Genomic DNA, 144,179 nt, shown 5'->3' with positions numbered 1-144,179 from the left:
TATAAAAATAGAAACAGAAAAGAGCATTGTGATGAGGTCTTCCAAGGATGACTGTTGTAGTATGAATCAGGAGATTTCTAGGAGTTTAAAGATTAATTTAAGATTATGGCATTTTTCTATTGGGGATTTTTCCCTAACCCTTCAACTTTAAAGTTACACCAATTATTTTATTTCATATTTATAAAATTCATATTCATAAAATATGAAAATTCATATTATAAATTTAAGATGGGGTTCAAATCTCTAAGAAATTATCCTAGAAAATGAACATCATAAAAAAGGAATGAGGGGCTTCCAGTGAGCAGCTTTTTTCTGCAGAAACAGCAGTAATGCAGGATAGTATTTGCCCTCAGAGGATGAGGTACTAAGGAATCGTATCCAAGAATTTCTTCTCCTGTGTCATGTCAAGGTTGTTGTTTGACATCTTGCTCATTGATCTGTACTAGGCAAATGCTGGGAAGTGAGTGTATTGCCATAATTTCTTTGTCACAGAAGCTGAATTGCTTAGTGTATTAATAGAAGAAAAATTAATGCTAATCTACCTCCTGTTGATCTCTGTAAAATGTCCAGCCTGATGACTCCATCCTAGGCTGCATTTCCAAATATTTTAGATGGGAAATGAAGGTTGTTTGACAGATGTATTTCTGAGACGGGGCCTCATTATATAGCCCAGACTACCCATGAATTCCTCATCTTCCTGCCTCTCATTCCTGAGGGTTGGGATTCCAGGCTTCTGCCCCCACATCTTTGAGTTTTAGTTTTAAGGAATGAACATTTCATATTTCTTTTGCTTATGCTGAATTAGTAGTGTTATTAATCTCCCTTCAGGTTAAAACAAAACAAGAAATCTCAAAGTAACTTCTTATTTTCTCTCTTTCTTACAGAGTTTGCCAAATTCAGATAGATTCTATGAGTCATGCCATGAGTGTGTATCTTCTACTATTGATATTTCCAGACCAGACTAGAACTTCATTGATTTGATTCCTCCAACTGTTTACCCTGGCTATTCTCTCTCCCTCATCTCTAACTTTTATTGTCTGTCAAATAAACAATGGTTATGAGCAGCATCAAAAGGGTTTTGTTTTTACGTGTATGGACTGGTGATAACTTTATACTCTTTAGGCGATCCATTGGAAATGCAAACTATTCTCTGATACTTCCTTGAGCTCTTTTTAATGATTGCCCTTTCATAATTTTATCTGAAAGATTCGTTTATGTTCTTTAAATAAGGCATAGATATTAGACATATTACTAGAGGCTTGGGCTTTTCTATATTAATGTACTAACCAAACACTTCCTCGGGTTTGGTGTTCAGTTCCATTCATCCAGATTCTTCTGAATTATTTTTTCTTATCTGCAGTGAGTTAGAGGTGACAGTGATGAAATAAGCTGCTGAATCTAGCTACAGGCCTGACATGGGGAACTAGGCTTTGGAGGTCTTAGACCTGAGCTTGTAGTAAAGGTAGCAAATGAATTTGGGGGTTTGACCAAACTCATAAAACACTAGCAGCAGATGGGATGCCTCAGTGTCAGTGAGTAAATGAGACAAAATGACAAGATTACTTCACAGTTTTGTTTCCAGCACCAAATAATTTTAATGTGTGACATCAAACAGCCATGCCTCTCTCTCAGCTAATGAGTAAGCGCTGCTTCATCTCCAAACACATGTTTTGTTTCATTGACTACCTCCTTTTCAGATAAAGCTCATTAAAACTCCAGATATTAACATTGCTTCCCCCCAACACCCTGTCCGAAGTATTGAATACACAGAAATGGATTATTTCCCTTATTAATTCTCTTGTTTCCTGACTGAAGAACAAATGCTATGTTAATATTTTCACAAAAGCTCCCATTCCCTGGAATTTTTACCAGCCTGTTATTTCCTTGACTGACTGAAGAGATAAAGTCTCTCAGATTTTTTCAGTTTTAACTGTCCTCCTGGTAGTCACCATGGGGTGATTTGATCCAAAGTGCAAAATTAGGATGGGTGCTTTATGTAATGATATCTTAGTCCCTAATTTGTTTTATTACATGACTAGAATCATACTCATCATTTGTCAAGGGTGTGCTAGTAGTAGTCTGGGGAATTACTGTCCATTTCATGTTATGGACACAGTTTAAAACATGGGAAAAACAGAAGACCCAGGCACAGAAAAAGAAAGGGTAACAGATTTATTGTCAACAGCCCCTATCTGGATGGGAGGGGCCATAAAGCAGCTATCTGGTAAACAGATTCTGGGTTGGGTGTTTTGTTGGGTCCCTTAATTTTTCCCTTTCTCCTGTTGGTCCTGATTTGATATCTGCCCCATGCCTTCCCACCTTACTCTTCACAATGTCTGCTGGGATCAAGCAAGCAACATCTTAAGTGCTGGAAAATGCCTTGAGCCAGCCCCTGGAGATGAGTGGGTCTTGGGGGCTCCGCGCCACTGAGTCCGGACACACTTGGCACCCACACCTTCCTGGTTCCACAGTCTTGTGCAAGTAACCGCTTAGTCTCATGTGTGTAACTGAGAGAAGAATGTATTTGTGTGTGCATGTGTGTTTACTCCTAAGAATTTGGCACAACTCAGAGATCATTTCTTCTACTGAGAATTTGTACTTCAGAAAATAATGTATACAAAAATCTTTCTTTAATTATTAGTCTCTTTATAAGCCATTGAAATCCCCCAGCCAACTGTTTTAATAACTAGCTTTAAACTTAGAATATAGAGATAAAAGAACATCAGTGGTGTTTGTTATATGTGAGATAGATAGATAAATAAATAAATAAATAAATAAATAAATAAATAAAGTGGGTTGGAACAAAAAAAGAAAGGAAGAAAGAAAGGAAGAAAGCAACATCTTGCCGAGCCCATCTTCACTTTCCTTGTCTACCAATGTCCCTCTATCTTTCCATCCATTGAGTCTCTGGACCTGTTTCCCAGGACCCTATCTCTGTAACTTTGAAGGATTTATCTTTACTTTTGACTTGCTGATCACAATGCATAGATTAGTCAGATAGCTTAGCCACCATAATGGCATTAAGTTGGTTGATGCTCCTTTAGGATCATTATGACTGTTAAAACTATGACTGCTGTGGCTGGAGAGATGGCTCAGTGATCATGAGCACTTTCTGCTCTTGCAGAGAACCTGGGTTTGGTTTCCACTTTCCATAGGTGGTTCACAACCATCTGTAACTCCAGTTCCAACATCCTTTTCTGGCCTTTATGGACACTACTAATACTTGTGGGACACATATACATTTGTAGTTAATCACTCATATATATAAAATAGAAATAAATTAATCTTTTTTAAAAGATTGTGTGTGTGCTCTACAGTGTGGGTTATAGTTTAGTGAAACTGGGGTTTAGTGGATTTTCTCCTGAGTAGGAAAATAGCAAGGATTCACAAGTCTACCAGCAAAGAAAAGGCCAGGACCAGATGACCTTACTGCTGGATTTTACCAAATCCTTAGAGAACTAGTGCCAAACCTACTTAAACCATTTTAAAATTTAATGGAAGATGACCTCTCAAAACTCATTCTTGGATGCCAAGTTTACCCCACTACCCAAACCAGATGAGGGTATGACAGCTACAATGATACAAAAACGAATAGTTCCTGATAAACACCAATACATAAGTAGAAAGCAAAATAAAGTCCATCAAACACATCATTCATGAAGATACAATTGGTTTATTCCAGGAATACCAGATTTTTAAGAATAGCTCAACCTACATAAGTCAATAAATATAGCACACCATGAAAAGAATAAAAGCTTTCTAGTCATTTCAGTAGATGATAAAAAATAATTAATAAAATTTAATACCCCCTTGATGATATAAGCCCTGAAAAAATTAGATCTAGAAGGCAGGCATCTCCACTCAAATCCCATTACTCTTATTTAAACACTACCAGAAGTTTTATCTAGAAGATCTATATAAGATTATTTTTTAATGATAGGGAGTTAAAACTACTGGGATGAAGTAATGTATTTGCAACCAATATAATTCTTCACATATAAACACCTAAAAATTCTAACAAAGATTCTTGGAATTGATAATTTAATTCAGTTAAATACAAGGACACATATCCTCATACAGAAATGAGTAAGTTTTCTATACATCATGAGTGGATTTGTTAAGAACTAAATCTCAAAATCAATCTCATTACAGTATCTGAAAATCTAACTAGAAATATACTTAATTAAGGAAATGAAAGACTCCTAAAGTGAAAATTCTAAAACACTATAGAAGCATTTGAAGGAGACATTGGAAAACAGAAATGTACCAAGCCCCTGGGTTGACAAATAAAGATTGTTAAAGCATTAAAATTACCAAAAACAACCCAGATACAAAACAATCCTCATCAAAATATCCATAATGTTCTTCACAGGAATAGAAAGTTAATATCAAAGGATATAACTCAAGCTGTTGTGACACATACAAACTGTTGTACCCTTCCCTCCTGGGGATCTATTGACTGCTTGTTACTAGGAGCTTTTAGCAAAACACTTCTTGTCCACTCCTCCCAGTAAGGCCTGCATACAAGTTCCTGTTTATTGTCTAAATGCTAATTCCTGTTTTTGGTCCACCCTTTGCTGGAGGGCGCTGGGAACATAGGCTTCTGACCTTGGTGTTTTTTCCACCATACCTGCCTTTGGTATATAAAGTTCCACTCTTGTTAAAATAAATGTCATTCTCCTTGTAAGAATGAGCCGCTGTCTTTGTCTTTATTTTCATCCTTAGCCCTTAGCCTCGGATAGTTGTGAAGTATGGTAGCTAAGGTTATATGATTGGGTAATATACTGGAATTCTTTAACAAAGGTGGAAAGGTTGGCACTATAGGATCCCAATCTTTTGTCTACTTGGGAGAGTTCAGTCAATGAGAAGGGGACATGAACTTTGACTAAGCCATCCACCCCAGCAACCTCTCACAAGGGGAGAACTGGAGCTGGTTTAGGTTGGGGAGGTAAAGGGGTTGGTCCCTTAGTGGAGCGGGACCCAGTAGGGACTGTTGGTGGTGAGCTGAAGGTGGGTGCCAGTGAAAGCTGACTAGGGTGACTTGTCACTGAAGAGGGAGAAAGGGAAATTGGAGGGGCCAGAGCTAGAGGGGGAGCTGAGGGTTTTGTTCGATGGGGAGAAGGCTCATTGGCTGGATCAAAAGTAGTGGAGAGATCATCTTGTTCAGACTTCCTAGCCAAAGGGACTTGAGAGGGAGAGCATGAGGCACAGAGAGAAGGCTTGGAGGGTAGCAGAGAGAAAGCCTAGACTAAAGGGTCCTAAACTTACTCGCTTTTGCAATAAAATTTGGCCTAAATACCATTTAGATAATCAGTCCAAATGGCCACGTAATGGCACCCTAGATCCCAATATTATTCGGGACCTTTACAACTATTGTGAATGATTGGAGAAATGGAAGATTTTCTACGGAGCAGAGGCCCCCTTGGGTAGAGCAGAGCAGAGTAGAGCGAGCAGGGCTGTAACACTTGCCCGGGAAACCTTCCCTTGGCAGAGAACAACTCTGCTCCCAGCTCTCTGCTCCGCTTTACACTGGGCAAACATGCCCAGCTGGAAGACCCTGTCCTGCGGAAGCAGAGCTGATACACTGGGGAAGCCTTTCCCTGAGGCTGGGCTCCCGAAATGCCTACATTAGCACTGTAACTGTGAACACACCTGCTGCTCGCTACAGATATAGGTCCCACCAAGATTGGAAAAGAAGAAAAACTGAATGTTGGCCAACAAGTAAGTAGGAGAGTGTATTTGGATAGGGGTACCAAGTTTAGGATACTGAGTTTGGCCCCCGATGGTGGGTCAGCCCCCAGAGAGGGGTGATTTAAAAAGTTAGGCCCTAGAAGGTAGGCCCCTGTAGAGGAGTGATTTAAAAAGTTAGGCCCCAGTTGGTGGGTCAGCCCCCGTAGAGGGGTGGATTAGAGTTAGGCTCCAGCCCTGACTTGACCCATTGGTGTCAAAACTGTCAGGGAATTCCTGAGAGCCCACCCCCACAGAAAGCCAGCCAGCATTCTTCTTAAGGTTAGGAGTGAGTATATTAGGTATGGCTGTGCCGCGTCTGCTGAGCAGCCTGTATCCGAGAATGTGCGAGGGTGTCTGGGATTGACAGCACAGAGACTTGTTCAACTGTGTAAAGAAAACTTTAAGCAGGCCCCAAAAAGGCTCAAGAAAACTTCCCAAGAAAGGCCTCCCTCCTGAAAAGCTTCTGCTCTCTCACTACCCCTGGCTGGTTCTGCTCTGACACCAAAAACTGATTTGGGTGTGTCAGAAGAGGCGGTTAGTCTTTGGACAAGGTCAAGGTCAGGGCGGTTCCCATGGGCCAGCCCTTTTCAGGAACTTATTGCCCCAGGCATTGTATTGTTTTTAGTAAACATGTTTTTAGTAAACATTGTCTTACAGCTGTCTACTCCCAGGCTGATGGGGAAGTGGGTCTCTGAACAAGGTCTGGTGTCCCCACAATTCCCCCTTTTTTTATTTTCTAATGAGGCACTTCTGGCTTAGGTCAAGTAGGGCCACCCTCCCCTGCCCGTCTTTGGAACCCCTGTCTTAGGAGGGAGGAGTCTTCCCCACAGGTTGTCCGTCAACGGAAGAACCTCATCCTTAAATCATCTGTAACCAAACTTCATGGCTATCGGGATTGCCATGGGCTAAGCTAACCAACACTTGGTTACGGATCTCTTGCCTCTGGAACAAGGCACGGTTGAGCTCGGCATAAAGCCAGAATGCCTACCGCCACTGCTACCATTTCCAGGAACCACATTGACATAGCGCCTCTCCATCACCGTACCCATCACCAGATCTGGGCCATAACATTCTACCAGCCTTCCTCTGTTACAAGGGTAACCCGCAAGTGATTTACAGTTACAATTTGATGGTCAAAACAGTGATAAACTTTACAATTGTTCCAAGATCTACTCGGGAAAGCATTTGGAAAGTGCACTTGCACAGATACATTAGGTACAATCATTGATGTTACACATGTAGCATTATAAAAAATATGAACAAGAGGCTTGTTGCACTATCCACAGAACACCAATTTGTTCCTGTGGTGATGCAGTTTGTTGATTTAACGTCAGTAGCCTCAGCTGAATATGTGACTTGAGCCAAAGTCTCCTTTTTGTCTCATTAGGACAAGTTGCATTTCTACAGAAAAATACACTGGCATAGGCACGATTCCAGAAACAGGAACCACCAAGTCTGATATTTCAAGTGACCATGTCTTGTTCAAATACTAAAAAGAGGCTTTTGCCACTCATCACAGTCCATACCAATGTCCAAATGTTTTAAATGGGTCCTTTTTTTTCCCCCAAAGGGAAAAACTGGCAAAATGAATTCTGTTGTTTCAAGGTGTGTCAAGGTCAGACAGTTAGTCTTTCCAGTTCTCTGTTAGCTTCGGGATGAAAACTCATGGGTCCGGGAGGTTGATGCAGCAGGCCTGTTGAGAAACTGGAAATCTCAAACCGACTGTTTTCCTTCTTTCTCGGGCTGTAGATTCTATGACATCAAGGGTCAGGAACACTGATTTAGGAGATCTCACTCAAACAGGCTTAGGTAGACTCCCATGGTCAGGTCTAGTTTTTCTCTGCTCCATGCATCTCACCAAATGGTCTGACAGCTGCTGAAGCTTTATTCTTTTCCTGCAAGAAAACACAAACATGCCCTCGACCCCAAATTAGGGTCTTCTCCACTGTCTAGTGCATGGATGTCTCCATTTGATCTGAACAATAGTTGCTCAAGTTCCATCATACCAGAATCTGTCTGAAGTAGATTGCTCACAGGCATTCACATTTTTAAAATTTTTTAAATGAGGAGTGTATTATTTGATGAGTCATGTGGGGACTGGGGACATTACTCCCCCGTTTTCATTTTCTAAATTTTGTTTGAACTTATGAAGCTGGACCATAACAGTAGAAGGATTTGTCTACCCTCCTTAGTTAACTATCTAGGTGAATTGGAATCACTATCTAGATTATTAGTAGATGCTCCTTAAAAAGGACATATCCAGCCGGGCGGTGGTGGTGCACGCCTTTAATCCCAGCACTTGGGAGGCAGAGGCAGGTGGATCTCTGTGAGTTTGAGGCCAGGCTGGACCGACAGCCTCCATAACAATACAGAGAAAACCTGTCTCATAAAATCAAAAAAAGGACATATCCTTTAAGTATTTCCCAAAAAACTTCTGAAAATCACTCAAAGACTGTAAACTATACTGTGTCCCAAATAATTTTTGAAAATTATTTGAAGTCTGTGAACAGTCTTTCCCAATCTAACCTGTAGAGCTCTCACTAGCTGACAAGGCCTCAATTGCATCTTAACTTTTCTGTTAAAACATTAACAGACTAGCAGGGCGGTGGTGGCGCATGCCTTTAATCCCAGCACTCCGGAGGCAGAGGCAGGTGGATCTCTGTGAGTTCGAGGCCATCTTGGCCTCCAAAACAATACAGAGAAACCCTGTCTCAAGAAAAAAAAAAACATTAACAGACTGGCTGGATGTTCATTTTGGCTATATCTAAAGCAATTTAGGTAGCTTTTTAACTATTTTTGGAGGGATTTAAGTATCCTTTTAATCATATAAGCAGTTCACACTCACGCATTCACAATCACATTTCATATATACCGGTGTGGCTACACCATACATTCAGAACATACATGCATCTTTCGGTTATCCTTTTTCCCTAGGTCATGATTAGTCTGTTGAAATGAAACTTCCTTAATTGAAATCTCTGTAACAGAACAACTCCAGCCAATCCTTGAACTAAAAAGGTTAAAAAGTCCTGTATGCCCCTCATCATTCCTCCATTTGAGCTACAGTCAGGGGGTACAGCCATACCTTGTAACTCTGTAGATGCAAGGTGGAGAGGCCAGGCTTTTGGCCAAAAGTTTTTAGAGATGACTCACAAAATTGACCTTAAATGCAAACAAACTTTTTCCATTCCATATACCTTTGTCTTTTTCTTTACTTAATACCAGTACCTCTTGCTCTGTAGACCAGGCTGGCCTTGAACTCAAGAGATCTTCCAGCTTGTGTCTCCCGAGTACTGAGATTAAAGGCGTGTGCCGCCAACACCCGGCTATTCACCCATTTTCAATCCATCCTCCAACCCAGGATGTTCCCTCAGGAAAAACCCTTAAAATTTACACAATCCACCCTCCAACTGAGGGCAATCTCTCGGGTTCCCCTATTTCCCAACCTTGGTGTCAAGCTAAGGCCTAGAGATTTAATGTAATCCATCCAACTGAGGGCAACCTCTCAATTTTTCTTTCTTACTGGAGATTTAATCCAATCCACCCCCCAACTGAGGGCTATCTCTCAGGTTCCCCTTTCTTTCCTGACCTTTATCAGGCAAAGGCCTGGAGATTTAATCTGGTACCCCTAGTTTGGTACCCCCTTTTCTTTTTTTTTTTTTTTTTTTTTTGGTTTTTCAAGACAGGGTTTCTCTGTATTGTTTTGGAGGCTGTTCTGGAACTCACTCTGTAGACCAGGCTGGCCTCGAACTCACAGAGATATGCCTGCCTCTGCCTCCGAAGTGCTGGGATTAAAGGCATGCACCACCAACTCCCGGCTTTGGTACCCCTTTTTAATACATCCTCATCGCCTTACTTATTGGCCAACCTTTTAGATCTCTCAGTTCCCCTTTACTTTCCTGACCTCAGTGGATCAGGCGAAAGGCTGGAGATTTTCATTTTATTTTCTATTTCTATTTTACCCCCCCCCCCCCCCGAGGACTGGGTTTCTTTCTATCGTTTTGGAGGCTGTCCTGGAACTTGCTCTATAGACCAGAATGGCCTCATTCCTTCCTACCTCTGCCTCCCAAGTGTTGGGATTAAAGGCGTGTGCCACCAACACCCAGCTCTCTGAAAATCCTGGCGAACATCCTCCCAATCTGGGACATTTAAGCCTCTCCCAGTAATGAACCATGGACTGGCTTGTTTGATCCATTTTTAAAAACCTTCCATGGTTGTAGTCCCCTGTTCTTCAAGTAACTTTTTTATGTGATATTGTAATTTAAACTTCCAGGGACTATTTCCCATCGTTTCTTTTCCTGTTTTCCTCCATCTGTCCCTGGCCGGCAAAAGGGACGACGTCCACTTACCGCGCTTTCACTTCTCGGTGGAACCTCCAATTGCCACGCCTGCTGCACAGCCTGTGTCCGAGAATGGGCGGAGGGTGTCGGGGATTGACAGCACAGAGACTCGTTCAACTGTGTAAAGAAAACTTTAAGCAGGCCCCAAAAAGGCTCAAGAAAACTTCCCAAGAAAGGCTTCCCTCCAGAAAAGCTTCTGCTCCCTGCCTTACCCCTGGCTAGTTCTGCTCTGACACCAAAAACTGATTTGGGTGTGTCAGAAGAGGTGGTTAGTCTTTGGAAAAGGTTTTCAGGAACTTATTGTCCCGGGAATTGTATTGTTTTTAGTAAACATTGTCTTACAGCTGCCTACTCCCAGGCTGATGGGGAAGTGGGTCTCTGCTCAAGGTCTGGTGTCCCCACACTCTGCAGCAGATCAACATTGTCGGTCTGCTCTATAGCAAAAACTTCCAGTTAAATGGAAAGACCTAACCTCGGGTCTTTGGGAAGGACCAGATCTGGTTTTGGTATGGGCTCACGGGTCTGTGTATTCCCACAGGATGGTGAGTCCTCAATTTGGGTTCCAGAGCATTGTGTTGGCTCTGTTCCTGCTGATACTCATCAGCCACCAATAGACACATTCGGCTTTAATGAGGAAACTGCCTGTCCTGATGCTGGCAGGTCTTCAGTGTCAGGTATATCCAGCTATAATCAGCCTCAACCATAGCCTAGGAAAGGCAGCCCTCAGGATGATTTGCCTGCTTGGGCATTTGCTATATTCAATAATACTCCCTCAGGAGAAATGTTTAATTATCTCCTCTAGGAATGATGCTTGAGAAGCTGTTGATCAGCCTTGGTGGTCCGTGCCCCAGGTGTCATGCCTATTCCAGGGGAATATTCAGGAGAGAACCAACTTGTCCTCACATGACACGGGAGAGACTTTGACATCACAGCAGCTGCAGTTTTTGGCTTCCCTATCTCTTAGCCAGTTGCCACGGCAGGCATGCTGGATAAACCCCCAGAGGATGATGCCTCTGCCTTAAGTTCCCAAATTTATATTAATTACAATTGGGCACTTTAAATCTTAATTAACAAATGGACTTAATTGGCTATTCTAACTGAGACAAGGGTGCCTCCCTTTTTGGAGACCCCCTCTTAACAGGACTGCAATAGACAGGTCTATTACTTAAGAAATGGAGTGGGTCGCTAGCCCATGGGATTATGACCCTGGGCAACAGTCTTTAGCTCTAGTTTGCCTTTGCCACATGGAAAGGCCACAAGCCCAGCGCTATTTTCTTACAAAGCAGATCATGCTTTCCTTGTCAACAGACAACCCCTCAGTGCAGGCCTGGTTGAGCCAGAAAGACAAATGAGTTATCAATGACAGGTACGTCCTTGGGGACATCTATCAACCTAAGACAGAGCGTTTGTGAGGCCTGGACAGACTTCTCATTGACGGGTAAGATAGATGTTAACATCCCGGGCAACCTAAGCCAGATGCTCATTTTTTAATTATATATAAAAGGGGGATTTGTTGCACCCTTCCCTCATGGGGGTCTGTTGACTGCTTGTTACTAGGAGCTTTTAGCAAAACACTTCTTGTCCCCTCCTCCCAGTAAGGAACTGCACAAAGTTCCTGTTTATTGTCTAAATGCTAATTCCTGTTTTTGGTCCACCCTTTGCTGGAAGGCACTGGGAACATAGGCTTCTGACCTCGGTGTTTTTCCACCATACCTGCCTTTGGTATACTCTTGTTAAAATAAATGCCATTCTCCTTGTAAGAATGAGCCGCTGTCTTTGTCTTTATTTTCATCCTTAGCCCTTAGCCTCGGATAGTTGTAAAGTATGGTAGCACTGTAGCTGCGAACACACCAGCAGCTCACTAACAAACAAAGCCAGACACAGGAATAAACCTGATCTCAAGACACACTGAGAGCCATAGTAACCATGTAGTATGTGTATGGAAAAGGCACACAGGCTAATGACACAGATTTCCCAGAAATAAACCAACCGGTTTGTCCATTTTGGACAGCATACTATAAGCAGTTGAGGCAAAGGCATTTTCTTGCCCAGTGGCTTACTTTTGCCACAAAGAAAATAAACTCCATGTGAGTTTCTTTGATGTCCATCATCTTCTCTGATGTAGATTGGTGCTACCAGGATTAGACATGTCTCATTGCCATAAAAATGTCCTATCTTTTAAAACATTTTAAATGCCATATTCTGTAGATCTCTGAAGTGTTTGAAGATGTTCTGTCTTTCTAAATATATGTTTGTCTTTGAAAACATACCTAATAAGATTACAAGTTCGATTGTAAAAGCTGACCAATTATTCACTTACATTTCCTTATTATCTCATATAGTTGGTAATAATAACTTTCAAGAACTAGAAATTTGCATTACAATGATAAAAGAGCTGTATAGGTAAAATACCTTGAGCAATACATTAGAAACAAATATATAATGTGTCTTAACAAATTATTCTCAAATTTGTATCAATGTACAATATTTGTATACAATATGCAAATGTCTAATTCAATGTACAATATTTAAAACTAGCAGTTGTTTTTAAGAGTAGACTCAATAATCTACTTTTTTATCTCATCATATCTATACTTTTTACAAGGAGATTCAATAATCTACATTTTTATGTGTCATATCTATATCCTCCCTTTTTTCTTTTCAACGGTAGATTCAATAATCTATCCTTTTATCATATCATAGCTGTATCTTTTTTTAAACAAAAACCTTGAATCTAATCCCCTTTGTTCAACTTTATTTCAGACTGTAGCCAACATTTTGTAACCAATCTCCCTAAACACTGACAACTATCCATAACCCATTGAATGACAAAAAAGCACCCACCCCACCTGTTGGGAATGTGGGTGTAGTGTTCTTAAAGTTTCTTCCTGGTATCTGGGGATGACGGCATCTTTAAGGAATCCTGGAAAGAAGACTTTGGGTTAACTGTCAAACTGTATCATTTGTTGTGCTGTCTCTGCATAATGGGAAAGTGCAGGGCTTGTCTCAAGTCCTGGCTAGAGTAGTCTGTGAGGCTGTATCATCTCACCTAGCTTCCTTGCCATTGTTCTGAGCAGTGTCTGTAAGGCTGGATCATCTCCCATGGCCTCTTCAAAATTGTTCAGATCAGTTTGTAGTACCAAGTCTATTTTTGGTAGAGTTCTTCATCTTAATGGTGTTATCATAGTGAAATTGTTCTGTCTTCTTTGATTTTAGAGAAAGAGTTTCTCTTTATTAACAGTCCTGGCTGTATTGAAACTCAGTTTGGAGAGTAAGTAGGCTGTCCTCAAATTCACTGAGATCTGCATGCTTCTGCCTCACCAGTGGTGGTACTAAAGGAGTGTGTCACCTCCACCCAAATTGGATTAAATCTTTTTCAGAGACTTCAGAGATCACATTAGGTCAGATTACTTCTTTTCTTCATAATTTTTTCTGGGTAGCTCTCCTTTCTTCTTTGGATGCTTATTTGTCGAAAGGTCTTAAATTCCTCAAGATGGTTGTTTTCCTTTTCCCAAAAATATAAAAACAAAACACTACCCCAACCCTAACTTTGGGGAGGTTCCTAATCTAATCCTTGTCAATTTTGATCTACGGTTTCTCCTGAAATTTTTATTCCAGCTTCTAAAGCTCTTCATTCATCCAGAACATACACAGGCATAGGGGCTTTCCATAGGTCCTTCAAGACATTTCAGTTGCAATACAATAGTCCTTAAATATTTGTTTTCTTTTGTTCCATATCATGTGGCTCTTCTGGCAGGAGACAGAGATTTTTTATTTTTCTTTAACAGGAATGTTTGAATTTAGAGAAGGAGAGAGCTACATTCCATCTCCAAAGTCAGCTTCAATCTTTAACTGGACTGGGACTACAAAAGAACCATTTGCATTATGTCTGTAGAGAAAAGCAGAAACTAACATTTGGGAAATTTTATGAAATTGTATACTGTTAGAAATATGATATACCAATAGGACAATTTACTCCTTTTCTTGGGACAATTTTTCTGAATTATTTGTCCCATTTCTTCAGACATCCCAGTTATTCAGTATTCTCGAGATTCCTTAGCTGGACCCCTTTATTCTACTGAAAAGACAAAAGTAAAACTCTTCCCCGGCCCTAAATTTTTGGGGAGCTTCTTCTTTGGCAAGTTATATCTTATCAAATGAAAAACATTTGTTAGCTTTATGGGTTAGTTTAGAATCCTTTCTACTCCTATTTTTTTCAATTATGTTCTTACCTGCTAATTTAAAAGAAAACCTCTAATGCTGTGGGTGTACTTTTTGATTGTTTTTTTTTAAACTCGGAATTGATCCTAGAATCTCCACACATAAGAGAAGCACTCTACTGAACTGTACCCCAACAGTGTAAATGTGAGTGTGTGTGTATGTGTGCATGTGTCTCTGTGTATTTTTATGTGTATGTGTCTGTATGATTGTATGTCTGTATGTATGTGTGGGTTTGTGTCTGTGACTGTGTGCTTGTGTCTATCTGTATGTCTGTATGACTGTGTCTGTGTGTGTATGTCTCTGTGTGTGTCTGTGTGAGTGTGTGTGTGCTGTGTATGTGCCTTTCTGTGTCTGTATCTCTGTCTGTGTGCACTTGTGTGTTTGTGTGTGTGTCTGTGTGTCTGTTTATCTCTGTGTGTGTCTGTATGTGTGTGTCTTTCAGTATGTCTGTGTGTGTCTGTATGTCTTTATGTCTGTGTCTGTATTTCTATTTGTCTTTATATGTCTGCTTATGTGTGCCTCTGTTTCTGCCATGTGTCTGTGTGTCTCTGTTTGTATGTCTGTTCCTGTGTCTGTGTATCTGTTGTGTGTCTGCTGTGTGTGTCTGTGTGTACATCTGTGTGTCTGTATGTGGGATAGTGTGTCTACATGTGTGTGTGTCTGTGTGTGTGTGTTTGTTTCCACTTTATATTTGGTAACAGAATCTATTCTACTCAAACACGCTGGCCTTAAACCTGACTGTCCTTCTGCCTCAGCCATCCAAGTAGCGTGATTGTAAGCACATACCAATAGACCCAGCATTTTTGGAACTCTCTAAAGTTCCATGTTTGTATCTTCTTCTGATAGTTCTTCTTGCACCACCCCATCAAAAGAAGACCTCCCTTTCAGTCATTCTACAGCAGTGATTCTCAACCTCCCTAAAGCTTTAACCCTTTGATACACTTCCTCATGTTGTGGTGAGCCCCAATCATTAAATAATTTTCACTGCTACTTCATACCTGCAATTTTGTTACTGTTATGAATTGTAATGTAAATATTTTTGGAACTAGAGTTTGTAAAGGGGTCAAAGCCCACAGGTTGAGAACGGATGCTCCGTAGCTTCTTGAATTCTGACAAAGTACTGTACCACTGAGCTTCACCCAGTGCCTTATTCTACCATCATGTATGGTTAGTGAGTGCTCTTCTGTTGTCCTTCCTACCCAGCGGCACTGGGATCTGTATGTCATTGGTAACATTAATAGTCTGAAATTGGTGTTGCTAATGCTATGGAAATATGAATGTAGGTTAGGTTGACTTTTGCTGAATGAGAACAATAATGAATAAGGTACTTTAGGAAATATCTGGTGCTATGTATAGAATTAAAGTTAAGAATGGCTGTGTCAAAATAATGAGCAAATTTATCACCTAAACCCTTTGCTGATTTCAAAGGATGCTTTTTGGTCATTTTCTAACCTGTTTCCATGATGTAGCTGATCACTACTCTTTAGACATGATCTCACTAATTAGCCCAGGCTGACCTCAAATTTGCACAAAAACTGTATTAAAATTTTACAGGGTTTTTGTTAAATTTCATATTCCTTCCATGTACCAGGAGTGTATCATGCTTGAGGCCCTGGGTTCAATCCTCGGCATACCCCTAAACTTGGTACCTTGTATATGTCTGCAATCTCCTACCTCACTCTCCTGAACCCTGAGATGACAGGTGTGGACATCAAGCCCAGGGAAAGGTAACTTCTGATGTTTTGGTGTATGTAGTGGTACCATGAAGGAGTCACCTAGTTGTTAAATTGTAGTTAGGTCACAAACAGAACACCCCTGGGATGATCTTAAAGTTCATATGTTACACCTACCTGCGCCTCCTGAGTAAATGACACCATGGGTGTGCACCTCCACATGAAGCAGATTCTGGGCATAGCTCCCCTGCACAGCAATCTCCATGAGCATTGATGGACAGTGCTTCTGTGTAGGAAAGACTGGATGCATGGTGACCGTGCTGGAAAGATGGTCACAGCTTCCCACTGACCTATGGCCATGGATTCCCATATAACTAGGGAGATGGCCCTCTCCACGGAAATAGGACAGGCATGGTTCTTCCCTTCCTGGGATGAAGGTGGACACCTGCCAGATGTCCTACCTACCAGGAAGGAGAAAGAAAGGCCCAAGGGTAGGACACACACTACACCCTGTCCTGAACTCTAGGCAGAACTAGAGCAACCTGAAGTGAGAAAGTGAGGATGAAAACAAGGTAGCTACTCTCAGAGCTGTTCTAGGAGTCCCAAGGCACCTCTCAGTCTGGGGCTACTCTGTGATTGGAGGTGGTCCTCACAGGCATAGCTGGCAATATAGGTACTTGGAAGCATGGGTAAGGAGGGACTGACAAGGGCCAAAAGCCATCCCAATGACCCCTCTGGAAGGAAGAGAGCTGCCAGTGGTCCAAGGATAGTGAAGATGTGCTAATGGCAAAGTCACTTGTGTGAGGACCATGAGGACGTTGGCTACCTCCCAATGATCAGTTACTCTGGAGGAGGAGAAGTCTGTTGGCTGGGGATGCCAAACAGGTTGAGATCATAAGTAGAAACACACAGGGCTCCAGCTGGAAGGGGCACTGAGATCTGGTTAATGCAGAGGCCTCTTTAATCTGGCTGTTACTGATGCTGTGTTTGTTTGACTTTGGGTAATTGCAACCTACATCACTGTCCTCCTTCCTTTCTCAGGGACAGACTTAGGTCTACAGACTTTGTGAACATGAAATCAAGGTGGGCTGGCAGCTGGAAGACTCTGAACATGTTCTAGGAGCCTTCTTCATGCACCCATTGATCATTGATCTGACTTTTCTTGGACTGTTCCAGATGGGTCCCAAGTGCCACCCTCCTGGATCAGAGCTCCTTTCAGCTCTTCTGTGGCTCCTTTCATGACCCTGGTCTGAGCTAAGTAATTCTGGAGTCACCCCTTGTAGTGACATCTTGTTTCACCAGTGGACTTGCAGTGGTGGCTGCATCCTAGGGTCCTAACTTCACCTGTCAGGACAAGACCCCTTATACGGAAGAGGAGAGGTTAGCTCGCTCTCTTGCACGGTGGTGGAACCATCCAGAAAGGCAAAGACTGCATCGGGAGCAGGAAAACTGCTGCGTTTGTTTACCGCCATTGTGTGAGTGCTCCCCTAACAAATACCGGTTAATCATTTATGTGGGCTTTGTGGACTTCTTTAAACCTGCCTTCGCTTGGCACCCCATGTGATCTGATTCCCCCCATTTCTTGCAGCAGTGTGCATTTCCCTATTGCTCCAGCTCCTGGCAACCCGCCTACGTGGCCCATTACTATCCCCGGATTTCCTGAAACTGCAGCGGCTTTTCCTCCAGTCCCCACTCACCTGTCTTTTGCACAGTGCGCAGCACAGTGGCCTGCTCTAGAGCCATCTCAGCTGCCCGGCTGCTAGGTTACCGCACAACACACACCTCCATATCCACAGCTCCAACCAAGTACTGCTGCCCAGCTCTGCTGTCCCTTCAACACGTGCAAGTTACTTCCTTTCCTTTCTCGCTAACATAAATTCATTCAGTTTGTGTTTGTTGGGTGTTGCTTAGAAATTATAGATTGTAATACATCAGACCTGAGTTTCTTTGCCCCTGGAATTGCTTCGGTGGTACGCCTGTGACACCTGCTGGCCAATCATCATTATTGCAACTTAGGGTAAAGGAGTAAACTCGCAAGCACCCATACCTCAATCTTCAGGGATTTTACTTAAGGTAAATTACTAGATATTTGCGATTTAAGCGAATGGATGGATGGATGGATGGATGGATGGATGGATGGATGGATGGATGGATGGATGGATGGATGGATGGATGGATGGATGGATGGATGGATGGATGGACTACTCCACTCGAATGGTGGAAAATATTATTATACGGAATTTTTTTTCATTTCTACTATGAATGAAATTTAGAAGAGGTATACGACCTACTTAGGATGTATTCACTCTCGTCCATAGTTGCTATTAGGTTAATAGAGCTAAGAATAAGAAACATTTTTTGAAATTAGAGCTAAGAATGAGGAACTTATAGAAATTACACAGATTTTACAGACTGGTAATGAAAGCTTAGCTAAAAGGATTCATACAATTGAAAATGAAAAATCATGATTTGATGAACAATTGGAATGGGTAGAAAAGAAAATACAAGAAGCACATGTGGATCATGTGCATCCAAAGCTCGACTGCATTCTAGTTATATTACTCTCTAGGGAATACCCTTCAGGGATTTTTGATGCAGAGGGAATATATTATATTGGAATGGATATTTCTATTACATAAACAGAAACAAAAATTAAAGACATATAAAAAGATTTTTGATTTGATTTTTAAATGAAAATTAGGACTTTGCCAACTGACAGAAGTGGACCCAGCAGAAATTATAGTGCCTTTAACTAATGAGAAAATTACCTCTTTATGGAAAGATAAGGAATATTGGCAAAGAGCTTGCAGTAATTTTTGGGAGAGATTAGTAACAATGATACCATAAGTGAGAGAATAAAATCATTTAAAAAAACTATTTGTTTTCAGGACAGGGTTTCTCTGTATTGTTTTGGAGGTTGTCCTGGAACCTTGCTCTGTAGACCAGGCTGGCCTCAAACTCACAGAGATCCGCCTGCCTCTGCCTCCAGAGTGCTAGGATTAAAGGCATGTGCCACCAACACCAGGCCTTAAAAAACCTATTTGGAACCTTCTGTTCATTGTAAGGAAAACACCAGTCTCTGGAGTCCCTATTCTATGAGATAAGGCAGTATATAAATCATGAGATTATAAGTAAAATGGTTCAAAACCCTTATACTCTGTGCAAAATGCAGAATTGTAGGCTATTCTCGTGATACTTATGGACTTTAGGGAACCTCTCAATGAAGTTACAGATTCTCAATATGCAGAGAGAATTGTCTTACACATTGAAACTGCTGAATTTATGCCTGATGATACAGGATTAATTTCGTTATTTATACAATTACAAGAAATAATCAGGAATAGAAATCATCCCACATATATAACACACGTCAGATCTAACATTGTCACAGGCTTCCAAATAGCTTTTACAGAATCTCCTTCATTTGGCAATTCCTGTAAGGTTACTGGATGTTAAAGGTGGTTCTCTTAAGTCGTTAGAGTGTTCATTTTTAACCTTAAAATGCAATGCTGAATTTTTTTCCATGTTAATTCCTCAGTCTGGGTTTGAGTACCTCTATAATCTGTTTTAATAAGCTTGTCTAAGGCCTGCATCTTAGCACTCATATCAACCAACTTTTTTTAGAGATAAACCAAGAATTATCAAAACAATGAAGATTACCAAAATAATTAACAGTATCACAATCCTGGTTGAGTTAATTATCCCTTCATTTAGTTTTTCCGTTTTTAAACCATCCATATGATTAAATCACATGCAGACCATTTTAATTGAGTTTTCTATTTTTTAGTATGGGGAAAAACTCTCTTTCAACTAATCCCTTCCTTTAAAAAATTCTCAATTAACTTACCAAATCTGCTGACAATGTCAGTGAACTGTGAGGCATAACATGTCTGATCCTCCCCTTTTTTTTTCAGAGTAGATTAAATAATCTATATGTTTATCATATATCTGTAGTCCCTCTTTCTCAAAACAAAAACCTGAATCCACTCCCCTTTGTTCAGCTTTCTTCCTGGCCATAAAAAGCTAGTTTATGGTCTAATATTTAACAAAATAGACTTCAAACTAAAATCAATAAAAAAAAAGATAAAGAGGGGCATTTCATATTCGTCACAGAAAAAATTCATCAACAGGAAATCTCAATTCTGAACACAAGGGCTCCTGCGTTTGTAAAAGAAACTTTACTAAAGCTTAAATCACAAAACAAGCCCCACACACTAATAGTGGAAGACTTCAACACGCCACTCTCACCACTGGACAGATCTGCCAGACAGAAGCTTAACAGAGAAATAAGGTAACTAACAGAGGTTATGACTCAAATGGACTTAACAGACAGCTATAGAACATTCCACCCAAACACAAAAGAATATACATTCTTTTCAGCGCCTCATGGAACCATCTCAAAAATCGACTACATACTCGGTAGCAAAGCAAGCCTCAACAGATACCAAAAAAAAAAAAAAAAAGGAATAAATCTCTAAATCTCTATTACCTTATCAGACCCCACAGCTTAAAGTTAGAATTCAACAGCAACATTAATTTCAGAAAGCCCACAAACACATGGAAATTGAACAATGATCAACTGAACCACCACTGTGTCAAGGAAGAAATAAAAAAGAAAAGACTTCCTAAAATTTAATGAAAATGACCTCACAATATACCCAAACTATGGGACACAATGAAAGCAGTGCTGAAAGTTCATAACACTAAATTCCTACATAAATAATCTGGAAAAAATCACACCAGTGAATTAACAGAACTGAAAGCACTAGAACAAAAAGAAGTAAACTCACCCAGAAGGAGTCAATGGCAAGAAATAGTCATCAAATTGAGGGCTGAAATCAATAAAATAGAAACAAAGAAAAAATGCAAAGAATCGATGAGACAAAGAGTTGGTTCTTTGAGAAATTCAACAAAATAGACAAACCTTTATACAAACTAACCAAAAGGCAGAGAGAGAATATCCAAATCAACAAAATCAGAAGTGAAAAGGGGGATGTAAAAACAGACACTGAGGAAATCCAAAGAATTATCAAGTCATACTTCAAAAACCTGTGCTTCACAAAATTGGAAAACTTTAAGGAGATGGACAATTTTCTAGATAAGTACCACATACCAAAATTAAGTCAGGAACAGATAAACAACTTAAATACACCTATAACCGCTAAGGAAATAGAAACACTTGTCAATAATCTCAAACCAAAAAGGAAAAGGAAAAGAAAAAAAGCCCAGATCCAGATGGATTCAGTGCAGAATTCTACCAGATGTTCAAAGATCTAATACCAATACTCCTAAAATTACTTCACACAATAGAAACAGAAAGAACATTGCCAAACTCTTTTTATGAGACTACGGTTACCCTGATACTCAAACCACATAAAGACACAACTAAGAAAGAGATTTACAGACCAATCTCCCTCGTGAACACAGATGCCAAAATACTCAATAAAATACTGACAAACCAAATTCAAGAACACATCAGAAAAATCATCCACCATGATCAAGTAGTAGTATTCATCCCAGAGATGCAGGGATGATTCAACATGTGAAACGCCATCACTGCAATCCACCACATAAACAAACTGAAAAGAAAACCCCACATGATCGTCTCACTAGATCCTGAAAAAGTCAACAAAATTCAAGACCCCTTCATGACAAAGTTCTGGGAGAGAATATGGATACAAGGAACATACCTAAACATAATAAAGGCAATACACAGTAACCCAACAGTCAACATCAAACTAAATGGAGAGAAACTCAGAGCAATGCCACTGAAATCAGGAACATGACAAGACTGTCCACTCTTTCCATATCTATTCAACATAGCACTTGAATACTATAGAAATAAAACAGCAAAAAAAAAAAGTCAAAGGATACAAATTGGAAAAGAGGAAAACAAACTGTCACTATTTGCTGATGATATGAAAGTATACAAAAATTCTGACAGAGAACTCCTACAACTGATAAGCAACTTGAGAAATGTAGCAGGATACAAGATGAACTAAAAAAAGTTAGTAGCCCTCCTATATACAGATGATAAATGGGCTGAGAAGGAAATCGGAGAAACATCACCCTTCATAATAGCCACAAATAACATAAAATATCTTGGGGTAACTCTAACCAAACAAGCTAAAGACATGTATGACAAGAAATTCAAGCCTTTAAAGAAAGAAATTAAAGAAGATGCCAGAAAATGGAAAGATCTCCCTTGCTCTTGGGTAGATAGGATCAACATAGTAAAAATGCCAATCCTACCAAAAGTAATCTGCAGATTCAATGCAATCCCCACCAAAATTCCTGTACAATTCTTCACAGACCTTGAAAGAGCAATACTCAACTTTATAAGAAAAAACAGAAAACCCAGGATAGCCAAAACAATCCTGTACAGTAAATGATCATCTGGGGGCATCACCAGGCTTGACTTCAAGTTCTACTATAGAGCTATACTAATAAAAACAGCTTGGTATTGGCACAAAAACAGACAGGTGGATAATGGAATAGAATCGAAGACTCCGATATCAGCCCACACACCTGTTATTGGGCCCCATAAAGATGGGTCCCATTCATCTTGCCTCAAGGTCAGAGACTTCAAAACTGTCCTTAGTAAGTCTAAAGACCTAAAGGTCTAAATGCTTGGCTACTGTAAGATGTTTTGGCCTTGATAGCTGATATCTTATCTAAATAACAACAGACTTGGGTTCAGGTGTGTTTACTCTTGACCCTGAAGGCCAGATAACAGGCACGTCTAACAAATACCTGAAGAATTAAGGAAAGGAAGTCTGTTTTCTCCTTGTATGTGATAATAGAAGTCTTCTGCCATGCCCCCCCCCTTTTAGTTGGGACTTAAGAATATTGAAGAATAAACTAGAGGCCTTCAATATTCACTGGATTTGCCCTCCTGACTCTATTCTGTGTCTCTGTCTTTCTTGTAACATTTTTTCCTACCCTTTCTCAATTTACACTCCCCCTCTCAGGTACGAACTGGGCAAGTCCGCTATTTCTGACTGTAACCCCACAGAGACAGGTTCCCACAGCAACGTGAGGCTACTACAGAGGGCAAGCACACCTATGAAGACCCATCTTTTATCAAAGAAACTAAAAATACAAAATAGAAAAAATAAAACATAGTCAACAATTGGTGCTGGTATAACTGGAAGTCAACATGTAAAAGAATGCAAATACATCCATACCTATCGCCATGCACAAATCTCAAGTCCAAATGAGTCAAAGACCTCAATATAAAGCCATTCATACTGAACCTCATAGGAGAGAAAGAGGGAAATACATTTAAACACATAGTCACAGGAGACCACTTCCTAAATAGAACACCAATAGCACAGACTCTGAGAGTAACAATTACTAAATGGGACCTCCTGAAACTGAGAAGCTTCTATAAAGCAAAGAATATGGTCAAAAAGACAAAACGGCTCCCTATAGAATGGGAAAATATCTTTACCAGCCCCATATACAAAGAACTCAAGATACTAGAAATCAAACTACCAAATAATCCAATTCAAAATGGGGTACAGATCTAAATAGAGAATTCTCAAAAGAACAATCTCAAATGTCAGAAAGACACTTAAGGAAATGCTCAACATCCTTATCAAGGAAATGCAAATCAAAACCAATCTGAGATTCCATTTTACACTCACTGATCAGAATGGCTAAGATCAAAACCACCAATGACAGTTTATGCAGGAGAGGATGTGGAGAAAGGGGAACTGTAGAGAGAGATCTTATGTACCCTGTACCTGTAGCACTGACCACGCCTGTGTGGGTGTGTTCACAGCTATGTAGAACATACAGGGAGGGGGGGATAAAAAGAGCTAGAGGGAGGAGACTCTTTCTCTTTGGGTTCCAGTTGCAACCTGGAGAGCAGCGTGTGGACATTTGGTTCTTGATTTCTCACATAAGTGATTTCTTTCTCAATAAAATATCATAGGTCATCCCTATTTTGTGTAGTTTAATATTTCTGCATTAGGGAACACTCCATCATTGCTGGTGGGAGTGCGAATTTGTACAGCCACTTTGAAAATCAGTATGACGGGTTCTCAGAAAATTATGGATCAACTTACCTTAAGACCCTGCAATACCACTTTGGGCATATACCCAAAGGAGGCACATTCACACCACAAGGACATTTGCTCAACTATGTTCATAGCAACATTATTTGTAACAGCCTAGATGCACCTCAACTGAAGAATGGACAAAGAAAATGTGGTATATTTACACAATGGAGTACTATTCAGCAGTAAGAAACAATGATATCCTAAAATTCACAGGCAAGTGAACAGAACTAGAAAAAGCTATCCTAAACGAGGTAACCCAAAACCAGAAAGACAAATATAGTATGTACTCACTCATAAGTGGATACCAGACGTAAAGCAAAAGATACCCAGCCTTCAATTCATAACCCCAGAAAAGCTTGAACCCTACTCCAGAAACAGATGAAAGCAGAAATCTAAACCAACCAATGGGCCAAGCTCCTGGAGTACAGTTGAAGTGAGGGAAGGATGATAATATGAACAAAGGAGTCAAGACTATGATGGGGAAACCCACAGAATCAGCTGATCCCAGCTAGTGAGAGATCACTGACTCTGGTCTGACAAATGGGAAACCTGCATAACACGGAACTAGACTCCCTTAGCATAAGTGACAATGGTGTGACTGGGACAATATATGAGTCCACTGGCAGTGGGTCCAAGATCTAACACTAATGCACAAACTGACTCAGTGGAGCCCATTCTATACAGAGAGCTACCTTGCTCAGCATAGACACAGGGGTGTGGGCGTGGAGAGGTGCCTTGGTCCTGCCTCAACTAGATGATGGGACAAACTTAGTAGATTTCCTAGGGGTGGACTTACCCTCTCTGTCAGGGCCCCAATATGATTTTTCTGTTATAGTCCTCAGCTCAATTTCAGGAGCTTGAATTTCTTTTAGATGTCGACTGCTTACCTCCAGATGGCCTGGCCACAGTGGAGAATGACTTCTAGTTTGCGTAACAATAGACCTAGGCCCCACACCCATCATGGGGGCTAGTGGGATATACCTGGGGACCAGTGAGACACACCTGAAGACTTGTGAGATGTGTGTTATGGGAAGTCTGAGTGTTTGTGTAAGTGCATTCTAGGACCATCTGTAGGGTTAAAGGAAGTGTTTCCTAGTCAGCCCTACATACATGATAATAGATGTCTTCTGCTAGTACCCCTGCTTTTAGAAAGCTATTTAAGAGGATGCTTGAATAAACCAGTGTCTCCAGTATGGACTGAGAGCCCTCCTGAAATGTCTCTCTGTCTCTTTCATTATGCCCTTGGGTAGCTAGGACTTCCCTGATCCACACTCTTCCACTCAGGGTTGGACTGGGGTTGTTTGGCTGGTTCCAAGCACAGCCCCAAAGACATCAGTCCAGAATAGATGGCTCTTGCAGTGTAGGACTGATATAGGCCGGAAACATCTCCTGGTAGCACCAATGATATCAGAGAGGAAGGTGGGCATTGAAGAAACTCGTTATGGAGTTTGCCTTTACCATGCCATAAATAGCCATTTGGACAAGAAACTGCTCTTGCCTGGACTGCTTAACAGCATGCTTTCCAAACTGGACAAAAAGGTTACAAAGAAAAGAGACTGCTGTACTTGCCAAGAAACAGGATGGTTCTTCAAGGTTCCTGCTTCATCAAAAAGTCTACCAGACATTCTGACCTATAGGCTGAAGAGGGATGTCCCAACATGACAGAGTATCTTTGAGTGACTGTCCAGGCAGTGAGATGTCTGTCAATTCCAGAGTTTGTACATTATCCTTCTGAGGCCTTTGATGGAGTTGAAGACATATAGTTATGGTTATGGTTTCCTTAGTTATGCTAAAAGATAAGCTGCATATAAAACTTTAGACCCACAAAGATGATAGAATGTTTAATTTTTGCCAAATGTTAGTGGACTAAATATTGTTAACTGTATTTTTTGCTTGATAACTGCTTTGTTATATGTAATTTTATTATGTTAAAGTTAAAACCTTCCTTTTTATTTAGACAGAGAAGAGAGATGATGGGGGATGTCCTTCATGCTGTGATTATGTTTCTCTTATTTGTTGATAAATAAAGCTATTTCGGGCCAATGGACAGGCAGGATGAAACTAGGCAGAAAGTATAAGTGGGGCTAGTAGACTAGGAGAATTTTGGGAAGAGGAAGGCAGAGAGTGAGTCTCAAGAGAGATGCCATATAGCTGCCGAGGGAAAACAGACTCAGGCATCACCAGTAAGCCAAGACCAAATAGATATGCACCGATTAATAGAAATGGGTTGATAATTATGAGAGAACTAGCCAATAAGAAGCCTGAGCCATAGGTCGAACAGTTTATAGTTAATATAAGCCTCCGTGATATTTGAACTGAACAGTCAGAGGACTGGGAAACACAGAAATTTCTATCCACAAAAAAGATAACACAGACCTTGCTGCCTCAACACCAAGGACAATTCTTCTAACCTTATAGGAAGAAAAACAAAGAGAATCAGCAGGAATCACTGCAGATACTAGAGAAAAGCTTGAGGAGTCACTGGGAGTTCTGTGGTTTGAAAAAAGGCCTATAAGGTATTCCATGCACCTGCCTCTTAAACTGGAGTCCATAGAAATGCAAAGGGACCATGATTGCATAGGAAAAAAAGTACCTTCATCTCTGGAATTGTTTGTTAATTATGAGTGTAGACAACAACTAGACACTGCTCACTGCTGCTTTGTTACCAGTTAAACTAATCTGTGTAGTTTGAATATATTCTAAGGTCATTTACACTTGCTTCCCAGTTTACATATCACGGTAAACTTTATTTTTAAGACTTTATTTATTGAAATTATCGCTGGCTCTTGTTATTTAATGCAAAATAAAGCACATGCATGATTATTTACATGTGAAGCTATCAACAAAAATTGTGTTTTCATAACTTTTTCAACGGTTTACTTCTTGTATGGGTTTCATCTCATGCACGCAAAAACATCACTGTGAGAGAGTCTCATAAGATTGTCAATGGGGTAATTAAGATTATCGTGGAGGGTATAGGTAAAGTCAGTTAATTCAGGTACGACAGAACGCAGAAGTTAGTTACCATCACTGGACATCATTAGGAGAAAAAATGCAAACTATGGCTCGATAAAAGTATTGAGCCTGAAGGAGAAAACAGGAACTTCGACAGAGGAAAGTAGGCTGTTATTTTCAGGAATCCCGGATGCCAAGAGTAGGCCATGGAGACAGGAGGGGCCAATTTCTGTCTCGTGCTTTGTTTCAGGAACAGTGGGGACAGAAGAGCCCACAACCCTCTTCCTGTTGACTAAATGGCTGCCTCTCCCCACCCTATCCATCCACCTCACCCCCAGAAAGCAGGGGACACAGAGCCTCCTGCGCTAATCTCAGGCCTCTGAGCCTGACTTTACAGGGCTGTGGGCCGCACGACTGAGCCAACATTCGCGTGGCGGGGATCCCGCGGCTCAGGCGGGCGGCCTGTGCCTCTCAAGGCTTCTCACAGACAGTGACAGCTGGAAGAAAGTCCGGGTGTGTTCGCACCCAGCACAGACCCTTTAAGAACCTGGCTCCTGCTCTGAGTCCTCAGGCCCAGCGCAGACTCCACCCCTGCTCTGCAGCCCGAGCAACTCGCCTTTCTAGCGCTTACGTTTCGGCACGTGATTGGCTGGGCATCGCTGACTGCATGCGATTGGGCACTGCCGGCCTGGCACCGCCCCCTCCCACCTCAAGCCTGAGGTGTCCATTTCTGGGAGCTTCCAGGCAGTTTTCCTGTTACCCTTTCGTCCTCCAGCTCGGGTCCATGGCCACCGCCGCGACTGAGGAGCCCTTCCCTTTCCACGATCTTCTGCCGAAAAAAGAGACCGGGGCCGCCTCCCTCCTGTGCCGCTACCCGGAGTATGACGGGCGCGGGGTCCTCGTCGCCGTCCTGGACTCCGAGCTCCGGGGAAGCAGGGGAGACGGTGCCGAGGGCGGAGCCTGAACCAAGCTAAGGAAGGGCCAGACAGCTCCGACCAACTGCAGGACCCCGCTCCCGCTCTGGTCCACACAAAAGCGGGGTGGTCGGCGTACCCGTATCACATATTTGCTCAAAACAAAGTCAGTTTGCTTTTGAATAAAACTACAAAGTTTTGAGTTCTAATACAGGCCTTTCACCTTGCAACTGTAACCCTTGGGTGTAGCCTGAGCACCACCCCTCACTCCATGCTTCTCTCTTGAACACTGGATTTCCATCTTCTCTAGGTACCTAGCTGCTGCAGGTCCTAATACATGCCTTTCATGTGGTGCCTTATCTTCCCTAAAGCTTCCTGTAGTTACCTGCAGACTCCTGCTTCACCCTTTGAAGGCATTTCTGATTTAATTCAGCCTTTTGCCAGGAATTTAGCTCTACTGTTAAGTCTGTGGCTTCAGAGATGAATGAGGTTGTCAGTCTGTGCTGACAGTGATTTCAGTTTTCCTCCCTTTGTTCTCTCAAGTTATCAATGTCCCTAATAGCGCTTCGAGTTTTTTCATTTTGTTACTTCCCCTTACATTGTTCCTGGTTAAAATTCTTAGAAAGTATCTATCAAATTTACTGTACAAAATGATGAGTTTCCTTATGACATGTTATATTTGTGGGAACACACATATGCATATATTTTTACATACATACATACTTACACATTTTTCTACCTGTATATCTCAAAAGACAATAAAGAATAGTTGGGAAAATGAATTAGACAATGCTCAAAAGAAAGCTCATGGCTAAAGGTGCCTACTGCCAATCCTGACAGCCTGAATGGAATAGTCATGACCCCACATGGTGGAAAAAGAGAACCAACTCCTACAAATTGTTTCCTGACTTCTCACACTCTATGGCACGCTGTACTCACACAGATACTGGAAGACACAAAGTAAAAAAATTAAAAATTTACAACTATGCATAAATACATGAAAACAATTTGGCATCCTTAGCCATCAGGGTAACACAAGTCAATGCTGTATTGAGATTCCAACTTAACCAACTCAGAATTTCTATCATTAAGAAACAACAGATGAGGATGAGGTTGAAGACTGCAGCAAGATCCTTATATACTCTTGGTGAAAATATATATTAAAATGTCAGTTATGAAAATCAGTATTGACATTTAAAATAAGATGTTCCATTCTGTCTTCTAGGAGCCTAGGTTGTGATGTTTATGGGTGCTTATAGTTGTGAATTTCTCATGAGTTGTAAATTGTTGACTGTGCTTGTGGTTTCATTTAAAGGCTTAGCAAAGGAATGTTGAGAAGTTGGCTGTCTCATGAACATAACTTGTTTTGTTTTGTTTTTTTACTTTGGTTCTTTTTCAGACAGAGTCTCTCTATGTAGTCCTTGTGGTCCTAGAACTCTAGGTAGACCAGGCTGGCCTCAGTCTCAAAGAGATCTGTCTGCTTTTGCCTCCCAAGTGCTGGGATTAACTATACTTTGTTTCTTTGTCACATGGCCTTCTTGACACAGCTGTTTTATAGTATAGCATGGTACATATCTTCTCTCAGGGGTAAGAGATAGAATTGTCAATGTGAAAGTCATGGGGTTTTTTTGTTTGTTTTTTGGGTTTTTTTTATAAGCTTAGGTTACAAGTGACAGTGCATCTCTTCATTGCAGTCTGTTTATTGGAACTCTGTCAATAAATCAGCAGACATGTGGGAAAGGTATCTCAAAATAGAATGCATACTGTGGATCCTGAGGGTCATCATAGAAGTTATTTGTCCAGTAAGGTACTTGCAATTGGGATTGTTTTTCAGTTGAGGTCAACATAGGTTTTAACTTTTGAATAGAAAAAAAGTAAAGTAACCACCTATATAGTTTTGCTTCATCATTTTCTCAGTGAACCTGACCATGAAAATGTTTAAACTCTAATACATACCAGCTTAAACTTTGTTTTATTTTGTCCTTGGTAGAAAGGACTGAATAATCTAAGCAAAAGACAATAGCTATAAAGCAAACATAAAGCTATTCACAAGTTACCGGTTAATGCATTTAGAGGATGACACAAAAAAATGACAGTGACTTTTTTTAAATCTTTCAAAACAAGCAGACTTAGTTTGAAGTGCATTAATTTACCCCAAGACAGTAGATTCTATTTTTAGTGAGCCCTTTCTATATTTAGAACTCCATAATTAATTCTTTTTTTAATTTTTATTTTTAAATTTAAATTAGAAACAAGGTTGCTTCACATATCAATTCCAGGTCCCTCTCCCTTCCCCTCCCCTCCTCCCATGCCTCCCTACCAACCCCCTCCAATATCCCCTCATGTTCCCCAGAGAGGGTGAGGTCCATAGTCTGTCATTTCATCTAGGGCAGGGCCTAGACTCTCCCCTGGGAGTCCAGGGTAAGAGTGCATATCTCATTGTTGGATAGGTGCCCAAAGTCCATTTGTATACCCGGGATAAATACTGATCTACTACCCAAGGTCCAATAGATTACCTAAGACTCCTCACTGACACCCACGTTCAGGGGGTCTTGATCAGTCCCATGCTGGAATCCCAGCAATCAGTCTGGTATTCAAGAGCTAACCCTTGTCAGGTCAGCTGTTTCTGAGGGTTAAACCAGCCCAGTCTTAACCCCTTTACTCATCAGTCCTCCCTCTCTGTCACTGGATTCCTTGAGTTCAGCTCAGTGTTCAGCTGTGGGAATCTGACTTTGCTTCCAACAGCCATTGAATAAAGGTTCTGTTTCACAGACTCTCTGGTCATGGGATTGTAGGCTAGCACTCCCCAGATCTATGTCTAAAATCCATATATGAGAGAGTACATGCTCATACTCTTTTTGTGACTGGGTTACCTTGCTCAGGATGGTTTCTTCTAGTGCCATCCATTTACCTGCAAATCTCAGGATTCCATTGTTTTTTTCTGCTGAATAGTATTCCATTGTGTAAATGTACCACATTTTCTCTATCCACTCTTTGGTTGAAGGGCATCTAGGTTGCTTCCAAGTCCTGGCTATTACAAATAATGCTGCTATGAACATAGTGGAACAGACATCTTTGTTGTATGAATGGGCATCTTTTGGATATATGCCTAAGAGTGGAATTGCTGGGTCTTGTGGTAGGTTTATTCCCATTTTTCTGAGGAACCTCCATACTGATTTCCAAAGTGGCTGTACGAATTGGCACTCCCACCAGCAATGGAGGAGTGTTCCGTTTCACCACAACCTCTCCAGCATAAATTGTCGTTGGTGTTTTTGATTTTAGCCATTCTGACAGGAGTATGATGGTATCTCAAAGTTGTTTTGATTTCCATTTCCGGGATGGCTAAGGATGTTGAGCACTTTCTCAAGTGCCTCTCATCCATTTTAGACTCCTCTGTTTGGTTCTGTAGCCCACTTTTTAATTGGATCCTTTGGTATTTTGGAGACTTGCTTCTTGACTTCTTTGTAAATTTTGGAGATCAGCCCTCTGTCACATGTGGGGTTAGTGAATATCTTTTCCCATTCCATGGGCTGCCTTTTTGTCTTGATGACTGTGTCCTTTGCCTTACAGAAGCTTCTCAGTTTCAGGAGGTCCCTTTTATTAATTGTTGACCTCACTGTCTGTGCTACTGGTGTTATGTTCAGGAAGCTGTCTCCTGTACTAATTCGTTAAAGGGTACCACCCACTTTCTCTTCTAAGAGGTTCAGTGTGGCTGGATTTATGTTGAGGTCTTTGATACATTTGGACTTAAGTTTTGAACATGGGGATAGACATGAATCTATCCGCATTCTTCTACATGCCAGCATCCAGTTATGCCAGCACCATTAGTTAAACATGTTTTCTTTTTTCCATTATATATATTTAGCTTCTTTGTCAAAGATCAGATGTTCATACATGCATGGATTAATATCAGGGTGTTCAATTCAATTCCACTGGTCTACCTGTCTATTTTTGTGCCAATACCAAATTGTTTTCAGGACTACAGCTCCATAATAGAGCTTGAGGTCAGGGATGGTGATGCCTCCAGATGTTGCTTTGTTGAGTAAAGTTGTTTTGCCTATTCTGGGTCTTTTGTGTTTTCATACAAAGTTGATTATGTTCTTTCAAGGTGTGTGAAGAATTGTGCTGGTATTTCAATGGGGATTGCATTGAATCTGTAGATTGCTTTTGGCAGGATTGCCATTTTTACTACATTGATCCTACCCATCCAAGAGCATGGGAGATCTTCCCGTTTTCTGAGGGCTTCTTTAATTTCTATCTTTAAAGACTCAAACTTCTTGCCATACAGGTCTTTCACTTGTTTGGTTAGCATTACCCCAAGGTATTTTATGTTGTTTCTGGCAATTTTAAAGGGTGATATTTCTCTGATTTCTTTCTCAGCCCTTTTATCCTCTGTATATAGTAGGGCTACTGATTTTCTTGAGTTGATCTTGTAGTCTGCCACTTTGGTGAAGGTCTTAGTCAGCTGTAAGAGTTTCCTGGAAGAGTTCCTTGGGTCATTTATGTAAACTATCATATCATCTGCAAATAGTGAAAGTTTGACCTCTTCCTTTCCAATTTGTACCCCTTGATCTCCTTTTGTTGTCGTATGGCTCTAGCTAGAACTTCAAGTACAATATTGAAAAGGTATGGAGAGAGTGTACAGCCTTGTCTTGTTCCTGATTATAGTGGAATAGCGTTGAGTTTCTATCCATTTATTTTGATGCTGGCTGTTGGTTTGCTATATCTAGCTTTTATTATGTTTAGGTATGTTCCTGTTATCTCAGATCTCTCCAAAACCTTTATCATGAAGGGGTGTTGGATTTTGTCAAAGGCTTTTTCTGCATCTAGTGAGATGATCATGTGATTTTTGTATTTCAGCTTATATATATGGCGGATTACATTGATGGATTTTCATATGTTGAACCATCCCTGCATCCAAGGTTGTTTCTTGGGTCCATTTGATTGGGAAATCTCTTCCCAACCTTTAACTCTGAGGTAATGTCTGTCTTTGAGGGTGAGGTGTGTGTCTTATATGCAGCAGAATGATGGGTTCTGTCTTCCGGATCCATTCTGCTAGCCTGTGTCTTTTTATTAATATTGAGGGATATTAATGACCATTGATTGCTCATTCTTCTTTGATTTGGAATGGTTGTTGGTGGAATCATGTGTGGAATTCCACCCCTTTTTTCTTTTGGCTGTTGGTAAAATGGGATTATCTAATGCCTATGTTTTTCTGGTTGTTGTTAACTTCTTTGGGTTGGAGTTTTCCTTCCAGAACTTTCTGTAGGACTGGGTTAGTGGATATATATTGCTTGAATCTAGTTTTGTCATGGAATACCTTGTTTTCTCCATCTATAGTGATTGAGAGCTTTTCTGGGTATAGCAGTCTGGGCTGGCATCCGTGGTCTCTTAGTGTTGGTAGAATATCTATCCAGGATCTTCTGGCTTTCAGAGTTTCCATGGAGAAGGCAGGTGTAATTCTGATAGGTTTGCCTTTATATTTTACTTGGCCTTTTTCCTTAGCTGCTCTTAATATTCTTTCTTTGTTCTGTATATTTGGGGTTTTGTTTATTATGTGGCGAGGGGACTTTTTTGTGATAAACTCTATTTGGTGTTCTGTAAGATTCTTGTACCTTCATTGGCATGTCTTTCTTAAGGTTGGGAAAGTTTTCTTCTATGATTTTCTTGAATATGTTTCCTGCCCCTTTGAGGTGGTTTTCTTCACCTTCTTCTATACCTATTATTCTTACATTTGGTCTTTTCATTGTGCCCCATATTTCCTGGATGTTTTGTGTTAGGGATTTGTTGGACTTAAGATTTTCTTTGATTGATGAATCAATTTCTCCTAGTGTATCTTCAACACCTGAGAGTCTCTCTTCCATCTCTTGTAGTCTGTTGGTTATGCTTGTATCTGCCGTACCTGACCGTTTGCCCAGCTTTTCTATTTCCAGCCTTCCTTCAAATTGGTTTTTTTATTGTCTCTATTTCAGTTTTCAACCCTTGCACTGTTTGAATTATTTCTTGCAATTTTTGCTTTGTCTTTTCATCCATTTGTTGCATTTTATGAATTTTTTGTTTTGTTTTTTCTTCGATTTCTTGCATTTTTTGGATTGCTTTTTCATCCATTTCTTTGAGGGATTTTCCTATATCCTCCTTTAGGGCCTCTATCATTTTCATGAAAGTGGTTTTAAGGTTATTCTCTTCTGCTTCATTTGCTTTGGAATGTTGGAGTCTTGCTGGTGTGGAGTCTCTAGAATCTGGTGGTGTCTTATTTGTTTTTCTGTTGCTGAGTGTGTTTTTGTTTTGTCTCTTTCCCATCTCTTCTTCTAGTGGGTGCAGAAAGAGCCCCTTACTGGTCTGGTGGTTAGGGGACCAGAGTTCCCTTTTGGTGGGTGCAAGCATGTCCAATACTCTGGTAGTTCTTCTATTCCTGGACCTCGTCCTGGTCCCGTGGGTGGAGAAGAAGCCCAGGAATCTGGGGTATATAGTTTCCCACCTGGCCCCCTAGTCCCGTTGATGGAGGAGAAGACCTGGGATCTGGGGTGCTTGACTCCTGCCAGGATGGGAAGCTCTGTGGCAGTCCCCAGGCAATCCCCATGCACTGGAGCACAGCCTGGATTCAGGGCCTGGTTTACCTGGTCCAGCTGGTCCTGCTGGTCCTGCCAGTCCTGCTCGTTCTGCTGGTCCCCTAGACCTGCTGGTCCCCTGGTCTCACTGGTGGAAGAGAAGACCTGGGATCTGGGATGCCTGGCTCCTGGTGGGATGGGAAGCTCTGTGGCAGTCCCCCAGGCAATCCAATTAATTCTTTTTATATATAAATTTTTATTTAAATTAGAAACAATCTTATTTTAAATACCAATCTCAATTCCCTCTCCCTCCCATGCTCCCCACCAAGCCCCCCATCCCATCCCTCATCCACTCCCCAGGGAGGGTGAGGCTTTCCATGGGGGGTTATCAATGTCTGTCACATCATTTGGCAGGGCCTAGGCTCTGCCCCTTGTATCTAGGCTGAGAGAGTATCCCTCCATGGGGAATGGGCTCCCAAAGTCCATTCATATTCTAGGAATAAATACTGGTTCCACTGCCAGAGGTCCCATAGACTGCCCAGGCCTCTTAACTGACACACATTCAGTGGGCTTGGTTTAGTCCTATGCTGGTTTCTCAGCTGTCAGACTGGGATTCCTGAGCTACCACTTGCTCAGGTCAGCTGTTTCTGTGAGTTTCCTCAGCATGGTCTTGACTCATCACTCCTCGGTCTCTACAGCTGGATTCCAGGAGTTCAGCTCAGTGCTTAGCTGTGGGTCTCTTATTAGATATAGGCTCTAGGATGGATGGCATTTAAGGTAGTCATCAATCTCATTATAGGGGAAGGGCATTTAAGGTAGCCTCTCCAGGATTGCTTAGATTCTTAGTTGGGGTCATCCTTATGGATCTCTGAACATTTCCCTAGTGCCAGAATGAATCCCTCTATTAAGGTATGTTGCTTTCCTTTATTCTTTCCCTGACTCAATTTCCTCATCCTTCATGTTCTCCTCCACCCTCCTCTTTCTTCTCTTTCTCCTACACCCCCTCTGCTCCCAATTTACTCAGGAGCTCTTGTCCCTTCCCCCATACATAATTCCTAGTTGCTCTTTTTTTTTTTTTTTTTTTGGTTTTTACGAGACAGCGTTTCTCTGTATTGTTTTGGAGGCTGTGGGTCCAGCCCGGCCTGGAAATCACAGAGATCCACCTGCCTCTGCCTCCCGAGTACTGGGATTAAAGGCGTGCACCACCACCGCCCGGCCCTAGTTGCTTATTTTTAGATAATTGTAATAACTTAAGCTTTAGTGACTATTGTCACTAATGATAAAAAGTAGGAATTAAATGTAATATATCATTCCTTAATAGATAAGATAAAACAATTTAGTTAGCTTTGCCTGTTACTCACCTGCAGACTGCAGTCCAGTAAGTTTCATTGCTTCATTTGCTATGCACATACTTGGGGAGCTACTGATAGGTTAAATTGGATAGCTTGTGGAACAGGATGGTGGAAAACTAATTGCTCTCCATACAGACTTTGTACCAGTCTTTCCTTTCTCCATCCATGTATAAAATGTACTTACAGAGGCATTGGGATGCTTTTCAGTAGTCAGGAAGGGATAATTATTAGTCATCGGTACCATGACTTCTTACTCTCCTTAGGTCTTTAGACGCCATTTTTTAAAAAGTAGCACAGTAAGTTTCTTTGACTTAGCCATGTGTTACAGTGAAGTTGATATCTATCTTCATTTCTCCTTCTTCAAAATAGCTCATAAACAGCCAACAGAGCCTCATTCTTCTGGTTTAAGACCAGGTACAGGTAATACTATGGCCACTTCGTAGCCATTGTCTAGGGATGGTAATCCTCTGGACAGTCTTTAGTCCTTTCTTCCAGATCACAACCTGTTTCAGGTTTTGTGATAATCATTTCTTTGTTTGTAGTTTTATCACTGTTGTGCAGAAATATAATATACCTTATTCAATTTTCCCTACTTTTCAACTTTTCATGAATGCCCTCATTTCTGTAGCAGTTCTTCTTCCTGTTGTTGGTGTTTGCAAGATTTGAGATTGACTGGTCTTTATTACTGTTGAATGCAACAATACTTTGTTCAGTTTCTTTGCTAAGTAATGTATGATTTCTATACAGCACATTCTATCTGCTCTGCTGTATTGAACTGTTTCTTGCAGTTTGGAACTGTTAACTAGCAGTTCTTTTAGAAGCATTATGCACATTTCCTGTGCATGTGTGCAGAAGTCTGCAGGATGCATGCCAGAAGTAGAAGAAGAATTGCTGAGTCATGGAGATACAGCTTTACTAGGTGATGTCTTTATCAATCATCTGAGGCTGACTTTGTATTCTCCTGATTTTCTTGCCTCTACATCCCAAGTACTGGGATTATAGGTATGTCAAGTTGTAGGTTTAATTTCCCTTTGTCTAATAAGATCAGCTAATTTTTTTCAGATTTGGCCTTTTAGATTTACATTTTTCATTTTTCTATTTGTTTGTTTTTTAACACTAGTAAACTCCATTGTTTTCTTACTGGTTTGCAGGTTATTTTATATATCCATTTTATATATTTCCATTTTATACTTGAAATTTTCAGTTTTAATATATATATATTTATATTATATTATATTTAATATATATATGTATTTAATGAAAACTCTTAATTAAGTATATGAGTATGAATATGAAGCTATTCACTGTATTCCTATAAAGTTGTGTTTTTTCTTATTCTATGGACTTTGACTTGAATTTTTGATCTTCATTTTGAAGTAGTAGTTTTATTTTTCCAATAAGAAAACCTAGTGTAAGTTAAGAGGGGGTGCATGCCTTTAATCCTAGTATTCCGAAGGCAGAGTCGATTGGATCTGTGTGAGTTCGAGGCCTGCCTGGTCTACAAAGTGAGTTCCAAGTCAGGTTCCAAAGCCACACAGAGAAACCCTGTCTTGGAAAACAAACAAACAAACAAACAAACAAAAAACACCAATTAAAAGAAAGAAAACCTAGTGTGCCCACATCACACATTAACATTCCATTAGTTCCCCATAATACTCATGTCTTTCTTTTTACTTTGCAGCCTTCAAAATGTGATAGCAGACATGTTCAACCTGAGGCTTACAGGAGACATTTAAGCCAAGAGCTATTGGTGTGGTCCAAGCGAAAGTCATAAACTTATTTAAGACATGCAGGTTGGGGTGGGGGAAGGGGAAGAAAGTGTTTCTGGGTTATGAAATTGTTGTATGACAATGTCATGTTAGCAGTGTCAAAAGGTTGGGCTCACCTTTACATCTTATTTCTTAGTTCTCTTTGCTCTGTTTTTTTTCCCCAGTAGCTCTCTTTTCCATTCTAACATCATACTGTTTTCACTTTAGCTCATTTAAGTTAAACCTTTTTTAAAATCTACATTTAGCTTCAAATATTGAAAAATCTTCTAAAAAGTTAATTCGGGCATGCAGAAGAGATGATTAGATGTAGTACAGACAGAGCAAATAGTGTGTGAGTATAGAGGCATGTGCTATGAAGTTAGTAAGACTGAAATAACTCAGGGTGTCATGGGGTTCATTAATAAAAATGTCCCATTTGTTAGTCACCTCTCTTTAAGTGTTTCAGAAATTAACTGTAATTCATAATTATGAGGATTGTGTACTAAAGACACAGGCATTTTGAGTCCCAGGCAAAGTGGGTTTACATATATAACAATATCTTAATTTTTAAAAAGAGACAAAGATGATCTCCATGGGGACCAGGAGACATAGCTCAGTAGATCTGCCATGTGAGCATGAAGAACTGAATTCAAATCCCCAACACCAACCTAACACTGAGGTATGGTAGCATTTGCCTATAACTTCAGCACTTGCAAGTGGAATCAGAGGATCCCCGGATCTCGGTAGCAAGCTATCTTAGCTTCAGATTAGTGAGAGACCTTGTCTCAGAAAACAAGAAGGGGAATAGTGGACGTATTTTACATCAATCTTTGGTTTCCATGTGCTACATATGTACAACATGTGCATACACCCACACAGACATACATCACACTCATTAAAAAATCATTGTAATTGCTATATGCATTTTGAACCATTTTAAATATTTCTTAAAATGGTGTAAATGTAAAGCTTTGCTTCTTAAAGATATCACACATGACTTCAAGGTGTAAACTACTTAAATCCATAAAATGACATTCCATAATTGCCTAAGTTTATATAGCATGACTAGGCAAAGTTTACAAAGGCATTTGTGTTACCTGGTAATGGCATTTTGTTGCAACATTTTGACACTATTTGCTATGTTCAAGTAATTACAAGAATATAAAGAACATGTTTTCTCATGATGGATGACTTTGTATAGAGAGCCAATTGACTCACAAATTATTAAATCATAGGCCTTTAATAATTTTCATATATCTAATTTTGTGAAAATTTCACCCAAAGTTTTTTATATGGAAAATAATTGTTTTAGAACATGGGAATGAGTTGGGGAAAGATACTGCCTGTGTAAGTGAGACAAGCTAGGATTTTTCTTTGGTTTTGGTTTTTGAGACAAGGTCTCTGTTTGTGTAACCCTGGCCATACTGGAGTCCATTGTATAGACCAGGCTGGCCTTAAACTCACAGGGATCCACCTGCCTCTGCCTCAGAGTGCTTAGATTAACGTAACGGTATGAGACAACCAGATATGAGTTCTTGGCAATTCAACTTTCTATTTAGTACATAGCTAACAGCTTATTCTTTTCATGATAAGGATGAGTAGGAATAGATTTTGATATTTTAAAGTCATCTTTATTTACTCTATAACACACATGAAATACCTTAGCAGATCTTTGGTTAAATTACCCAGGTATGAAATACAAGATGTAAACTAATGATACTGTGGAGAACATATTTGATAGTATTCCCTGAAAAACTGCCCTGCCTCTCTTCAGCATTGAAGTTCAGATACATAGACCTGCTTTTGATTTCCTGGGTTCTCTATTGAAACTGAAGCTCCACACAGCAGCCTATCAGAGCCTGGTTGCAGGGATCACAGCCCTGCCAGTGTCTGGTTTCAGGTCCTCTCTCTAATTCCCTCAGTCTTTTGTTGTTTATTTTTTGTCTTTAGAACCAGGACCTCATGGGCAACATTTATAACATTTTCAAGTTCTGCTGTCCTCTAGAGATGTATCCCAGCCCTTGGACCACAACTGCATCAGCCTCTTGTGTGTTGGAGAAACACTCTCCCATGCAGTTGCTTTTGTGGAAGCCCTCAACCCCATGCCATCTTATGTTTTCTTCAGATCACAATAAAATAGAGCCTTAGCAGTGTGGTCTTGCTCTAAGAACATGCTTCCTCTTGTCCTAGTATAGCATAGGTTTCATTATCAAGATGCTAATCTTTAGGAATTACAAATGTCACTTTAGCATCAGCCTGAATATAATTCTGCCTTGAAATTTCCTATGTCAAACAAAGCAGGCCATCACCTTCAGAACTTAACCCGCAGAAGCTATCCATTCCCTGGCAAATTACAGCGTGGTTCTTGTCAAAATAACACACAAATTACCCCATCCCAGTTCTTGATAGAATGTTTGTTCCCCTCTGAAAAACTCATAAGCCAGGCCTCTATAATCCACATTTTTCTCAGCATTTTTATCTTCCAAACTCCCACAAGAAGGTCCCACTATGCTTTGCCTATTGCATTCAGTGGCTTTTCTAGCCTAAATTACAAAATCTTACACATTCTTCAACAGCAATAATTCCAAAGGTTTAAGAATCACATGATGAAACCCTGTCTCAAGAAAGTGCTCAACATCCTTAGCCATCAGGGAAATACAAATCAAAACAACTCTGAGATACCATCTTACTCCTGTCAGAATGGCTAAAATCAAAAACACCGAAGACAATTTATGCTGGAGAGGATGTGGAGAGAGAGGAACACTCCTCCACTGCTGGTGGGAGTGCCGACTCATACAGCCTTTTAATGTCTCTCAAACCATTTACACTTTACACATCTTTAGTGAGTTTATTTTCTGAATCTGGTAAACAATGAAAACTATAACTACACTGTCTAGCCTTCAACTCCTTCCGAGACTGGAGAAGAAAATATTAACTGAGTAAACAGGAAGTGTGATCAAGTGATTTCCAAAAAATGTGAGAAATGACAAAAACAGCTGGCTGCCTGGACAGTCACCCAAGGTTCCTCTGCAATGTTGGGGCATCCATCTTTGGCCTATAGGTTTAGCATCTATGACAGACTTTTCTGTGAAGCAGGATTTTCTGAAGGGATGTCCCACCTTGTCTTGGCAAGATTTTGCAGTCACTCTCTTTTGTGTCCTGTTTGTCCATTTTGGACAGCATACTGTCAGCAGTTGAGGCAAAGGCAGTTTCTTGCCCAGTGGCTTACCTTTGCCACAAAGAAAGTAAACTCCATGTGAGTTTCTTTGATGCCCAGCATCTTCTCTTTAGTTAATTGGTGCCCAGAGCAGACATAGCTCATTGTCATAAAAAATAACCTATGTTATTAAAAATTTTAAATGCCATATGCTGTAGATCTCTGAAGTGTTTGAAGACAGCATATCTTTCTAAAATATGTTTGTCTTTGAAAACATACCTAATGTGAGTACAGATTAGATTGTAAGAGGTGACTCACCTACATTTCCTTATTATCTCATATAGTTGTTAATAATAACTTTCAAAAGCTACATTGATAAATGAGGTGTATAGGTATAATACCTTAAATAAGATTAAAAACATATGTATAATATGTTTTAACCAATTAATTTCAAATTCATATCAATATGTAATGTTTGTATAAAGTATACAAAAGTCCAACAAAATATAAAATACCTAAAACTAATAGTTGCTTTTTAAAAGTAGATTCAATAATCAATAATCTACCTTTTATCTCATCATATCTATACTTATGAGAAGTAGATTTAGTGTCCAATCTACAGGGATAACCCTATTACAAATAGACCATGTGTTTATCATCTACTTCACAAATGGTGAATGGATGCCACGTGAGACTATAGCTTCCTTGAATTTCCCTAAATCTAACACTGTCACAGGCTTCCAAGTAGCTCTTATAGATGCTCCTTTATTTGGCATTTCCTGTAAGGTTACTGGATATAATAAGGTGATTCTCTCAAGACCTTAGTGTATTCCTTTTTAACCTGAAAATGCAGTGCTGAATTTGTTTCTCCATTTAATTTCTCAGCGTGGGTTTTAGTATCTCTATAATCTGTTATAATAAGTTTTCTAAGGTCTGCATCTTAGCACTTATATCAATCAACTTTTTTAGAGATAAACCAAGAATTATCAAAAGGACAACAAAGATTATCAAAGCTTATTATCTCTTCATTATTATCTCTTCATTATTATCTCTTCATTATTATCTCTTCATTATTATCTCTTCCATTTTTAAGCTATTATGTAATCATACACATACCCAATTTTCTCCATTTTGATAGTTTTCCATTTTTTTAGTAACTAATCCCTTCCTTTAAGAATTCCCAATAAACTTACTAGATCTGCTGACAATGTACGACAACCCCCCATTTTTTTTGTAAACATAAGTTGTTTGTTTCATGTTCATGGCATACTTCTGGCTCCACATCAGGAAGTCTCCACATTTTCTGATCAATTACCACAACAAAGGGCTGAGAATCCTGCAGCAATGGGATTGTAAAATTCAGTTCTTTTACAATTGTCAAGACGTCCTTAATGTCTCTAGCATCTGGCAATTCCTCCTGGAATTTAGAATGGCAGACTCTTTTTCCCTTCTTGGGTTTGTCTTTGATTCTATTGTTCCTTCAGTGTGAGGTGGGTTTAGCATGGAAACACAAAGACTTCTGATAATGATCCCTGTGGCATATTTACTACTTGGAACCATGGTTTTTGGTTTGTTGAAGGCATATTCTGACTTCCTCTTAATACTTAGACTACCATATCCTCTGATACCAAGTATCTTTGAAATAGGGTGCTTTGGAATTCTCATAGTTAAATATTTGGATTTCAGTTCTCTTTCCAAATTTGTTACTGTGAACCTGCTTTTCTAGTTTTTGGAATAAATAGGAATATAGACATATAATGAATTGAGAATGTTTGCTTGAAAAATTTTTTGTCTTTGGAGGTTTTTCTTTGCAGTAGGTAACTCTATTTCCTTTTTAAGCTTTTCATGGAATGGGTAGTTGTTCTCTCTGGAAGTGACTACCTGAGTCTTGATCTCAGATTCCTCTGTTCCTGGAGGAAGAGCATGACTTGTAGTGCTGCTAGTGATCTCCCTGGGGCTGTTATTCTCCAGTTTGACAATAACAGCTCTTCTGCATATCTCTTTTGTCCTCTTTCAGGTCTATACTGTGTCTTTCTGACTCACTGTCCATTTCTAGTGTTTTCTGCTTCAGATTTACATTGGAGATTGTGTCGGTTTCATTCCTTTCTTCCAGGTGTTCAGATTTCAGTACAGAATCATGGGACTTCTGAGACAATGCTCGATCATATTGTTCTTGTTCTGGAACAGTTGGTGGTAGGTCTTCTTTCCTTCTTGCAGCATTAATCTCTGTTGTTCTCATGTGTACCCTTGACTGCATTTGTTGCTGATATGCACTGCAGTTTTCCTATCTACATCTGTTTGTAAAGGTATCCTCTGATTTTTCCTGTAAACTAGAACATTAAGAAAAGGGAAGGACAGTCCTCACCAGACTCCTTACTCTCTGTTTGTTTCAAATAATGAACAAGGAGCTGCCAGTTCATGAGTATTGGCCATGAAGAGGTATTCTATGTTTTTGATAATGCCCAACTGTACTCTATCCTTAGAACGTGTATATAAAGTACATGCAAAGCTCTCATAGGAAAAAAAAAACACTAGCATCATTCTGTGTGTCCAATATTGCAGTGCTTACTCTGGAAAATAGTAAATTTTAATTATCTTTGAAATTGATGGTCTTTTTCTTTATAGTTGGAAATCTCTCTTAAGTCCCTGCTCTGTACTGCTAATAAAAGTATCAGTACCTTTAGGCAAGTTTAAAAACATTAGTTGAGGAAATAGTTTTCTCAGTATCCAAATCATAACTGTATTGCATTATTTTTAATATTAATATAAGTTCAATGATATGTGTGATGTGCATATGTCTAAAAGTAATTCATTACATTATTTCATGTGAAATCAGTAATTACATGTATTAAAATCTTTGGGAAACTTGTTAATTAGGAATTGAAAATTCATTTATTTTAAAGTCAGACTCTTGTTTCATTTTTACCTTTCATTGATCTTTCTTCTTCCAAAGTACTCCAAAAAGATTTATGAATTTATTGGAATTGGATTTTCCTAACAAATACAAATAAAACTAGAGAATTCTCATTTACTATAATATACTGACAATATATTCATGTACACACACAGTCACTTTTATAAACAGTTCTCAACTAGATATTCTTTCCTTTTGTATTTTATTTTTTTGTTTTATGTGTTTGAGCATCTTACTTACATATATGTTTGTTCATCTCGTGTGTGCCTTGGGCTTAAGGGAATTAGATCCCCTGGGACTAGAATTAGAGACAGTTATAAGCTGCCATGTGGTTTCTGAGCCTCAAATGTAGGTCCTCTGGAAGAACTGACACTCTTCTCAACCACTGAGCCATCACTTCAGCCACAGACATTCTTTTATTAAAGGTAAAAGGAACAGTTCTGTGAAATCAGAGAACTTTTGTGAAATCAACAAATTAAATTCCAGAAACTGAACATTTGTCATTAATAAATTAATAAATAAACTGATTTAACTCAAAAAAGCATGCAAAGAGGCTTTACTATATGCTTAAACTTATTTTTAAAATAATTTCTGGCAAATGTAGTGGTCCCTTAAAAATCACCTTGCCTATTAGCAAAGTCTTAAACTTGGAGTAACAGAATGCTAAATGGTTGGTTTGTTTATTGTCTATACCATATACCAGGCAAGGCATAGTAATAACAGTTTTGTAATGTCATTGTGAAAATTCTTCTTTTCACTGTTACAAACACCCAACTTATAGTTGAGGAAACAGGGATCTTATTAATAGGTCAGTAGCTAATAAGTGGCAGAACTAGACTCAGAAGACAAAGCCCTTCAACTCCTGTCTAAAGGTTTTGCAACCTACTTCTTGCCACTCTTGCTCAATCTAGTATGCTTGGATCATCACTGGGATGCATTTTTAAGTGGAGTCACAAGCCAAACATGTTTTTCTGGGACTAAAAGGAGTGGGTCAATGATACTGGTATGTGAAAATATTCACAGGACTACAAAAGACAGCAATCCTGCTTATGCAGGTCCAGGTCTGACCCCTCAGAAGTCCAAGGTTCTGAAGTACTTTCAGCAGGTAACCCAGGGACAGCAAGAACTATACCATGAACAATACCCTCACTGTCCCAAATAAAGCAGGTGTTGTCATCATCATGGTAATTATCTGCCAAAAAATTCAGTAGGCATATGTTTTTACTGGTTAAAATATACCAAGAATTTGAGTAAATCCCAACAAATCCAATGTTGTGCCTTAGATCCTATGTGTCCCCAAACGTTCTTGTGGCAAAGGACTGGTACCCAGTGTAAAGCTAAGAAGGAGTAGAACCTTTAGGAGATAGGGCTCATGGAAGGACTCCCACCCCTATCCTCCTTCTCTCCCATTTGTTGGCCTTGAGGTGAGTAGTTTTGTTCCACCAACCAATCCTGCTATCACGTTCTACTAGTATCTTAGTCAGCGTTCTATTGCTATGAAAAGACAACTTGACCACAGCCAAGTTTTATAGAAGAAAACATTTTACTGAGGCTTGCTTAGAGTTTCATAAGTTTAGTCCAGTATTGTCATGGCAGAAATCATGGCGGCACACAGGTAGACATGGTACTGGAGAAGCAACTTAGAGTTCTACATCTGGATTAGCAGACAGCAGGAAGAGAGGAGTCTGGGCTTGGCATGGGCTTTGAAACCTCAAAATTCACCCCTTTCACCCCATGACACACTTCTTCCAGCAAGGTCATACCTCTTAATCCTTGAAAACAGTGCCACTCCCTGTGTTTATAAACCACTTAAACCATGGCAGTTTCAAATAGCCCAAACAAATTAAGAGGGTTCCCTTGAGCACACGATGAAAAGACACCTTTTAGCCCTCTTAAACTTGGGCATGGTTGTTATACTTACTATGCTCAGCAGATATAAGCAGAAGTGATGAAAGTTTTAGAAGCCAATGCATGCTCCCTATGTTCTTAATTCCTCTGACATGGCTCTCAGCCACAATATGGACAATCCTGCTTTTTCAGCCTGGCACTAAGACAGAGTATCTAGAGTCAGAGCCTCCAATCAACCCGGAATGGAGATGTAGTACCCATCAGAAATACTTTTTACATCACAGAAACTTGAACATACATGTTTCTATGACAGTCTTCATTATCCTGACTGATTAGGGATTCAAGGCAGTTGTAGCCTGAAGGGCCATCAATATTTACCCAGAGATGGAGGGGGGCAAAAAATTGACCACTGCCCATCATGGAACGCTTGCCAGTTTTGTGCTGCATACAGAAAGTAGCCTACTACTTAAGTTTCCTCTGGCTTTCCCAGGACACAATATTGATGGTATGCAAATAAGCTAGTCTGCTGTGTACTGTCTGATGTTGTTAAGCCTATAAACCAACTTACATTGTTTGGTAGTCAATAGATTTACCATCATGCTCACTTTTTCCTCTATTCTTCAGAGGAAAGGGATGAATCTTTGGGCTCAGGAAAAAGGACTGGAGAAAGAGAAGAGAAAGAGAAAGAACAGCTGTGGTTCCACTGAATGGGACATGCAATTTTTTCACCTACCAAAGACCTCTCACACCCCAAGTGATAGCAGAGCTTTCAAAGGCATCCATTTGTGCAACACACACAAAATATTTTTCCATCCTCACAACATTGGCTTTTCAAAAATAATGCTAGCTTTATACTAAGAATTTATCTTCACTTCTCTGTCCTGAAAGGCATTTAAAATTTTTCTTCAGATGAAATGGCAATTAAGTATACCTCTGTGAAACTGATGCACAGCGTGTGTGTGTATTTTGAAGGACAGAAGTAAATATTAGGTGTTTTGTTGAGTGTTCTCTTTTATTGCTTTCTGCCTTATTCTTTGAGACAGAGACTCTCACTGAATCTGGTGCTCACTATTTGGCTTTCCAACAAACTCCAGGAATCCACCCGTCTGCCTTGCTGGCACTAGTATTACAGAAATGTGTCCCCATGCCCAGTGCTGGAGATCCAGGCTCAAGTCCCCAGCCAATCTATTAAAAAATTGTTCCTCTGCCCCCAAATAAATCCATACCATTGTGGAGAATGTTATTGCAGAAGCAGCTCTCCAGCCTACTGGTACTGAAATGGACCGTTCCAGCTTCTCATAGTTCCAAAGCCTTGTACCCAGTAATGGCTACCTGGGCCTTCAATCATGCTATTGCAGGTCCCAGCCACATTCTTAGCAACTGAGAGTTTACTACATGTTGCTTCTTTTCTAAAGTCTGATGGGAAACAGTGGAGAAGTTAAAGCCCCATGAAAAGCTGTCTGGAAGACTGGATAAGCTGCAACAAAATGTCCTCAGACCCACTTGTTCCAGCTGCCACACTGGAATCTTGGAGCTGCTGGCTGTCTGCTAATGTCCTGTATGTTGAAATTGTTCTTGTCCACCTGAGTATTCTCTGTCATTCTCCAGACAGAGAGAGAACAATTGAGAAGGAAGACTCTGTGCCTTCTGACAGAAGGGCTCGGAAGGAGGTTAGAATTGAGACTTTATAACTTGATGAGACCTTCAGATCAAGCAGATGTCAGAGCATTCTCAACAAACATTCTGATGAGGAAAATGCACAATTTTACCAGTCTAGGACTAAAATTTGAATTCAAAAGTACTTACCCCAAAACTAGCAAAGCTACAGAGAATGTCACCTGACAGGCACACACTAAGTATGATGTAAGAAGCAGCACTAATAGACATTGATGGCCATTTGTTAATATGTTTATAGCTTCTAAAAGTTAGTTTTCCAGTGCTGGGGATTTAACTCAGCACCTCATGCATACCAGGTCAGTGCTATACCACTGAGCTGTATCTCCAGACTACAGTCTTAATTTTTCTGGTTTTTGTGTAGCTTTCCCCTCCAGATTAAAATTTTCCTCTTAAGGGGGTGGTATTCTCAGCCTCATAAAATCCACAAGAAACTTGCCCAGACTCACAAGACCTCTCTCCAAGTTTATGTAAAACAATGAAGAATGGCTGGGGCAAAGGAGAACTGCTTTATCGGTGTTGGGAAATTGCTGCCTGCAAGTTGTGTGGAGAACTCCCCAGATGTAACGTTCATGAGTCATTTGCTTGTGCAAGTGTGAGCTTTTGGTGACCATTCACACCAAAATGACACCTTATCCATGTCTCTGTAGTAACCTCAAGCTCATGGGTCATCAAGCTTGAGTCAAATAGCATCCCCTCTTTAGTCTGTCATGAATGTCCCCATCAGAGTTCATTGTTTCATGAGACCACAAGAAAAGTCATGCATCATATTCATTCCTGCCATGCAGTTCTGCAAACTTATGAGGTTTCTCTTCAGCGAATTCTCTAGCAAAAAAGAAAATTTCACCTCCTATATACATACTAGTTTACCAGTGTCATAGTCCCAATCCCAAGACACTCATACACACCTAATTTATACATAATACTGAATTCTATATATCACATACTGTTAAGGCTGCTATCAATAACTAGTAAGTAGGTTGTGATATAGTATTGTTGTATAGCCCAGAGTGGCCTCCAGCTCAAAATCTTTTTGCTTCTGCCTTCTAGGATGAGAATTGCAGGTGTCACAACCAGGGACCACATTACTTAAATGTCAGTCTTTCAAACATAGCCCAGGATGCCCTATGTGGAGCACATGCTGCAGATGGTCAGGAAAGCACAGCGGCATGCAGTGCTCTGCTGCGTTTTGTATTTAATCTTCACCATTTCACCAGATCCATCTTACCCTTAATTTAGGCAAAGATTATAGCAAAAGATGATGTTTCTCATGGGTAGTTAAAAAACAAAACAAAACAACATCAACAACAACAGAAAAAAAATTGAGTAGCTCTGTTCTCACATCTTGTTCATGTCACCTTTGGGGCAGTTATATGATACTCCTGTATCCTGGTTTTGCTTCCTAAAAGGTAGCAGCTGATTGCTCTGGTTTTACAAGAGACATACGTGCACATGACAATCTTATCCTTATTAAATATTATCCAGCAGCCTGTTACTAATGGAAATAGGACTTATTCATGCCACACATCTTTGCAAATGCCGCCTTTCTTCCCTCTTCCCTCCCCTATCCACTTCCTTTTTCCTCATTTTTAATCTTGGGATTTATTCCTATTGTTTTTTATCAATTTTGCAATTATAAGATAACAATCTAAAAGAAAAATTCTGATCCCAAGAAATCCTTTAAAATTACAATTTAAATATTATGATCTTATGTAGTTATAAGACATATTTTATTGTGATGCATTTATAATAGAAGTCACATCTGCAAAATATAAATCACATCATGATTAAATTCTGTATAGAATCGAGATATAATAGCAAAATGAGTGACACAGAGTGGTTGACTTTTGGTGTTAGAGTGTTCTGTAAATAAAGGATGTTAGACATTCAGCTGGCTACATAGAAATGAGTGATATGAAGAATGCCAGTACATAAGTACACCAGAAATAATGTCCTTTAAATCTCCTAGTCTCTGATAAGGCATCAGATGTCACTTTAAAACTGTAGAAAGGGATACTCAAGCAAAAAACTTGAAATTGAGTTTTAAGAAACCTGCTGCTTATTTTTCATATAAACAGTAATTTTCTAAGCACTCACGGAGTAGGCATTCATACCCTGGTTGGTGGGCACAACACAGTAGGGTAGAAAGTACTGCAGGCAGCCCATGACAGAAGGAACTTAGTTTCAGTAGTGACTTGTTTTGCAGCCCATGGCCTTCAGAGTCACTTCCTCTATGTGAAATGAAATGGTGGGGCCAAGGCTCATGGAAGCTGCAAGTCAATTTATTCCTCCACTGCATGTTCACTACTAAAAGTCCCTGGAGAGTTTGTTATCCTCTTTCCTTTACTGTTCAAGTTCTTGAGTGCTTTCCAATTCTGTCCTAAAGGTAATGAATCATGGTTGGGGCGAAAGTTAACATGGACTTTGCTGCCTTTCCCTCAGCACCAAGGGCAAACTCTTCTAACCTTACAGAATGAAAATCAAAGGGAATCAGCAAGAATCACGGCAGACACGAGAGCCAAGTTCCAGGAGTCACCGGGAGTGCTGTGGTTTGAAAAATGGCCTATAAGGTATTCCATGCACCTGCCTCTTAAACTTTAGTCCACGGAAATGCAAAGGGACCATGTTACATAGGAAAAATTATTTTCACCTCTGAAATTGTTTCTTTTTAATAATGAGTGTAGGCAACAACTAGACACTGCTGCTTTGTTATCATGTAAACTAATTTGTGTAGTTCGGATATATTCAAATGTCATTCACACTTGCTTCCCGATTTAGAAATCACAGTAGACTTTTGAATACTTTGTTAGACTTAACGCTGGCTCTTGTTATTTAATCAACACAAAGCACATGCATAATTATTTACATGTGAAGCTATCAACAGAAATTTGGTTTTCATAGCTATTTTAAGTTTACTTCTTGTATAGTCCTATAGGTTTTGTCTAATGCACGTAAAAGTGGGCCTCATAAGATTGTCAATGAGGCAATTAAGATTACCCTGTGAGGTATAGGGAAAGTCAGCTCAATCAGCAAGCACAGAACGCAGAAGTTGGTCACCGTTACTGGACATTGTAAGGAGAAAAAATGCAAACTATGTATGGTTCGATAACTGTTACGTCTGAAGGAGAAAAAAGGATCTTCCATGGAGGAAAGTAGGCTGATATTTTCAAGAATCCCAGATGCCAAGAGTAGGCCATGAAGACAGGGGGCCCCATTTCGGTCCCATGCTTTGTTTCAGGAACAGTGGGGACAGAAGAGCCCACAACCCTCTTCCTGTTGACTAAATGGCTGCCTCTCCCCACCCTGTCCATCCACCTCACCCCCAGAAAGCAGGGGACACAGAGCCTCCTGCGCTAATCTCAGGCCTCTGAGCCTGACTTTACAGGGCTGTGGTCCTCACGACTGAGCCAACATTCGCGTGGCGGGGATCCCGCGGCTCAGGCGGGCGGCCTGTGCCTCTCAAGGCTTCTCACAGACAGTGACAGCTGGAAGAAAGTCCGGGTGTGTTCGCACCCAGCACAGACCCTTTAAGAACCTGGCTCCCGCTCAGAGTCCAGCGCAGACTCCACCCCTGCTCTGCAGCCCGAGCAACTCCCCAATCTAGCGCCTTGTAGAGGCGCCGTTTGCTTACGTTGCGTCATTTTATTGGCTGGGCATCTGTGCCTACATGCGATTGGACACTGCCGACCTGGCACCGCCCCCTCCCCGCCTCAGGCCCGCGGCGGCCCGGTGTCCTCGCGCCGCCGGTCCTCGAGCTTCCTGGCCGTTTGCCTCTTCCTCCTTCGTCCTCCAGCTCGGGTCCATGGCCACCGCCGCGACTGAGGAGCCCTTCCCTTTCCACGGTCTTCTGCCGAAAAAAGAGACCGGGGCCGCCTCCTTCCTGTGCCGCTACCCGGAGTATGACGGGCGCGGGGTCCTCGTCGCCGTCCTGGACACCGGGGTCGATCCCGGGGCTCCGGGCATGCAGGTGAGGCGGCGCTGAGGGCCGCGGCCGGGAGGCCCGAGCTGAGACCAAACCGGGGACGGCCCGGACAGCTCCCGGCGACCGCAGGACCCCGCTCCCGCTCTGGTCCACACAAAAACGGCGCGATCGGCGTGGCTGCCCCGGATCGGGGCCGCGGGGAAGCCCTGCTGGTCATCCGGGCCCCACATCTCAGGGTCTTCGCCGGATCTCTCCCGGCGAGGATTTTACAGTTTTTAGCCCTGGGCGCGGGGAGGGGGAGGTGACACCGATGGGGCAGCAGCCACTTGTTAGGGACGTGGTGTAGTCATTGGTTTTGGCAAGACCAGCAAAACGGGGTTCCCAGACGACAGCCTGGTGCGCTTCCGGAATGGTTTCTTTTGATATTTTTGTATTTTTAAGTTATCTGCTGTGTATTTGTTTAGGGTCTTTTCAATCTCCCGGGTTCATCCTTTCACATAAAGCACAACTAACCTGTCAGGTGTGAACTTCTCAGGCCTTGTGAAAATACGCTTTTTAAATGCCTCAAAAAAAAAAAAAACGCTTTAGCTAGGGTTTCACCAAATGACTTCATTTTCCTTTATGCAAGTTAGAAGTCTTTAGGGCTGGGACCTTACTGAAAAGTGATTTTAAAAAAGCCTCTGGGTAAAGTGCATTCAGTTTTTAAACTGAACTAGCCTTTTACTAAAACCCACTTATAAATGCTTACCTGCCAGTGTTGAAGATCTTCCCCAACTAACTTATTGACTCCTCTTTGGTCCTCTGTCAGTGTATCTACCAGAGAGATGCATTAGATTACATAGATAATTTATTAAACCTGTCCCCACAAAAGAGGATGCTTAATCATTTCTTTATTCCTAGTCCTTGGGTTTCCTCCTGTCTTTAGTCCTTTCATTGTGCTGCCTGATAGTTGGGATAAATGACTGATAGTAAGATAATTGACTTGACATTAGGAATTAGTCAAGGGATAGGAAGGAAGCCTGTGACCACTCTATGGATCTCCTTGGGAGTCCTGATTCTGAGGGTTTGTTGCTTCTTTTCTTCTCTGGAGCACATATATGGTGTTCTGTCTGGGGGAGCCTCTGATTACAAGTTCAAGTAAGGAGTTCCCTCCTGGTGACTACAATTGTTATCTTATTAATAGTAATTGCTAAGGCTTAAAGCATGGTAACAACAATGCCACATGAGGGTTTATAACTGTGGAAATGCGGCCCATAACACAGCAGTGTGTGTTTACTTTTTATAGGATGTGTGGGATAACAGCTAGAGTGTTGCGCATTGGTTGTTTTGTTAGAGGTCAGACAGTTTTGGAGTAGTACTGCTCAGTGGGCATTTGTAGAAGTTCCAGATCTGCTTATCAAACGTATTTTGCTTCTATAAAGTAACAGTTTTTACCCTGTAAAATTTCTTAATAATTGAGAAGATCAATAAATATATGTGACTTTAAAGTGCTGAAGAAAAGTTTTAAATACTATTTTTTTTTTTTTTTTGGTTTTTCGAGACAGGGTTTCTCTGTGGCTTTGGAGGCTGTCCTGGAACTCGCTTTGTAGACCAGGCTGGTCTCGAACTCACAGAGATCCGCCTGCCTCTGCCTCCCGAGTGCTGGGATTAAAGGCGTGCGCCACCAACGCCCGGCTTTAAATACTATTTTTAAAGTCCTAAATAAGCAATAAATGTCTAATAGGAGGCATTTATGGTAGGTCTATAGTTATGAATTGTCTGAAGGAAAAATATGTTTAATATTTACATATTATATGAATATTCAGTCAATCAAATATTGAGACCAAATGAAAACATAAGACCATCAAGAATTAATGCTCAGATTATAAACATGATCAGGAATCTAGCACATGAATGACTTTACTATTTTCCTTACCTGAGGAATTTATCTTGTAGCTCCGGGTATAAGATAAGACAGAAATAGAAATAAAAAGCAAAGAATAGAAGAGGAGGCTGACCTGGCCATTTGGGATGCCAACTGATATCTAAGTACTAGAGACAAAACTAAGAACTTTGAGGGACAGAGCCATTTGTCGTCTCCTTCAATACCTTCCTTAGGCCAAGTCCTTTTTTTGTCACAGCTTCTGGTTGTATTCCAAGTAGAGGCAGTGCCAGGTGTGATGGCATACTCCTGTGTGCAGACAGATTGAGGAGAGTAATAGATGATTAAATATTCCCTTAACAAGCATTCAAGCACCTGGTAGGTGCCATCTCTTCCATTAAGTAATGAAGTCCTACAAACCGTGAGTGTCTCAAAGATATAGAGGTAGGATATCAGACAGACTGACTGAGATCATGGATGGGTTTCATGACAAGATAACCCTTGGTCTAGACCATATATACAAAAGCAATTATCAATTCCACTGAACTCACCGTTGATCCATGCTTCACTTTTCCAGACTTACTGTCCCTCAAAAGCAAACCTAGTATCACATATTTGCTCAAAACAAAGTCAGTTTGCTTTTGAATAAAACTACAAAGTTTTGAGTTCTAATACAGGCCTTTCACCTTGCAACTGTAACCCTTGGGTGTAGCCTGAGCACCACCCCTCACTCCATGCTTCTCTCTTGAGCACTGGATTTCCATCTTCTCTAGGTACCTAGCTGCTGCAGGTCCTAATACATGCCTTTGCATGTGGTGCCTTATCTTCCCTAAAGCTTCCTGTAGTTACCTGCAGACTCCTGCTTCACCCTTTGAAGGCATTTCTGATTTAATTCAGCCTTTTGCCAGGAATTTAGCTCTACTGTTAAGTCTGTGGCTTCAGAGATGAATGAGGTTGTCAGTCTGTGCTGACAGTGATTTCAGTTTTCCTCCCTTTGTTCTCTCAAGTTATCAATGTCCCTAATAGCGCTTCGAGTTTTTTCATTTTGTTACTTCCCCTTACATTGTTCCTGGTTAAAATTCTTGGAAAGCAGTGGTGGCGCACGCTTTTAATCCCAGCACTCGGGAGGCAGAGGCAGGCGGATCTCTGTGAGTTCGAGGCCAGGCTGGACCGACAGCCTCCAAAACAATACAGAGAAACCCTGTCTCGAAAAACCAAAAAAAAAAAAAAAATTCTTGGAAAGCATGTATCAAATTTATTTGATATGAAATCTACTAGTGATAATAAGCATTTTGTTGAAAAAGACAAGTATGGCCGGGCGTTGGTGGCGCACGCCTTTAATCCCAGCACTCGGGAGGCAGAGGCAGGCGGATCTCTGTGAGTTCAAGACCAGCCTGGACTACCAAGTGAGTTCCAGGACAGCCTCCAAAGCCACAGAGAAACCCTGTCTCGAAAAAACCAAAAAAAGAAAAAAAAAAAAAAAGACAAGTATGCATACTAGGTAGGGTATTATCCCCTGAGATGAAAACAGTTTGGAGTAAATGGATACAACTAATTCCATAAAAGTTTTTTTGTTTGGTTGGGGTATTTTGTTTGTTTGTTTTGAGGCAAAGTTTCTCTCAGTAATAGCCCTGGCTGTCCTGGAACTCACTCAGTAAACCGGCTGGTCTCAAACTCACAGAGATCTGCCTGCCTCTGCCTCTGCCTCTGGAGTGCTGGGATTAAAGATGTGTGCCTCTATCACATAGCTCATAAAAGTAATATGATAATTCACTAAAATATTAATAAGTAATCAAATATAACTGATAATTGTTAGTCTTAGTAACTGTCTTTTCCTTGAATTTAGTTTCCACAAGCTCAGCTTTGTGTTCTGGTATTTCATGTCACTTTCTTAATCTCTCACTGTCTTGCATTATTATCTCTACTTATCTGTTATCTTATCTGATGATAAGCTTTCTAAAAGCAGGGATCCTTGAAATTGATCATGCTTGTGGAATAGAAATTACTGAGTAGTAATCACATACTTAAATGTACATTTTCAATATTTCCCTTGGAATTTCTAGTAAATACATTTTTCTTTGTTTAGTGAACCATTGTTTTTGATGGTTAGCAAACTACCCCTCTTGTACAAATGCTTAATGAATGGTTTCTACCCATACCAGTTCCTGCTCCATAATAGATACAATGGAGAAATAAGTAACTTGTATTTCTGACATTTAGGGGAAACTGTAGGCATTTTCTCTTTATTTAGCTAGCATATTTCTGGGTATATAATTTAGCTGTCTCCCCCTAAACTTATTACTGTGCCTTTTCCCATAATTCCATTTCCTCACCCATGCACCTCTCTTCCTCTCAGATGGACAGCATGCTTCCACTATTAGCATTTATTTCCTTCTTATCCCAAACTGCTACTGCACGATTCTCATATGGCTTTGCCTTTATATTTTTTCCAACCCTAAGTTCTGTTGTCTCTTTGAAAATCTCTAATACCGTGAACAAGAAATTTAAATTTTCTACATGCATATTTTGTATGTATGCTTGAACCCCCCCCGTGTGTGTGTGTGTGTGTGTGAGAGAGAGAGAGACAGACAGACAGACAGAAAGATAGACAGACAGACAGAGACCTTCAGCACTTCGTGCTAGTAAAAGTTAGAGAAATAATACAGTAAATCCCAGTTGGTTTTTCTGCTCACATACTGATAATGAGGATTTACTTTACTAGTTTGATATGTTTTCATTGTTACTTTTTTCTAAATTGTCTTATTGAGCCTTCTGGTTGTCAGCATTCTTCTAGCATAAATATCTAAAAAAAAAAACTAACAAATTGCTATTCAAAAAAAATAGCTGAACATGACAGGCTCGCTGGAACTTCACACCACCACGCTTTATGTTTTTCAAGGCAACATGACAAAGTTTGATGCTAGATCCACCAGCTGTACCTTCTGAGTCCTGTCAAGAAAAAGTGTGCCTTGTTTCCTCTAAGATCACTTCTTCCTGGAGTATATATATAATATAAAACTTTGCATATGCTATAGAGGAAATACTTTGTGTTAGGGAAAAGATTCATGATGGTCAAATAGATTCAGTAGTAATAGTCATTAACCCTTGTCCTAAAGATTTATGAATTTTCAAGGTGGAAGAAAACATTCTTGACATTTGTTATTTTCTTCATTCTTTCTTTTTTCTTTTTTTTAGACTTTGTGTTTCCATGCCTTCCTGTTGGTGTGTGTATGTTTGTTTGAATGTATGTATAATTATATATGTGTATGTGTGTGTGTATGTAATATGTATGTATATATGTGTGACACAAATACAATTTTAACTAGTGTATATGTTCATTGTATAGAATGATAGGTTTTCTTGTGACATTTTTATACCTGTATATTTCAAAAGACAGTAAAGAATAAATGGGAAAATGAATTAGACCACTCTCGGAAGAAGGAGACAGGGTTTGTGTGGTGGCTCATGGGTAAAGGTGCCTACTGCCAATCCTTGCAACTTAGGTTGAATTGCCATTACCTCACATGGTGGAAAGAGAGAACCAACTCCTACAAGTTGTCCCCTATTTCTTCTCACACTCTGTGGCATGCTTGTACTCACACAGATACCTGTACTCACAAAATAAATACATTTTAATTTTAAAAATCTACAACTTTTCAGTAAATATATGAAAACAGTTTGGCATCCTTAGCCATCAGGGTAACATAAGTCAATGCTGTATTGAGATTCCAGCTTAAACAACTCAGAATTTCTATCATTAAGAAAGCAATAGATGCTGGTGAGGATGAGGTTGAGGACTGCAATAAGATCCTTAGAAATTCCTGGTTGAAATATATATTAGAACACCCACTATGGAAATCAATATTGAGGTTCTATAAGTGTACGTGTGTTCCTTAGGTATATATTGAACACAAAGACTCGCTTTTGCAAAACTAGCCCTGAAGAGCCTTGTCAATTACTCTTCCATAAAAATATACTACCACAGTTTCCTATAGCAGTAATATTGTGGCTCACATGAACATTTATGGCTACTAAAGAAGCATATCTTTCCAAAATTGGAGCTGATACTGAGTTTGGTTGTTCAGTAATAAAAAGAAAATGTTAATACCCAACAAGTTGTGTTTGTTGTTGGGTGTATATTTGCAAGTTGAATGGAGAAACCACTTGGTCCTATGGAGCTTGTACAAGAGAAACTGATGAGAGTCACCTCCTGTGTTGTTGAAAGTTGGATTATGTCCTGTAAAGTGAAAGGTGTGCAGTATGAAGTTGAGAGTGGTGAACACATGAAAGAGATCATTTAGGGAATGATAATAACTTTACTAGAAAACAAATGTATGATCAAATGCTGTTGTACAACTGAAGCAATACAGAATTCTAAAGAGGATTGTATGAAAACAGCCGAGGCAGAAATGGTGAGCATCCTACAGAAAGTAGTGCCACAGAGCTTTTTGTGTTTTGAATGCAGTATGAATCTGTGGAAGGAGAAAAATAATAAAACACAATTTGTCTTAATAGTACATTCATTGGAGCCAGCTGTGAAAGGAGCACCTTTAAGAACATGATTTATGTAGGGCTTCTTCAAGAATTTCACTGTAACTGACCTCTCTTTGCCCATGAAATTTTATACAACCCCAGGGATATAGGCAAATAAGTATGCAAATCAAGCATTTACTGACAAATCATAAAGAAGTTTATTTTAGGAGCTGGAAAGATGAGTCAGTGGTTAAACTGCTCCTGCAGAGGACTTGAGTTCATTTCCCACCCACATGGCAGCTGACAACAACCTTCAACTCCAGTTCTGAGGATCCTGAGGACCTATCATCCTCTTTGGCCTCTGAGCGCACCAGGCACAGGTGGTACGTACATACACACACACACACACACACACACACACACACACACACACACACACACACACACACAGATAATATGCAAATACATAGGAAAAAATAAAATCTTTAATTATTTAAAAAAATTTTGGTTACATATAGTGTTTATTAAATAAAGTCAAATGCATACTCAATGAGATAAATAAACTTGTTTAACACAATCCAATATAATGATAAACTAATGTGATATTTACATGCTTAGGAGTGGTGGGGGGAATATTAAAAGTTTTGATTTATGAGCCGGGCGGTGGTGGCGCACACCTTTAATCCCAGCACTTGGGAGGCAGAGGCAGGCGGATCACTGTGAGTTCGAGGCCGGGCTGGACCGACAGCCTCCAAAACAATACAGAGAAACCCTGTCTCGAAAAACCAAAAAAAAAAAAAAAAAAGTTTTGATTTCTGGAATTAACCTATTAGGTTACTGTAAGAGTAGAAATTCCATGCAGTAAAATTACTGTAGTCCATAGAATACAAAACGATCAAGTCAGCCTGGGGTGTTTCAAACAAGTGTTCAATGAATTTTGTAGAATGATGGCATGCACAGTGCAAATATGCATGTTGAATGTTCAAAACCAAGGCCACAGTGTTTATACAATGTAGCTGGCATAAGTGCTGCCACAAACTCTTTGGATTCATTACACATTTAGTTTTGAATTAAGTTTTGTTTGTTGCATATTCAGTAACCTTTTATTGTTGCCAGATTTTTGGTGAGATCACACAGCATTAAGTTAGAGGACCCTCATAAAAAGTGAGTTTTATCCTTTGCTTTATGAGTGAGTACATTCTGTGTTTGTCTCTTGGGGTCTGAGTATATCATCTTAAAACCTTCATCCAGCAATGTAGAGATCCACAGCTGAGTACCCAGAGTCCAGTCGGAGAGAGGAGGAGTGATATATTATGAAAAAGGGATCAAGACCGTGGTGGGAGAACACAGAAACAGCTGATTTGAGCTAGTGGGAGCTCACTGAATCATGACTGAACCTGCATAGGACTAAACTAGGCCCTCTGTGGGTGACAGTTATGTGGCTTGGGCAGCCTGTGGGGCCAGTGGCAGTGGGACCAGGATTTATCCCTAGTTCTTGAACTGGCTGTTTGGAGCCCGTTCTCTTTGGAGGGATACAGCCTAGATAGAGGGGGTAGGGCCTTGGTACTGCCTCAGAGTGACGTGCCACATACTATGTTGACTCACCATAAGAAGCCTTATCCTCTCTGAGGAGTGGATGGAGGTGGAAGGGGGGGCAGGGGGAGGGGAGGGAATGAGAATTGGAATTGGTATGTAAATTGGGAAAAGATTGTTTCAGTAAATAAATAGAGTGAGTCTCAACTAGCTTAAAAAGCTGATACGTACATTATGAAAGGAAGAGATCCTAGTGGTTTGGCAACTTGGCACAATGGTGATGAAAAGTAGAAAAAAATGGATTTTAATTCCATTAGAGGAAGTACTTCCTGGGTGTAAATTAGATAATTTGAGAAAGACTTCTGTTTCTGGATTGAGCAATTAGTGTATGATGATATCTAAAAAGATAACATTTGGAGAAAAAAGTTATCTTTGAACTTGGAATTTACTAATTTGAAGTACTGGTATGATAGTCACTAATAAAATACTACTGTTTTCTACCCAGCCCAAAGCTCACTTTCTTCAGATATTTGCTCAAATGTTTCTTTCTCAGCAAGGCCTTCCTTACCCAACCAAATTAAAATGGAAAAATCTGTATTTATTTCCTCCCTTCTGCTTAATTTCTTGGTATTGTGCATGTTTATTTATTGTCTACTTCCTCACTCTGCTGTTTATAACACAGGGGATTTTTGTGTACTGACAACTGCTATATCTAACACCCAGAAAGTTGTAAATATTAAAGAAAGTTATGAAACCACTTGAAGGGTTGTATATTGTTTCATGACTAATTTTTTTCATTGGTGTTTATTTGTTAGAATTTTGACTTAATTTTATTTTTAATAAAATGAAAATTTCATAGGCAACTATGTATGTATGTATGTATGTATGTATGTATGTATACACACATGGATTTACATTATTTTCTTTAAAGGCAAAAACTAACTCATTTTATTTGCCTTAATTTTTAGGTTACAACTGATGGAAAACCAAAAATCATTGATATCATTGATACCACAGGAAGTGGCGATGTGAATACTGCTACAGAAGTAGAACCAAAAGATGGTGAAATTATTGGTCTTTCTGGAAGAGTGCTTAAGGTTGAAATATTTCTCTTCTTATTGAATGGGTTCTTTTGGTTTGTTGGGTTCTCCCCCCCTTCCTTTTTGACAGTAGAGTAGTATTTACCTGTTATTTGTAAAGTGAATTATCCCAAAAGTCCTTGGTTTAAAATAAGGAGAAGGTGTTCCATTACTGTCTTCTAGGAACACAGGTTGTGATGTTGATGGATGCTTAAGATAAATATTGGATCCCCAGTTATTGGTTATCCTCCACAGATGCAATAAGCCCAGTCAAACCAAATTAACAAGACAAGGTTTTAATCTGAGCTAAGCATCTCTTGGGTGCTCTCATGATGAAGCAGAGACCATATGGCAGGTCTAGAGATCTCATCTTAAATACCCTGTAGGTATTTGAGCATCTAGGGGGAGCTGCCCCCTTGGTGGACTTTCTCAGGTGCTGGTTCTGAAATGGGAAAAATGGGGCTGGGTGGAGTTTCCCAACAGCTTATAGTTGTGAATTTCTCACTTATAAAGATGTAAATTGTTAAATATGGTTGTGGTTTCATTTAAAGACTTTGCTAGGAAGCATTGAGAAGTGGCTGTTCTATGGACATACCCATATTCCTATGGTTGTTTTCTTGTTTGTTATAGAGAATTTGACTGGAATTTTATTCATGCTTAGTTTGAAGTAGGCGTCTTATTTTTCCCATAAGGAAACCTAGTATGCCCATATCACCTACTAACATTCTGTTGGTCCCCCAGTAATTCTTAATGTCTTTCTTTTTATTTTGCAACCTTCAAAGTGTGTTAGCAAATTATGTCCAACCTGAGGTTCACAAGAGACATTTGAGCCAAGAACTATTGGGGAGTAGGGGAGACAGAATTGCTGGGTAGTGAACTTTGTGTTTGATAGTGTCCTGTTAGCACTTAAAGGTTGGGCTCACCTTTAAGTCTTATTCCTTAGTTCTATTTGTTCTGTGGTTTTCTAGTAGTTCTATTTTTGGTAACATAATGGAACACCGTGCTGTTTTCACTTTACCACATTTAAGTTAAACCTTTAAAAAAATTTCGTTTCAATTGAAAAATCTTTTAAAAAGTTAATACAGGCATACAGAAGAGTGTGATTAGATGTAGTATAGCCAGAGCAAATAGTGTGAGTATGAAGTTGGCAAGACTGAAATAACTCAGGAAGATACTTGGTTCATTAAGAAAAATGTCCTATTTGTTAGTCACCTCTCTTTAATGTTTCAGAAATGAACTGTAATTCCCAGTTAATGAGATTATGTACTACAGACATAGAGATTTTGAGTCCCAGGCAAAGTGGGTTTACATACATGACAATATCCTATCTTTAAAAAAAGAGACAAAGGTGATCTCAATGGTACCTGGAGAGATAGCTCAGTACATGAAGTATCTGCTGTGTGAACATGAAGACCTGAATTCAAATCTCTAACACTGAGATGTGGTAGCATTTGCCTATAACTTCAGCACTTGCAAGTGGAATCAGAGGATCCCTGGATCTCAGTGGCAAGCTATCTTAGCTTCAGATTAGTAAGAGACCCTGGCTCAGAAAACAAGATGGGAAGTAGTAGAGGAATTCTACATCAACCTTTGGCCTCTATGTGCTGCATATGTGCAACATGTGCATACATCCACACAGACATACATCACACTCAAAGCATCATTGTAATTACTATATGTATTTTGAACCATTTTAAATATTTCTTAAAATGGAATAAATGTAAAGCTTTGCTTCTCAAAGATATCACATATGGCTTCAAAGTGCAAATTACTTAATTTCATAAAATGACATTCCACAATTACCTAAGTTTATATAGCATGACTGGGCAAAGTTTACAAAGATACTTGTACAGTGGGCATTTGTGTTGCCTGGTAGTGGAATTTTGTTGCAAAATTTTGTCAGTTGTTTTTGTTACATGAAGACATTACAAGAATATGAAGAATCTTGCAATGGATGATAGCCAGTTGACTCTCAAATTATTAGTTAAAACACAGGCCTTTAATAATGATTTTCATATATCCAATTTTATGAAATTTTCACCCAGAAGTTTTCTATGTGGGAAATAATTGCTATGGAATGCGGAATGAGGTGGGGGAAAGACACTGTATAAATGAGACAAGTGAGGAATCTTTGGGTGTTTTTGTTGTTTTGTTTTGTTTTTGAGATAGGGTGTCTGTGTAACCCTGGCTTCCCTGTAGCTCATTATATAGACCATTCTAGCCTCAAACTCACCTAGATCCACCTGTCTCAGCCCCAGAGTGCTGGGATTAAAGGCATAAGCCCGCCAGATGTGAGTTGTTGGCAGTTCAGCCTTGTGTTTAGTCCATACCTAACAACTTTTTTTTCAGAATAGGATGAATCAGAATAGATTTTGATGTTTTAAGTTGGTTGATGCTCATTGCATTTTATTATGCATAAGAGTCATAAAGTAGCTATGCTCCCTAGCTTCACTGTGGGGAGAAGATAGACATGAGTGGGAGAGCAGCCTATCTATTGGAAAACTCAGCTTTTCTGACAAGTCAAGCTTTAAAATAACAGTCAATCTTAATCCTGGAGAAGTAGAATATGTCAGCCAGCAGAGTCATGAACCTTGAGCCATTCTCAAAGGGAAACTGCTTCTGTATATTGGCATTTGCCTGTTCATAATACCCCTCTGTGGTTAAATGGCCTGTGGCTGCTGATAGGTTGGTTGCTCTCAGTATGTCAGAGGCTAAGGTGCCAGGATATTTACCCATCCATGCACTAATGAAGGGCCTACATCCTCCAAAGACCTGGGTTCATTTTTTTCACTTTGTGGTTTTGAATTCTCCTTCCATGATTTTGGAGGAGAAGAGGGTAAATGACATACTCATTTACCTCATGAATATGTCACCCACATAAATATTATAAAAGCTTTTCTAATGCATGTGTGTTAGAACTCCAGTGCTGCCACCTCATTTTTGAGATAGCTCATTCTCCCTTCTCCTTGGATTGCTTGCTTGCTTTTCCTGAATCATCTTCTCTTTAACTGTGTTAGTTTTTGCTTCAAAGAAGAATAGAGAGATCCCATACATGTCCCCCTCACCACCCCAAAAAATAGTCATAAGGATAGGATTACGGGATTTTTTTTTCTTGCACACAAGACAAATAAATGTACCTCTCTCCATTAGTAGTGTAGCTTAGAGTCACAGTCACATTTATCTGGTTTAAATTCTTGTATCTTTTGAACTGAATTCCATGATGGAACAAGATTCCAATTTTTTAACCTTCCCATTTGTATAAGTAATTTCATTGTATCTTTCTAGATTAAAAGGTATTTTAAAGATGATGAGATAATTTGAGATAGCGTTCAGATCTTAAATGAAACTAGCATACATTATCTGTATGATGCTGTTGTAGAAGAATGAGATGTAGGAAATCTGAGTGTGGAGTAAGTTCTGAAAATTGCTTCTCCTCCCTGGTCCTTCATTGGCTCAAGTGTGATAAAGGAAAGATAAACTGTCAGCAGTGTTTAAGAACTCTTAAATAATCATAGTGGTTTAAGGAAGTAAAACATTTTCAAAGCATTTTATAAACTATAAAGCCAGAGTGACATTAAGTGACCGCTTAGAATATGAAAAGTATTTCTCATAAATATAAGCCTCTACCCAATGTGAGCCAGTAGAGTAGATGTGAAATAGTTTGACCTCACAGTGGTGTATTGTTAGCATTGGAAAATGGATGGACAATTTGTTTTACCTACAGATTCCTGGAAGCTGGACAAATCCTTCGGGAAAATATCATATTGGCATTAAAAATGGCTATGACTTCTATCCAAAGGCTCTCAAGGAAAGGATACAGGTAATGAGAAACCCAGTATTACTTGCTTGCATATGTATATACTTAGATTGAATTCCTCCTTGAAGAAAAAAGGACTTTTTGTTTTGTTTCATTTTTGTTTGTTTGTTTGTTTTTGCTTTTCTAAATTCTCATGAGGTCTTAAATCTTCTAGGGACTTGGACTGTGAAAGACTGTTCAAATTTATGTGTTTTACTTAAAGTGGGTCCATGGACTAGAAATTTTAAGGAAGATTAAAGCAAAACTAAACTAAAGCTCAGACTTTTGGGTTATTTTGGGTAGATGACATAAATTGAGCTTTAGACTATTTCAGGAACTTTCTTAATGTTATAGACAGACCTCTTTTTGTTTTTGTTTTTGTTTTCTTTTTGTGTTGACTAAGAAAATTTGGCTCATGTATCTTGTCTAGTCTTCTTGCTCTCAGATTGTCATCATATACCTTAATCAGATCTAAGGCTTTTGAAGTATGTATATAAGAAACACAAGTTAGGCTGCAGAGATAATTTAGCAGCTTAGCAGACTTATTGCCTTTGCATGGAACCCAGGTTCAGGTCTCAGCACCCACATCAGATGACTCTTAACTACCTGTAAATCTAGTTCCAGGGAATCTGATGCCTTCTTCTGGCTTCTTTGGGCACCAGCATGTACATAATTCACATAAATTCACACACATACATACATAAATATTTAAGGTAAAACATGTCTGTAGTTAGAAGAGCTAAGTGTGGTTAGGAATTTGCTTTAAAGAGTTGCTATCGAGTGGAACTTTCTGTGATGATACAAATGTTTGAAGTGTTTAATATCTGCTCTAATAAAGGGACTCCTATGGGTTACTGTATTGTGTGCATTGCCACTTCTGAACACTGCTGTGACAGTAGCTGCTGATGTGAGTTCAGTACTTGAGCTGTAAATCAAGGTATAGGTCTTGACAGTAATCCTGATGCATGTGTGGGTGCTGTCATCTAATCACAGTATATTCTTCTTCCCTCGAGATTCATGAGCCAGAACTTATTTTAATGCACACAGCTTTGATTGAACATCAGCACACAGATGTTGTGGCATTTGTAATTGGTGTATTATATTCAGTCAGCTTTTGTAAGGAAGTAAATTGACATGTGACTATAGGTCATATTGTGGACTCTTCTTAGATAGTCCAGTTTATTAGTTTACTGAAAGGATTCTTTTATCTAGAAGACATTTGTTAGGAGATACTATGTGATTGAAAAATGGACATAAAGGTTAAGACCAATTTCAGAAGCATGGAACCTGTCCAGTGAATGAGGATGGGGAATCCTGGACAGGAATGATTGAGGATTTCTCCCCTTCCCAGTGAAGCTACAGTCTTTCTTTAGTCATCACTCGGTACGTACCTATCTGCATCTTCCAACTATGTCCAGGAGTGAGTATTTCCTACTCTCTATGACAGGGTTCCTGATATGATAAACTGTATTTTAAAGAAGGGTGGGTATAAGTTGAGGAATAAACAATATAAAAATATTTTGTGTGACTTGATAAACTTGTTCGCCTAGCCAACTTCATTAATTGATCTACTACTTTGTTACCTTTACTAGAATGTTGGGTTTTTTTTTAAGATTTATTATGTGTACAGTGTTCTGTCTGCATGCCAGAAGAGGGCACCAGATATCATTACAGATGACTGTAACCACCATGTGGTTACTGAGAATTGAACTCAGGACCTCTGGAAGAGCAGTCAGTGCTCTTAACAACTCTGAGCCATCTCTGCAGCCCCAGAATGGTTTTATAAGCCTTTGTTTGAGCATTTTGTAGTATCTAAGCTACTGGCAAGGTGGGAACATAACCATGTAGGTTGATCTGACTACTATGTCTGCCTGATTGTGAGATGAATTTTTTTGTCTTTGCAGAAAGAACGGAAGGAAAAAATCTGGGATCCAGTTCACAGAGTTGCACTTGCAGAAGCTTGTAGAAAACAAGAAGAATTTGATCTTGCCAACAATGGCTCTTCCCAAGTTGGTGCTACTCACTTTTACTTGAAAGTTATATTATTCTGAAGAATTATATATTTCTAATATATAATTCTAAAAAATTATATATTTTTAATATATAATTTAGTTGTTCTTTTAAATTTCACTTTACGTTTCAACCACAGTTCTACCTCCCACCCCCCTATATCCCCCAACCGACTCCTAGTCCACTCCTCCTCATGGGTAAGGATTGTCATGAGGAGTCAACAAAATAGGTTGGGGCAGGTCCAAGCTCTCTTCCATGCATTAAGGGTGACCATGGCATCCCAATATAGGAAATGGGTTCCAACAAACTAGCTCATGTACCAATTTTATATCATGGTCCTACCAGGAGCCCCTCAGATAGTCCAAGCTTCACAACTGTCTCCCACATGTAGAGGGCTAGTTCGATCCCTTTTAGTCTCTACCACTGTCTGGGAGCTTGGTTCAGCTGTCTGTAGATTCTTCATCATGATCTTGGCCTCCCTTGCTTATATATTCCCTCGTCCCTCTCTTCGACTGGATTCCCAGACCTAGTCCTGGTTCTTCATTGTGGATCTCTGCATCTGATTCCATCAGTTGCTGGATGAAGGCTCTATGATGATAGTTGGGGTATTTACCAATCTGATTACAGAGGAAGGCCACTATTGCTAGGAGTCTTAGCTTGGGTCATCCTTGTGGTTTCTCCCTAATTCCATAGTGGCTCTCTCTATAAAGATATCTCCCCTATTGCTCTTCTACTGCATCCCTCGCCCCCCATCCCATTCCTTCATGTTCTCATCACCCTTCCCCTCTCTTTACCAGCTCTTTACCACCCCTTCAAGGCCCCTGTTTACCCAGTAGGTCTCATCTAATTTCTCTTCCCAGGGTGTTTTATGTGTCCCTATTAGGGTCCTCCTTGTTACCTAGCTTCTCTGGAACTGTGGATTGTAGTCTGGTTATCCTTTGCTTTATATCTAATATCCTCTTATGAATGAATATATACCATATTTGTCTTTCTGAGTCTGGGTTACCACACTCAGGATTTTTTTTTCTAGTTCCATCCATTTGCCTGCAAATTTCATGTCATTGTTTTTTATAGCTGAGTAGTACTCCATTGTATAAATATAACCACATTTTCTTTATCCATTCTTTGGTTGATGGGCACTCTCAAGGAGGACCCAGAGTTAGTCTGTAACTCTAGATCCAGTTTCAGTGCATTCTGGCGTCTACAGGCATCAAGTGCAGATACACAACATGCATACAAAACACTTAATACATAAATCAAAATAAATCTTTTTTTGGTTTGTTTTTGTTTTTGAGGCAGGATTTCTCTGTGTAACTTGGCTGTGCTGGAACTTGTTTTACAGACCAGGCTGGCCTCAACCTCACAGAGATCTGACACCTCTGCCTCAGGAGTGCTGGGATTAAAGGCACGGAATAAATCTTTTTTACAAAAGAAAAATTCATTTAAAACATTGTTGGGTATAGCTTTTTGTAAATTATAATGATTATGCTAGTTTATATTCCCACCAGAGACATACAAGTGTACCCTTAAATTAAAAAAAAATATTATTCTTATTTTATGTGTAGAGTGTTTGTTTATACCATGTATACATGGTTTTCTCAGAGGGCAGAAGAGCACAGTGGATTATTTGGAATTCAAGTTAACTCAGTTATGAGCCACTAAGGTACTGGGAAGAAAAACTTAAGTCCTCTGCAAGAGTAGCAAACTGCTCTTAACTACTGAGCCCTCACCTTAATTTTTTAATCAGTTCATAAGTGAAAATAATGTCTTTGTGGGTTTTCTGTTTTTATGCATTTTCTTTAAAAAGAAAAATCCAAAGTATGGTTATTCATCAACAGTGTTATAATTTAGATTTACAAAGAAAATGCAAGCAAGTTTTTCAGTGTTTTCAACTTTCTTGTACACTCTGAGGTTCAGGGACAATAAGTCAGTATTCTAAGGTTATTCTCATACTTTTCAAAATTATATTTTTAACAGTTGTAGCCATTGTCATCCTATAGTTTGAATGACAGTTCTTGTTTTAAAGAATAAAATACAGTTAATTTTAATAATTCTTATAAAGAACTATATCCTGTGGAAATATTCAGTGAAAACATAATTTAAAATTCAGGTCTCCCAGAAAGGTCACAGCTTCTCATGGAATGATTACCTTAACGTTGAAAATTTTTTACTCCTTGAGAATGTATTCAAAAACTTCCATGAAATTTATCACATGAACTCATTAGCAGTAAGCATTTTGTCTTGGTTCATTTTGAAAATAATATGCTAATTGCAGCAACTTTGGACAACCCAGACATCTTAATAAGTAACAAATGAAAAGCTTTCATTTTGCCATCCCAGGAAAAAGTCACAATTCAGTGTTTATCCTTTTTAGTTGTTCTTTTACTATGAATATATACCATTTAATCATAACTGGACTTGTAGACTGAGGATATACTCAGTGGTAGAACACTTGCCTTACGTACTCCAAGCCCTAGACTCAGTCTCCAAAACTGCAAAAACATTTTGTTTTTTATTATTTTTCCAAAGTGAAATGATTTTTTTTCTACTTGTTCAGCACCGTCTTTGGTTATATGTTACTACAACTTTCAGGTGCATAAAAAATATTCTAATATTAATCTGTTTTCTGATTAATAGGCCAATAAACTAATCAAAGAAGAGCTGCAAAGTCAAGTGGAATTACTTAATTCTTTTGAGAAAAAGTATAGTGATCCAGGCCCTGTGTATGACTGCTTGGTGTGGCATGATGGTGAGACCTGGAGGTAATCTCAAGTACTTTATAGATCTTCTTCATTAAAAATGGTTTTATCTACTGTGAAGAACTGTAAGCCCTCAAAGTAGTACAAAATTCTGTTTTATATAACCATGTCCCTTAACAACATTATGTAAGAACCAAATTAGCTTTTGGTAGTTATAGACAAGCCTTTTAAACTTAGTTTACATTAAACAGTATATTTAAAATCTTACTTAGTTAACCACATTTTGGCAGATTGATATGTGGAAAAAATGTTCCTTGTTAAAACTAGACAGTTTGCAGAGTAACCACAAATATTGTGATAGAACATTGACTAAAAACATGTTGAAGGTAAAAGAAGAAAATTTGGGCAGAGATATTTTAAATAGAGATAGAATACCTAAATTAACTTGATAACATAAGACAGTAATTAAGTGTTCAGTCCTGAGTTAGGCATAATAGTAAATATGTGCAGTCTCAGTATCTGGTAGGCTAAGACAGAAGGATTGCCACAAGTCCAAGGCCAGCATAGGCTGCATAGTGACTGTAAAGGTATTTGGGACTGTGTAGTAAAACTGTCTCAAAATACACACACATACACAAACAAACACACATACACAGAGATTTGATCTTTATATAACATTTGGGACTTTTTAATTAAATTGATTTAAACAGACTAATAATGTGTTTAAAATACATACCTTTTAAAATTTAACAGTAATAAAATGGGTAAACAGCAGGTAGAAGAGAACTATAAAATTAGATGGAAATTTTGTTTTGTTATAAGAAGTATGTTTTCCTAAAGCTTTGTGTGACTAAAGTTTGAAGTTTGTAGTCGTGTGGTATCAGGAAGCTGAAGAGGCTGCTGGTTCACAGCGTCAGCACTAAAAAGCAGCAGGAAGTGAGGGTGTCCTTTGTGTTTGAACCATCCAGAACCTGCCTACACTCCAACCCAAGGTTCGGTTTTAGTTTGTCACCTGCCCTGATGATTTTCTAAACCGTCTGTGGCCATCAGTGTCTGTGTGCATGGTTTTAGCACTGGCTTCTGGGAGACTTCTGACCTAAACCTTACTGCTTACTCTGAAACAAAGGAATCTAGTCATTGGATTTGAGTGCTGGGAGAAGCAAGCAGTGAGAAGATGACTGAGAAACTGTTGTGTGACCTTTGGAACGAGGCGTAGAAGGGTAAATTTTAATACCTGCTTCTCCTTCCCAACAGAGCCTGTGTTGATTCGAATGAAAATGGAGACTTGAGTAAATCTACTGTACTGAGAAACTACAAAGAAGCCCAAGAATATGGCTCTTTTGGCACAGCTGAGATGTTGAATTATTCTGTTAATATTTATGATGATGGAAACCTACTCTCCATTGTGACCAGTGGAGGTATCTGGTTTATCAGATTTGCTAGTGAGAGATAGTCATTCAGTGGCTGAATGACAAATTCCTGCAGGTCAGGGTGAGGCGCTAGTGAGTTCATTATAGAAATTCCTATTGAACGACCAAGCCTAGAAAATTTGTGGTTTGACTTTCTTCTCTTTTAAAGTAGTAACTGTGTAGAGATAGTTCATAAATAAAAGCAAAATCTTAGTTAACATCAGAAAATCCATTAGTAAATATGCAGTGATTACTTACAAATATTAACTCTTGAGAAATTTACCTGTAAGTACTGAGACTTAAGTAAAATGATTCTCATAGTATTCTGTGTAAGTTCACATAAGTTGGCTGCTTGATAATGTAGTAATAGAAAATGATCCAAGACAAATTTTAAATACATGTTATCATATAAAATGTTACATAATCAAAAATAATATATGCAAATGTCAAATATGAGTTTTAGTGAAAATATATCTGTCATAAAACACTTGAAGAAAGTGGAAGAGCATGACAAATAATATTGTAGACAGACTAGGGTGTTTTTATGCTGAGGAAATAAAATCAAGTAGAAAGACCATGCTCGTGCCTTAGGAGACAGAAAGAGAATACAGTAAGGTGTGACTGTGTTGAGAAAGACTAGAGATAGGAGGATTCAAAAGAAGATAATGAGGACTGAATGAAACCAGAGTAAGATAAACATACAAAAATGTCTTAATTAAATTCATTATTCTGTGTGCTAGCATTAGCAAAAGCAATAACTTTTACCTCTTTCTCCCAAATTAACTACTGTCTTGATTTTCATTACTACATTCCTTTATTCCATGTGGGGGTGTTTGTGTTGAGTCAGAAGTGATAAAAATAGTCTCAGTTTCCACATAGTTTTCTGCTTTTTCCAATTATATAAATGGAATTAATCCAGTTTTTACATGAGACTTTAATTCAACCTTATTTTTATAAGCTTCACTTTGATTCATATTCTTATCAGTTCTATGGATTGATATGTTAAATATCCATTTACTTTTAGTAAACCCTAAGTAATTTGATTTTTGAATTATACAAATAATGTAGACATGAACATTTTTGTGAATGCCTTGGTAAACATGTTTGCACTTTTCTGTTGGGTACTAGGGCAAAAGGGAGACTGCTATTCATAAGTATGCCTGTGTTCATATTTCTTGAACAAGAACAGTGTATGGTATATTCTAAACTATTGTCAATCGTCAATATCTTAGCTATGTTAAAAAATAGAGATACTTCATTGTGACAGTAAGTTACAATTCCAAGATGACTAACAAAATAAAACATGTTTTCATATTTGTATGTCTTGTGCAAAATGTTTCACCATTTTGCTAGGTGGACAGGGTGTCTTTAACTTCTTTCTCTACTTTGTTGGATATGGAATGTATTTTATGTACTTTGGATACAAGTTACTTGTGAGTTCTATGTATTGCAAATATTGGCTGTCTTCTTGGACTTACATTTTTACTTACTACAGAGTATAATTCAGGGTAAAGAAAAAATATGTAATTGAAGTTTATTTTGTGTGATTGGTAGGAATAAGAGATAATATATGATCAGGTGGTATTTTTATCAAATTTCTTGTCATAATATACATGTTGAAATGGTTATAATTTTAACATGTGATGACTTTTCTCATCTTACACACACACTTGTTTCTGTCTATAGGAGCTCATGGAACCCATGTAGCAAGTATAGCTGCTGGGCATTTTCCAGAGGAGCCTGAACGGAATGGAGTTGCTCCTGGTGCTCAAATTTTGTCCATTAAGATTGGTGATACAAGGCTAAGCACCATGGAAACAGGCACAGGCCTCATCAGAGCTGTGAGTGTCTGGGAGTTCTTGATGTAGATTAATAATTTCGAGACTAGAAACCTACATAAAGCACTCTTGGTTCTCAAGAGTATATTAAGCAGTATTTTGGTATACAGAACAGTATTTTTAGAAGCACGCCAGTGCTGATTAATTCAGTGTAAAGTAAAAATTACCAGGAAAAAGTTTCTTGTCTTAAAAGTCTTTGTAGAAAAATATATTTTATACTCATTGTAGTAAACCTCTTAGTAATCTTCTCAAGATAGTTTTTATAAATATATAACTTGCTCCAATACTCTAAAAGGAAATTAAAACCCTTTGTACATTTAATATTCTCTATGACTTACTTTGCCATGTAACTTAAGCGCCTTTAAATCTATTCAGAATCAATGCCCCCCTATTTCCTTCAGTGATTCCCACATTCTAAAGGAAATAGTTTCACTTTTAATTGACGCTTTAGTGAATTCTTTCCTCTGCTACCTTTTGATGTTAATTACAGTATTCCTAGAAATATCTTATAAATTAGTATACAATTAGTCTAGATACTATAGGATTATAAAGCTTCTTTAATACAATGACTATAACTTACTTCCTAAGCTAGATCCTTATTCTTTTAATAGATGATTGAAGTTATAAATCATAAGTGCGATCTTGTCAACTACAGCTATGGAGAAGCAACTCACTGGCCAAATTCTGGGTAAGTCTTTTGGCAGTTGTTACATCATAGAATCTGCCTAATTAAGAGTACCGAGTGGTTTAAGTCAGTGAATTGCAGTTACAGTAAAATGTAACTCTGATGGGCAGATAATTGTGTTTTGTAAGTCAGACTCTCACTCCTGGGTCATGTCATGGATGTCAGCTCCAATCACTGCACCTTGCCAAACCATTGCAGGCACAGGTAGCTAGGGTTGCTCCTCTGCTATGGTGCTTCTGAGACTCACAAGCTGCCAAACCCTCTGGCATTGGTCCCTGCCTCACCATTTTCCTTTCCAGCCAGTTTGGATTTATTGGGTCATCCATCCACCCATCACCAAATAGCACATTCGCAGATGTCCTGGGACTTGTCAGTGGTACTTCCTGACCGTTGGCCTTGTCTACCAACCTTGCTGTTGTTACACATACTGGCTCCACTTGCTAAGCTTCCCTGTCTCCTCAGTCCATGCTACTTTCTCTTCTGCATCCCCTTCCTTCTTGTAATGTTGTGACAAAACTTTTCCTAGAGAGGTAAAACACACGTGTCTACTCACCTATGGGAAGCCACAACCGAAAAAGTACAGATCTCACCGAAGTCTAACCTGGTGAACCAATGAGGTTTATTGGGGTTACTTGCAGGAGCAGAAATGACTCAAAGACAGCAGCAGCATCAAAGCCAACTCCAGCATGGGTGACATCTCCCAAAAGCTGGGAACCTGGATCACTCTGCACAGTCTGCAGGCAGCTTAACAGGCTGGAGAGTCTTTTTCGCAGGTGTCTCAGTTTGAAACTTCTTGCATGCAGCTGGTGGTCTGAGAGTCTTCTTTGCAACTTAGCTTCTCTCAGCTTTAATTGCTTACTCTGGCACTGAGGGGCCTAGTATTTGTACTCAGTTTCAGGGACTTGCGGAAGCCAGTGATGTTTACTTTCCTGCTTATGGGGCTTCCCTGCAGGATGAACTATTTCAATCTCAGAGGAAACTGTTAGACAACGTAAGTGATCCATATCCTTTCCTCTACTTCAGTTCCATGTTGGCCTTGTTTACCTTAGCTCTTTTCCTTTATATGAGTAAGTAGCTGAAATATTTAGAGCATTTACTTAGTGATCATTGTCTCCATCATTCCCATCACCAAAGTATTAATATATGTCAGTTATCTGGTATCTGAAGCTTTATTTAAGGTCTTGTCAAAAGGCAAGCTTTAAGAGGCTTATATGGTTACCAGATGGTTCACCTTTTTCAAGCAATTGGATTTCTTGTGAAATATTATATTGCCCTTTTAATATGTACCCTGTCACTTTTAGCCATTTCTTTCTATAGTGCAGTCTTTCCCCTTCTATCATCTCATTACCTCTTTCATTATCTTCTTTTCTCCTTTGTCAGTTACTTTATCTCTCTCTTTCTCTGTTTCATATCTGGTGTGTGTGTGTGTGTGTGTGTGTGTGTGTGTGTGTGTGTGTGTGTGTGTGTGTGTTACTTGTGTCACAATGTCCATGGAGGTCAGAAGAGGGTAGTAGAACCCTTGGACCTGGAGTCACAGGCAGTTCTGAGCCACAATGTTAGTGTTTTGGTAACTGAACTTGAATCTCTTGTCAGATGTCACGTTGGATTTTTCAGGACTCTTTGGAGCTAGACCTTTTTATAATCTCCATTTTCTTCAGCTCCCTTAACTAATGCCAGTAAACTTCCTTGCTTGCTGTCAATCTCTAACTAGCTTTCTTTGATTTTCAAATTCTTAGGTTTTCTCCTAGTCTCTTCCCCCATTTAACTTTATCACTAAAGACACTAAGTGGCCTTTTAGTCAAATAATCCCTGGTGAAAATACATGCAGGAGTCACTTTGGTGTTTCGTTTGGTTTTTATTTTTCTCTCAACTTTACCACTTCACAAACCTTGTTGACATTATGGTTTTTATTTTCCAAATTGCTCTTTTGTTTGTTTTTTGAGACTGGGTACTATTATGTAGCCTTGGCTGGCCGGCCTAGAATTGCCTGTTTAGACCAGATATGGCTTCAAATTCACAAAACTACTCCTCTGCCTGCCTCCCAAGGGCTGGAATTAAAGATGCGCATCTCCAACCAGGCTTTATCTTATGTTTTTCTTGTATTTAATATGACTTCCCAATTCCCTGAAGCTCAACTAGGGTATATCAGTTGGAATATTGTGTCCTACTAAAAGCCTATCTGCTAATGTATATGTAGTCATATAGCTGAGCAAATGTTGTATTTACCTCATTTAAAGCTACTGTCAGTTACATAGTTTGGAATCATTGTGATTTGTTTGGTTATAAATTAGATATGGAATAGTTGTATTTGTTCAAAGGAATTCTTTGTTTTTTAGGAGAATTTGTGAAGTAATTAATGAAGCAGTATGGAAACATAATACAATTTATGTTTCGAGTGCTGGAAATAATGGTCCCTGCCTTTCTACAGTGGGTTGTCCAGGTGGAACTACATCCAGTGTGATAGGTTAGTAAGCTTTAAAGTTTCAGAAAAAGGTCTGTTTAAATACAAGGAAAACAGGAGATTGAAGGAGGAAGATCACAGGTTCGAGGACAGCCTATGATACTACAGAGACCCCATTTCCAAAAATACATAAAATAGAATGAACAATAAATCAGAGTTTATTCAAGTATTGTATTCTATATATAAAACACTTGAGGCCTGAGTATGTTTAATCCTTTTAAATTGTGACAGGTTGTTTTCTTTTACAAGGTCAGGTTACAGAAACTAACCTTCATAATGTGGGCTTCATGTGTCCTGTGGGATGTGGGTTGGACACACATTCACATAGACCTTAAATGTGTTCCTAGGAAAGTCTAAGAAATTGTTGTCTAGGAATTTAGGAGAAATGGTGTAATGGAAACACATTACACACTTTTAGGTTGTTTTTTAGTGCAAATAATAATCTTGGAAGTTCTTTTTTGTTTTTTTGAGACAGGCTTTCTCTGTGGCTTTGGAGGCTGTCCTCAAACTAGCTCTTGTAGACCAGGCTTGTCTCAAACTCACAGAGGTCTGCCTGCCTCTGCCTCCTGAGTGCTAGGTTTAAAGCGTGCTCCACCACCTCCTGGGTGAAGTTCTTTTTTATGTGTACAAAAGCAGTGTACTTAGTACTCACATGCACAGTGTATTTTCCTGAAAAAAAAACAAAAAACAAAAAACTAGGATACATGAAAAAATTGTGTTACTTTTTGTTAATGGTTGATTCATCCTATAGGTGTTGGAGCTTATGTATCTCCTGATATGATGGTTGCAGAGTATTCACTGAGAGAGAAATTGCCTGCAAATCAATACACATGGTCTTCTAGAGGCCCAAGGTAAGTACAAGTAGTTCTTGGAAATAATAAACATATTTGATTAAACCTTATACTGTTGAGAGGAGGGGCAGTTGTACACAAGAAGTAATGACAGCCTTGTTTTCAGCAAGTTTGATGTTGAAACTTAGGTGAAACCTGCTTTACTTTTGTAAAAATCACAGTTAACAGATCTTATATTCATTTTGAAGTTATAATCTACTTTGAACATTTGGGTGAGACGTATAAGCAAGCAAATTCTGACTGATAAGTGTTTTTTTTTTTTTTTTCTGACACCATCTGAACATTTGGGCTGAGTATTCCATATCAGTTAATCAAGACAGTCCTCTATAAACATGCCCACAGGCCAACTCGGGTGACAAACCTAAGCACAGAAAATATTTTTCCAAATTTTAAACATTTGTTGATGCTTCATTAAAATCATTTATAGAATTGCAATTTAACATTTAAAGCTACTTTGTGATTAACTATTTTACAAGGATATTGGGAAGGTTAAAAAGTTATGTTTTAACTCTTTATAGTTTTGTTCTTCCAGTTGTTAATACTTAGTTCTCATTGTGACTGTTGATCACTACTATAGATTTTATGAACAAGAACGTGAAAATTTTCCCTAAATCTTCACATCCATTTTATAATTTACAGGTGACACTTTGAAGAATGTACTTTTATTCTTGAGATGATACAATTCAAGCATCGTTTTCTCTCAGTAATATGTGAATGTTTTTACACATTAACTGACACTTAGCCTAATCATATTTCAGATGGGCTCTGAAAGCACTACCCACAACCCTTTCACTAGGAAGATAGGCACAATGCTCCTGTTTTCTGTGGAACTGAAATCAAAGCATCCTAGAATTCTTAGCCAGGAGTTTAAAAAAAATCACTCACTTGAGGGAAGAATCATAATAGGAAATCCAACAACCTCTGTGGAGCAACAGCATGCCCTTATATCTTTACTTGGGAAAGAGAATAGAGCTGTGCTGGGTGTTACTGTGATTATATAGCTGGTAGGATAAGTGATCAGAGTTGTTTAAGATGTATCACTGGAGTTTAATCTCTAGGTCCCATGTAGTAGAGACAACTAAATCCTGTATGTTGTCCTCTACCTACACAGGCATGCTATGACACCGGCAGATGCTTCCCATACCCTCTCTTCTCTCTCTCTCTCTCTCTCTCTCTCTCTCTCTCTCTCTCTCTCTCTCTCTCTCTCTCTCTCTCTCTCTCTCTCTCTCCTTCTCCCTCTGTCCCCTTTCACCCCCTCACACACATACTCATGCATATGCATACATACACATATAGTATGATTTTAAAATTCTTTAATGTGGCTTTTAGAAAAATTTAAATTACATATAAGGCCATGTTACATTTCTGTTGGACAAACTGGAAATTTTTTGGTATAAGCAAAAGAAGTACCCTTATCAAGGAGTTACAGCACTCAAATAGCTGATACCTTTGACGTTTTCACAGAAACATAGATACATACACACAGAAATTACACTTGAAAGCAAAAAATAAATGTGTGCTGAGAAATTAGCTGTGTTTGGTCATTTTCCTTCCATTGCTTCCCTATAACAGTATCTTTGTCTTTTCTTTCTTTTTTTATTGTAATAACTGCAAATATTGTATCATTTTGGACTATAATTATGACCTTTTAAATATTGTGCATATCCAGCTATTATTCTAACCCTCCCCCCCCCCGCTTTCTGTGTAGTGCTGATGGGGCACTTGGTGTGAGCATCAGTGCACCAGGAGGTGCCATTGCTTCTGTGCCTAACTGGACGTTGAGGGGGACTCAGCTAATGAATGGGACATCAATGTCTTCCCCCAATGCCTGTGGGGGCATTGCCCTGGTACTTTCCGGTAAGAGTATTATTTAGTACTCTGTTCTTTATCATAGACTATGTTTTCTTCAGTTGTCATGGTGAGAGCATGGATAGAATTGGTGATGTCTTGGACACAAAATAAGGTGTAAGGTAGAAAGTGATACATGGGGGAACAATCCTTTGAGTGGGTATTCAGCCACCCAGAAGATGTAATTTATTGACTGCTATTAATGCTTATCAAATAATAGTTCAGTTCTAGTGCTAAATCCATGGGTAGAACATCAAAACTACTTTGCTGTTGTGGGGTTAATTGCAAAAGGCAGACTGTAAACAAATTGAAAATCTTTATGCTACTTTACCAGGTGATAATGATGTGTAGTATTAAACAGGGTGTCACTAGGTCACTTCTGACTCAGGCTTCTACCTCAAAAGGGTCCCTCTTTCCAAGTCTAACCTCCCACTGGCCTCTGTTGTTCATGCCTTTTCTGTCTGCTGTAACTTTCTTTTCTACCTAATATGGATGAGCCACACTGGGGAGAAATATTCTGCCTCCATTCCCCAGTCAGTGCTACATCTCCCTGCCAGGGTAAGCTAGACCTCAGAACAGATCCTGGTCTCCTCATTTGTAGTCCTTCAAACTCACTAAGTAATTTCAAGGTTGCATGTCTTCTCTCTGAATATTCAGCTATCTCTACCTGATAGAGATCAGAAAACTCATGCATTTCACAAGACCCAACTCATCTACCACTCTTCTGAATTCTCGTGGACACGATTATAGCTGCCTTAGTTTGCATCATAGCCTACCTATTTGTTTTGTTTGCATATTACAGTATTTTACTGGTAACATGTTTAATGAATTTTGGGAGGACAAAAATAGTATATTATCCATCCTTTAATAGGCTGGCAGATTGTCGGCCATACCCTTATGTTCAAAATCTGGCTGTACACTGAAATTGCCTGGTACATAATCATTAATGATTCTGAGCTGTAGTGAGACCTATCTAGTGTCTTTGATTTGGTTTGCTTAAGTTACACTGGTGTTTGTAACATACAATCTGGTTTAAAATTGGTGTCACCAACTATAGTGCAGAACCTATAATATTTTAAATGTAATACCATTTGAATGCCCCTAACATGGATGTTTGCATAACCTGCATTGATGTGACTGCAGATTGGCATGAAATGAATTTTTCTCCAAGTATAGTATTTATGGGATGCAAACAATTTAAATCAATTATTTACTTAATTTTTAAGAAAACATTCTGAAGTGAATGTTAAGAAGAGATATAGCAGAAGAGGGTACATGTTATCATCTTGGTGCAGGGGGCATATTTCAGCTAATGACTTCATTAACATTAATTTCCTGGTTTTGCTTTTTAATCTTAGGTCTGAAAGCAAATAATATTGACTATACTGTTCACTCAGTCAGAAGAGCTCTAGAAAATACTGCAGTAAAAGCTGACAATATAGAAGTATTTGCCCAGGGACATGGAATTATTCAGGTATTGTTGTCTGTGTTCAAAACAATGATAAAGCATCAAGATAATGCTGTAAAGATTGCTCTGTGATGATGGTTCAGTCAGTCTAATCTGTAGACTTGGCCATTGTAGAACTATAAGCAAAAAGGGTACAAAGTCAATTTGTAGGTAAAAGGGAGTAGCTGTACTGAAATAAAGAAAGGGTGTGTAGAGCTTGGAAATTCAAAATGGTAAAAATAAGCATTGGTCAGGCATAAGTTAGTGAGTGACCTTGAATCACATGAAAACAACTGTAAATTCAGACTGAAGTGGAAAGTCATCAAGTCATGATTAGAATGGTAGTTTTTAAAATATATGTTTGCTATCTTAGCTATGGTGATTAGTTTACAGAAGTAAATCTAGAAATTAGCTTTGCTACAGCTAAAATTAAATTGATTCATAAAATATTTTTCTTGATGTAGCCATTTACATTGTACCATTTATATTCTTTTAGGTTGACAAAGCCTATGACTACCTCGTTCAGAATACATCATTTGCTAACAGATTAGGTTTTACAGTTACAGTTGGAACTAACCGTGGCATCTACCTCCGAGATCCTGTTCAGGTGGCTGCTCCTTCAGATCATGGTGTTGGCATTGAGCCTGTATTTCCAGAGAACACAGGTAAGTAGTAGACTGGCAATAAGCAGAAGCATTCATATCTGTGGCTTAAATGAATGGTAGATGAAAGAAGAATGCTGCTGTCGAATGTCTAAAGCAGTGTCTCTCAACCTTGCTGATTCTGTGACCCTTTAATACGGTTCATGTTGTGGTGACCCCCAACCATAAAATTATTTCGTTGTAACTTCATAACTGTAATTTTCCTATTGTAAAGAATTGTTATGTAAATGTCTCTTTTCCGATGGTCTTAGCTGACCCAAAGGGGTACCAACCCACAGGTTGAGAACCACTGCTCTAAGGGGAAGTTACAAATCAATAAGTGATTGTTTTAAAGCTTAATAGATTTCATGGGAAATATTAGTTTGGGATCCCAGTACCGTGGCAGTTCAGGCAGCATCTTGCCTTTGAGGAAAACAGACCCAGGCCTTCAGTGGCTCGTAGTTATATTAAACTTGTAATAAAATTACAGATTACTTTTCTGTCTATATCTCATTCCTTCAGTAGAAGACAGAGCTTTAGGTTAGTGTTAGAAGTAGAAGCAGCTGGGGGAGAGCGGGGCTCGTAAACTGCAGCTCAATTGTCTTTAATTAAAGCTGTCATTATATGTCTGGCAGTTTATTTTAATGAGATCCTATTCTCTGAATGCACAAATATGGAACAACCACTAAACTCCTGTTCTTACAGTTGTTGGGTGAAAATGCATATGAATCACAAAAGGATTCTAAGATGTTACGGAAGATTCTATGCTTTTATTTAAGTTGTAATTTGGAAGTCATGTCTAATGCATTGTATAGTTAACCAAACTAGGTTGTAAAATTTTCTTGATACAACGTAGAACTTTTAAAATGGTTCCCCAGAAAAGGGAAATGTTAATTTTAATTTTTTTTTAATGCCAGAAAACTCTGAAAAAATATCCCTTCAGCTTCATTTAGCTTTAACTTCAAATTCATCGTGGGTTCAGTGCCCCAGCCATTTGGAACTCATGAATCAGTGTCGGCACATAAATATACGTGTGGATCCCAGGGGCTTAAGAGAAGGGTTGCATTATACAGAGGTATTGTCATATCTTTTTTTTTTTTTCTTCCTTTTTTCAGTGTTTTTAGTGGTAAAAGTGAACAATCCTTGGTGTGGTGTGTTTACTTTCTCCTTAAAAAACAATTATATATCTTTCTACTTGCCAGATTTTCTAGCTTTTCTGTGTTTATTTAAGCAGTGTTGCATCCTTCTGTGAAGAAGGCTAGGGGAAGACATAGATAGCAAAGCTGTTTTGATCAGGCCTCTCTACTTTGTTAATTATACAAAAACCTGTAGTATAGTTAGCTTTACTTTTTAGACAAAACATTTGTTGAACATGGTAGCTGTAAGTAAACACATATAGTGTCATAACATCTTTCTACTTCCAAAGTATTTATAACACTAGTTTTAGTTTGTAATAGAGCATAATTAAAATGCATTTTGTTTGTTTGTTTTTAATTTGGTGTCTTATTGCCTATTAGTCTCAGTCATGGTTTGCTTATGTGTTTGTTTGGCTTTGTGTTGTTATGTGAACTAATGTCAGTAATGTGGTTTGAATTACCTGAAGGACCTTTAAATTTTAAGATTGGATTCTTCTGTGCTTATATTACACCTTTTATTTCCTGTTTTACCATTTTGTTCATGGATGCTGAAACTTACCATTCTCTCTTCAAGGTATGTGGCTATGATATAGCATCCCCCAATGCAGGTCCTCTATTCAGAGTTCCAATCACTGCAGTTATAGCAGCAAAGTAAGTAAGATGTTTAACTTAACTATTACCTATAAATTGTTAATCCCTATATTTGATATAGTGTAGACTTCTGGAGGATTATTAGCCCAGAAGCCAGTAACCAGGAAGATTATTCAGATAGAAGCAAGTAATCAGGTTCTGTTCCATTCTCGATTGCATATAGTTAGCTATTTTGTTTGTATTAATTATGAGTAGTTGAGAGCCCCTGACATCTGCCACCCTCCACTGAAATGTCTTTACCCAGACTTCCAGTGACTCCATATTGCTCAATTGAGTCTGTCTTCATTTTACCCCATTCCTTTCTTCCTCCATAGTGATTCTTCATGTTCTTCTACTACCCCAGCTTCACCCTCCTGGGCCTGATTATGCTCTTCTGATTATCTAGTTACTTTCTGTAACGAGATTTTTCTGTCCCACCAACCAGCTCCCAATTAATGACATGGAGGCTTGTTATTAATTATGAAAGTTTGATCTTAGCTTAGACTTGTTCCTAACTAGTTCCATAACTTAAATTAACCCATTTATATTAATCTCCTTTCTGTCACGTGGCATTACTTCTCTTCCATCTTGTGCCTTCTGTTTCCTCTCTTGGTGTCTCCTGTGTGCCTAGATTCTCCTCCTCTTCCTTTCTCTCCCTGGGAATCCTGCCCATACCTCCTGCCTAGCTATTGACTGTTCAGCTCTTTATCACACCAGTCACAGCAAATACAGCTTCATACAGTGTGCAAATACCCCACAACAACTTTCTGTTTCCAGATTACTGTTTCATCCTTCCTGAAATCAGGAAATTCAACGTTGATAATGTTACTTGGTGCTTCAAACACAGCAGAGACAGTCCTTAAGGATCAGGTTTACATTCCTTAAGAAGCCCACAATAACAGCTCACAATTACAGTTCCACATAGCTTCTTGTCACTGACTACACCAAACTGCATATTTTTAGCCTGACACCCCTGGTTTCCTCAGTGTTCCTTTGCCTCATTTGTCTGTCTGTTAAATCCCCAGACTTGTTTCTGAGCATCCCAGGTAAAGGGAGTTCCATCTCTGGCACATTCACAGCTTTTTCAAGGTCCTGGACAGTCTTTGGCTTATGTGTTCCAATTTTTTAAAATTATATCATTTGATTGTGAATCCTCTGTGGATATAAACTGTGTCTTACACATTTTAAATTAATACCTTTTGGAGGCCGTTGTTTGAGTTAATTATGTAATAGGCCTCAGCAAATGAGGTCTATAGTTTAAAATTGAGGAGATTAAATTTAATACATGCCATGAACATGGAAAAATTGCATCTTAGCTAAATTTTCCATTATATATTTTGTGTAAGTCCAGTGGGAATTTAGACAAGACTTTCAATAGCATGCCGTTTAGGAATTTCCCCCAGGTTCTACTTTTAGGATCTAAGCCGTCTTCTATTTTCCCTAACAATTGCTTTCTGAAGCTTGCTGTATTAAGTTGTTTTTCTCTCCCCATCAGTTTTTATAGAGCAAAGGGTCATGGTTTACTCATTTGCATATTTCTAGCTACAAATAACAGTACCTCACACATAGTAGGTACTCATTTTCATGTTTGTGAAATGAAGACAATGTGACTGTAACATGTATTTTATTTCCAATACATATAGTTATACATTTGATGCTTAGGTTGATTTCTTACGAAACTAGTTTGTCTTTGGAATATTTTGCCACTGTAAGCAGGGGCTTAATTTACTATGTTTCACCTGTACATCTGTAAGACTATTATATAATTCAATTTTAATACTAAGAAGTCACTAGTTGAGAATCTGGTAATGAGAAAATCCTGTGAATTTTGGAAACTTCTTTTTAAAAAAACAGGAGACAGCCTAAGTGTTTTACTATTTCTGTTACAAGGTGTAAAAGTAGTTGAATAGAATCAGAATCATCTGTGAGCTGCCGTCCTAGGTTATATCTAGTACTGCATTACAGGATCAGGTCGTAATGTGCTTACCGTTTATCACCGACTTATTGCAAGCCCCAGAGTTTATTTCTAGTGCACTGTAGTCTTGTATATGTTAGATAACATCTGGAGTACCAGTGAGTTTATTGTTTACACATAACTTTACATTTAGAGTATTATGTTTACTGTGTATTTTTTTAATTTTCAGAGTAAATGAGTCATCACATTATGATCTAGCCTTTACAGATGTACATTTTAAACCTGGTCAGATTCGAAGACATTTTGTTGAGGTTCCTGAGGGTGCGACTTGGGCAGGTAAGTGAAATTTGACCATGACCTTTTTTTTTTTTTTTAACCTATTTGAGAATTTACACACTGGTAATAATGCACTGTTGCTGTGCTGATTTCTTTCTGAGGGTACTCAGGAGTTAAAACTACTATCTTTTTGTGCTCTATCTATGCTAGGTCCTTAGAGGAAGGCTGTTTGTAAAGGCCTTTTCTCCTTATCCAAGTTACTGAGAAACAGCATGAAATATCTTAACTGATACTATCTATAAGAATAGACAATTATAAAATACTTCCTCCATGTTAAAGTCAACCTTTGTATTCTTAAGAGTTTGGTATACTGGGTGACAGAAATCTATTTGGGACTGTAAATGTGAGTTGTCAATGTAGGCTATTTTAAGGCCAAGTTGTGGCATTGTAGTATATACATATAGCCCCTTGGGGTTATAAGTTCAAGACTCTGTTAAAATTCAGTAATAGTACTAAAGAATAAAAATCTTACCACAGAAATTACTCTTGTTTCTGCTCAGCCTTTGCAATTTACTCGGTGTCTGTTTTCTTTAATTAAAAAGGAGAAAAATTGATTAGTAATATAATTCCCTTATGATTTATGTACTTGGTGTTAAAAATATGCAGGGGTTGGGGTGGAGGTTATTGTTATAAAACATTGTTGAATGTTATAGAATGAACATGTTTCCACATCATTTCACAGTATTAGATTGCAAGTGTTCTGGTGGTTTCTATTTCAGATTATTCAAAATAGTGTCAGAATGCCATATATGTACTTGTAGCAATTGATTGATTTCCCCTCTATGCCCCCTTGTCTGTAAGAACAAAAATGAACTGACCCTTGCTTTAGTACCCTTGAGTTAGAACAAGTGTTCTTTAATAATATTCTCTCATGGTTTTAGTTTACCCCTAGCCATGCAGTGCAGGAAAGCTAAGCAGGTGTGGTTGTAGTGATGATACTTTGGAGAAACTGTTAGGAATACATACAAGAGGAAAATAACAGGAAGAGAAATTAGACATGATATATAGTGGTATAATCCTCTTATTGATAATTAGTTTGTTTTCTAATTAAAATGAGAGAAAGGAGCAATTTTAGGATTCTGTTCACTTAATAATGGTCTATTTCTTACAGAATATTACATATACACATACTCTGTTTTGAAAAAGCTTGTAGCTTTCATTCGAAAATACCATTTTAGGGATTGGAGAGAAACATCGTTAAGAGCACTTGCTGATCTTCCAGAGAGACCTAGGTTTGATTCCCAGAACCTACATGGAGGTTCTCAACTATTTGTAATTCCAGTTCCAGAGTAACCAATGACCTCTTCAGGCCTTTGCAGGCACCAGACATGCCTGTGACATAAAGACAGACACCTGTATACATCATATAAAAATAATTCTAAAAAAATAATAAAACATATTTTTTTATTTTTCCCTAAGCAGGTAAAAGTTATTTAAAACCATCTGTGATCATTTTAATACTTACCAGTTTAAAATTTATTTCTTCATTTTAGAAGTTACTGTGTGTTCATGTTCTTCTGAGGTATCAGCAAAGTTTGTTCTTCATGCAGTACAACTTGTGAAACAGAGGGCGTATCGAAGTCATGAATTTTATAAGTTTTGTTCCCTTCCAGAAAAAGGAACACTGATTGAAGCCTTTCCTGTCCTGGTAAGTTTATTTGACAGGTTAAAATTCAGAGCATTCCCTTTTCTTTTGGTATAGGCTAAGACTATAGTTTGTGTTTAGGGCATGTTAGAGATTCATATTTTGTTCATATTTATCAATTGAGGTAGAATGATAGGTAATTTAATGAAGAATACAGAAAACCAGGACTGGAGAGATGGCTTGGAAGTCTAAGAGTACTTGCTGCTCTTGTAGAGGACTCTGCTTTGGTTCACAACACTTACATGGCAGCTTACAACCATCTGTAACTCCAGTTCCAAGGTATCTGATGCCCTCTTTGACCACCTTGCACATGGAAACAAAACACTCATATACATAAAATAAACAATCTTTAAAGAAAAGAGTACTGAAAACCAAGCCAGCATAGTGCTTAACTGTAATCCTAGCATTTGGAGGCAGAGCTAAGCACATCTATAACTGTTCAAGACCAGCCTGATTTACATAGTACAAATCTATGCCAGTAAATAAAATTTACCCTGTGTTTCAGAAGTGAATTTTACTCCTCTATTCTCTCATTCTGTAAATGCTATGATGACACCCAGATGATGTGCATCTAAGGCAAGTGCCTTCAACTAAACTGTCCCCAACCAATATTCACATCTCTTTTCATTCAAATACCTAAGGAAAAGGTTAATCACGTGCCTCTTTAAAATTTGGAACTTCATTTGCATTGTTAGCATATAGTACTGTGGAATTTTTCCTGATGTGAGACTTTTCTAGTTATCTTACTAATTCTCCTGTTGAGAATCTGTGAAGTGGTTTCATTTACAGAGAAAACTATTGTCAGGTCTCCATTTTTCGTCTGTATTAGCAATGACTGTATCTTACATCATGGTAGGTAATGTGCTGCTGTGCTTGTTCCTCTGGGTTTTCTCTTCCTAGTAGATTCTGTGTTGCTGTTACTTTATATGGGGTAATGTTAGCATTATTCATCTCTAAATGTACTAGTACAGCAGTGCTAAGGCTCCCTTTTACTTTTTTTTGTCTTAAGAGAAGGGTGTGACCGTAACTTACTACTTCGGTTGCTAGGTGGATGTGAAAACAAAATTCAGTCCTGCCTATTGAGTATGCTTATAAATTTTGTAACATTCCTTCTCATCATTAGTCGTAATTATCTTTTAAATGGTCCTAGGGCTTTTTAATTATTAATTTACTGTGTGTGGTTTCTATAGCTGTCTTGTATCTTTTATGATTTAAAAGTGTTGGATTATTAATAACTATACCCATATACCCATCTGTGCAATTATTCTTTGTTGAACAACTAGCTTACATAATAAAATCTTTAGTTTTATTGCTGCAAATAAAATTTTTATTTTGAATCAGTTAATATTTGGTGATATGAAGAAGGATTAGAAAACAATTTATTCTTTAACATTCTTATTTTTATTTAAAGGGTGGGAAAGCAATTGAATTTTGTATTGCTCGTTGGTGGGCAAGTCTCAGTGATGTCAATATTGATTATACCATATCATTCCATGGGATAGTGTGTACTGCGCCACAGTTAAATATTGTAAGTATTATAACATTCTCACCATTTTTAGTGTCATTTTTGTTATGAAAAATAATTTCTGTGGTAGATGTAAACCTTAATGGGGAACTAATCAATAAATCTAGATATATTTGTCCATGAGTATTTAGGTATTTGCATTTCATAAACTTATTTTAGATATAAAATATTATCTTAAAGTTTGAGAAATCAATTTTTAAATATCTTTTGTAGCATGCATCTGAAGGAATCAATCGTTTTGATGTTCAGTCCACCTTAAAGTATGAAGATCTGGCTCCTTGCATTACCTTGAAGAGCTGGGTCCAAACACTGCGGTATCTGTCACTGTTTTAAGAGTTACAAAAGCTGAATGTTAATGGGAAGGATGTGAGGGTTAGGGGTTTTGTGTTTGTTTCTTTCTAATTTTTATCTATGTGATGCTGTCGATAAAAAAATCCAGTTTGATTTTACAGCCTAGGAATCCTCTTGGGTTTCCAAAAGGCGGCTTAGCATTGCTTTCTGTCCCCACTAATGCTGTCATCATTAGGGTCACTTTATGTTGACCATTTCACTTCTAGGCATAAACAAATTAACAGTTGAGACTGAGGCAGAAGAGCAAGTTCAAGTCTAACCTGGATAAGTAAGTTAGTGAGACTCTTGTCTCTTCTTAACCATAGAGTATTTACTTTCCATGCATAAATCCCTGTTTAGTCTCAGCTGTGGCAACAAAGCAAGTTAACAGTGTCCAATTTTTATTCTGTGAGTACATGGTTCACTGTTGGTAAACATTCAATACCAGAAAATCCCATTGGCTGGTAAAAGAAATTTGTCTCCTGAGTACATGCCATAACTCCTTGTGGAAGCAGGAATTTCCAGTCTCAGTATTCTTCTAATACCTTGGCAGTGTCATCTACTCAGAACAAGGACTAGGTATATCCCTAGCATATGATATCCCATTCTACACCTATGCAGCAGCACCAGTAGGTGAGAGTAGCAGGGAGTGTGTATATCAGAGCTGTTCTTTAACTCTTGTTGGCAGTCATCTCACAAGTGTTGGAATTTGGCTATGCTAAGAGCTTTTTGATAATATTTTAAAATGTTTTTTATGATAAATAGAATATCTTTGTAATATTGCAGTGATTTAGTCAGTATGGGGTACATATTAATTAAAATATTATATAGTTTACTGTAAATGCAGTTTCAGGAGTGATCTCTCACCGGCATGTTTAGTTGCTTGCTCTGTGTCATTAAATGAAGTCTTGAAATAATTCTACCTTAACTATATTACAGCCCAGTAAGTGCAAAAACCAGACCTTTAGGATCAAGAGATGTTTTGCCAAATAATCGCCAACTTTATGAGATGGTTCTGACATACAACTTTCATCAGGTAAGTGTTTCCTAGTAAAATATACCTGCACAGTAAATTACCATTTTATATACTGTGAAATCAGATGGATATTGCTTGTCTTTGAGACTTAGTTTTTTTTATAGTTTATTGGGATTTTTTTTGTTGATATGGCAAACAACAGGGGGAAGAAAACATAAAGGAATGAATTGTTACTCTGCCACATTGTTTCAGAGAGTTTAGCCTGTGTTCACTGGGCTCTGTGTTCCTGGGCCTGTAATCAGGCAGTATACCACAATGGCAGCAGGAAAATTTAACAGAGGCTGCTCAACTCACAGAGGACAGGAAGCAGAGAGGAGGGGAACAGAAACTAAAAATTAGAGCATGCCCATTGCCACCCAGCTTCCTCCAACAAAGCCCTACCTTCTGGAATTTCAACCATCTCCCAAACAACACAGCATCACCAGCTGGGTACCAAGCATCCAGTATATGTAGGAGATACTGTACATCTTAACCACAACAATTCTACATCAATAACACCTGGCCTGATTGCCTTCTGCAGAGAATCAGTAGTGAAAGTAACTGAGACCATTATAAATGTTGGATGCATGGGATTTTTAAAGTGAATGAGATTTCGCTTCATGTTATGCTTACTTTATTGAAACATAATATAAATTTAGTTTTAAATGTTACAGAGTGGTAGATTTCAGTAAATTGTTATATTACAATTTTATAAAGAAATTATATCTTGGAACTATATATTTGTTAGAAATGAGTGAGTGAGTGTGTGTGTGTGTGTGTGTGTGTGTGTGTGTGTGTGTAGGAAGAGCACTAGGTTTTTATTTTTTAAAGTTTACAAAAGTTTATTTAAATGCCAAGATAGTAGCTGTCCCATGCTTTGAAAAAAATTATAAGAATGAATACTTTTTAATGAAACAGTTATAATGATATTATAAACTATATATAAATCATGTCAAGTAATTCTTCTTTTTTTTCAATAGCCTAAAAGTGGAGAAGTAACACCTAGTTGTCCACTTCTTTGTGAATTGCTGTATGAGTCAGAATTTGACAGCCAACTGTGGATTATTTTTGACCAGAACAAAAGACAGATGGGCTCAGGCGATGCCTATCCACATCAGGTATAAGTTGTAAAAAGAATTAATAAATCCCAAATTTCTTGTTAAGGTAAAACATGAAAAGTTTTCAAAGATATCATAATTTTGCATTCAATCTTTTTACACCTACAGAGATGTCTTGTGCTCTTGTAGTTATGAAGGAAAGCCTTGACAACGTCTCTGCCATATACTAAAGGATTTTGCTCACAAGCACTGGCCAGCAGAGCATGTTTAATGGAGAGAAGGGACTGCAGCCAGGACCTTGCTTAGCATGCACTCTGCCATTAGATTAGACCTCTATTCCCAATGTAGTGGTTTGTTGTGTTCTTTCTCCCTCCTACGCACTGCTTGTACCTACTTAAAGATGGATAGTGAATGAGGTGTGTGAGACTGGAGAGTGGTCCCAGGTCTGAATGGAACTCTGGGTTAGTAAGGCAGGAGCCTGGTGGTTTCAGTGTATTAATACCTTCAGACCTGAAGTTGTACTGAGCTTTGAACTACATGCCAGACTCTGTGCTTTCCACTGTCACTGAAGGGAAGCAAGGATCTCTTGACATGTAACTACTTGGAAATTTCATCTAACTCAAATTGTATTTGAAGAAATGAGATTTTTTTTTCTTGAAATGCTTGTGATTTTTTGCTAAGTAATGAAAATCATTCATGGAAATTTTTGCATTTGGTCATTTAAGAAGTGATCCCAGTTCCTCCCCTAACCCCCAACCAAGCTGCAGTCACATCGCTATAAAATGGAATGTTAGAAGGCATACAGGAGTTACCTTTCACATTGTCTCAGAATACTCTGCTCCTGCAAAGTGCAGCATCCCTATTCCATGAGCATGTTAGCAAGGTTGAATTAGTAATTTTATATTCCTTGATCTCTACTGGCTGTTTGCCCTGCTTGTCATAAAGGGGTGTGACACTTTACAGTTAAAATTAGATGTTTATGTATATGTGAATGTATATTTTAGAAAATAAAAACTCAACTTGACTTTTTGGCTATTCCTATGAACAAAAATTTTTTCTTAGTTGTATATAAGTATTGAGTATGTGAGTGTGTGGATATTCTGTGGTGGAAAGAATTAGGACACTGAGGTCAGATCTTGCCTGAGCTCCTACATTCTTTACTCTCTGTGACTCTGGGCAAGCCACCTGACATTGCTGAGGCTCACTATCCCCTAGACATTTCTGTATAGACAGTGTCTTGCACCTTGGACAAATATGTAAATGGAACTCTCTTTTTTTTCTCTTACTGTCGTTTATTGAACTAAACTTAACTCTTTCCAAATGTTTTCTTTTTTAGTATTCTTTGAAACTGGAGAAAGGAGATTATACAATTCGACTACAGATTCGTCATGAGCAAATCAGTGATTTGGATCGTCTTAAAGATCTTCCGTTTATTGTTTCTCATAGGTTGTCTAATACCTTGAGTTTAGATATTCATGAAAATCATAGCCTTGCACTTCTAGGAAAGAAGAAATCAAGCAGTTTGACATTACCACCCAAATATAACCAGCCATTCTTTGTTACTTCCTTACCTGATGATAAGTAAGTGAAGATATTGCTGATAAATTGTGGTTCATATGTTAGTCTAAATTTATAGTTTGCTATCATTTTAGTCTGAAGCTATTTCTCAGTTTTATTTTTGAAAATTTGAACATGGGAAATATTTCATTATGGAATTATTTTGATGGTTTTCCTCTAAGTATTTTTGTGAAACTTTTTCTTTTGTTACTCTTTTCCCTTTCTAATTCTCTCATTAGAATACCTAAGGGGGCAGGACCCGGATGCTACCTTGCAGGCTCCTTGACATTGTCAAAGACTGAGCTTGGAAAGAAAGCTGTAAGTACTAGTGTCTTACACTAAAAGTACCTGTTTAAAATATTCTGTCCCTTTGAAGATGGGATTTTAATGTGTGGTTCAGATGGGTAAAAGAGACACCAGGGAGGGCACAGGGTAATTGTTTTTTTTCTTTTTCTTAAGCTATTAGTGAAGGTGAATTAATATTTGGTGTCTTTTTTAATGTGTCATTGAAAAATATTTTATGTTTTCTTCCACAAGCCTATACCTCATGTCCTGAACCTATCCCGACTTAGTACCTAATCTTCCTGAGATCCAGATTATAATTGGCTGAAATAAATGTAAAATTATAGCATACCCTACAATTTGGTCAATGTATTATAGAGATTACAATAAGTCAGAGTCTCCTTAACTGTTTATAAAAACCAATCTGAAGAATTTTTACTAATGGATATTGGCTTTCACATTTGTGAAAACTTGTTGAGATCTTGATAATTCTATGGGTAGATGTAAGATGTTTCTTTTGATATTGTGTTTTTTACTTTCAAAAAGATGTTTTTTTGTTTCTAATTTAGAGATAACTGCTATTAAAGCCTTATAGGCATTTGTTTCAGGTTTTTCCATCTGTTTTCATTACAGATTTGTTACATAGAATGATGTTTATGTGGATCTGTCACCCTTTATGACCCGTAGGTCATTTTATTTTAAAACAGAGTTATCATTCTTACATCTTTGCATTTCTCATTAGCATTAGTTCATACAAAACTATGCGAGGCTGTTTTAACCTGATACTGGGATCTATAAATGCTGTTATCAGAATGATCTCATCTCATTTATCTTGAAATGTATTTTTATTGCTTGTCATTGTTCCATCAAGGCCATATATTCACAGCTATTGAAGTATAATTTGGGGAGTTTGTGCTTAGAAAAAAGTTGTTTACCTTAACATTTCTCAGGATGCATTTCAGTGTGTACTTCTTACACATACATACCTCAGTGTCATTTGAAGTAAATCAGCACTTGATACTGGACTTTGGTCTTGAACTGATTCAAGAAATCCTGATAACTAGGCGTTGTGGTTAATCCCAACACTCAGGAGGCAGAGGCAGGTGGAGCTCTAAATTCTAGGCCAGCCTGGTCTACCAAGTGAGTTCCAGGACAACCAGGACTGCACAGAAAAACCCTGTCTTGACAAAAGAAAAAAAAATGCTCAGATTTATGTAGATAGCTCCTTCTGTGGAACTGCAACTGAATATTTCACCTAGATGATAGATGACTCATCTCACTTCTCATGAAAAATATAACAGAAAAGTATTATTGACAATTCAGAAAATAGTACTTCCTGACTGTACTGTTAGAGAAAAATTTGAAATTATAAGTGCATGGAATTGGCTTTACCTAGCTAACTATAGTTAGAAAGGTCATTTATAAGAAAATAGCAATAATCTAAAGTTACTGAGTTAGTATAATTGCCACTGAGTTTTTCATTTAAACTTTCCTCAGCAGTTTTACACTTTGTTTTGGTAGTTGGAAAGGAAGTGTGATTTTACTTCACTTTGCCTTTCATTGTAACCCTGAGTGTTGTGGGTTTTTGTTTTGTTTTTAAAGAATGACATAGGCTTATGTGATGGTCATGACCTGTATACAGTCAGATTCTGCAGACTGTCAGCTAAACTTAAGTGTTTTTTAAAATGTTTTAATGCTAATGGAGTTTGATCGCTAATTTTTTAAAAAATAAAACGCTGAAAAGAAGGTTTGCCTTAAAATGGCATATTTGAGTGCATTTTTATTTTTAAATTGGTATGGCGGTGCTGCTTTCTTTAAAGCATGCCATTTTGGTCACAGATCTGACCCTTCTGAGTACTGTGACACATACAGATAAAATGTTAGATTGGAAGAAAGTTAGGCAGAGGTGGTGTCTCCATCCTGTGTAGATTATGCATGTTTTCTTACAGAATGTCGTTCTAACTCCCAGGGGCAGTCTGCAGCAAAACGACAAGGAAAATTTAAAAAGGTACTGATCGTCAGTTCTTAAAAAACGATGTCTTAGAGCCTTATTTACATAGTAGTTAAACTTTTTTTTCTCTCACTATTATAAATCTTTATTTTTAAAGAATCTCTCCCTTAGTTTCCTTCCTATACATTCTGCAGTATAGTTCTGTGAGTTAATACCTACAAGCAGAATTGGCATATTGCCTTTCTATAAAAGGTTTTTCAAACCATAACCCCTATTTTTCTAATGGTATGAACAATTTTTATTGCTTCTCGTTTCTTGCTATAGATGTCAAGTTGAAAAGTTTAAAGTTTTGCATCTCCAAAACCATAAAGAGATGAATATGATACTACAGCAGTAGAGACCAAAGTAATTAATTATTTTAAAATCTAGGGCTGGCAAAATAGTTCAGTAGGTAAAGGTACCTACTGACAAGTCTGACAACCTGAATCTGATCTCTTGAATTCATATGATGTGTACCATGGCACTTGCCTGTATATACACACACAAACACAAACATAAGAAAAATGTAAAAAATATATTAAAGTCTACAAGCTATTTTTAAAAAGATGGTTTTGCTGGTTAACTAGTTCTTGTTCTTATATCTATTCTAGTTATAGAAGGACAGATACAAAAAGGAGTGGTGGAAATAACAAATAAGAATGTCTAGCTAAAAGCAGAGTCTAATAAAAATGCAGACAGATTTGATGCTCTGAATGGTTCTATTTGGTTTGTTTTAGCATGTGAGAGTAGTCTGTATTGACTGTTGGAGCCACATTCAACTTAAAGATCTCTATTCCAAGTACAGAGAAAGGGACACTTTTGAGGAAGAACCACTGACATCATTAGCATTTCAGCGGTCTCTTTATGTAAGAAATATTGCTGTGAGAATCAGTTATGTTTCAAAGTACTGAAATGTCTTCCAGAATGTCGTTATTGCATATTGATATGATAAGCCCTGGTGAACCATGAAGAATCTTCTAGTTAAGGACCTGAAGACCAGTATTTCTCAAGTGGATGTTTTGACCCATTTGGGTACCATCTAAACATGTTTAATGGATCATAACCCAGCATGTAAAAATCTTATTTTATGTATTGATGTGTGTTTCTTTGAGTTGCCATGAAGATAGCTTGTAAAGTTTCCTAGGAACTCAGTAAAATAGTAAGGATATATCAACAGGAGTTTGAGCATTGCTTTTCTTCCACTTTTATTTTTTAGTTGGTCTGCAAAGTTTTGTTGGTCTATGATTGTGTAAGGTATGACAGGTAATACTGAAGAATGAAATTATTACTACTGGAGACGGAACAAAGCTTGTGTAACAAATTTGGAAACTAGAGTTACTTCTGTCCATTCCTACCTATCAATACAAGTACATGGCACATTATAGCTCTTGTATAAAAACCAAACATAAAGTTACAAAAAGAAATTCTTACACATATAATGTAATATAATTAGATACTTATAATAAATGACATCAATGATATTAGTCTTTAAAATAGTTGAACTTGTATAAAGCATTTAATTTAATAACTAAGTGAATGCATTAAGCACACAAAAAAATTGGGCCTTTTTAACCAAGTGTTATGCTGCTCACTGAGCAGTTATTGGTTTTATAGGTAACATTAAGTTTCTGAAAAATATTCTTCAGTTTGAACACTATTGAAATACTTTAAGAATTCCTTATAAAGTTTTTTCAACTTTAATACTAACTTTCTCCGATTGAGAACTCTTTATAACTTCTACTATGAATATTCTTCTTAACTATCCTTTTTAAAACATCATCACAATTATTCATGATTTAAGGTACAAAATCATTACTATTACATTTGCCCTACATCAGTCCCTTATGGAAGTGAGTTGGAAAAAAATGCTTATTAAAAAGTGCATGATCATAGTGACACAAATTAAAACAATCTCATTTTCCTTTTGATTAGGATTTTGAAGTACTGCATTTATAATTTTAATAATAGAAAATTCTTGTCATGAAGTATTCTGTGGGGTTTTACTAACATTTTAATTGTACTATTTATTAATTTTTTTCTAAAATCATAAACTTTCTACTCTTATTTTTAGTGATTGTCTAAGTTTTCTATAATAGGGATTCTTATTTTTATAGGTATCGTTTGTTGTATATTAACATATACTCATTAAATTCTATTTTCTGTCTTCTGTACTAAAATAGCAATAGAAAACACCTTATCTTTGAAATTCAGAGGTGAAATTGCCTTCTAAAACAGGTTTTTCCCAGTTTCTAGCCTGGGAAGCTAAAGGGATACACATTGTTGTTAGAATGAATCAGACTGTCAGGCAAGTGGTGATCTACAATCTGTGTAACACAAAGAAGAACTTGATTTTATGAAGAACTTGATTCCAAAGGCAGTATAACCATATTTACATAAGTAAATATTGGAAACTTCTTTTTTCCTTCTTAGATAGTTGTGCTAAACACACATTATTGAAGTTGTTTCAGTGAGAATTTGATGCTAGGGTTGGCTCTTGTTTTTCAAATACAATTTTGCTTTATCCAGGGCAATGCCCACCCAGGAAACTGACCTTCAAGCAGTGGAAAAGAAACCTGAGTATGATGGAGTGTGCCCACAATTCCAGCATTGTCTGGGATTGAGTGGAAGGACTCTGAGACAAAATCATGAGTTCAGAGCCAGCCTGGTTCCCATTACAAGACTGGTCTCAAAAATGAAAATCAGGGGTAGTGTTGGGGGAAAAGGATGGATAGTTTGCAGGGTTCTAAATGAGCAAGCCCAACTGTAGATCTTATGTGAGCCCCTGTACCTGGGCTCTGGCTCCTGTAACTCAGAAAATATAACAGATGGCTGCAAATGGTTTCCTATGGCTTCCTCCTTTCTGTTTTTCTGTGCTTTAAATGAGTCATGAAGAGATAGTGGTTGATATTTTATGCTGAAGGGACAGTAGAGCTACAGCAGTAATTCCTCATGCATTATTGTATCACTGTATACCCCAGAATTCTGAGTGTCAGAATGTTGTTTAAATGGATGTGTACATTATATATATATATATATATATATATATATATATATATATATATATATATAAATCCTATTTGGCTCATGTTATTTCTGAATTTATGTGAGAGGGTAGTATATGTATTTCTGATAAGATAAATTTTTTCAATGTTAGAAACTTAAGATGAGTGTAAATATTAACTTAGCAGCAGTTTAATATAAACCTGAAAATAGAATTTGAAAAGTGGACTTGGTAAATAATGACTAAGTTTAGTCATTTGGTTGCATTTCCCAATCAGTGTGTTTCTATAGGCTAGATTTATATATCATGGATAAACTTAAGCTGTATTTCTCTGCTATCTTCAAAGTAGAACTTTCTCAAAGAACTGTAGTCTTATTTCCCTGTTCTCTGTCTCTTCTTTGATATTTGTCCAAGGACACTACTGTTGCCAAGATTATCAACCGGCTCCTTGCAGCCAAGTTTTCTGGTCAATCCCTTCTCTATCTGGATTAGCAGTTGATCAATCCATCCTTTTTTAAAATTCACTTAGTTATTATTCTGTGTGGGAAATGGTTGGTGGGTGGGTATGGGGGCGGGGTGTAGACATTTAGCGGCAGTCAGTTCTCTCCTTCCACAGGGTGGGCCCAGAAATCAAATCCAGGTCATCATGCTCAGCAACAAGCCCCTTCACTGTCTCAGTCATCTTGCCACCCCTGCTATTTCATTCTTCATGGTCTTTCTCAAGGTTTTCAAAATCCCAAATTCCTTTTGTTTGTCCCAGTCTTAGAGCATCTTTGGACCAGATCTACTCTCTTCCAGTCTCTTTTCCCTGATGGTTTTTCCATGTCTTGACTTTAAGCACTATTGGGAAACATTGTCTCTGCCTTCAAAGAATATCTCAAATCTATTTGTTTTCTCTTGTTTCCACAGCCTGTTATTTAGTTCCACACAATGTAGGGATTCCTAGGTTTGTCTTCTGACTTTTTTACTTCTAGTTTTCCCTTCTATGGTCTGTTCCCAAGACTTACATCAAGAGTTATAGAAATAAAAATAGAAGCCCAAACTTTAATACATCAAGTCACTAAAAAACAGCCTTTAACCACTGCCTTGCTCAAGGTATTTGATAAACTTGTTTATATATGTAAAATAGTATCTGTATTTTTTGCCATGTTCCACCAAGCTCTACTCATGGTTGAACCCCCACTTTATCAGTTTACATAACTGCTTCCACATACTGGTTCAGAATTTTGTTACTTGGTCAAATGCTAATTCTTTGGGTAAAGGGTACTTCTCTCTGTAGTTAGGCTATTCATATTCATTCATGTTTGTCATGTAGATTCACTGACTTTTCCATAACTGCTTTGTTTGCATGGTTTCCCTGTCTTACCCAATAGTCACTCTGTCCTTTTATTGTTTCATTTTGTATGTGTCATACGTCACTATCAGAAGCTACTTGTGTGTTTATTGTCTGACTAACTCTAGGTAGAACATGTATTTAGAGAGAAGGAATGGTGCTTGTCTGCTCTGCCCTCTTACTAGGAAAAAAATGTATTTTGTCTTTTTAGCTTTAACTTGTTTACTCCTCTGTTCAGATTTAATTGTGAAAGGACAGGATACACTGTCCTTATTGCGTCAAGTGCAACTAAGAATGCTAAAGACACTCAGAAAAAAAGTTCTTACCTCTTTTATTTTAAAGGGATGGATAAAAGCTTCAGTGCTTTTAAAGTTTGGGGTGGGGGTGGAAATCATGTAATTGTGGATTGGTATTTTTTATGATTTTTGATCCTTCAGATCTGGAATACGGTGTAATACAACTCAAGCACAACCCATATTACAATATTCTCAGCTATTACAATGATTTTAAAGTGTGTGAAATTAAGCATATGAACCTCTAAGGCTTTCTTTCACCTTCCTAGGATGTGATCCCTGTTCATTACTATCTAATTCCTCCACCAACAAAGACTAAGAATGGCAGCAAAGATAAAGAAAAAGATTCAGAAAAGGAGAAAGATTTGAAAGAAGAGTTTACTGAAGCGTTACGAGATCTTAAAATTCAGTGGATGACAAAGTAGGTTGTTTTCAGTTGATTCCAAACCTCCAAGTCTTTCTCAACTAATACTTTTGTGTGTATATGTTTAGACTTTAAACTGTTGACTGGATGATAGGATTGCAGGTTTGTTAAACTTTTTCCTAAATTTATAATTGTAGTTTTGACAATAAAATATGTTATTTTTTTTATTTTAATTTGCTCCTGAAAAGAATTTTATTGGAGAGCATAAAAAAAGAAAATAACTTTTTCTTCTCTCCAAAAATCACCATTGCCTTTGTTATCTGTTCTCTCTGAGCATGTAGCAGTCTAAATGATTATGTGTCTTACTTTTCCAGTTCATTTTGTTGTTGGGCACTTCCTGTGTCACTTAATAGTTTAAAGTTCCATTTTTAGTGACTATAATTTATTGTCCTATGAATGCAGTATATTTAATAATTTCTTTAGAATATATGCTTATAGATCTCTATAACTTTGTGATTACCCTTTTGATACATACAGTTTTAACTTTGTTATCTTAACTGTTTGGTTTTAATTTTTTGAGACAGTGTTTCATTTATCCCAGGCTGGTCTCAGTTCTCCAGTTGGGCAAGAATGCCCTTGAATTCCTGATCATCTTGCCTCCACCTCCCAAAGGCTAGAATAATAGTCTTATACCAGCACACTCAGACTAGTAGAGACATTTTTAAGATTTCCGTCAGATAAGTTATTTTGATATGTTTCTCAAATTGGTTTCTGCTGTGAGTGTAATATCTAGACATGAAGGGAAAAGCTGCTGTTGTTAGCAGTTGACCTGTTTTGATCTTAGCTATTGTTTCAGCTGAACATTCCCTTTGCCCGTTCTTCATTAGAATGCTAGACTTTTTAACATGAAAGCTTATCACTGATTTCTCCCAGTTTATTCTTTGGCTTTTAGCTTACTTTATTCTGTGTGGTTAAATCATTTGTTTTCTTTCCAGTCCTTCTTTGACTGCTGATTTTCTAGAGGTGTCCTCATTAGCAGAAATTTTGTATAGATCCTTGTGGATATGTGGCCTGAGACGGAACAAAAGCCTTTATAATGTGAATAGAATTCACAAGGGTTAAATCATTATGTCTGTCCTTGGCCAATTTAGGATGTTATAACTATCACACAATACAATTTCTTCACAATTGCAAATATCAGTACCTCTTATGAGAGACTGAAAAGCCCGTTCTTTAGTCTGAACCTGGTGAAAATTTTTGTTTAAAATAACAAAAGGCTCAAAACCTCTGGAAGTGGTTCTAAAGGCAAATGCAAACTGAGAAGCTTCTAATCAATAATATTTGTAAAATATGGTAGGTGGGAAGGATAGCTCAATAAAGTACTTACTTCACATGCATGAGAAACCTGAGTTTAGTCCTCAGAACCCACATCAAAAAAACAAACAAACAAACAAACAAAAAGCAGGCATGGTGCCACATGCTTGAGGAGGTGAGACAGATGTGTTCATGGGTCTTACCAGCCAGATGACCTAGCCTAATCAGCAAGTTTCAAATTCAGTGAGAGACTATGCCTAAGAAATAACTCTAAGATTGAACTGTGGCTCTTCAAACACATGTACACTCACACTTTTGTAAGGAAAGTGCCTTACCTCCCAGTAAGAGAAAATCGCTGTACCATTCCTTATCCTGCACATATTCTTATTGATTGCTGTTCCATCTCGTGTGCCCTCCCTCCACTAAAAGTCCTCAGTTCAAGGACGGCAGAGCAAACTCAGGAGTTAAAAGCATGAACCCAAATGTGAATCCCAACGTCCGTGATGGATAGCTCACAACTACCTGGAACTCCAACTCTAGGGTATTTCTATTTATTTAACACCCTCTTCTGGTCTCTGGGCACCTGAGTACAAGTGGCAGACAGCCACACAAATACTTACTCACCCATAAATAAAAACTTTAAAATTAAAGAGGTCTCATCTGTGAAGATGGTGTGGATGTCACTTAGAGAAAAGCATGCTGTTTTCCTGCCACCTCTTCCAGAACACAGGCTTAAAATTATGTTGGTGGAATAGCACAGACAGACACTGAGAGCAACAATTAATAAATAGGACCTCCTGAACCTGAGAAGCTTCTGTAAAGCAAAGGACAAGGCTAACAAGACAAAACATCTCCCTACAGAATGGGAAAAGATCTTCACCAACCCCACATCTGATAGAGGGCTGATCTCCAAAATATGCAAAGAACTCAAGAAGCTAGACATAAAACTGCCAAATAATTCAATTCAAAATGGGGTACAGATCTAAATAGAGAATTCTGAACAGAAGAATTTCAAATGGCCAAAAGACACTTAAGGAAATGCCCAACATCCTTAATCATCAGGGAAATGCAAATCAAAACCATTCTGAGATTCCATCTTACACTGATCAGAATGGCTAAGATCAAAAATACTGATGACAGCTTGTAGTGGAGAGGATGTGGAGTCAGGGGAATACTCCTCCACTGCTGGTGGGAGTGCAAACTTGTACAGCTGTTGTGGAAATAAGTATAGCAATTTCTCAGAAAAATAGGAATCAATCTACCTTAAGACCCTGAAATACCACATTTGGGCATATACCCAAAGGAAGCATACTCACACCAAAAGGACATTTGCTCAACTATGTTCATAGCAACATTATATTTAATAGCCAGAACTGGGAAGCAACCTAGATGCCCCTCAACTAAAGAATGGATAGAGAAAATATAGTATATTTACAAAGTGGAGTACTAGTCAGCTATAAGAAGCAATGACATCTTTTAATTTGCAGGCAAATAGACAGAAATAGAAAAAATCCTAAATGAGGTAACCCAGACCCAGAAAGACAAATATAATGTGTACTCACTGAGAAGTGAATACCAGACATAAAGTATAACCAACCTACACTCCATAGCCCCAGAGAAGCTAGATCCGTCTTCCAGAAACAAATGGAAACATTTGCGGAGATCTACAACAAACCATTGGACCAAGCTCCTTGAGTGCAATCAAAGTGAGGGAGGAGCAATATTATGAACAAAGGAGTCAAGACCATGATGGGGAAACCCACAGAATCAGCTGACCCGAGTTAGTGAGATATCACTGACTCCAAACTGGGGGACTGGCATAGGACCAAACTAGGCTACCTGAATACAGGTGACAGTGGTGTGGCTTAGGCAGTATATGGGGCCACTAGCAGTGGGATCGAGATCTAACTATAATGCATAAACTGACTTTATGGAGCATATTCTCAATGGAGAGATACCTTGCTCAGGAGCAGCTGCTTGGTTCTGCCTCAGGTGATGGGACAGCCTTAGTTGACTTTTTAGGGGTGGCCTTACCCTCTGAGGAGCAGATGGAAGGTGGGGTGGGGCAGGAAAAGAGGAGGGGGGAATGGAATTGGTATGTAAAAAATAAATTTTAAAAAATTATGGTGAAACAGAAAAGTTCTAAGAGATGACAGTGCCTAATGTCTCCAAAGAACTCATTTGAGTCAAAGGATCCATAAATTTAAACCCAGGTCTTCTCCAAAACAGTGAAGGAAGATAGTGGGGTTAAACAATGTAACAGATCCTCAGAAAAATGTGGGGCCTCAGAGTATTCTAAAATACGTGTAGTGGTGTACTGAGAGAAGGAGAGAAAGCTGAGTAAATGGTTGAAATAATGCCTAAAAACCCTCCAGTTTATTGAGAAACAAGTTTGTGCGTCCAGGTTGCTTAGTGAACTCTGAAAACAGTAAAGGCAAAGACATGTTCTAACAGAGCTGTCATTTATCCACCACATAGGATTTCAATCAGCCACAGATGGCATTCACAACAGTGACCCCGTGAGATTATTAGATCTGAGTCCTGAAGACATTTAGAGTCCCCGAAATGCTCAAGTGCCTATGGTGGTCTGGCATTAAGCTGCAGCATAGCTACTGTGAAAGCATAACGCATAAATTATGTATTCCACATATTACTTAGCAAATGACCATGCTACCAGTTTAAGTATGTGTTATCATGTATATATTATACTATGCTTGCCGTTTCTGTAACAGTCAGAAGCCTCATACATCTCCTCTTTATAATGTCTCAGGAGTGCCTCAGAGGCCACATTGATTGATTAGCCTATTCTTTCTAGATTCATGTATGTCTACAGAATGATGAAACCCCTTGACAACAGATTTTTCTGAAATTGTTTTCATCAGTAAGGTAACACAATGGCAAGTTCCTATATTGCCCCACAATTTTGCTTCCATACATACTGAAGAAAAAAAATATATATATGCATATAGAAACTTGTACATAGAAATTTCAGAAGTATTATCCATTGTCAAAGTGTAGAAATAACCTGCGTTTATTAGATGGTGAATGATAAATTATATCCATCCATACAAGAGCACTATTCAGACATTAAAAAAGGTCTGTTACATGTTACAACTTAAAAATATTATGCTAAATGAAAGTAGCTAATCACAAAAGACCACCTCTTAGAGAACTCTATAGTGACGGAAGTAAATTAGTGATTGCTTACGGTTAGGAAATGCAGAGTTTCTTTGAAGGTTTTGATAACTAGATAGTTTAGGTTCTTTTTGTTTGGGGAAATGTTTTTAAGTTAACTGTGTGTGTGTGTGTGTGTGTGTGTGTTTTGTGTGTGTGTTTTCTAAATCCATTGAAATATCCAGCTAATACAGATTAGTTATGTACATGAGTGAAGAGGACAGCAGACATGGGTCCTAGAAATTGTTCTCAGGTTTGTATTTAAAATGTGAATTTGCAGTCTGGTGGAACATGTAAGATTTAATGTAACTGATGCAAATGGTATTAGAGAACTAAGCATAACATTCACAAAGCCAGATGCATATGGCTGTTCAGAAACAAAAGGAGGAAAAGAATTTGTAGAGGTCTCTTGTTCTCTTCATGGAAACTTGAAATAATTCTTGGGCGGGGGGATGGAGGCAACTATAATTAAGCTGTAATTGACTTAAATATAAAGTGAAAATACTGGTTTTCCTTTTGGATAATTGTTGGGGGAAGAAAAGAAGAAAGCAGGCTTTGATTTGTTCTTTGTACTTCGTTGGAGGGTTTAAGTTTTGTTAGAGTAAATTAAATGGACTTAAATGAAACATTTCACTATAAAAATTCTCATTAATCTTTTTTTCATATTCTGTGAAATTCTGAATATTTTAAATGAATCTCCTGATATAATTTGTCTGTAGTGCTAATTACTTATTTACCACTTGGGTGTTAATTTGGATTGTTTTTTGCTTGATAGATATAATCTGGAAGAATTGGCATAGTTTTATGCAGGTTCCCCATTTAGGAGCATAGAGTATATCTTCATTTAAGATTTTAGAATTTTCATTAAACTTTGGACTTTTCTAGATAGTTCCAGAGCTTTTTTATGAAGTATGTTTTTACTTCTTTTTAAGAGAAATCTTGTCCTCATTTTTAGTAAGTCCAGGTATAACTAGTGTGTACACAAGCCATTCAGGCTTTATTTTATAAAGACATTATATTTAGCTACATGTATATTTATGTGTGGAAGTGGATTTGTGCAAGAGTGTAGTAGTGCCCATGGTGACCAGAAGGTGTTGTGTGTCTGGGAGCTGGTATTGCATGGTGTTAGAAGCTGAAGTGAGGTCCTCTGCAAGAGCAGTATGAGTTCTTAACAACTGAGCCTTATCTCCAACCCATGTTGATGTCTATTTTCATCTGGACATTTTATTAGAATTCTTAAGTAATTTTCAGATAGGTATATTACCTGTAACTAATACTTATTAATAATTACAAATATTCTAATGACTAGGACTGTGAAGCAATATTTTAAATTCTTTTTAACAGAAACTTGATTTTAATTAAAAATCACTAATTTGTCTCTCTTAGGCTTGATTCTAGTGACATTTACAATGAATTGAAAGAAACATACCCTGCTTACCTTCCTCTGTATGTTGCACGACTTCACCAACTGGATGCTGAAAAGGTTGAATATACTCATTTTTTAAAATAATTTGTATTTTGTGTAATAGTAACTGAAGTTTTATTTTTGAGTAAAGGTGCGTCTCTCTGTCTTCCTTTCCTGTCTACTGGAAATCAGTCTCCTGCAATTGGATATGTTGTTAAGATAGTTATAAGAGTTGGCCACTACTGAGTTTAGTATTAATAATAAAGGCAGTATGTATGTGTAGAAACCATGAGACTTGATTGGTTAGTAAAATTGTAATACAGAAAAAAGCATAACATCTGATTTTCGGTCTTAATCTAAAGGATGAGTTGTCCGGGACAGCTGGAAAGCTAAATACCTCAGCAACTACTTTGCTAACAAAGATTTTATAGTAATTCCAGATTGTCTAACATGGACATGGGCCATCTGTTATTACTGTTAATGGCAGTAGAAACATGCCAGCTATGGTCAATTAAAACTCATGAAGGTTTGGCGTGAACTAGAGTAGAGTATTTAATGGAGGCCTCTCAAAAACAGTTTGACAAAAGAGAAAACAACTTCTAAGTAAACCATCCAAGGTGATCATAGTTAGAATCTTGATTATAATCTTTGTTCACTCTTTTTTTGTGTATATGTATATTATTTATTTATTATGTATACAGTCTTCTGTCTGTGTGCCAGTAAAAGGTACCAGATCTCATTCAAAGTGGTTGGGAACCACCATGTGGTTGCTGGGAATTGAACTCAGGACCTCTGGAAGAACAGTCAGGGCTCTTAACCTCTGAGCCATCTCTCCAGCCTGATTTTTGTTCACTCTTATCTTTCTCATTTAAGTGATTATTTAGAAAGAATTTGCTTATGAATGAGGGTTTAGGGATTTTTTTCTGTTTTTTCATGTGGCATAGGATAAACTAGAGATCGCTATCTCTAAAAATCAATGGTATGATATAAAGGAATTTTCCTTGCTTAAAAACCCCACATTTTGGTGAACTTTATGTGTTTGTTTTATTTTCAGTTTTGAACTATAGAGTGTAAGTTAGGAATTGTCACATCTGAATCCATTTTCCAGGCATACAGGAATTGTAAAAGTCAGATTAAAAGATAGCACAGAGCTCTAGCCCTACAAGCCCCTTATAGTTTCATGGCTGGGACAGTAGAAATGAAAATGCTTTAACACACTAACTGATATACTCCTTTATTTCCTACCCAGGAACGAATGAAAAGACTTAATGAAATCGTCGATGCTGCCAATGCTGTCATTTCTCACATCGATCAAACTGCTCTAGCAGTTTACATTGCAATAAAGACTGACCCCAGGCCTGATGCAGCTACTATAAAAAAGTACCTAACCAGTAAATAATCTTTCTTGCATCTCATTTCTTAGTTATTTGCTTAAAAATTGGGACTAGTGTTGAGGATTTTTTTATTCTGTTGTAACATACATACAATCAGGATTGACAGTTTTTTCAAACTCCCGAAAAAATTTTATAATAATTTCCTTCAGGCTGTTAAAACACAACCCGAAAAATAGTTTGCCTTCATCACCACTAGGTACTGTCTAGGTAGACTATCTTCATAGTTTTGGTCAAGCGGTGCCACCCCTTCGAGGTTATATGAACTAGGTAGGTAGAGAAAATGTTACCTCATGAATTCACTTGTAAGTTATTTACTGACCAATGGTATGAAAAACGTAGAATCTAGTATGTAATGCCTTGTGAAGTAGTAAAATGAGCTTGAAGATTTTTGTCAACTTGCGTTTTATGGAGGACATTTGTCATTAATATTGGAGAGACGTGCAGAGGATCATTTACAGTTTGATTTTTATAAAGCTTGACGCTCTGTGTGCATGGAGGGGCTGCTGTGATTCAGCCTTTTCATTCCTCTGTGAACTCCCACCATCACTTGGTACTGACTCTCCCAGAATCGTGCTTTTCTTATATGGTTTTATTTCAACACAGCGGGCTCATGAACCTGGGAGGTTATAAATATCCTAATTGTTTCCTATTTGTAGCTAGCAAACCAGAACTATTTTGACTACCTAAAAGAACTATAATTTTCTTTAAAATTGTCATCAGTCATTGTGTTTTTCTACATAACATATTGGATGCAAAACTGCTAGAACTCTGGGAATTACATTTTATAGTCAGTAGTTTTGTTACAGGGTTTTAGGAATCATCATGAAAGCAGTAGTTTTCAAGTGGAATAAAATTTATTAAAATAAGTAGGTAGTTCATGGTTAGTAGTACCCTATCATATTTTCTAGTGGTATGATTTTTTAAAACATTGGCTGCTATTTTAGTAGTACTAGAAAGTGTATTGCTATTCATTAAATGATGATTATGTACAGGGAATTTTGGGTACTTTAAATGCATGGTCTCATTTGTCTTTAGTCTTGCAGACACTGTAAAATAGAATCATTTCTGCCTAACTCTTAGAAGAGAGGAAAGTGAAGCTTACAGAGGATGAATGGCTTGCCTATAGTGCTGTGCTAGGAAATGGAAAAAGCAGCATTCATACCAAGGTCTGCCTCCAAAGCCTGTGGTTTCTTTTTGTTTTGTTTTTTGTTTTTGAGACAGGGCTTCTCTGTGTAGCCCAGGCTGGCCTTGAACTCAGAGATACCTGCCTCTGCTTTCCAAGTGCTAGAATCAAAGGTGGGTGTTCACCACCACTGCCTGGCTTTGTGGGGGAGGGGGATGCTGAGACAGGGTTTCTCTGTATGTTGCTGAAACTATTCTGGAACTGACTTTGCCTATCAGGCTGGCCTCGAACTCACAGGCCTGCCTCTGCCTCCTGAGTGCTGGGATTAAAGGCGTGTTTACCACTGCCCACTGCCCTTTTCTTGAGATGATGAACAGGACTAATTTTTATCTCAAAGGGAAACATATAAGCTACCTCGTTGTGCTGCTTGTGTCTGTGCCCCTTGAGTGTTGAGACTCCCTTCTCCGGGGCTGACCTTCCTGAAAAAACACTACTTTCTCTGTCTCTCTATCTTTCATAACTGTACCCACTGAAAAGACACAGCCTTGCATATTGCTGCTTCTGTCTAGACCCTGGCTTGTTGTCAGGCTAGTTTGCATTGCAGTTCTACTTCCTTAAAACCAGTGTTTGTCTCTTTTCCATGCAAAGTTGCTTTTTTTTAAGTCACTTTTATAAAAAAGGAAAAAAAAAAAAAGATGGCAAGATGACTTGCCTGTATTCCCAGCATGAAGAGGCAGAGGCACATGAATCTCTCTGAATTAAGACTGGCCAGGTCTATATAGTGAGACCCTGTCTCGAAAGAGAGAGGCAGAGGCAGAATTGCTATCTTATTGTCTTGAAAATGATACTGGCATTTTCTAGGTAATATGATAAGAATTTTAGTTTCTTGTTTAGGCATTAAAATACAGGATTGAAATCATTCCTAAAATGTAACTATTATGACTACAATGGAATAACCAGTTTTCATTCAGAAAGATATTTGTTGAGTAAGTATATGTAAGTTATCATTAAGAAGAACTTTAAGAAAGTAACAGGACTTTCCAATTTAAAAAACTTAATCTAATGCAAAAGATTGTTGGAAGATGTAGCTGGATGTCTTTAGTCCCAGCACTCAAGAGGCAGAGGCAGTTGGATCACTTGTGAGTTCAAGGCAAACCTGGTCTATATAGTGTAACCGTGTCTCAAAAAACAATAACAAAACCAAAAATTATCAGGTAGAATGAGATACAGTAAATATTTTTAACATTTTAAAAGCCTGAAGGAAGAAAGCTTAACTGTATTCTGAATGGGCAGAGCTTCATAGTTTAACAAGGTGTTCAACCTGAACAGATTATTACTAAGGTAGGAGAGACAGATTATTTCCATATGCAGGAAATTTAGATTATTGCATCAAAAGATGCTGAAACTTTCAGAAAAGAATCCTGCTGGTAACTTAATCCATTCCTGGCAAGTATGGAGCGCCTATGGTCAGTACCAGCTTCCTTCTGAATTCTGCACATTCCACCATCCCCCACCACCACCACCAGTCACCCCCCACCCCACCCCCAAAGCCTTCCTAGATAGTTGGAACCAGTCATTTGGGTTTGGCATGGGTGATGACAACTGCCCTCATGATTCAGTCTGTTCCAGAGCAGTTGTCTCCTTCGCAAGCTGGGGTTAATGGTTGTAACCCTTAGAGCTGCCCTAAAGCAAGAAAGCATGGGACCAGGCATCTAAAAAGTGATGGGAGAACCATGCAGTAAATGGACAGGAAAGTAGATGCCTCAACAGGGCACTCATCATTCTGCAGTAGCTAAAGCAGAATCCAGGCACTTCCTTTTTTTTCTATTTTTTTAATTTAAATTAGAATCAAGCTTGTTTTATATGTCAATCCTAGTTCCCTCTCTCTCCCCTCCTCCCCTGCCCCCCACTAACCTCCATCGCATCCTCTTTCTGCCTGCAGAAAGGGTGGGACCTTCCATAGGGGATCTTAAAAGTCTGTCATATCCTTTGGAGCAGGGTCTAGCCAGCCAGTGCCATGCGTCCCCCCCCCCTCATTTCTTAGGCTGAGAGAGTATCCCTCTATGTGGAATGGGCTCCCAGAGTCCTTTTGTGTGCTTCAGATACATACTGATCCACTGCCAGAGGCCCCATAAATTGCCGAGGTCTCCTTACTGACACCCACATTCAAGGGGTCTGGATCAGTCCTATGCTGGTTTCCCAGCTATCATTCTGGGGTCCATGTGCTCTCCCTTGTTCATGTTATCTGCTTCTGTGGGTTTCACCAACCTGGTCTTGACCCCTTTGCTCATTATTCTTCCCTCTCTACAACTGGATTCCATTTCATTTCAGTGTTTAGCTGTGGGTGTCTACTTCTGCTTCCATCAGCTACTGGATGAATGCTCTAAGATGGCGTATAAGATAGTCATCAACCTCATTATATGGAAAGGGCATTTAAGGTAGCCTCTCCACTATTGCTTAGATTGTTAGTTGGTGTTATCTGTGTAGATCTCTGAACATTTCCCAAGTGCCAGATTTCTCTTTAAACCTAGAATGACTCCCTCTATTCTTCCCCTGACTCAACCTTCCTGCTCCCTCATGTCCTCCTCTTCCCTCCTCTTCTCCCTTTCTCTTTCTCCTAGTTCCCTCTCCCTTACCCCCATGATCCCAACTTGCTCAGATCTTGTCCCTTTCCCCTTCTCTGGGGGACTATGTATGTCTCTCTTAGGGTCCTCCTTGTTTCCTAGCTTCCCTGGCAGTGTGGATTGTAGGCTGGTAATTCTTTGCTCTATTTCTAAAATCCATATATGAGTGAGTACATACCATGTTTGCCTTTCTGTGACTGGGTTACCTCACTCAGAATAGTTTCTTCTAGTTCCATCCAGTTCCTTCAAATTTCAAGATTCCATTATTTTTTTTTCTACTGAGTAGTACTCCATTGTGTAAATGTACCACAGTTTCTCTCTCCGTTCTTCAGCTGAGGAGCATCTAGGTTCTGGCTATTACAAATAATGCTGCTATGAACATAGTGGAACAGATGTCCTTGCTGTATCTTTTGGGTATACGCCTAAGAGTGGAATTGCGGGGTCTTGTGGTAGACTGATTCCCTTTTTCCTGAGGAATCGCCATACTGATTTCCAACGTGACTGTAAAAGTCGGCACTTCCACTATCAGTGGAGGAGTGTTCCCCTTTTTCCACATCCTCTCCAGCATAAATTGTCATTGGTGTTTTTGATTTTAGCCATTCTGACAAGAGTAAGAAGGTATCTCACAGTTGTTTTGATTTGCATTGCCTTGATGGCTAAGAATGTTAAGCACTTTCTTAAGTGTCTATCAGCTATTTTAGACTCCTCTATTGAGAATTCTCTATTTAGTTCTGTACTCCACTTTTTAATTAAATCCTTTGGTGTTTTGGAGACTAGCTTCTTAAGTTCTTTGTAAATTTTGGAGATCAGCCCTCTGTCAGATGTGGGGTTGTTGAAGATCTTTTCCTATTCTGTGGACTGCGTTTTTGTCTTGTTGACTGTGTCCTTTGCCTTACAGAAGCTTCTCAGTTTCAGGAGGTCCTATTTGTTAATTGTTGATCTCAGTGTCTGTACTACTGGTGTTATGTTCAGAAAGTGGTTTCCTGTACCATTTTGTTCAAGGGTAGTTCCCACTTTCTCTTCTAAGAGGTTCAGTGTGGCTGGATTTATGTTGATGTCTTTGATCCATTTGGACTTAGGTTTTGTGCATGGTGATAGATACAAATCTATCTGCAGTCTTCAACATGCCAGTATCCAGTTATGCCAGCACCATTTTTTGAAGGTGCTTTCTATTTTTTCATTGTATAATTTTAGCTTCTTGGTCAAAAATCAGGTGTTCATAGGTGTGTGGGTTAATATCAGGGTTTTCAATTCGATTCCATTGGTCTACCTGTCTGTTTTTGTGCCAATACCAAGCTGTTTTCAGGACTATAGCTTTATAATAGAGCTTGAAGTCAAGGATGGTGATTGCCTATGGAAGTTCCTTTATTGTATAGGGTTGTTTTGGGTATCCTGGGTCTTTTGTTTTTCTATATAAAGTTTATCATTTATCTTTCAAGTTCTGTGAAGAATTGTGCCAGTATTTTGATGGGGATTGCGTTGAATTTGTAGATTGTTTTTAACAAGATTGCCAATTTTACTGTGTTGATCCTACCAATCTAAGAGCGTGGGAGATCTTTTCATTTTCTGGTATCTTCTTTGATTTCTTTCTTTAAAGGCTCAAAGTTCTTGCTGTACAGGTCTTTCACCTGTTTGGCTAGCACTGCCACATAGAGAAAGAAGGTTACTTCTTTAAAACTTCAATGCTCTTGATGAGTAGTGGAATTCAGGTCATCCTGAAGCCCAGACAGGAGATTAGCGAAGCACTCTCTGAAGTCAGAAGATTATAAAGATTAGATTAAATTGAGAAGAGCCCCAAAGCCTGCAATGTGAAGTTTATGCTAAGAAACTCCTTAAAATATTTAAAGCTAGAAGAACCATATTTGTGTTTTGGCATAATATACTAAGGGAGGAAGATGTGTGAGATACCAAATTAATGAGTCTTGCCAAGCATTATGTGATTAAAGGAAAAGATGAGTGAGGTGTCCTATGGCCCATCAAAATCTACGTGTATTTATGTGTCAAGGTACAGGCCAAGTACTGAATTTGGTGAATAAAGCTGTTTACACAAAGAATATAGAATAAGCAAGTGACCTGAACTTGAGGGGTGGGAAGAGAGCTCTGGTTCAGAATGACAATTGACAGTGGTAAAAGAAGTAGATGGGAATGTGGACAGTGAGTACTCTGGTCCAGGTCAAGCCCTCCCTTCCCATTCTTGTAGCTCTCTGGAATGCAGCTATCTATCAAGCAATAGGACAGTTAGACATATGTTTGTGTGACTTGTGATTGTTCATCAGTTCAGAAATAAAAAAGAAACTATATTGTTCTTGGTAATAAACTAAGGTGTATTATAGGCATAGCTTCATTTTCAGTTCAGATGATGTTGAAGATACCTTCTTAGATGATCTCACAGCATCAAATGGACTTAGAAGCCTCTGAGAACATGCTAGTGTGGAACAGTATGTTAGCACCTGCATTTTATGCCCCCTTTATTCTTCCAGGGAGCTGTTCAAGTTAGTAATTCCCTTTCAGTTTGCAGAGCTAATAGCCCCAGAGGCCCAAGTTGTTAAATTGGTAATTATTTCCTGATTCTTGTCAGTCCCAGTAGATTTTAAACATTACACATTTTACTATGGGTCCTTCAGAATTAAATAGATTATCTTCTTGTTAAACAGATTATCTCATAGCCAAATTACCTTGTAGTTATTGTCTCCGCACTTTTAAGCCTTTATTGTTTTCGTACAATGGCATGAATTGGATATAATGCCTCAAATAAACTAAGTAACCTTCTGTGGAGTTGAGGTTACAAGTGCTGCACTGTAATGGATGACTATGCCAGCATGGACCTACGCACCGCAAAACTTACTTAGAAAAACCATAGATGACTTCCCAGAACAAGACAATTCACTCTAGAAACTGAGCATAATTGTAGAGCCAGACTGCTAAGCTTAGAATCCTACATCTATTACTCCTAACTGGAGGTCCTGATCAAGTCCTTTGAGCTTCAGTTTCCACCTGTGCAAAATAGGAGTGTCTTATTCATGGAATTGGTTTTGGGTTTATCTTGTGTTGTGTATGGCTGTATACATGCCATGATGTACCTGTGGAGGTCAGGGGATAATCTCCTCTACTGTGTTGGTTCCCATATTAGCAAATTAGCAAGCACAGTTACTGAGCCATCTTACTGGCTCCATAGAAGTGTTTTGACTATAAATGAATTCCTATGCTAAAGTAGGTATTGGTGCATTCAAAGTAAACGTGATATTTGCTTGAGTTTTGTAGTCATGAACATTATATATCAGTCAACCTTGTCTTTCTGTATATTATATAGAAATGAATATGTAATTACTATATATCTTAGTGTAAAGACTTAAAAAATACTGCCCTTATTAAAAGTTGTATAGCTGACAGAACAACTACTGAGTAATCTTTCAACTCTGTTGCTGTGGCATTCTGCTTCAACTAAGTATAGTTACCCTAGCTGATTTCATCTGTGTGTACTGCAGTAGCTTATGATGCTTACTAATAAGTTTCTCATTTGATGTGTAACACAATGTATATACATAGATGTACAAAATTCATGCATGCTAGTCTTAGAGAAAAAGAATGCATGCACTTCAAATGCATTTCCATCCCTTAGAAAACCTTTAGCTGACATATGAAAAAATAATTTATTTCCTCTCCAGTGATATGGACAAGCAGAAATCTACACTGGTAGATGCCCTGTGCAGGAAAGGATGTGCTCTGGCAGACCATCTTCTTCACACACAGCCTCATGATGGGGCAGCAGCTGGAGATGCAGAAGGGAAGGAAGAGGAAGGAGAAAGTACCTTGGACTCTCTGTCAGAAACCTTTTGGGAAACTATAAAGTGGACAGATCTTTTTGACACTAAGGTAACTTGCCCACCTGCTGTTGGTACAGCTCTTGGGGGTAATCTCTCGGGCCTGCTTGTCTTCTGCCTGCCAAAAAGGAAGAAGATAAGGCTCCACTTTGGAGTAGATGCATTTAACCCAAGTACCTTGCATTTATCCTACCTGAGTTAAAGTGTTTAACGATCATTTCAAGGACATTTGTAGTAGCCTTTTAAGACGGTTAAATATGAAGCCAAAAAAATCTTACCATCTGGAAATTGTCTTTTCTTTCTTCCTGCATATTTTTATGCTAATTTTCAAGGTGAAATATGCTCTTTAGTTGTTTAGATATCACTTCGTTTTCCTCAAAACTCTAACTTCTACTTATCTCAGTTTTTAGAGACCAGTTTGGAAAAGCAAAGTTGATTTTTTTTTTTTTTTTTAGATTTTTGGTTCTAAAAAAAATATGTTAAACTGCTTTTGTCTCAGTAGAGATTATATAACTATATGCTTTTATTAATCTTCCTTGAGTAGAAAAAGTAGATGAATTCTCCTCACCCAGAAAACACCATTGTAATATTAATCATTGGTTCTCAAGATTAGCCATGGTAATTTTTAATTTAAAAAAAAAAGCAACTAAAACTAGGAAAACTTCTTCCTGTGTGGTTCCAGTTCTCCTTAGAACAGAAGGCTTCAGTTGTATTCAAGAAGCTAAAGCAGGCAGAATTTTGCAGGGGATAAGCATTAGGACCTGAAATTGAGTTTGACTCCTGACTTTGCCATTTTTGTCGGTGACCTTAGGCAAGTTATTGAACATTGGTGCCTATTTCTTTCCTCTTAAGTAAGACCAATGTCTACGTACCCATGGGTGTTGAGTAAGTATTAAGTTCATGGAAAGTCCTCAGTGGTATCGCTGTTAACTATTAACTGTTATTGGAGGTCTGCTGTGTGGTCAACACCACTTCCTGCAGAAAACATGAAGATAACAAGAATCTAGTCTCTCTCTTTGAGAAATGTAACAGGGTGATAACTCTTGTCATCATAACAGTGAGATTGTTACATATACTTCTGTCTTCACGGTGACACTGCTGACCAGGGACATTGATGAGAATACTGGCCTGTTTATGCTGTTGATTGGAATTTTTCTAATACTTGGGTTGGCCTTAAAGAACAAATCAGGGTAACAGGATCTCTTTCTTTGAGAATGGTTCCCACACTCCACAGTTCAAGCAAAATGTAGAAACAGCTTGACAGATCAGCTTACAGAAGAAACATGTTTATATAAAACTTACCCTTTATAATTTTAGTGATTTGTAGTGGCTATTTTTAGTTATATTCTTTGTTTTCCGTAATATAGTAACTGTGGTTTATTTTGCACAAAGAAATTATTTAAAGTGGGTTTTAGTAGCTTATAACTTCTTATCATTTACTTCCTATACTCTTTTATGTAATTACTTGCCCTTAAAAGACACACACACACCCCCATATAACCTATTCCACTTCAAAGCTATAGACTTCAGGGGCTGAGAAGATGGCTCAGTCAGTAAATTGCATGCCACACAAGTATGATATGAGGACCTGAATTCAATCCTTGACACCCTTGGCACCAATGTAAAAAAAAAGCCAAGCACCATAACATGCATCCTTAATTCCAGAGCTGGTGTGGCAGAAGCAGGATAGTCTGTGGGCCCAGCAATCTGGCTAAATCAGCCTTAACAAGATACAGAGAAATTGAGAAAGATATGCCATGTTGAGCTCTGACCTCTACATGCCCATGTATACCTACACACACAGAAAGCTATACTTCTTTGAAAGCTTTATTTCATTGCTAAAGCTATATGCCTTAAAATATAATACTCCATTGATAATTTTTATTTTTGTTTTATAGGTTCTGACATTTGCATACAAGCATGCATTAGTAAATAAGATGTATGGGAGAGGCCTTAAGTTTGCAACTAAACTTGTAGAAGAAAAACCAACAAAGGAAAACTGGAAAAATTGTATTCAAGTAAGTGATCACTGGTTGCCATCCAAATTTCTAAACTGTTCTCACTGCTGTTCAGAGATCTATCAGCCTTTAATGTTTTCAGCAAGGTCAAAAATGAATAAATTACTCTCATTAGTTAGAAGACAATGTTTTCTTTTGGAAGGAAGCATTCCTTCTCAGTGTGTGTTGGCTTGATTCTAAGATGGCTTGATTTGTGGAGTTTATATTTAAATTTTTGTCTAAGATGATTTCCATCTTCGTAAGTTTATCATATCAGACCAGTTGGAACTTTCTTCATGAATTAGGTTGAGATATGAAGAGAATTTATTTTAATGTCAACTTGTTTTCTATCTGCCTTAGTCAGTCAGTCCAAATGGTAAGAGAGTTTAAGTCCTTTGGATATTGACTAGGTTAAAAGAACTCTTTCTAGAGTTCTTGTCATTGTTTCTATGTTCTTTTGCTCCTGAAAAGGACTGCTTATTAGGAAGGACAGCAGTGGGTGGATGCATTAAAGGATGATAGGCGATAGAAGGGAGGTTCTCTGTGTGTGTTGCTACTGTATTATTACTAAATTATTCTGAATTTTAGTCTTTGAACTGCCATCTCCTTCTCCTTTATAATACTCTGTTTTATTATAGCTGATGAAATTACTTGGATGGACCCATTGTGCATCTTTTACTGAAAACTGGCTCCCCATCATGTATCCTCCTGATTATTGTGTATTCTAAAATAAGAACCAAGACTTTAAATTTCCAAAAAGAAAATTTTATAGTGAACAAATGTGTGGCAGTTTTAGTCTAACTAATGCATGTTTTCATCCACTATCCAATACTGATCATTAAAACTATGTGTATTTATCAGAGAACTCACTGGCGTGTGGCTTAATACATGTAAATCTAGACCTCTGACATCAAGCTGTTTCCCTACTGCCTACCACACTTGGCAAGGGCAGGGCCTGTCCTACCTGCCAGCCCCAGCACTATGAGTTGGGTGCAGCTGCTCACATGCATGAGAGGTTTTCATCTGTGAATTTTAACTGTAAAACTATAAAATCCTGTTTTTTATTCTATAAATCAAAAGGGTTAAAACATGCTCAACTTTTGCCAATTATATAAAGGCCTTAAAAAAAGCTGCATTAGGGGTAGCTAAATTATTTATTTGACTAAAAATTAAGAGAACTTCATTTCTAGACTTTTTTTTCTAATGAGAAACTCAATTAAAGGGAGGCAGGGTGGCATTAACACATGGCAGCTGAGGGAGGACACCTGTTACAGAAATCTTCACCAAGGAGTCATAACAGATAAGTTGTTTTTTCAGCATCCTCAAGTACACAGCGTCAGAATGCGTTAAAATTTCATGTGTCAGTGTCAGACAACTGAATCTATCAGGTATTGTAAAGATACACACAGTATGTTCATAACCTTGAAATCATGTAAACCACATGAATAAATGTGCAAAACCACAGGCACAGTATACCGTTTGCACTCTGATACCTTAATTTTTTTATAAATAATAAAAGTAAATATTGAAGCTCCTTAAAGTCGGTCTTAATTTTTTTTTTATAAATCATGTTGGTGTAGAACAGTTTATTAACTCTATTGGCCAAAATATAAGGTAATGTATGTTATAATTTTTCTTACAGGTTCACAATTATTTGTATCTATTTCCAATGCCTATCCTGTGTATGTTTAACTTTTTTACTTTTATCTTTTTGTCTAGCATCTCTGGCTCCATAAAATAGACAGAAATAGATTATATTAAAAAGTCTGTAGTTAATCTAATAGAAAAGTGTGTGTGTTTACGCATGTGTTATGTCATCCTTTGGGTTACTGCTATAAAAAAACCTACTAGTTAATCCAGCCTGTCATTTGTAACTGTTTTTCTTTTATCTGATAAAAATATTAGAGCCTTATGAGAAAATACAAATATGCTTTAAAACATTTTTCATGCAGTTTCTGCAAAATCTAGAGTCTAACATCCATCTATGGATAGCCACATGCATGACCTCTCACATCATTACATGTATTCTCACCTGTATACATGCAGGCACTTACATCCAGTCTTAGCTCAGTAACAGAATTGAAAGGCTCTGAAAGATGAGGGCAAATTGTCTTACCAGCTAGGTCTTGCCTCTACCTCAGGCAGGAGTTATTGGTAAAGTTCTGTAGCTGGGAGAGTCAAGGTGCTGCCATGTCAACTATTGTTTTTGTCTGGATTATACTGTGCTTCTTAAGAACATATGAACTCATGAACTCAAGTAAACTCTAGATTAGAACATGTCCTCAAACCAAAAAAAAAAACTAAGAAAAGATGCAAAGATGAGGTGGTGACGGAAGGTCATTGTAGCAGGTGCTTACACTCTTCTCACTGGAAGCAACTGAAGAAAACGGGAAAGATAATATAGGAAATCAAAACAGCGTTAAGATATCAACTACATCTAGCCAGTCCAGTATTATTAGACCTGATAATTGTGTTTTTGCAATGTTCTGCAGAATTGTAGGATTTATAGAGAAAACTAGACTGAGAATATTTCATTTTTGTTTTTATTAAGTATTTCAACTATATGAAGAAAAACAAAATTTATTGAAAACCAAATATGATATATATGATATGTATTACATATACATGTATATATGTATATACACGCACATTGTATAATGTAACCTGCAAAACTTCCTATGTGACCAACAATTTTCAGCACATAAAATTGGTCTCATTTTTACTCATACAATAAAATGAGGTAGAGAGGAGGCTTCCAAATCAGTCTCCAAGTTATCATTGATGGAACCAGAGTTCAAATGTGTTTTGGTTCCAATTACTGTCTAATTTCTGTTGAGCAAAAGTGAATGGTGAAGTGAACACTTGACTGAGTTAAAGATCAGAGACTGAAACCCAACTGAGCAGAGGTCTATTGGAGGTGCCCCTGGAAATAATGAAATTTCCAAATTAATGGATTTGTTTTCTGTTGCCAAGAGCATTAAGAACTCACTAGCTGCCCACCCCAAAGTGCTCTTGAGATTGGTAAGCATGGAACCATGTCATTATTATCAGTAAGTGAAAGTAAGCATAGTAGTTCTGATATCAGGCTCAAGTTAATCCCAGCATGTATTCATACATCTACAGATGTGGATGTATCCTTGTTCTCAATGTTTGAGCTGTAAACTAATGCATCATTAGCAGGATGCCTACCTCAAAATACTGATGTAGTAATTTAATGGATTTGTTACTTTGTAGATGGAGGTTTCTGTTTTGCTTGGTCTCACAGCTGTTTAATCCCAAATAAATATACAAAGGCTTATATAATTATTAAAAAAAGGAAAGATAACATCTTAAAGAAACATTAGAGCTTCTGAGTGTACTAGGGATTACTTCCTGAGCCTCTTTCCAGTCATAAGCAGTTTGTCATCATGGGATTTCCTATATCTTCTTAATACTGTTACCTGCATCCAGGAATTACATATTCTTTACCTTTGAAGAGGCCAGCCCTGTCCTTAGACACACAGACTCAAGCCTCCCTTGTGGTGCCTATTACTCTAATGATTTGGCCAGAGGCTGGATAACATGCCCTGGCTGGCTCTGTCTTCCTGCAGACATGAAAAGGCCCTTTAATTGATCACTGTGTCCCATGCAGTCTGCTGCTTTCATTCAAAATTTGCTTATTCGAATTAGCTGCAGCTTTTGTGTCATGTTTTCTCCTCTGTTATTTCAATAAGCAAGAACTTGCTTATATCAATAAGTAAGATCCTCTGCACATAGGATGTAAAGCAAGAAGCCTACATGTACAAAGCTTGGTGAGAGAGTATTCCCCAAAATCTCCCGCACGGAATTTCTTTTTGAGTCTGAACATATGAACCAAAGAAAAGAAGATGTGGGTACTGCTCTATTAGGGAGCATTGGTGGTAGCACTCTACCCAACAGAATTTCCAACTGTTCTCCTGACCCTCTGGATCCACCGGTTAGGGTATGATGAGAGCTTTGCTCTTACAAAGTACTAGCTGTTCGCTGGCATCCAAAGGTGCTGGTTTAATTTCATCTAAAACCCCCACTTGTGTAAGAAGAGCTTGAACAGCTAATATCTGTATGGTTTATTCATACAGTGATTAATCATGAAGTGACAGTCCTACAGCGAGTGCAGTGTTATATGCATTCTAGCCACACACACCAAGTGCATTGAGGAATAGCCTGCCAGAAATTGTGCACAGGATTTAGAGGAGCTATGATGATTCCCTTTGGTTTCAAGTGTGAGTTTACAAGTTAATACATACCACATGATGGCAGTGATTGCTTGAACTGGCTGCCTCAAAACTCAGTTCCCTTCAGCAATTTGTGTTAACACATAACCGTAATTTGAATGATCTAGTCTAGGCTTGCCCTAACTGATTCCAAGTCAGGCATCTGAATGTCTATTTTACAAGAACAAGAATATATGGGAGCAAGTAGATGGAAATGGACAATAAATAAATAAATGAAACAGATTTTGAGGGTGTCTGTTGAGATACTAGAAATGCCATGTCACGAGACAATGAAATTTGCACACTACATATGCATTGCTAAGTTATTTGATTTTTTAAAAATTGTGTTTTAAAGTTAACTGGGCAGCAGTAGTTGCACACACCTTTAATCCCAGGAGGCAGAGGCAGGCGGATCTCTGTGAGTTCATGACCAGCCTGATCTTCAAGAGTGAGTGAGTTCCAGGACAGCCAAAGACTGCACAGAGAAGCCCTGTCTTGAAAAACCAAAACAAACAAACAAACAAAATGTATTTCAGGTGTGTTTATACAGTTATATCTCATTCTTTGAGACTTGCAAATGAAAAGTTTTCCCTGTGATTTGCTTCTAATTTGCAGCAGTGGGAAACAGGGTGGACATTTAAAGTGAAAAAAGATTTTCAATGAGTTGAAATCCTGTAGGGATGAGGTCCAGGAGGCTGTTTTATGTCTGGTGTCCTATGGTGGTCCTGTGATAAACAAGGCAGCAGTTTGTCTACTTACTCTAACTGTGGTTAATCCAAACTTCCTAAAAATAATTTGTCTTCACAGAATAACATGGAGTTTGGAAATACAAATAAGATACATTTGTAAGTCCAAGAAGATATTTAAAGACAGGATCCCATTGCTATAATTTTATTTCTCTACATTATGTACTTCAAAGGTAGAAGATTAGAGAAGAAACTGGGCTACATTTGAATTTCCTTGGCTTTTCATTATATTTATTTGTGTGGCATGTGCACACACATATACAGAGGTTAAGGACAATTTGTGGGAGTTGGTACTCATCCACCTGTGGATTCTGGAGGTTGAACTCAGGTCATCAAGCTTAGAGGCAAGCTTGTTTATCCCTTGAGCCATGTCACCAACACCTAGCACAACCTGCTTTTAAAACAAATCATTTGTCCATTTGTAGTCAGTTTCCATTCCTACCCTGTTCCTTAACCCATGACCTGCTTCTTATCACTGCTCTTTTGAGTTTTCTACCAGTTCTCAAAGTGGGATGACAAAATTTGAAATCTCTTCAGACTTCCTTAATGCCATATTTGAGTTTAAACACACTGTAGGCTGGCCTTGTGATGCTTTTCATGGCTGAATAATATACTGTTAACACTATGACATTATATATTTCATTCTGTTTATCTGCTCACATTGATGGGTGTTTATATTTACTTTGAGATAAATATTTTGGAAGAAAATTGCTGTTTATTGGCCTTTTGTTAATGTAAGAAACTAATGATTTAATATCTTGCTCGCAAAATGACAGTCATGGGTTTTGGGAGGATTTCTGTTGTAGTGGTGGTTTTGATTTTCATCAGTCTCTGTTACTTTTAAACTGGGCAGTGGTTATATTATCTCTTTGTGGTTTTAATCTGCATTCCCATAGTATAGAGAGTATGCTTATTAAGACAAGTGGTGCTTCTTTGGTGAAGCCTCTTCCAAATTTTACCCACTTTTTTTTTTCATTTGAACTGTGTTGTTATATTAGTTCTTTATGTAGTTTGATACTAGCCCTATATTATGTAGGTGTATGCTTTGTAATTTTTGTGAATTTTCTGCTAGTACATTTTAAAAAGCAAAGATTTTTTGAGGATGGTATGTTCCAAATGCACAATTCCTTTTGTTTGTTTGTTTGTTTGTTTGTTTGTTTGTTTGTTTTAGGCAGTGTCTCACTATTTAATCCTGACTGGCCTGGAGCTCACTGTGCAGACCGGGCTAGCTGGAGATTCCCCACCTCTGCCTGCTAAGTGCTAATATTGAAGGTGTGTGCTACCACACCTGCCACAGAGTAGTTTGTTAAGTTGTACTTTAGATATCATTTCTAAGACATTTTTGTTTGATCCAAGGTTGCAAAGATTTTGCTCTGTTTTACAGTTTTTATGGTTATTAGCACTTACATTTCAGTGTATACTACTATTTGTTTAGTCTGTGAAATTGGGTAAGATTCAATGGTTGCTATATGGCTGTGAAGCACTGTTTACTAAACACCAGCTTGTTATATGGGCACTAAGATCTGTACTCCAGTCTCATGATTGCATACCAAGTACTCTTAACTGCCAAGCCGTCTCTCTAACACCTCAAGAGAGGTTCTTAAGATACCTGTTTCCTGCAGTTTCCCTGTTTTTCACCTTTAGTCAGTGTTACCCTCTCCCTACTACAGTCCATAAGAATGTCTTAGCCACAGTATGCCAGTCACTGTGGCACACACCTGTAATCAGGAAACTAGGGCAGGTGCATATCTATTTCAAAGTTGCCCTGGGCTACACAGACTCAGTCAAGTTCCGTGTCCATAATTATGACAAAAGCACATTGGCACTTGTAAAATCCAGGCACTATAGCAGAAACAAGGAGGAACCTACTTGTTCATTAACTTCTTTGTGTAAAATGTTTTAAGCACTCAACTAAGGTTCTTGGGGAGTTAGCAAGACTGCTTTCATGTTTCGGTGTTGCTCTCTCTAGACACTTAGACTGACCATGTAATTTTATCATCTTGGAAAATTGTCTTATTGAGTTGCACTTTTTCTAGCTATACCAATATGGTATGGTGTACCTTCTGATAGCTCACAAGACACTGATACTTTGACAGGCTCTTTATATGTCAGTCAAATTTTAGTATCCCTTTAAAAAGTTTGACTGATGACTCTGAATGTTCAGCCATGAGAGTGGTATCAAAAACTTGCTTGAACTTATCTAAAAAGTCATAATCAGTGCTGAATCTGAATTTGTTTGCCCAAAGCACCACAGTGCCTGGCTGGGAAAGATACACCATGGTAGCGAGTAGCTTATCCAGAAAGTAGTGGTGGTAGACCACATCAGAGGCCAGGATGTAATCGTAATAAAAGTTTGACTTGGGAAATTTCTGGTCCAGGTCTTCCCCCCATACGAGTTCTTTCACTTCAGGTAGATGAGCTGTGCATTCCAGTGTGTTTTTTAAAAGATTGTATTGAAGATTTCCTAGAACATCAGGCAGATCTGTTGCCGTGACTTGAGCTCCTAAAAGAAAGAGAAATAGTAATGCTTCCTGGAGATACAATTTCCTTTACTAGAAGACAGTGAACATCTGCATTTCTAAACCATGCCTTTGCTGGTATAGGCTGAGAAAACTGTTGTAATTTAAGGCGGACAGTTTCCTCTTATAGTCCTGACTTGTGCTCTCTATACACCCACCACATTTGATGTCAGTAGCACCCCAACTTGAACCTCCACCCCCACTTGTGAATGTCAAAGGGATTCAGTTTCATGCCTTTGGATTCTCAACTTCCTTACATGAAAGCTAAATGAATTAAAGTAGTTGACTAGCTTCTCCAAGACTTATCTCTGAATAATTAATAATGCCTGTCATGTGACATTGGGGAGTGATTCAATGAATTGTGGCATACCCTGTCAGTAGTATGAAATCAGTATTGTCACAGAAAAGATTCTTATGAAATGAGAAGAAGAAGAAACAAACCTAAAAGACTGGCCACAATGGAAACAAGGCCTGGTCCAGCACCAATTTCAAGTATTTTAGCGTCTTGGAGATTTAATTCCTCTGTATGGTCTTCCAAATATTGGCACAAAACTGTAGCCTAAAAGACATTAGCAACAATTTCCATTTGGGGATTGGCCAGGAGCAAACCACTGTATGCTTGTAGTTGAACATTAAGGTGTAACTCTAAAAATTTTCAGCTTAGTGTTTTGTAAGAACCAAAATAGCCAGATACTGAGGCTCAGACCTATAAGCACAGCACTGAGGCACTTGATCCAGCCTAAGCTACTAGATGATTCTGTCTCTTTCCTATAGCCAAAAAGAAAGGAAAACTTAATGTCATAGCCATCTATGCATAAATATTATAATTCTAGCTAAGGAACTGGAGAAACAGATTAATCTTGTTGTCTATGTCAGACCTGACTGATCTCAAAGAACAAAGAAGGTAAAGGAGAAGATAGTCCCACTCTTAGAATAAATGGGGAATGCGTACTGAAAAATAGCAATTCCTGCCAGCTTTGTCATGTGGGGTCTGTTAAGTGCTTCAAGTAAGTTATATAAAATTGAGCAACTTTCTCCCAGTTCATTCATCAAATTCAGATTGATTAGGCTGTTACATTGGGCAACTGGCTAGTTTGGGGTCCCCCTCCCCTTCCTCCTCGTAGCTGATAAACACTGCCAGAAGGATGGATCCCTGTGAGCCCCAGGACAGCCAGGACCGTGTGTGTGTGTGTGTAATGTCAGCAATGCCCTGGAGAAGACTTAATGATGTATGTGCAAGACAGTAACAAACCCATACCCACAGACCAGGACTGCAGTGTGGACATGGAGATGAAGAGCAGTTGAGCTCTGTAGTTTGCACTCTGCTTTCTGTTTGGGCTAGGCAGGAAATTATTGGCCAGGGAATTCCTTCTCTCATCATTGCAGTTCATAAGGTGAATAACACAGTAACTCTGTTCACTGCATTGCATTTGCTCCTGTTGAACAGATGTCTGCGAGGATACTAGCAGTTATCTATGCTGTCTAAGGGCCTCTGGTGGCAGGGCTAAGACATGTAAACCAGTTACAAAGTGCTGTATTTTATGCGGCATAAGCAAGGCATACCAGTGGGATAGGAAGGGAAAGAGGCCACGGGAACGTCAGTCCACCCTTCCTCATGCAGGGAGAGATGTGCCAGCTGAAGAAAGATGCAAGTGGCCAGTCAGGTGAGTATACTAGATGTCAAACAGCACCAAGGCAAAGGAGGGGGTTGTGGTTGGCAAGGAGAAGTTGTGTGAACCTTCAATATTATCACCTAGAGTGGCCCCCAAAACATACTCTGTGTGATATTGTGATAATGGCTGAAGCCAGCCTACCTCTATGGACACTTTGCCCTCCAATACGTGTCATATGGAGTGTCATTTTGGCATTTCAAACCCCCAACTCTGTCCTTCCAAGAGGAACTCTGAAGCGACCTCTTTTCATTGACAACTACACCATAAATCACACAGGAACTACCATTTTCCCACTTAAGACCCCAAGAGAGGCCTCTGGTGCACAACAGGCGAAGGCCTTTCTTTTCCTAATGTTTACCATCACTGTAGTTACCTGTTTGATATAATAGGAAAGGAAACAGGGGTGTGGTGTTTTCAAACTTCAGGTTAGGGAAAAGACCTTTGCTGGAAGAAAATCATACCCGTGTGTAAATACTAAAAGAGCCCCCAGACCAGAAGCTCTGGCTCTTCCCACTTATTACCGATCCCCAGGATCCCTGAAGAGTCCTGTGGGACCATCTTCATGTCTGTTCAGTGCTCCACAGAGCCACTATCATGACTTCCCAGCTCAGAGTCTCTGTACCAAGTCATATGTGTTATTAGACAGTTTTTAAGAAATAGTTATAACCACCCTTCCCCTAGCCAGTTTTCAATCAAAATCTGCCTTTCAATAAGATCTCAATATAACTCCAGAGGTCTGAGAATTTTTGCTGTGGTCCCTTTCTAGTCTTCTGGACAGGCTGGCATTGGGAAGATTGGTAATACTGGGCCCCAGAGCACCACCCTAGGGTTAAGTTTTACCAAACTCTGAACTTCCTGGGCCTTTGTATTCTCAGCTGTGAGGTAGGAATGATGTTGCATCAATAACTACAACTAATAAGGACCTAGGTGTAGTGCCTGATTAATCTTGACAACCATATCAGCAACTCATTCTTAACCATTAGTTAACATTTGAAATATGGAAACCAAAGAAAAAGGGACAAATGAGTGCCTATGACCACAAGCCTGAGAATAATGGACTTGCATCTGTTTCAGTCCTGTCCTCACAAACATGCACAGTGAGAGGTAGAGAAATGACTGTGGTGTCTGCCATTTGCCTTGTGAAATAAGTCTGAAATTAATGAATGGCTGAGAATGAGAGGACCCCAAAGGTGCCTATTGCAAATTCTAAACTATAAATTCTTAACTGTTCATGTCATAGTTGTATCAGTTTTGTATCATTTCCAATGTGGTCTACTTATGTCACTGGAAAATATTTCAGTAAATATTGTTTAGGGCTGGGGGGTATAGCTCAGTGATGACACACTTGTTTGTCATGATGAGAAGAAGGAAGGGAAGGGATGGGCAGGGGCAAGAGGAGGAACAAGGTACAGGAAAGGGAGAGGAGGATTTTGCTTCAAAGCCAGTGCTACCAAAAGAAGTGCTTTATCTCTGTAGAGCCCAAACACAACGCAAACCCTTGAAGTGCTATTACTGTTACTCATCAATCGGAAAAGCACAAAGGTGAGAAGACACATGTTGTCCTAGACAGCAGAGATGTACAATACATTTTATCTCCAGAAAGCCTGGCCACAAATATAAGTAGCAGGTCTCACCCCTGGCCACACCACCGTGCCGTAGTTCTCAATGGATTCTTGGATGATGATCTTCTTGCCTGCAAACTGATAATGCTCTTGTGTGTAGCTGGCATAGTCTGTAGGAACAAATTTCTGGATACTATGAAGAGATGACTCTATCCTGTCAGACTCTGTAAAGCAGAAAAATCAGATGGGCCACAGTATAATGAAAATGGATAAAACTGTTTCTCTACGGGGAAGGCAACCATCAACACCTATAACGAGACAGAACACAAAACTGAATTATATGGGGTGATGGGAACTGGAATTCACATGTAACACTTCAATAATATGGCAAAGTGATAAAGGATGCCCCTGGTCTTTTTTAGGAGAGGACAGAAGAGAAGACCTGTCCATCTTTTGCCACCAAAAGAAAGCAATATTATCTGGTTATATGCAAAGTGGCCTTAGTGAGCTTTCTGAACCTGGAGGAGCTAGATAAACACACATCTGGCTATTTTTAGGTGTTGGGTATGAGTTTTCTTATATTAGTCATAACCTTTTTAAAATTTTTAGACAAAAAAAGGGGGATGTGTTGTGATATCTTGCTTGCACAAATAAAGCCTGTCTAAAGGTCAGATAATGGAGCTTGCCACTAGCTAATCATAGAGGTCTGGAGGTCTGTACAGACAGGAAGTGAGTTAGCTAGGCGGAAACAGGATATAAGCAGGGAGACACAGGATCTCGCTCTCTTGTCTGCTCAGACACTAAGAAGGTACAATGTGACGGTTGGTTTGCTCCTTCTCTCTGATCTCTCAGACAGACTTTATTTGTACAAGGAAGATATTACCATATTGGGGTGATGTAGTATTCCCACATGTTGGCAGGAGCATGTTTTCTTAAATCTACCACTACCCCTTAAAAGGACCAGGCTACCCACTGTTGAACCAGTTCTCCAAGCCTGGGGAGGCTGTTAGCTGAACTCCAGTTTTAAATTACAACTGCTTTAAATACTCCTTTAGCTCCATGTACCATGATAGCAGTTCTCAAATGTCATATAAAATGAGAAAGAGAGCACGTGACGGGACTGGTATCATGCAGTCACAAATCTTCATAGGTTTTTTTCAGAGTTTAAAAGAGCGGTGAAGCAAAAAGGAAGGAAGATGAGGATGCTGAGCTCATGACCTACCAATCATTGTTGGCCAAGGATTAAAATGGCACCAAAACTGGGGATTCTGTTTTGGAGTAGAAGATTTTGACAGAGCAATAAAATCTGGGCTCTAGGAAATCTGTGAAAAAACAATCACTGATCATTTGATGTCTGCCAGAGCAGCCACTCAAGGTGGAGGAGGAAGGAGATGAGTTTGGAAAGAACCCTACTCGGTGGTAGCTTCCTTCAGGGAAGGCCTTACAGTGACTTCAGGTGATAGTAATTGTTGCATAGAATTTTAAAAATAAACTAGGGCTCATAGATTATGGGTCTATATACATTTCCATTTTATTTCCTAGAAGTTTGTTGTATTTTATGATGATATTGATATAGGATATATTAAGGACAGGTTGTGACCAGTGATAGTGATTGAGTCTATAAATTAACGCAGAGGAAGCCTTTGGTTCCTCTGATGATCTCATGGTTGGCAACAAGCAGACAGTTCTGATTTCCACCACTCAAAAGAGAAATGAATGTAATGACCCAAAAGCTAAGCTTCAACTGAACTTTTAGGACCCTGCTCATCAAGAGCCAACCCAGTCCTGGAGGCATCCTCTCCACTGTAGAGCTGCAAGGGACAGACCCACAGTTCTCACAGTGATCTGACAAATAAGCCTCAGCTATATGGATGACTGATAAGGTCCTAGGTTCCTACCACAGGACTGTTAGCTGGTGCTGAATCTGGTTCCGACAAATAGAAGGCTGAGGAACATAATGGGGAATGTTTCGCTCCCAGTCCCTACAGAGAGGAAGAGACCCTGTATAAATTCAACCTCCATAGGTGGTGTGTGTTCTAGTGACAGAGGAAATGGAAGTTACATGGAAAGCATGGGTCACAGTGACAAGTGTATGATGACTAATGGTGAGATTTAAGTAGTTATTATATTTTATTATTTTATGTATATGGGTATTTTGCCTTCATGTATGCAAATATGTCTGTGTACCATGTGGGTACAGGGTATGATACGGTATCTGCAGAGGCCATAGAAGGCATCAGATCTCCAGCACTGGAGTTAAAATGGTTATGAGCATATAAACAGTTTTATGTAAGACCCTCTAAAGGTCTACAAAGAGAAAAATGTCTGTATTACACTGGATTACTTTAAACATCAGATTATTTTAGAGACATTTTATGAAAACAATATGGAAAACATATCACCCTCTTTAGCAGAGGTGAAACATATTTTTACCACTTTAAATTGTTTTAAATGACCCTCAGGACATCCTTGGTTATGTCTATTATTTATTTGCTTCTGAATCCATGCCCAGGTATAATCATAAACTTCCACATGTCTCTAAGGAGAAAATACCCCTGACAAAGATCCACCATAGGAGAAATTTGCCAAAAAATACTTCTGAGTGAAAAATCAAAAACAAATAAGAATTTTCTTTTGCTTTTGTTTCAAAAATAAGATACTTTGAGACCCGTACAAACGATAAAGCATTGTGGAAGTGACAACAATGAAAAATAGAAGGTAATTGTATAAAGATATTTCTCTGCTACTCCCTATTATTAAGAATCCTCGAGCTTAGAAGAAATGAAAATTCTTGTGGCTGGGAAATGCTGTAACTTCTTACCTACAGAGGGTCCTGCAAAACCATCCTCCTGTGGAGTCCCTGAATACGACTGTTGTGCTGTGTGGAAACACTGGTCCATTGCCAGAATCTGCGGAGAGGGGAAAGACACTTCAGACTCAGCCTTACAGGATCCCAGAAGGTAGTACTTATCACCTTACCATCTGCTGAGTTGAGAAGAATCTCTGCTTTCCAGCTTGGTTCCTCAGAGTGAATAAAGCGGCTACCCAAAGAACTGGTTTTGCGGGTTAAAGGAGGCTCAAGAAGAAAAGCAAACCAGAGCAGGTGCACCTGAGAGTAAATGCTGCCGTTCCTTGTCACAACCCAGTACTGTGCAGCTCATCACTAAGTTCTGGAGTTTTAATTATTTCAGATAACTTTTGGAACAGAATTCCAGTCAAGAAAACCTGTCCAACATTGGGTGCCATTGGGATACTCATGAACTGTGTGTCAATGGAACCATGGATAAGAAACCCAGCTTGAATCAGATTCTGAGGCTGTGTTGGAACACGGTGGAAAGTGCTGCACTCTAGCTAGGAGGCTGATCTGCCTCCCCACTTTTAGTACTTGGCATCTCTTTAACATCCACACACACAGGAAGATTGATTTGCAACAAGAGAATTGTTGTTACACTGATAGGCACAAAAGCCACAGGCCTGGAAGATGCAGGGCACTTGATGTTTGCTGAGTGACAAAGCCGACACTGTCATTTGGAGGTTAATAAGATAAAACAAACAGAACCAGCACCGGGAGTGTTTATCCATTCATCAGCTTCAAAATCACAATACTCCCATTGCTGTCCCGCCCACCTAGGAGGCCAAGACAAAAGGAAAAAGATGACACGTTTAAGGTCAGCCTGGCAGCATAGAGAGACTGTCTCAAAATGAAAAGAGTTTGAGATGTAACTGAGTGGTAGAGCACTTGGCTTGCATGCACCAAGTCAGTGTCCAGTCCTAAAGACAGCGTTAGGGTAGAGATAGAGGTCAAGTTGATCAATGACAGAGCCACAAGTTTGAGTGGACATCCAGCTGCAGCCCACACTGTGTCCAGGAGGCTAGTTCCCCTATGGCTTTCCTGAAATGATGCCCAATGCTTAGTGTATGTTAAGTCCACACTGTAGTCTTGTTTTTCTAACAAGCTTTTGTGGTTTTCATTATCTGTATTTACTATCCTGAGTTTATTGCCATGCTCAAGGTCTGCCCCATCCTGCTGTTTCAGCTACTGAGGGTGCCCCATCCAGGCACCACTACTGAACATGCTTACATTCAACCACTCTAGCCCGTGAATAAGCAGTGAATCCCAGAGGCATTCCAGCCATACAGCATTTACAACTACATAAGAAGAGGTCGCATGACCCTGGAGTCTCTCTGCAGAAAAGTTTCAAACAGAGGACACCACAGGGGTATGATGTGGCTGCATGTCCCTGGCATCTCTAGCAAAGGGAGTGTCTAAGAAACTAGAATGCAGTGGGTGGGTGTGATGGGGCATTTTCATCTGCCCTAGTGCCAAGTCATTAAGTAATTCCCTCAATTCTCAGGTTTAACAAGCTAACCAAGACTGTTCCGCCCTTATGTCTCATAGGGGCATCCTTCCCCTTGCAGACTCTTACTTGTCTTCGTTTTTAATATTTCAGCTTTGCAATGACTTCAGGAAGTTAATGGTTTCACCTTTGAAAAGTAGCAGACAGATTATTGTGGGCTTCAAAAGCATCCTTGGTGTAGTGAGAAGCCTGTGTTAGAATGTTGGCCCTGCTGCACACAAGTGCATTGAAATGCAGTTAATTGTGACACGGGGCTGGAGGACTGAGAGCTGGAATCCAGCAAACCTTCTCACACATGCAGTACCCACTGCTGTTATCACCTCCAGGACTATGGAATGGGCATGCAGTATAGCCCTGTAACAAAGTCTGCCACCATGGGATGCCACACATGTAATCTTAAGACACTTCTTTATTTCACATGCAGGGGAGGGAGAACATGAAAAATTCATTTTGCCAAAGACAGCTGTGAGTTTTAAAAAAATCTTGTACAACTACTATTACCTACTTAGAGTCTGATATTAGTTTGGCATATATTAGTATTTGTTATTAAAGAATTTGATCTTTCTTAAAGCATTCCTGGTTAGTGCCTCCCAAACCCTCAAAACCTTTTCAGACTATCAGTTAAAACATGCCTTTACCTTATGGAACAGAGATCTCAGAGTGTGTGGCCTCCAGTCCCCAGTGTTTTTTATATAGGGCTGCACTAGAAATGATGAGCTCTTTATGACCAAAAGCCAGCCAATGGGAGTTCAAGTTATTTATGGTATCATTACCCAGAGTATTCACAGACACATTTCTAGACACTCCCCTTTGCTCTTCTGTCCCATCTAGCACACATAGAGCCCTTGCAACATGAAATGGAATGTCCCCCAAAGATCCATAATGTCTAAACAGAGACTAGCTCTGTGGTGTCCTGTTGCGGAGGGCAGGGTGAAATGGAGGCGTCTGTTTCAGTTCTAGAAGGAAATGGGAGGTCAGTGAAGGGAGGAATGAATGGGAACAAAGTGTGAGACATACGGATGTAAATTTCATAATGAAACTCAGTACTTCTTAATTAAAAATAGAAAGAAGTGTGGCTTGGGGGCTTGGGATTTCACACAGTCCTGCAAACACTCCTTGTGGTTCAAGAGGCATTCCTGCCCTGCTACAGGGCTGCCCAACATGCTGAGCCTAGCAGCCAAGAACAACAGGAGCCACTACCCAGAAGAAAGGAAAATGTTTTCCAGGAAGAAAGAACATCTACCCATGAGAAGGAATGGCGATTAAAGGTTTAAACCTGTGTGCAGGGTGTTTGGGATGGAGACAGAAGGAATCGAGCTTTAGAAAGACTCCTCCTGGAAAAGTCTATGGAGAGGAGAAGAAACCCCTGCTCAAAGAGGAAGTTCAGTAACTCCTAAAATAGAATCCATGTCCTGAGAAGTAAAGCTGCAGGCAGATGGGACTTAATGAATTACCCAGAGTAAACAGTGATTTAACTTGGGTGCACAGAAAAACCAATGTTTACTTTTCTATCCAAACTTAGTACTCATCACTCTGCTACCATCATCACTATTGTACTTTGTTGCCTTCTCTAGTCCTTCAATGGGTTGCTGGGGTCTCATGCATGCTGGATCTTCTTTCCCATGGCTTGAGGGTCCGGGTGCTGTTTTCTCAACTCTATCAGTTGGATGTTCTCTTCCAGTGAGTCTAGCTCTCTGACTGCACCTTTCTTTCTTTTTTTAATTTTTAAATTTAAATTTAAATTAGAAACAAGGTTGCTTTACATGTCAATTCTAGGTTCTTCTCCGTTTCCCTCCCCTCCTCCTGTGCCCTCCCCCAACCCCCCAATATCTTCTCATTTCCCCAGGGAGGGTGAGACCTTCCATGGGGGTGTCCATGGTCTGTCCTTTCATCCAGGGCAGGGCCTAGACCCTCCCCCAAGAGTTTAGGGTGAGAGTGCATCTCTCATTGTGGGATGGGAGTCCAAAGTCCATTTGTATACCTGGGATAAATATTGATCTACTACCCAAGGCTCAATAGATTACCTAGGCCTCCTCACTGGCTGACACCCACGTTCAGGGGGTCTTGATGCTGGATTCCCAGGCATCAGTCTGGGATTCAAGAGCTAACCCTTGTCAGGTCAGCTGTTTCTGGGGGTTAAACCTTTGTTTCTTACACTTACTTCTACCAGTTTCCTTCATCTCTAAGAAAACTATTAGCATGATCATCACAATTTGGTTTAAAAGCTAGAAGAAAATTTGGAAAATATATTACATGGTGTCACACACATGTAATCTGGTTGAAGAAAAGATGATCAAAAGGCAGAGGCCAACCTGAGCAATTTGGGACACTTTATTTCAAAATAAAAATAAAGGATTGGTGATGTTACTCAGCGGGAGAGCACTTGCCTACCTTGTAAATTTTAAAAGTGCCTGCAATGCATATGATGTAAATGAATCATTCATTCTAAAAGCTTCAACATAAAGAAAAGGGGAGTCCCATTTCCAAGAAAAGAACAATCTATCTAGCATTTTATTTTTACATTGTCATAAACTTTTGAAACTACATAGAAAGAGTAGAGGGTTTGTTTACTTGTTTGTTTTGTTTTCTCTGTTTTTTTTAACAGAAGAAAAAGTCTGGATGGGAGCATGTCTGCTCCCTCAGGGTTTGTTTATAATAGTATTTTCTAAAGCCTCTGTAGCTGTTTTAAGAAGTAGACCACACCTTTTCCTGGATCTCGAATGACTTAGATCAGAGGTTCCTAAACACAGGACCACAGGAAACTATGTCAGAAATCTCTAGAAGCCTTCAAATCCCTGGCCAGGCTTGCTCAGAGGCTTGAAAAGGAGCCCAGAGGTTTGAATTCTCGGACCAAGAACCATACCCAACCTCCTGACAGGTGCAGTTGCTGTTTTTTGAGCTTGAACCTTGGTGTGCCAGGGTTCTGCAAGGGTCCCAGGGACATGGCAGGGACACACATGGTTTCAAGTGCCAGCCCATGAAGGACTTGGACTCCACAGGGTGCTCTGATGAGGTAAGGCCCCAGGCTCGGGTTTGGGCTCAATAGGAAAGAACTTTCTAACAAGCACTGCTCAGAACAGCTGTTCCTGGGAAGTCCGACAAAATGGAAGTGGGCCAGATCTGGGGTCAGAAGACACTGAAGGGTGGCAGGCTGAGCCAGGGCCACTGGACTGTCACTTGATTCTCTCCCTCAGCACAAATGTCTGAGTTTCACTGGCTTTTCTGATGGGACCTGACTCTGTTACCCCTGGTGCTCATAGGAATCCATCCTCTCCTCCCTCAGAGGACACTGAACAATTTGTAGAGGCGTGTTTGGTTGTCACATCAATGGACAGGTGTATTTTTCTTTGGGCTGCAAGCATACACACATACAAAAAAGACTTATTTGATTATGAAAGCTTAGGCTTGTTTCTAACTAGCTCTTATAGCTTAAATTAAGCCACTTGTATTAATTTACTTTTTACCTTGTTGCTTTACTCCCTTTAACTCTGTACTGCCCATGTAGCTTTCGCGCTTCCTCCTCTCTGGCTGGCAACTCCACCTTATTCTTCCCAGCATTCTCTCTGCCCAGAAAATCCTGCCTAGCTATTGGCCAGTTAGCTTTTGTTAAACCAATCAGAGTGACAACATATTCACAGTGTACAAAAAGACTACTCCACAACAAACAGTGCTGCTATCAGCATCTACTGCCTAGCAGCCAGGCTGTAGCTCGAGTTCCCACAATGCACAGGGAAGCACCAATAAAATTTTTTTCTGGCCTGAAATATTAACAGTGCCTGAATCAAGAAGTTCCATACAGGCAGCGGACCAGTTGTTATGCAGGTAGATTATAGTGGCATCCTAGAGAAGTCATTCATTGTCTGGGTAAGCCTGGGTAAGTATCTTACTTCCCCTGCCCCTCAGTGTCCTCGTGTAGAAAGTAGAGATGGGTTGGCATTTACAGAGCAGTTAGCACATACACAGTTGTGAACTATGTCTTTCAAGTATCCAGCAGCCCTGATATTACTGAGTCTGGCATTCTCTTAGAAGCAAACACAAAGACAAGGACTCAAATGGAAACACTTAAATTGGGAAGTGTAAGCAACACAGTAAAGAAGATGGAAAATTAATACCATATGGGTGAACTGCAACCAATGCAGAAAACAGTTCCGAGAGTGGGTTTGTTAGTGTGATAGCCTAACCATGTGCCACATGGATGAACTGCCAACCTCTATTACCACATCTGAGTGGAGCCTGGTCTATTTGGACCACAGTTTCAGCAGCTTCATCATGTAGTTGCCTTTTGTTGAGGTATTCTATCACATCAACAGAGAAGTACTCTCTTTGCTCAAGATTGTTTTAGCTACCCAGGGTCTTTTCCTTTTCCATACAGATTTTAAGATTTTTTTCCATTTCTCTGAAGAACAACACTGGAATTCTAACTGATGTTGCTTGGAATATTTAAATTGTTTTTGTTAAGATAGCAACTTTCACAATATGAATTCTGACCCATGAGCATGGGTTACTCCGGTTCTTAAAACAGATAACCAACTGGGGGGGAATACTTTGTTATAATATTTTTAGTGCAATCTTCATCTTCAGTTGTGTATAAATCACAGTTGGCAACCACCAGGTTACATGTTATCCTCATAACCAAGAATGCTACAGGACTGACTATAATCCTGAGAATTAATTACAAGGAGGATGCCATGCTTGGGAAACAGGTTTCGATGAGATATCCTGACACAAAGTTTTTTCAAGGACCAGCAAGATGGCTCAGCTGGCAGAAGTACATCCTAAAGGATGCTGATGACCTGCATTTGATCTCCGAAATCCACAGTAGGAGAGAACTCACTCCTAAAAGTTATCTTCTACACACATGCTGTGACATGCACACTTTTGTGCTCATGCATCCACAGGAAAGCTTGTATACACACACACACAGAAAGAGAGAGAGGTAGATATATACATATATAGATATATACATATATATTACATATATTAAAGTTTTCAAAATAAGGTTGAGTTTGATAGCAACATTTCTTCAGTCTTAGATTTTGAAAACGTCAAGGTTTCTGACTTAATCTGAACCAAGCACATGTAGTGCCAAATGGACTTAGCATTCTGTGAACAGCTCTTCTTAGTGAGATCTGAGACTGTGGAAGAAACATACTTAGTTCCAATTGTTTTTCCCTTAGACCTGTTATCAAAAAATAAAATAAAAGAGATAACTACATGTATCTACTCCAAAATGCGCATATAAGTCCACAAGAAAAGACATTTTTGGTAAACCTGAGAGCACAGGCTGCCCACAACTCTGATGGGGACAAACACCTCCAGCATCATCTTTGTTTCTATGATGCCACCCACAGCTTGGAAGCATAGCTTTTTATAAGACTTAATTGTAACTGATCAGGCTCTGCTTTTAGTCGCAACTCTTGATCACTGTTCAGAAAGATCATTTTTCCCCAGCAGATTTCTATTAGGAAAAAATGTGTTTACCTGGTGGAACTATTCAAGGAATGTTCCATGGTGTGACATGCCTTCTATTCTTTCCCCCTTCTAGAGTAGATTGAGTTTGAGAGATTACACTTCAGAGGGATGTGCTAAGTTATTTCAGTGTCAGTCTTGGCTTTAAAAAGAACCAAGAAAGCCTCTGTCCTTTGGAAGCTTTGTCTCCCACATGCCAACTTTGCAACCTCACACAAGCCAGTCTCTAAGGCACTATCTCTTTCTTCTACCAGAGACATCAATGCCTTTACTATATCTACTCCAAAAAATGTTCTGAAAGGAAACACCTCCGGCTACTCTCTCCTCTTTCTTCTTAGCCCTAGACAAAGTATAAGCCAGGGTAGAGAGATGACGGAACCTTTCCTTCAAGCTGATGAACAGCTGAGCTGCCTCACGGAGAAAGCTGCCATACAGAGTTGCCCCACCATCCTATATGGTCAGGACAAAAGGTTATGGGGATACATAAGCACAGTAATCATTAGCACATATAATACCAGGGTAACGTGACTTACGATTCATGTGTATGCAGCTGTCACTGTGACTATGTGAGCATGAAGAATAGTAAAAGACATACCCTGGGATATTAGTGGGAACTGATGAAGAAGGAATTAGGTGGGAACAAGGAAGAAAGTAATAAGTAGTACTAAATAATAATAAGGCCTACAGTTTTACAAGTTATTTATAGTGCGATCCCATGCATGAGTAAATAGTAATCAGAATGTTAATAGTGATTACATCTGTGTGGTTGCATTTTGGGGTGTTTTTCCTTGCTTCACTGAGCTCCTCTTGAGGTTTAGTTGGTTAATGGTACTGGGGAACAAAAAGAGAAATAAAAAGGTAATTTCGGTATAAGGATGCATTTCCAGTTGCTTACTACTACAGGTTATCAGAAGTCACTTCTGAGGAACTTTGTAAAATGTACATGAAATTAATCTCCCCAGATGACTTGTTGGACATTGATCAAGGTCTATGCCAGGGATATATTTTTATGTTTCCAAGGTGCTCAGCCAACAGAGCCAGCAGCTTCCTGAGAGGTCTCGCTTGTAGAGGAGTATGGCTGCTGTGGTAGTTACTCTTGACTGTCAGTTTGCTAGGACTTAGAATCACCTAGGAGACAAATCTCTGAAGGATGTTTCAAGATTGGGTTAAATGAGGGTAGTCTGCATACCCTGACCCCAGTGTGAATGGCACCATTTCAGGGGCTAGTCCTGAACTAAATCAAAATGAGGAAGCAAGCTGATCGCCAGAATTCATCTCTTTGCCTCCGTGACTTCTCTGCCAACATCTCTGCCCTTGAGCTGTGAGCCAAAAGAAACCCTTCCCATAAGTTGTTTTGGTCAGGTATTTTGTTACAACAATAATAAAAGTAACTACTAGACTCTTCTTGGGGCAACCAGAAAGCCAAGGGATAGAGAAGGTTCTAGGGTCAAGATCCACCCTTGAAAGGTACATGTTCCACGTATTGTCATGGTCTGAATATGAGACATGTCCATAGGCTCCTGTGTTTGAACACTGAATGATCTCAGTTTATGGGAAGCTGAAGTGGGTCCCTGGAGCAGGCCTTGGGGATGTTAACCCTTCCTGATCCTCCTTGATGTAACAAATCACCAAAGGCTCCTCCTGCAGTATGCCTCCCCATCTTGATGGACCCATAGTACCTGAAACTGAAAGTCAGAATAAATGCTTCCTCGCTGGAGTTGCTCCTGTCAGGCTTTTTGTCATAGGAGAAAAGGAACTACCAAAGCCATTTAGCTATGCACTTGTCGGTGGATTCATATTACTGATGAGGTCAGCACTTTCATGCACCAACTACTCAATACTGGATATCAAACCTTCAACACATTCGTCTTTGGGGTGAACACTTTATATCCAAACCGTAAAAGACGGTCTGAAAAGGCAAAACTACAGAGGTAACAAAAGGGTCAGTGGTTGCTAAGTGGGAAGAAATGGGGTCTGGGGGACAATTATCACAAGGAATCTTTGGGCAGTATAACTACTCTGTGTAATACTGTAGTGCTGAGTTCACGCCATAACATTTATCCCAACCCATAGGATGTACAGCTCTGAGAGTGAGCTAGAGTATGCACCGTAGACTTTAGTCCTTGACAATGTTAATACAGGCTGACTGACTGTGACAAATGCACCCCTTTGGTACAAGGTGTTTTCAGTGACAGCTGTGAAGGAATATATGACACAAATGTGCTGTGACCTAAAAACCTCTATTTTGAAAATCCATTTGAAGGTTCTGTTCTCCAGACTCTCTGGCCATGGGATTGTATGTTAGCACTCCCCAGATCTATGTCTAAAATCCATATATGAGAGAGTACACGCTATGTTTGTCTTTTTGTGACTGGGTTACCTCACTCAGGATGGTTTCTTCTAGTGCCATCCATTTGCCTGCAAATTTCAGGATTCCATTGGTTTTTTTTCTGCTGACTGAGCTGAACTCAAGAAATCCAGTGACAGAGAGGAAGGACTGATGAGCAAAGGGGTTAAGACTGGGCTGGTTTAAGCCCCAGAAACAGCTGACCTGACTGTTTGAATCCCAGACTAATGTCTGGGAATCCAGCATGGGACTGATCAAGACCCCCTGAGTGTGGGTGGCAGTGAGGAGGCCTAGGCAATCTATGGGGCCTTGGGTAGTAGATCAGTATTTATCCCTGGCATACAAATGGACTTTGGGTGCCCATCCCACAATGAGAGATGCACTCTCATCCTGGACTCTTGGGGAAGGGTCTAGGCCCTGCCCTGGATGAAATGACAGATTATGGACACCCCCATGGAGGGCCTCACCCTCCCTGGGGAAATGAGGGGGTGTTGGGGGGTTTAGTTGGAGGGCATAGGAGGAGTGGAGGGAAAGGGAGAGGGACCTGGGATTGACATGTGAAGCAACCTTGTTTCTAATTTAAATTTAAAAATAAAAATAATAAAAAAGATTCAAACACTGTAGAAAATGTTTAAAAATCCATTTCAAAAGCTTCATACCTAGCGAAAAATGAATGGCAGCAGAAATCAAAGTTTCATGTTTTAGTTAAGAGGTCTTTGCCATAATAATACAGTAGATTCTGTTGTAATTCTCCAAGAAAAAAATGCTGCAGATCAATATTCTGTGGATTCTTTCTCACAATGTTAGTAGAAAACCCTGAGTGGCAATCAGAACTCAGTCACCAACTCAGTGGAAGCCGAAACCCTGAATTGCAGGGTAGTTTAAGTGCTTTGCACATTGGTTGGTTACAGACTTGGTTCTCTGCCTGGCACAGAAGCAGCAGCAGCAACTCCTACCAGGGATCATCTTTTCATTGCTGACATATGAGTCACTCTAGGTATTGAAATAAAAACACGGTGGCTCTTCCCAAAGGGAAAAACTGTTGCGTGCCTTAATACTTAGACAATAAGATCAGAAATACTCAGTAGCACATGCATGGAAAACAGGGCCCTTATTTTGAAGGGTCTCTTCAGAACCCCAGTGTAATCAGAACTGAAAATGAAAATGCCATATTCCTTTCCGTTGACAGGATGAATATGATTAAATGTGCATTTGACTAAGGAGATCTGCATCCTCACCTGCTCCCATATGTGCCAGCTGGAGCTGGAGCTGGATCTCATGTCCAGTGTCCTGACCACATAAACCCCTCTGCATTAGCAGCAGCCTCTAACGGCCTGGGACCCACATATAGCATCTCTGTTCTTTGTTTTTCTAGCACAGCAGGATCAGATGGATCTTTGATCTTTCATAAATGCATTTCACATCTTAAGTCATTCTAGTTAAGACTAGAGCTCATTTCTCCTGACACATCTTACTTATGAGGCATCTATTCCCATGCTCTCAATTCCAATCTTTCATAGGTGAAAACTAAGCTTGATCCCATTTTATTAAACAATTCTCCCCCCCACTCCATTGAAAATTTCTATTGCATTTCTTTGCCTAGATAATTTGAAGATTTCCTTTATCACAGCTAAATTGCTGGTTATTCATCATAATACACACAAATACATTTTTTCTTGTATGTAATGTCATATGACAACTCTCCAAATTCATTTCTGGCAGCTTTTAAAAACAGATTTCATTGGAATCTCCTTTATGAAATCATGTTGTCTGTTAATGCTGTTTTATTTCTTCTTTTTCAATCTTAATGTCTTTCATTTTTTCTGATCATATACTATCATCTAGACCCTTTAACATAATATTCAATAGAAATGGCTGAGACCCAGGTCCTTGTCTTGTAAGCATGATAATTGTTATATGGTTATTTAGAGCTCTTAAGTAGAAACAAGAGATGTGGAATGATTTAAACAGTTAGAAAAACAGAACATTGTTAACAACGTTTAAAAAGAACTTCCTGGAAGGAATCTGCATCTTCAAATGCACTTTCTGAAAGACTGAATGTCAATGGTGTGTGAGGACATTGGGCTGTTACAGGTCCAGAGCCAAATTATCTTTGGCTCCATTTAGCCCTATAAATAGCGCTTGCCCACCTGTGTGTCTCATCTAATATTCCGCGACTAACAGATACAGCCTTTGTGCATGTATTCATAAAATACTGATTTCCATCAACAAAACAACCAAGTGTCATCAGACAGCACTGAGACCTTTAACTAAGATTTTATTAATTGGGGGAGGCGGTGGCTCAAGACAGGGTTTCTCGGTGGCTTTGGAGGCTGTCCTGGAACTAGCTCTTGTAGACCAGGCTGGACTCGAGCTCACAGAGATCAGCCTGCCTCTGCCTCCCGAGTGCTGGGATTAAAGGCATGGGCCACCACAGCCTGGCCTTTCCTGCTTTATTTTACCCTCTCTACTTAATGTTCCTACCAATGAGTTTGAAAAGTGCTTTAATTGATGACTTTTTCTGTTACTATAAAAGCCTATTCAAACTGTTACCACATCAGAACCTGGATTTAGGGGCAACCTAAATCTGTGTTCACAGGCTGTTGTTGCTTATAGTTGGCTTCAGAAGACACCATTTCTTATCCCCTTTGAGGTCAGGGTTGTTTTTTGTTGTTCTTTTATATTGACAGGAATGCTAGCATGGTCAGTGAGGACCAGCCACCCAATACTGTCTCTCTGGTAGACTATGTTGAGTTCTTCCTAGGGCTTTTTTAGACCTCCCTGGTTTGGTGAGAGGCCAATTTGTTAGGTGACATTTTGTTTCTTATTTGCTTTAGATTTTTCAGCTTTATTTATCTTCCTTGCTTGTTTGCTTTGAAAGCATCTTGGTTTCTGACATTCACTTTGACTTTTGCTTGCTTTCTGAAAGTATTTTGAGTTGTTAAGTTTGGCAGAGATCCTTTCTCTTTCCTCGAACACTCCTCCATGTGCAATCTAAGGAAGAGATGATGCTGTGGGGGATATTTGGTGTTCTAATTGTTTCTATATTTGATTAGTGTATTAATTAAACTTGCACGTATGTAAGTGTGAGAGGAAGGGAATCTATCTATGATAAGTTGACTTTGGGTGTTCTTCAGTAGGTAACATTTACTATCTCTGAATTTTTTAATTTTGCATACATAACTAAAAATCCTACACAATAGAATTTTTAAAATATCACAAATGGGCAGAATGTTTATTTGGAATTTGAAGCGATCTAAAAAATGGTAAAATTGGTAGGCTACAAGAATAACAGTTCTAAGGACATGTCTAGGTTAAAAAGAGATGCCAAAAGTAAAATGATTAATTTGTTAAATTTTAGAGGTTATATAAGAACTAGAGATAAATTCAGAGAACATCCCCACCCTCATCTCCTTGACCATGTGTCTTATCCACTAACAGAACAGAATTCTGTGTCAAAGGGTTGTTCTTACTTCATGAGAGGCTAACAGAAAACAGCTGTTCTGTGTGTCTGTGTCTTTAAATTTTGCATTGAACAAGAACAATTCCGGTCTAAGGGCCTCTGGGGATGACCCAAGGGAAAAGTAGCCATTCAAGTATTAGTAATAACCAAATTCTGAGTAAATGTCTGTAGATGACAGGCTCAGGTTGACTAATCCAACATAAGAGGTAAGCCAGCGTTGCCAGATGTAGGAAGAGACCTATATCCCAGATTGTCGCTGGGCCAATAGATGCTGCCTGAGCAAGAATCTGTACTTCTTTCCTCTCTTTTTTCTTTTAGATACACAAGCAAATGTGGGAATATAGTTTAGCTTCTCTATAAATTAAAAGATTAAAAACTCTTTGGCTTAAAGTAACATTTAAAGTAGACCAATGTTTTCATCTGAGTGAAAATCTAAAAGACAGAAACTAACGGTAATCGAGATTTAATAGTTAATGAAGACACTATCTCAAATCATAGGGAAATTTTTGGATTATTTAACAAACAATATTCTGCTGTTATCTTCGCTTTTGAAAAATGTCACTGTGATTAACACCTGAGGAAAAACAGAAAGAGAAATGCTTCAGACATTAGCCAGCTATCTGTAACACTTTAGGCCTGAGCTCAGGCAGAATATCTGACTGAAAGAGCCTGGGGGACACAGCTTCTTACTTCAGTGAAGATGGGAGAGGAGAGCAAGGGAAATGTGTATATTAGCAGAGGACTTTTTCTTGCTTTTGCTCCCTCTGGTTCCCAACTTGTTGACAGATACTGCCCACAGTCAGGGCATGCCAATCCTCCTCAGTTGTTGTCCTGCATTTGGATAATCTCTGGAAATGCCTGTTGGAGCAACTAGAAGCATGCTTTACTAACGGTGTGTGTCTCTCAGTTCAGTCAGGTTGACACTCAAGGTGGACCCTCGCAGCTATTCGGGAGTAATGCTACCAAGAACACATTCCTAATGAGTCAACTATAAATTTAGTCAAAAAAATACTAGAAAAGAAAGTACTAGAAAAGAACATAGATTAATTTCTTTATGAGTTTGAATTTAAGAAAATATTTTCACAACTCTTGATATTACAAAGGCAAAAGATATATACATTTAACCATACAATATTTAAATAATACTACATTTCAAAAAGCCAAATATAAGGACATGAGGAGTTAGAAAGCTAGGGAAGACATTAAGTCTCTGACATTTAACTTTAAAAGACACTTAAAAATTGACTAATATTCAATTTTTAGGAAATTTTGGGAAATATGCAAAAATGTGAAGTTAAAAATCAAAAAAGAAAAAAAAACCCTTAGAAAACAATTAAGCCAGTCGGTGGCCCACACCTTTAATCCAAGCACTTAGGAGGTAGAGATAAGGGAATCTATGAGTTCAAGGACAGCCTAGTCTACCTAAAATGAATTCCAGGATACCCAGGACTGCACAGAGAAGTCCTGTCTTGGAAAAAAAGCAAACAAAAAGCACAAATAAATAAATAATGACTTTATACATAAAAGATTGCTCAAAATCATGAAGATATGATGAACATATTCATTATCAGGTCGGGCATCTATGTCCAGAAAGACCATAAGCCAGAGGGAGAACCTACTACTGTTATTGTTCTCCTCATGGACACAATATTAAATGGACTTCAGTTGCTCATTGTACCCAGTAAATCAATACCTCTCAGAGACCCAAGGTGCAGAGAATAAGAGACTGCAGAGTGCTGAACCGTAAATGGAGAATATATATCACACTTGTCCTCCAAAGGTGCAGGGATCATTGTGGGAGAGGAATCGGAAAAAGTGTAAGAGCCAGAGGCAGTGGATGACTATAAACAAGAAATGCCTCAGGAGAGAGCAGGACCGTGTTCATGTGAACTCACAGGAGTTGTCTATGTAGAGAGTCCTAGGCCAGCAAGGATTACTTAGTGAGACTGTCTCAAACAAAGTATTATGGAACTCTCAAAGAATTAATGAAATATTTTTAACAAGATCAACACATTCAGTTATACTGAGATTCCATTTTAGTCTGTGAGTATTTTAATGTCACAAAAAATCCAAGTTTGAGCAACTCCAAAATGTGAATGCAAATTAAAATAAATGTGAAAGATTTTGGAGGAACAACTTCAAGAGGGACACTGAAACAGGGTATTGTGGAGCTAGAAAAGGTTTAGTACCGTAGACAGACAGATCGACAACAGCATGGCACCGGTTCTGAGGACAGTTCAGGCCCCCAACTCCAAAGACAAAGAGGAATTAGCTTAAGTGGCAGAAGTGTACCTTCTGAGAGTGAGGGAGGCTTCACAGTAGGAACCCACAGTCAGGTTCTCTGATTACCCAGGCAGGAGACAGAAAAGTAGGATGTGTGGCCAAGAACACACCCTTTGATGTCAACTCACTTTGCCAAGTGAGAGAAAGTCTGTGAGCTAGAATCTCATAGACTTAGAGAGCATCTTAGTGGGGCATCTGTTAGTACATATGAGAGGGAAAAGACTGCTTCAAATATTGTGACCTGGAACGCAGCTGGATTCCAACACCACAGTCTTAGAAAAATAAATATTAACATGTGTAACATTGTGAACATAACCACCAACAGCAAAGACTTGCTTCAAGTGACTTAAGTTCATATGTTGTGACTGCACGTCTTTATTCAAATGTATAATTGGATACTAGATTTAATTCTGCAAGTCTAACTTTAAGTATGTATATTAATTATATTTTAACATTTGTATATGTTATGAGAAAATGTTATGAGTGATTGGGTTGCTACTATTAGTGATCAAAACTTTTAGTTTGACAAGACAGATAAACATAAAATCAGAGCTTGGGTATTAAAAAAAACC

The 144,179-nt window shown here is 38.8% G+C and overlaps 3 protein-coding genes across 5 annotated transcripts in view; 2 read left to right on the top strand and 1 right to left on the bottom strand.

Annotated features, from left to right (window-relative positions):
- Positions 1-1,073, top strand: part of LOC121142845 (mucin-like protein 2) — a 3,388-nt gene extending 2,315 nt beyond the window's left edge. The window contains exon 4 of the mRNA XM_040753694.1: positions 885-1,073. Coding sequence (XP_040609628.1) covers positions 885-904 — 20 coding nt within the window. The 3' untranslated portion in view covers positions 905-1,073. The remainder of the gene's footprint in view (positions 1-884) is intronic.
- A 49,770-nt stretch (positions 1,074-50,843) lies between these two features.
- Tpp2 (tripeptidyl peptidase 2) lies at positions 50,844-116,495 on the top strand. Of its 3 annotated transcripts, XM_040753690.1 has the most exons (30): positions 50,846-51,107; positions 59,898-60,026; positions 63,733-63,828; positions 65,709-65,813; positions 68,452-68,576; positions 69,768-69,931; positions 71,609-71,763; positions 72,372-72,448; positions 74,782-74,909; positions 75,658-75,757; positions 77,466-77,614; positions 78,964-79,079; positions 79,549-79,717; positions 80,611-80,768; positions 81,404-81,480; positions 83,604-83,710; positions 85,204-85,358; positions 86,767-86,883; positions 87,094-87,194; positions 88,150-88,246; positions 89,206-89,343; positions 90,620-90,864; positions 91,080-91,158; positions 93,092-93,130; positions 98,009-98,160; positions 103,978-104,074; positions 105,246-105,376; positions 112,803-113,010; positions 114,857-114,976; positions 115,594-116,495. In XM_040753690.1, the coding sequence occupies exons 1-30, from the start codon at positions 50,943-50,945 to the stop codon at positions 115,681-115,683; spliced, it is 3,789 nt and encodes a 1,262-aa protein (XP_040609624.1). In that variant the 5' UTR covers positions 50,846-50,942; the 3' UTR covers positions 115,684-116,495. The 3 variants fall into 3 exon arrangements, with proteins under 3 accessions (XP_040609626.1, XP_040609624.1, XP_040609625.1); XM_040753691.1 differs by lacking the exon at positions 93,092-93,130 and having other exon boundaries at positions 50,847-51,107; XM_040753692.1 differs by lacking the exons at positions 114,857-114,976; positions 115,594-116,495 and having other exon boundaries at positions 50,844-51,107; positions 105,246-105,387; positions 112,803-112,979.
- Positions 116,496-121,368: 4,873 nt separating this feature from the next.
- Mettl21c (methyltransferase like 21C) lies at positions 121,369-128,600 on the bottom strand. Its single transcript, XM_005067361.4, has 4 exons — positions 128,509-128,600; positions 125,760-125,911; positions 122,894-123,011; positions 121,369-122,436 (listed from the first exon to the last, which is right to left on the bottom strand). Exons 1-4 carry the CDS (start codon positions 128,585-128,587, stop codon positions 122,042-122,044), a joined length of 744 nt encoding a protein of 247 aa, XP_005067418.1. The 5' UTR covers positions 128,588-128,600; the 3' UTR covers positions 121,369-122,041.
- Positions 128,601-144,179: the final 15,579 nt, after the last annotated feature.

The sequence above is a fragment of the Mesocricetus auratus genome, unplaced genomic scaffold (genome assembly GCF_017639785.1).
Source record: "Mesocricetus auratus isolate SY011 unplaced genomic scaffold, BCM_Maur_2.0 Super-Scaffold_100010, whole genome shotgun sequence".
NCBI lineage: Eukaryota > Metazoa > Chordata > Mammalia > Rodentia > Cricetidae > Mesocricetus > Mesocricetus auratus.
Note: the sequence above shows the minus strand (reverse complement) of the source record. Positions and strands in the feature narration are given on the sequence as shown.

Coding starts and splice junctions, on each gene's coding strand:
- Tpp2 (XM_040753690.1), top strand. CDS start 50,943: ATGGCCACCGCCGCGACTGAGGAGCCCTTCCCTTTCCACGGTCTTCTG. Junction 75,758..77,465: donor TGGTCTTCTAGAGGCCCAAG/GTAAGTACAAGT, acceptor CTTTCTGTGTAG/TGCTGATGGGGCACTTGGTG. Junction 104,075..105,245: donor ACCAACTGGATGCTGAAAAG/GTTGAATATACT, acceptor TTTCCTACCCAG/GAACGAATGAAAAGACTTAA.
- Mettl21c (XM_005067361.4), bottom strand. CDS start 128,587: ATGGACCAGTGTTTCCACACAGCACAACAGTCGTATTCAGGGACTCCA. Junction 123,012..125,759: donor GCACGGTGGTGTGGCCAGGG/GTGAGACCTGCT, acceptor AATGTCTTTTAG/GCTACAGTTTTGTGCCAATA. Junction 122,437..122,893: donor CATTGTGGCCAGTCTTTTAG/GTTTGTTTCTTC, acceptor TCTTTCTTTTAG/GAGCTCAAGTCACGGCAACA.